At 42.0% G+C, this 112,370-nt stretch overlaps 2 protein-coding genes across 6 annotated transcripts; both read right to left on the bottom strand.

Moving 5' to 3' along the window:
- Positions 1–2,411: 2,411 nt before the first annotated feature.
- INPP5B (inositol polyphosphate-5-phosphatase B) lies at positions 2,412–75,761 on the bottom strand. 5 transcript variants are annotated; one of them, XM_072609996.1, is made up of 24 exons: positions 75,614–75,755; positions 75,081–75,272; positions 74,701–74,780; positions 64,986–65,083; positions 63,850–63,879; positions 62,022–62,132; positions 55,942–56,052; positions 37,139–37,235; positions 36,363–36,533; positions 31,169–31,270; positions 30,538–30,652; positions 25,973–26,089; positions 18,454–18,641; positions 16,891–17,002; positions 15,188–15,297; positions 13,362–13,497; positions 12,796–12,906; positions 11,727–11,889; positions 10,420–10,655; positions 9,133–9,246; positions 7,257–7,341; positions 6,104–6,231; positions 3,513–3,624; positions 2,412–3,271 (listed from the first exon to the last, which is right to left on the bottom strand). In XM_072609996.1, exons 2-24 carry the CDS (start codon positions 75,135–75,137, stop codon positions 3,165–3,167), a joined length of 2,691 nt encoding a protein of 896 aa, XP_072466097.1. In that variant the 5' UTR covers positions 75,138–75,272; positions 75,614–75,755; the 3' UTR covers positions 2,412–3,164. The 5 variants fall into 5 exon arrangements, with proteins under 5 accessions (XP_072466097.1, XP_072466098.1, XP_072466096.1 ...); XM_072609997.1 differs by having other exon boundaries at positions 75,632–75,755; XM_072609995.1 differs by lacking the exon at positions 64,986–65,083 and having other exon boundaries at positions 75,081–75,449; positions 75,614–75,761.
- A 14,390-nt stretch (positions 75,762–90,151) lies between these two features.
- Positions 90,152–107,209, bottom strand: SF3A3 (splicing factor 3a subunit 3). Its single transcript, XM_072609989.1, has 17 exons — positions 106,981–107,209; positions 106,695–106,742; positions 104,791–104,843; positions 104,577–104,682; positions 102,019–102,091; positions 101,459–101,550; positions 100,223–100,305; positions 99,195–99,333; positions 98,862–98,930; positions 98,239–98,306; positions 97,964–98,071; positions 96,512–96,581; positions 94,525–94,689; positions 94,322–94,432; positions 92,531–92,621; positions 91,599–91,654; positions 90,152–90,444 (listed from the first exon to the last, which is right to left on the bottom strand). The coding sequence occupies exons 1-17, from the start codon at positions 107,074–107,076 to the stop codon at positions 90,367–90,369; spliced, it is 1,506 nt and encodes a 501-aa protein (XP_072466090.1). The 5' UTR covers positions 107,077–107,209; the 3' UTR covers positions 90,152–90,366.
- Positions 107,210–112,370: the final 5,161 nt, after the last annotated feature.

Raw genomic sequence — 112,370 nt, 5'->3', positions numbered from 1 at the left:
TTAACTAAGAACCTAAGGCTATGCTGACCAGAAACCCAATCAGATCCAAAGATTGGTACAAGTTTTCTCACAATTATACATCTCAAGCAACCCATATCTCTTATCTGAAAACTGACCCTACACTAGTTAGTTACCGTTTCTTTGTTCCTTTGATTGAATAGACACTTTGGGGGGAGTGATACACCTTTTTGTGATTTCAGAGAATGTACCTGTTCAGTCTCCTCACCCTCTCAACTTGGAAAACTCCTAATCTTCCCTCCAATTAGAAATCAGATTACCTAATCTCATATCCTGGTTTATATCCTGTTAATTATTTTCTTTTAATGCATAAAAATCTGTGTCCTCCTGTATTCAGGCTCCAGCGTCATATTGAGGAGACCTGATCCCGATTTGTTATGGAATCGGCATGCATTGCTTAATAAATCGATATGCTCAGAAGCTCAAGCCTTTGTTTCCTCAGTCATTTCAGATTTTACCAGCTACAATTACAGTGCAGAGATTAAAACAGAAAAACTTTCTAAGCAACAGATTTGTATGAATGAAAACACACTAGGATTCACAAGGAAAGTAAAGCCTTTGTGGTTGAAAATAGCACATAATGAAATGAAATTTAATAAAGATAAATGAAAATGAAAAGTCTCATACTTGGGCTCAAAAAAATCTACTGTCTAGGGCATAATGGAGAAAAGTATCCAAAAAAAGACTTAGGGATTTTCATTGATAGTCTGGTAATTTTAGGATTCATTAATTGGCCTAATATCTAGGATAAAAGAAGGAAGAGGGCCATTATTTTGTGCTCCTGTCAAATCACAGTGGGATAGTTGCATGCATCCACTTTAAGAAACAGATCAACAAGCTGAAGGTGTTTTGATGAAGTGACCAGGATAAGGGGTAGTCTTGAGCCCACAAGAGAACAGTTGGAGGAACTGAGTTATATATAGTCTGAAAAATAACTTGAGAGATATGAGAACATGATCTTCAAACACCTGAGGGTCTGTCATGGAAAAAGGAAGATAACTAGTATAACTCTCAGGAGCAGATCTATGACCAATGGGTAGAAGTTTCAGAGAAGCAGATTTTAGCACAGTGTGTGGAAGAACTTTATGACAATGAGAGCTACCTAACAGTGTAACGGGCCATTTTGAGAGGTACCAAGTTCCTCATCATTTAAGAGTGTTATAAGCAGGGGAAGATGGGGTTGGTGAGAGGGAAAGAGTGAAACTTACTCATCGAATTTGGCTTAAGGAAGGAATAACACTTAATTTGGTATGAAAATCTATCTTACACTATAGGAAAGTAGGGGGGAAAGGGATAAACAGGGGTGGGGGATGATAGAAGGGAGGGCAAATGGGAGCAGACTTTTGAGGAAGAGACAGTCAGAGAACAGAACAAATGGGGGGCAGGATAGGAGGGAGGGAAATATAGTTAGTCTTTCACAATATGACTGTTACGGAAGTGTTTTGCATAACTACACATGTATAACCTATATTGAATTGCTTGTCTTCTCAGTGGGGATGGGTGGAGAGGGAAGACAGGAGAGCAGTTGGAACTCAAAGTTTTAAAAACAAATGTTAAGAATTGTTTTTACATGCAATAGGGGAATAAGATATACAGGCAATGGGGTATAGAAATCTATCTAGAAAATAGAGGGGAAGGGGATAAGAGAAAGGAGGAGTGTGATAGAAGGGAGGGCAGATTGGGGGAAGGGGTGATTATGGAATTCAAAATCTTGTGAAAGTTGTCTGTTGAAAACTAAAAATAAATTAATTTAAAAAGAAAAACGTTACAAACAGAGATGTGGTCATATAAGGCAGTGCGTGCTAATGGAAAGAGTGTCAAACCTGGTGTCAGAAGAGCCTGGAAATCTACCTTTTTTACCTTTACCAGGAAATCTACCTCTGAATTTACCAGCTGTATGACTCTGGAAAAATCACTTTACAATTCTAAGCCTCAGTTTCTTCACATGTAAAATGGGGACATGCTACTTTCCAGAATTTCTTTATGGATCAGCTCAGAATGTAAAGCAGTTTGTAAACTTTAAATTTCTATTTAAATGTTGGCTGCTATTATCAGAGATTACTGTGTGAGACAGAAGGTTGAACTGGATTATCAGCCGTAAGAATCTGACTCTAAAGAAGCCTTGTTGGGGAGACAGAGACACTGAAACAATAGAACTAGTCTGTCCTGTTGTTCCCATCTAGGGTCAAGCAACCCTTAAGCAAAGCAGGGCAGAGTACTTAGGTGTTGAGACCATCTCTACTCCCTCTCCTACCATGAAAGGGGATTAATCACCAAACTGCTGGACAAAATGCCTTTAAAACTAATTTTTAAACAAGAATGCTCAAGGACCCATCTAAAGACTCTCAGAATGACATTATCTAGGAGTAACAACAAAACATAGTCACACTGACCGCTGTTAAAAATACATTTATCATCAAAATATATTACACTTATCAGCACGGTATAGTATCTACAGTGTGGGAGATGAGCAACCTGAGAGAAATCCCATTTGCTTCCACCTTGCCATTTCATCTGAATCTTTAAGTCCTTGTGTTGCTTGCAAAGGTTCTTTGGCCAGGTCCACGTTGTCCATCCTCTTCTGGGGATACCTGAGCTCATACAAAAGCATAGGTGCTCAAACTCAGCTCTGGAAAAAGCCCTTGGGCTTGGCTAGCACCTCCAAACCTGCTGACTCACACGTATGCTTGACGTATGCTTGCTCTCCCAGGATTCCAGGGTGTTTAATGAAATGCTGGCAAGCACAGCCCAAGCTGCACAGGTGGCTTTATGATGAGCTAGGTGAACATAAGAAACTAGCTAATAGTATTGGGTGGGCTTTTTTAAACCCCTTTTCCTCTTTTTTAAAAAAAGGAAATGGTAAGAGCTATGCATGTGTATTAAATAAATGATTGAACACTGAATGTCAGTTCTGCTGGCTAGCTGTCCTCAGACTGTGATTACTCAGTGTTCTTTTTCACTCAAAGCTGTGTGTGCTGACAATAGGGGCTGTGCTCAGAAATCAGTCAGCTGGCATCCTGACTCCCAAGTGGACTTCAGGCAGGCAGCTCAAAGGGGTCACTGAGTTGAAAGAGCTGGAGATGACCGGTTGCCAGCAGTGAGTGACGAGGACGGCTGGAGGGGGAGCCTCAGGGTGTGCTGAGTCCTTACACAAGGAACTGTTGGATGAAGTCCTGAGCCTTCTTCTTCTCTGCCATATCAGGCTTTTGGTGACCAGCTGGGGAACGGAGTAGCAAGCTGCCAAATGTGCTAGCTGTATAAAAAATACAGAAAACAACTGATTCAGCACAAGGAAACTTTGCTAATGTGCATTGTCCTAGGCCCTGGGAAGGGTACGAAGGCAACATTTTTCGTTTTCAGGGTGCAAACTTATGAAAAATGCTTCAGGAATTGTATGTTTTGCCCTAGTTGAACAGTGAGAAAATCTTAGAATCTGGACCCCTCCCCTGACCACCAATGAACCCCTCAGGATACACAGATATATTGAAACTCACCTAAGATCTTCTCATCCAAATGGTTCTTCCCTGAATTGTTCAGTAATTCTCTCAGAAATGCTATCAGATAATTGAAGACATTTTTGTGGCAAGTGGGGAGAGTAGAGATGATCTAGAAGAGGGAGGAGAACTTTGTTAGCTTTTTTTTAAAGGCAGGAGAACAAAATCCCCATGCTTGACTTTTCCTTTTGCCAATAGTATCAGCACCTGGGTAAAATTCATAGGCCATATAGTCTAGAATTTTGGTTTCTGAGCTGAACATGGCTTTCAAAGATGTTAGCCCAAAACGTTAGAGATGAACAGATTAGTCCTAATTAATTAGTGAAAATAATGTATTTCATGAAGTAGTTGCAGTATTCCAGTTCACACTGCATGTTTTCATTGGCTGGAAACAATCACCATATTTTTCATAATTATAACTTCAAAAAGTGCAACTTTGAATACATGTGACCACTTCATGGGACGACACCAATCAGGAGCTGACTGTCCTCAAACATTCTAGCTACACCTGTTATGAATTTTTTAACCAGAATTATTGAATCTCAACAAGGGACTCTCAGAACCTATCTAGTCCAGCCCTTCCTAAATGGGTACCACTTCTACAACACCCCTGACAAGTGGGTCTATACTCTTTGTGAAGACTTTGAAGAAAGGGCCCCCTCTGGGGAATAACATTCCATCTTTGGATACCTTTCCTCCATATAGAACCAAAATCTATATTCTTGTTCTAGCTGCTGGGATTTTAAGTATGATAGTACTTTCCATGCCTGAAGGTGGTTATGTTAACCTTAAACCTTGTCATCTCCAGGTTTAATATCCTTAGTTCCTTCAATGGGCCCTCTCAGGGAATGTTCTCAAGTTTCCTCAACCATTCTGGTCACCATTCTCTGCATTCAGCTTTAGCTTGCAAAAGCACTTCCTAAAACATGTTTATCTCTTTTAGAATTCATTATTTTCATAAACTGAGCGCTAGATTGGCCCCAGAGTTCATTAATTTAGCCCCTACATTTTCCAAAGGAAGATATCAAGACCCAAGAGTAACTTCCCCCAAGTCTCACAGGTGACTTTCCAATGTACCATTTCTTAAGATGTTAACTTCCCAAAGTTTGCCCTGATGTGTAAATCATTTCCCTTTTTGGCTTAAAGTTGAGTGTTTAAAACATCTAGAAGTGCTCCCAGAGACCTAACCCAGTAGGAGTGCTTCTATCAGCCCTTTTCCCTCAGACCATGAATCCTCTTCAGGATCTTACAGACTTTATTCCACTCAACCTCCTTCATGGCCTTTAGCTCTGCAGATCAGTGTTTCCTCTTAGTTTGTCTTCTCATACAACAAGTCTTCACGCCCCAATTTAGCTGCTCTTCTCTGGACCTACTTTAGGCAGCCCCGTGCATTCCTGGAAGGGAACTAAGCAGATTTGCCTGCAGTATCATAGGACCATGCTTTCCTATGAGAAAAAGAGAATGCTTTCTCCTTTATTTCTAACCCCCTCCTGATAAGGGCTCCAATATTATTGGCCTTTTAAATGTCTTCTGCTAGATGGAGGAGGAGGGAAAGGTGGGAGCCCACGATTAGGTAGGCAAATTTCCCTGTTAAAAAAAATCACTACATATTCCTACTAAATTCGTCAGTTACCAGTGCCTTCCTTAAACATACAAATGTCTTCTGTAGCAAAAGTTCAATAAAATTGTTGAATGGAGGAATAATTTGTACAGGGTACTCTAGGGAAATAGCCGATAGGCTCCAGTGGGACTCAAAGGAATCGGCTTTTATACAACCTTTTGTTCTTGAGGGCACTAGAGAGGCAAAGAAGAAAGTAACAGTCAGAGAGAGGCTGGCCCTTTTCATGTACAGGGAGAGGCTGGATTACTGCTTGTTGAGAATGTTGCAGTACAAGGGATACTTACTCAGGGAAGAGTTGGATTACCTAACCTCAGAGGGCATTTTCAACCTGAATGCCTATAATTCCATGAGGTGAAAGGATCTTTTTTTTTTTAAATTTTTCATTGCTAGCTTTTATTTTTACATCACTTACATTCCCTACCATACCTTTCTTGACACTTCCTCCCAAAATGATCACTTATATAAAGAAAAACATTCTGCAAAACTAACCGATGTCATCTCAGAAATCTGAAATTATACGCACTATTCCACAACCATTGTCCCCCACCTCCACAAGGAAGTAGGGAGAGGGGGTATCTCCTCCTATTTCTCTATTCAGAGCTGAGTTCTGGACCTACTTCTCCCACTGACTTTAGCTTGCCAAAGCCTTGGTAGCTCCAGCCACTTTTCCTGACAATAACTCTGGGCTTCAGTTGTATCTGTAACATGAAGGGGTTAGGTCAGGAGAGATAACTCTAAGATCCCATCTAGCTCTGCATCTATGCAGATCCAACTCTACAGCTACCATCCGGTGCCTATCTCCTTCTGCTTTAAATTGTTGATGCCTGATCTAAAAGTACTCTGTCCTCCAAGTCCAATTATCCCTTAAGTTAAGCATGACGTGATTTTTTTTCTCTCCTGCACCTACTTTGTGTACTTGCTCTCCCAGGTACACTGGCACAAGGCTTATGGACGCAGGATTGATTCTTACCTGTTTACTCAGTGGGTAGTTGCTAGAACACTCCAGACAGGTCTCATACAGGTTGTAACAGATGACAGGCTCAGGCAGACTCTCCAGGAAAAGCAGCAGGGCCTCAGCCACAGAGTGATTGCTCCCAGCTAGTGGCATAGTTAAGGAATGGGCAAACCCTACTGCCCATGGTGAGAAAAAGCACAAGCTGGTGCCAAGGCCTGTTGATGTCACCTTTGCAACATCTCTCTAATACATCCCCTTCTATCCTCTGCCACTGCCACTGTGGCAGTGCAGGGCCTCATCCCCTCACCCCTGGACTAATGTGCTAGCTGCTGGTGATAAGGGCAGTCTGCCTGCCTCCAGTCTCTCCCCACTCCAATCCATCCTCCATTCAACTAATAAAGTGACTTTGCTAAAGTTCAGGACGGATCATGTCACTCCCCTACTCAATAAACTGCACAGCTCCCTACTGCCTGAAGGATCAAATACAGAATGTTCTGTTTAGTATTCAAAGCCCTTCTTAACCCAGCTCCTTCCTACCTTCCCAGTCTTCTTATGCCTTACTCTCTAACATGTACCCTTCAATCCAGTGACACTAGCTTCCTGGCTCTTCCACAAACCAGACAATCCATTTCTCGATTCTGAGCATTTCCTCTCGCTGTCCCCCATGCCTGGAGGGCTCTCCCTCCTCCGCTCTCACTATGGACCTCCCTAGCTTCCTTCAAGTGCCAACTAAAATCCCACCTCCTACAGGAAGCTTTCCCCAACCCCTCTTTATTTTAGTGCCTTTTCTCTCAATGATTTCCTATTTATCCTGAATACAGCTTGCTCTGTACATATTTGTTTGCATGTTGTCTGCCCCATCAAATTGTAAGCTCCTTGAGAACAGGAACTTTTTGCCTCTTTTTGCATCCCGAGCACTTAGCACAGGGCCTGGCACCTAGCAAGCACTTGGTAAATGTTTACTGATTTTCTCCCCTCCTGGAAAGGGATGGTCGTCAGAAGGGCTCCTTCCTAGATCCTGATCCAGGACCTGACTGATCCTGGTTTTTAATTATCTGCCAGAGAAGAGAAGTAAAGAGCCTCCTCCAAGAAGAACACTGACAATGGCTCTCAATCCCTAGAGAAAGATCTCTTCTGAGTAATAGTGGACTGAACGTGAGAAGGATACAGAGGGTGTCGAGCATTCCAGTGTCCAAACAGTCACGAATCAACTCAAACTCAGACCTCAGGCCTGGCTGCTGAAACAGATCTTCCTTCAAGGGGAAAGGAAATCACAGTAAACAGTCTGTTCCAAAGTGTTTCTTAATGTTTATGTTTCAGGAACTAGAAATAACTGTAGGCACAGGGCAAAAAGGAGAGCTGTGGGGAGTCCTCTGGGTCAGAGTGGGGAGTGGCCTGGCCTTGCCTAAGCATACCATGTAACTCATGAGCCTTTCCAGCTCCTTCCTCACTAAGAGCACCTTTGAGATTACGAAGTCCTGGCCATTGTCACAGAATGAGGATATGACCGGAGTACAGAGGGAAAGCTGTAAATGTCTAAGCTTCCTACTGTTGCCATTAGCAGGAATTTTTTAATATCAAAAATAAATTCTATTACCATCTAGATAAAAACAATATAGCCAAATGCAAGCAACAAAACTAAAACAACGGTAAGTGTATTGCCATCTGACCTAATATGCTTTATTATTTTATAAAATTATTTTACAAAACTTCCATGTAAGTTTGTTAGTGATAAACTCTGGTAGGCACTATCCTAAAGAGGTCATTGAAAGGAGTCCTTCCACAAATGAGAGGAAGCAGAGTACAGCAAGAACTTGTCTTGCTCTCTTCCAGGTAAGAGAATTTTAGGATTATTTCTACAAGTCCACTTGTGATGGTAATAAATAATAATAGCCAGCATGTACATAGGACTTAAAAGTTTTGCAAAGTGCTTTACAAATATCTTATTTGATCCTTACAACAACCATGCGAGTTAGGTGCTATCATAATCCCCATTTTACAGATGGAGAAACTGAGGCAGGCCAAGGCTAAGTGACTTTCCCAGGATCATACTGCTAGGAAGTATCTGAGGCTAGACCTAAATTCAGGTCTTTCTGACTCCAGACCTGGTGCTCCACACTTGAATCTGGATTGATCTGACTCATACCATCTCTTCCTAGTTTTCTAAATCAGCCTTTTCCATGTCTAGAAAGTATGAACATAAGCTCACAGAACATGGAGTCCTAGAATGTTAGAGTTGGAAGGAAGGGCCCTTGGAGAACTTCCAATTCAAGCTCTTCACTTAACAGATAGGAAAACTGAAGGCCACAGAGGAAGTGCCTGGCCCAAGGTCATACAACAAGCTGATAACACAGCCAGAACTAAAACCAGGTGCCCCATTGACCAGTCTATTACACCATGGCTAAATTCCTTTCCAAGGATGGCACCAAAATTAGAGAAATGAGCTGTTCTGAAAGGTCTGATACCAGGAGGATAAGCAAGCTGCTGCCTTAGCCAACGAAAAATTCATCCAACACAAGTCAGCACTTTGGAGCTGGTCTGCAGATTGTAGAGTATGTCTACTCTGTCTCCTTAAGGGGAAGGTAACTGTTGATGGCAACAACATGAGGTCTTGGGGCCTGGGCCACACAGCCCTTCCTGTTGGGGGAGGGGGCTCTTCTCACAGGGCCACCTGCAAATCAAGGTTGCAAGAACTCAAAACACCTTTTGCTGATACTCTTCCCCCCACTTAGTAGTATTTTATTTTTTTTTCAATTACATGTAAAGATAGTTTTCAACATTCACTTTGCTAAGATTTTGAGTTCCAAATTTTTTTCTCCCTCCCTCCCTTCTCTCTCCCCTCCCCAAGAAAGCAAGCAATCTGATATAGGCTATACAAATATATTTCTACACTAGTCACGTTGTGAAAGAAGAATCAGAACGAAAGAGAAAAACCACAAGAAAGAAAAAACACACCAAAAAGAGAAAATCGTATGCTCTGAGTGATACTCCTTCTAAAGGTAACTTGGGGGCACAAGGAACTAAGCTCCTTAGGCATCACCTACTTGCTGGGAAGCATTTCGATACAAGTGATCAACCATCATCCAGAGTTCTTTGGGGATTTCTAAAGGCTTCTCTTCCCGGGTCCCATCATCTTCTGTCTGCAGTGGCATTAAGGTCTGAAAGGGAAAGATAATATGAAAAGATTCAGCTAACTAGGACAACCTCCCTCTTCTAACTGAATGACTCCAAGAAAGATATCCGCTAAACAAGGAAATCTATGAGAGACAGAAAGAGACAGAGAGAGAGAGAGAAAGAGAGCACTTCCAACCAAGCTTCCCATTTTCCAAGGGCAGAAAATGTAAATTAGGTAAGGTGAGTTATTCCAGATTCTGAGAGGTACAGAGAGTGATTCTATTAGCTAAAATACAGGTTAAATTCTATTATAATCCATCCAAGATAAACCAGAGAAGAGGGATGGTGTAGTCTAGTTCTTTATTTACAAAATGAAGGGGTTACAACATATGATCTGCAGGTTCCTCCCAGTTTCATGATTTTATGAAACAGTCCCAAGCTGGAGTACTGGAGACCTGGGTTCTAGTTCTAACTTTACCACTTGCAAGTCACAACCTCTCCTAGTCTCCATTTTTTTCCTCTATATAATAGGGAAATAAATCCTTTAAATGCTGTACACATAGAATAAGATCCTGTACTGAAAATTCTTGGACAAAATCTACAAACAAACCATCACTACAGCTTGGTTCAAATTATTTGAATCCTCGTAGAAATATCCTTGGCCTTTTAGGTCTTAGTTCTCCCTCATTATTTTTTCAAAAGACACATGTTTACCAACTTCTTCCACTAGAGCACATTACAAGCCTCCTCACCTTAGTTATCAAGTTTCTAGGGAAGACATTTACAGTTATCATCAGGCACATCATTAAAGCCTTCCCAACACAGAAGGACCTGCCACTGTTTGCATTCAACTGGAACAGCCTTGGAAAAACCCAGGGTCACCTCCCTGCCATGATGAGTCATCAGAAGAAAGCACCAGTGAGGACCAGAAAATCTGCCTCCTAGGTCACAAAGGGGAAAATTTTGATTCAAAATAGAAACCTAATGATTGGAGCTAACAATGGAACGACATGGCAGAAATGGTAGTAATCACTGGAGGTCTTCAGGAAGAAGCTGGGTGAACACGTGGGAGTGATGGGTGACCCTACTTTTAAGATGTACTCAATAGCCCTGTCTGAGGTCCCTTCCAACTTTGGAAATCCAGTGGTTTTGCCACTCCTCAATTCTGATCATTTCATTTGTGAGCAGGGATGCTTCAATCTCAAGGGTTAACTCACCAGTTCTTGAATGGTTTCAGGGGTCAAGTCCTGGATGGGCTCCCGCATGTAACACAGGGTGTGGAGGGGAGAACCAAAACAGCTGGGCAGGTAGTTCCCAGACACAGATAAAAAGTAATCCTTTCCTCTGTCCAGGTGCAAAACCAGGATGTCTTCAATTTGGTCCTCTCCAGAATTGAGCTTTGTTGCAGTGGTTTTATTAACAAACAGCTCCAGTTCAATCTCAATGGAAGAATCTACAAAGAGAAGGTGATCTAAGGCAATGGGGGATCAGAAGACAGCATGTGAAAGAAATCAACCTAGCACAAAGTAGTTACCGAGCTACGTCATGTCCACAACACACTGCTAGGCACTAGGGAGGATGATTTTTGCTCAGGAAGTTCTTACAATCTAGTTGAGAAGACAGCTATATTGTGATACATCGTATAATCCAACACTTTAGGTAACAAGTATTAACTGATATGGTATAGATTACAAATACAATGTAAATGTGTAGAGCAGACTCTTCTCAGAGTAAGATGGAGTCGCTATCAAGTCAGCAGTGAATATAGTCACATCTCAATAATCAGTGTGTGAATTACTTATGGAAAATGTTCAGTCCCTGGGCTGCATGTCTCTGCCACAAAGCAGTATAAATATGGTATAAAAATAACATCTAGGGAAGAAAAATAGTATTGTGTATCCTACAGAGAGATATAAAGATTTATAGATGATTCACCATATTTGACAGCTCTATATACTGTAGATAATTAAGATCTGACTATAGCAAATCCCTGAAGACATTTCCCAGCAGTGGCAATTTCACCAAACCAAGTCTCACCTTATTGTCCTCTGCCTGCCTCCCTCCTGTGGTTGTTGTGTCATATGTAAATAGTACTTCTCAGCTGTCCTCTGCTTATCTCCCTCCTGTGGCTGGTATCACATGTATGTGGCACTCCCATGGAATTCACAAAGCAGAGTACACAGCAGCCACAAGGGTAAGCTACCACATCTGGGGGGCAGAAGGCTAGGAGGGAGCCAGCTTTGTCACTTACCAGCTGTGTGACCTTGGACCTGGCATTGACCTCTCTCAAGAAGTTTCCTCATCTGTCAAATGGAGATACTTGGCCTGCCTGATTTAAGAGGCTGTGCTAAGGATCAAATCAGGTAATTCCCAGGAAGAGCTTCCTAAACCCAAGCACTATCTAAATGTGAGCTTCTACAGGACTATGATGACCTGTCTTTAAAAGTGCCTTCCTCCCTCTATTGTCCTTGGAAACAGAACTGTTTTTCTTCATTTGCACAGCCAGGTAAGGAAGAAGACTTACCAGGCAGAAGGAATCCCTTGCTGGGATTGGCATTCAGCCAGTGCTTGCAGTAGGAATTTTCGTCAGGTTTGTTGATAAATTCAAACTGGCAGGGCACCTGGCTGTTATAAATCATGAAAGACTCTACCTGCAACTGCATGTACTTCACATCCTGGAAGAAGAACTAAGAAAAGACCAGGGGTCAGTGGGTACCAGCACCTTCTCCTCGCCTACCCTGCCAAGGTCCTCCCGAAGCCATAATTCTCATGTTTTTGGAAAAAATCAAGGGACCATCTTCTGTGGACCAATATTCTGGCTCTATTAATCATTTACTAGTAGCAACAGCCCCTGGATTTCTGAGTTTAACTCAGGTGAGAAAAGAAGCAAAGACCTCATGTTAAACTGGCTTTTACCATATAAAGTACCTGCAGGGGAGGGAGACAAGCTGGTGGAGGGAGAGTCAGCCCAGCTTACCCAACATATGTCCTCTACATCAAGCTAAAAACAAGCTGTTCTGAATTCTGATGGGGAAAGCCAGAGTATCACATGAATTTCTTTTGCTGCTTTTTTATTAACTTAGAAGATTATTTTTGTGAATGATGCATAGCCAATCGTTTATCTCAACAAGGCTTTCCCCCACCTGCTCCCACACTGTCACACTATCTTTTTTTGCTTCCCTTCTCAGTACCATCAGTTTCATGATTTAAAAAAAAGTGAATGCATTTTCCTATTAGCCAAAGTCAAGCATTATTAGTTATACAAATCTGCTACAAAATGAGCTATCACATACTGGATTCCTGGCAACAGAGAATAAATTGGAATTATGCAGGCCAGTGCCTATGGAAGATGAAATGCTGACCAGAGACTAAAATCTGTGAACTTGTACTTAGCTCTGCCAAGCCATCAGCAAAAGCCCCACTTCACAAAGCAAGTAATAGTGCCAACTGCTTCTCAAGGCTATGCCAGAGCTTAGTGGACTGAGGCCATAGCTCTGAGCTGTCCTAGAATTCTCTGCCCTAACAAGCTAAGAGAGTCAAAGTTGCATTGTTGGAAGAGGTGGCTGCCAGAATTATGATGACATCCCTCCTACCTCTCTTTTGGACAGAGTCACTGAGGGGATGTTAGCATTCTCCATTTTATCCAGTGATCGGACAATCTCTTCCAGGGTCTTCCGATATAGCTCTTCATTTACTACTCTTACCTGGAAGAAAAATGCCAGAGGTTCAGTACTCTACTGGGATTTCAGTACAGAGGGGCTCACAACATGGGAATCAGGCAAATTTACATACATCAGAGGATGAGAACAGGGATTTTCTCTAAAAAATAAAGACCTAGGCATTGTCAATTCATCAGCAAAGATTCCAAGGAAAAGTATAATTAATAGGTTCCCCTAGAGGCAATGCTTGTGATTGTCAGTCATTCCCCTCTTGGCAACAGTAGAGAAAATAGCAAAGACTTGGCTGGCAGCTCTGCCAAGATGCAGGTCCAGCATAAAGGGATGATTGGTGTCTGGCACCATAGGGCTTCTGCTCCTGACAGGCTTTGAGCAGATACTTCCTGGAGCCTTTCATTGAAAAAGAGAGAAGCAACATGACTAGAAATGAATTAAACCTGAAAGACAGAAGATGCCTCGGCTAAAAATGATTTGTCACTTACCCCAATGTCAAACACTGCACTAACTGGCTTGTGGTCACTTGTCTTTAGTGCCATGTGGTTTTGGTAACTCAGCTGAGTAATGTTCTTCCCCTTCCACAGGACCCGGTCACACCAAGCAGGGGCTCGACACTTTTCACTGAAATGAAAAGAAATGCATGGAGAGGTCTGTTTCAGAGACAGAGCCCTGAATGCTTACCCCTGGTCCAGTCTCCTGCCTGACCAGAGCAGAGCCCAGCTTAGTGATATGGTTATGTAGATCATCTCTACAGTCATGCCTTAATAACAATTCAGTAGTAATTATACAGATCACGTCTCCTGACAGAGATGCAGTTTACATTGGTTTTAACTGCAGGGATTTGCCCAGGGAGGAGAAAGAATAGTTTATGTTCTTGGTTTAACCACATAGCCTGCAAAACTCCCAAATCATGAAACACCTTTCAGTCCAGTATAAATTTCTTCCTAATTCTCTCCCTTCATGGTTCATGGGTTATTAGAAAAAGTCTAAATTAAACAGCTGTTTCTGAGGGAATAAAAGATAGTTCCCATGATTCTTATGGGGAGTATCCAAGTCCCAGTGGATGGTCAGGATCCTAATCATCCTGGTGCAGTAATTCTCAGTTTTTGGGTTTTTTTGGTTTCAAGATGCCTTTCCACTCTTAAAAATTATTGAGGACCTTTCCTGATCAAGAGTTTTTTGCCTGTGTGGGTAATATTAACTGAGAAAACATCTTTGTATTATGAAAATAGTTTTGACTTTATGGACTTCTTAAAAGGGTCTCAACAGTCCCCCGAGAGTCCTCACACCACTACTTGAGAACCATTGCCCTACAGAAATGCCAAAACAAATGGACAACAAATTCACTATTGGGAGCTACTGGAGATCAAAAGTACTGAAATCAAAGTACCGAAATCAAGCTAAGAACTGTGGAAGAAAATTCTGTACTCTACAATTTAGGCACAAGCCTACTGGAAATAAATTTTATTAGGTTAAACTAATTCTAAATATTTCTGCTCAGAGAGAGAACCAAAGGTGGGCTGAGCTTCCCTCTGGATTTGAAAATCTTTCTCTCAAGCCATTTTGGAGTTACTATTTATAGCATTCCTATACAATGGGCAAAATTCCACAATAAGACAGGTGTTTAAAGAGCTCAGGTGAAAGTTCAGTTAACATTTTGTTTCATCAAACAGAACAATAATCACTTAACTTTCTGCACTGGAGAATCATTAAAGAATCATTTTTCTAAAGCCATCCAATCCTTTCACCATTCCTTTTAAGGATTCCCCTTTCCAGGTGGTCAAAGGTCAACTTAAGAAATATTCCCATTAACTGAAATATTCAAAGACTTCCTTTTGTTAGACTGACCACTACACTCATCTGCTCAAGGCATGGGGAAAGAGAGTCTAACTCCTAACTGGAACAATCAAGGACCCCTAGACCTTGTCTGGTCACAGCGCTAAATCTGTCAAAAGGGAAAAAAGAGTTTCTCTCTGAACTGTTTACCCAATTTCCTCAAAGAAAGTGGTTAAGTCATTGGTAAGAAGGGGAAAGGACTCAGTGCAAAGTATTGCTTCAGAATTGATTAAGACAAATAAGAATTTCTTATCCAGGTGAAACCAAGGACTTTGAAATATTATCCTAATATTATTTTGTAATCTGTAGCATTTATGTATGTAGCCTAACAGGAGTCTCAGTATACTTCCATGAGACAGAGAACCAAGGAAAAGAAAACCAGTCCCAAAACCAGTAACATGACTGGAGCTCAGTGAGAGGATAAAGAAGACTAGGATCCATATGCCTCCCACTTGGTCAATCCCCTGCAACCTACCTGGTGTCCCACTCATCAGAGCCAGTGTCATACTTGTAGGTAGGCTGGAAAGCTAGCTCCCCCTCTGTGAAGCCTTGGAAGACAGCGTTTGCAGCCACTTGAATTTTCAGCTGTTGGAAGGGAGGAAAACAAACCCTAGTATTAAATTTCCTATTAAAGGAGAGTGGATAGTCAATGGTGGGAACCAGACCATTGTATAATTTGTGGTCAATTCCAACCCTTGAGAACAGGAGCTTGTTGGCTATTATTTTATCAATATAGTTAAAACCAAACAGATTCCCAACCCTAACACTTACAGAGTATGGAACCACTACTAAGTTTATTTTCCTTTCCATCTTTTTAAGAGTCTTCCACAAAAGAAGTGACTAGCTAGGTCCAAGGGAGACTGAGTGAACAGCTCACAAACAACGAAACTGTTCACTCCTCTCCTCGTGGCATCTATTCAGCACAGTTCGACCATCAGCAGCCATAAGTGCCAGGTCTTTGCCAACTTCTTTCAGATCCCATTCCTAGCAAAAGATGAAAACCGGAGGCACTTTTGGATTAGTCCTTGACACTATTGGGAAGGTTACCGAAAAGCCTTAATTCTTGCAGCTGGGACTGGGAATTTTCACTTCCCAAAATGGATCGAGAAGGGAACAAAACAAAGAGATAACAACAGTTCAGGATGCTTCTTGAATCACAGTAACCAAGATCTTACAATCCATCTAAAAAGAGTAGCACAAGGCACAAGATGTATGCTATGGCTTCTGGAAAGACCACTAAAATAGTCCAAAGAATAAAGATGAGACAACATATGACACTGAGACTTTGATGCCTTGACCTAAGCTGTTAAGAAACTAGGAGATGGGCAGCAAGTGAAAAGAATGACTTCATGTTAGAAATGAGGATTCGAGAAAAACAAAAGAATTTACCAGTGAAGAAAGTTAGAAGCAGAGTGGACCTATCGAAAGTGACTAATGATTAAAACACCAGAGTTGGTTGTTTTGTTCTAAGTAGATTTCTTCATGTTCCAAAATGAGAATAGAAAGATTTGAATGGATCAGTTATTACTATAATAATGTTCTGGAAATAAAAGGGGACATTAAAAGTTCTGAGACTAATAGGGGAAAAAAGGATCTTTTTTTTCAAAGCAGAATTTGGTGACCAAACCAATTCATAAAAACATCTAAATGTATATGAACCTCAGAAAGGCAGAAAAATGCACAAAGGACTGATGATCCAGCAAAGGATTTTTAAGTTAAAAGGGGATGTAAAGTGACAAATGACATGAGAGGATCATGGAGGAAGTAAAGAAAGCTTTCTCAGCAATGACAGTTCTTAGAAAAGAATGACACTACATAGTATGAAGAGGAAGTGAGGAAGCAGCTTGCTCAGGAAATCAAAGTGAATATATTGATTGAGCACCTTCCCTCCTAACAAAGTCTCAGATCCCAATGAAGCAACGAGAGAAGAGGCAGAGAAAATCTCAATAATATAGATAAGAACTGAGATGAGAAATGCTGGCTGAATATTAAGAAATTGCTTGACAAGAAAGAGATCAATTAGATGGGGAAAAGTTTCCCCATGTGCCAAATTGGTGAGTCCCAACAGGGGACTCATTGCTTCTCCTCAGAGGTCCTGAGAGTCCAAGGACATTGCTGCTTGCATTATGGCCAGAGGTAAGTGGGCCACCTGCCCAGCCTACCAGTGGCTCTCTGTACCTGATCATATGTGTACAGGGTTTGAAATGCCTTCTCCTCGATGAGTTTTTTCACTGTCTCCACATCCAGCTCTTCTATCCTGTAGTTGAGGTCCCCCAGCCACAGGATCACACTGTGAGGACAGAGGACAAGGGCAACAGGGTTTTTAGGTAGGACTGTAACCTGTCCCAACTGGGGCTCTCCTCAGAAGGCCCTAGATGACTGAGACTCAGGGAAGTAGGTTGGGAAAGCAATTCAGTTAGCCATAAAATGTCTTGGCTGCGTGTCTACACCTCTTGCTTAGTCATTCTGGTTCTGAGTTCAGAATGAGTCTCCTCCTCCTCCTCCCCTGCTCCCACAGGGGAAGTTATTTACCCAAGTCTTGCCATCCTGGGAGCCAGCATGACAAATCCGAGGAATAAGATCATGCTCCTCATTCCAGGGAGACTAAAAAGATTCTTTAAATAGGGACTTGTGCAGGTCTCCAGGGCACACCAAACAGCAGTACCCCTTTACCCCAACAAATTCTGATTCACCAAAGGCATGGAAAGACTTGGTGGTTTCCAGGGCTCAGCTTTCAGAAAACACAACCATTGTTCATTTGACACTTTTGACACTCTTTTGTGGAGAGTGTTAGTGTTTAATAACAAATATCATTTGGGTACGAAGGAGACGGGAAAACCCCAGATGATGCCACACAGTCTGTAAAAACGATGACTGCTGCGTGAGAAATCAACTACCTCCTCGACAGTCAGTTTAGCACAGCAACACACACACACACACACACACACACACACACACACACACACACACACACACACACACACACACACACACACACACACACACACACACACACACACACACACACACACCCGGCAGGAATGCTTTGGGACTCTGTGCACCCCCCTGGTGGACGCCACCATGGTCGCACCAGCCTGCCTCTTCAAGAACAAGTTGCATGGAGCTTCACACATCTGCTGATGGGATTTTGTCATTTCATAAAAAGTGTTTGAAAAAGAAAATAGACTAAAAAAACAGAAGGTGAACTGGAGGGAAAGGATAAGAATCATAGGGATGTTCTTAACACAGAATGATCTAAGCAGCTGAAGCTGAGACCAAGATAAATAGAACCAAAGCAAATGCTCTCAATGATCAGTACTAATGGGGCAGGGGGAGGGGAAGAGTGACACAGATAATTCAAAACAACAAATGCTTTTAAAACTGGGTTTGGGATCAACTGTACGATTTGCTTTGGGGTAGTTGATAAACTCTCTCAGGGAACATTTTACTGAGAAGGGTCGATATCGATATAAGTCTGTATTTCCCAAGGACACACCAAATAATGAAGAGTTAGAGATGACCAAAGCTGGCTAGAAAGTGAGGGGCAATAAGTTCAGGATTTATGATGATTTGCAAAAGATGTTTCACACGTGAACACGTGAAAGCTGACTATGCCCCTGTAGGTGTGAGCATTCTGTCCACCTTCACACACACACACCCTGCCCCTCACCCTGATTTCAGAAGCCCAGAACTGTTATGGACATCAGTGGTTCAGCAGACGGGGCAAAATTAGCCACTCACTCATGCTTGCCGATGGTGAGAGGTGGAAGATTTGGATCAACCTGACAGAACTGCATTCGGGAACAAATGTCTTTGTAGTCCTGGTTCCTCCTCTCATACTCCTCAGTGTGGGCTGCCAGATGAGAATTCACAATGCAGATGCTTGTATTATGAAATCGGAATCGGATTGCCACTCCTCCTTTATTACCCTATAAAAGAAACCAAAAAATATTATCGAAATCACAACTGATTGTATCAGTACTTGAAATATTACACTTCTGAACTGTGTTTTATGCTTCTCAAAAAGTTTTTATATATGTTATCTGATTTAATCATCAAAATAATTCCATTTCAAGTTGTTGTTCAGTTGTTTAAATTGTATCTGACTCTTTGTGACACTATTTGGGGTTTTCTTGGCAAAGATACTGGAGTGGTTTGCCTTTTGCTTCTCCAGCTCCTTTTACAGAGGGGAAAACTTAGGCAAATGGGGTTAAGCTAGTAAGTGTCTGAGATGAGATTTGAACTCAGGATGATAAATCTTCCTGACTCCAGACTTAGTTTTCTATCCACTGTGTAACCTAGCCACTCCCAATACAGGGAGAACAGGTATTATTATCCATATTTTACAGAGGAGGATATTTAGATACCTTGAGGGAGGTTGACTTGATCAAGTTCATGCAGCAAGAGAACCAGGACTGAAACTCCAGTCTCTAACACTGCCTTTCTACTATACCGGGCATTCTTAACTTGGGGACTGTGAAATTAACATTTGATAACTATATTTTGATACATTTGGTTTCCTTTGTAATCCCATGGTCTCTCCCTCCCAGTTTGAGTTTTTTTATGAAAGGGGCCATCCCGTGAAGTGAGACTGTGATAACACCTTAGCCTGAAAGGGTCAGGGTCTCAATTGCATCCTGGGCCATCTCCAGTCATCCTGATGAATATCAAGCCACTGGACCCAGATGGCTCAAGAGAAGAAAGTGAGGTTGGTGACCTTGCACAGCCCTCCCTCACTCAAATCAAAGTCAACTGCAAGTCACATCATCATCTTGATGTCATGGTCCTCTTTGAGAACGAAGGACAAACACAACCTGTGAGTGAGTAGCAGTTCCTCTCTTCTCCTCTCCTATCAAGGGGAAGGTACTCTCCACAGCCAAAAGTTGACTTTTTTCCTTTGGGTTTACTGGCTACATTTCTTGATCAAAGATCAAGCCTTAAACCAATTCACTCTGGAGCTCATAGACTGAACAACATGTCCCCACCCACCTAGAACACAGTGAATATAGTTACCAGTTGTTGTCCTTCATTCTCGAAGAGGACCAAAATGACATTACCATGATAAAGTGAAGTTTCAATGTGTATAACTGTGGCTGATCAGACCAATATGAGCTCAGATAGTCCTTTTGAACATCTGGGGTGATTACTCCAGAATTGTGCATCCTATGTTTCTTTTGTGCTGTTTCAATTCTGCTTTGCTCATAGAGCACCTTTTCTGATGTGGGCACACCATGCTGAGTGGTCCTGTGCCAATGTCTCCCATATCCCACAATCAACTCCAAAGTTCTTGAGAGAGCCCTTGAGAGTGTCCTTGTATTGCTTCTTCTGACCACCATGTGATTGCCTGCCCCATGCAAGTTCGCCATAAAATAGTCTTTTTGGCAAGTGTACATTTTGCATTCAAACAACATGGCCAGCCCATCAGAGCTGGGCTATCTGAAGCATAGTTTGAATGCTTGACAGTTTAGTTAGAGCAAGGACCTCAGTATCTGGTACCTTATCCTGCCAGGTGATCTTCAGAATCTTCCTAAGACAGTTCAAATGGAAGCAATTCAGTTTCCTGGCATGGTGCTGGTAGACTGTCCATGTTTTCCAGGCATACAACAATGAAGTCAGAATGATGGCTCTGTAGACCTTCAGTTTGGTAGTCAGTCTAATACCTCTTCTCTCTCAAACTTTTCTTTGGAGGCTCTCAAACACTGAGCTAGCTCTGGCAATACATGTGTTAACCTCATTGTCAATGTCTACATCCCTGGAAAGTACACTACCAAGGTAAGTGAACTTATCCACAGCATTCAAAACTTCTCCATTTGGTGTAACTAATGGTTCCACATATGGATGGTGTGGTGGTGGCTGATAGAGCACTTGTGTTTTCTTGGTGTTGATTATTAGGCCAAAATTACCACAGGCAGCAGAGAATTGATCGATACTTTGTTGCATCTCAGCTACAGAGGCTGCACTGAGTACACAATCATCTGCAAACAGAAAATCATGCACCAATACTCTCTCCACTTTGGTCTTGGCTTGTAGCCTTTTCAAGTTGAAGAACTTAACATTAGTTTGGTAGTTGACTTTGATGCCATGTTCATCCTCGTTGAAAGCATTTGACAACATGGCTGAAAACATGATAAAAAGGATAGGAGCAAGCACACATCCCTGTTTCACTCTATTGGTCACTGGGAAGGCATGAGATCATTGTCCACTATCCAGAACTCAGGCAAACATGCCATCATGAAATTGACATACAATGCTGATGAACTTCTCTGGGCAACCAAATTTTGGCATAATTTTCCATAAGTCCTCATGACTAACAGTGTCAAAGCTCTATTAATGTTGTGTATAGACCTCTGTTCTGCTCCTCGCATTTCTCCTGGAGTTGTTGGACAGCAAACATCATATCAACTCTTCCTCGATCCTTTTTGAAGCCACATTGACTCTCAGGTATATGACCATCTCCCAAGTGAAGGATAAGCCTATTAAGGAGGACTCAACCAAGAATCTTGCCAGCAATGACTGAGAAAGATACCCCCCTGTGATAGTTGCAGGACAATCTATTCCCTTTACCTTTATAGAGATGGACAATGAAGACATCCTGAACTCTGAACTCCTGGGGGACAACCTCCTCTTATCATATAACCTGAAGTATTTCAGTCAGCTTTTGTATGAGCAATGGTCCCCCTACCTTGTAAATCTCAGCTCGAATAGAATCAGCACCAGGTGCTTTGCCACATGAAAGGAGTCTAATGGTCCTCAAAACCTCTTCTTCAGTTGGAAGTTTAGCTAAGGAGGGATTGACCTCAACCTGAGGTAAATGATCAATCACCTCAGCATTGATTGATGATGGTCTGTTGAGAACACTATGGAAGGGTTCAGCTCATCTCTCTAGGATCATGTCCTTATCACTGATTAATGTGGCTCCATCAGCACTGAGTAGTTGTGATGCAACATAGGTTTTGGTCCATAAATAGCTTTCAGGGAATCATAAAAGCGCTTTGGATTGTTACCATCAGCATAAAATTGAACTTCATCTGCCTTCTTACTGAGCCAGGAATCCTGCATCTCTCTAAGCTTTGCTTGTACTTTACTTCTGATGGAATTAAATGCTGCCTTCTTAGAGATAGATGAACTATCCTGCTGGTAAACTCTGTGGAGTTTTCGTTTTTCATTTAGCAGCTTCTGGATTTCCCCATCATTTTCATCAAACCAGTCTTGGGGTGTAGGGTGTGTTCAGAGAGGACCAGTACCTTTGGTGTGATGGCTGCCAAGCCCTCTTCGGGGCTCCTTCCACCTTTGGTGTCTGCCTATTCCACCCAACTCTCACCTGTGGCTCTAAGAAGCTACAGCATACGCAGCGGCCAAACCCCGGTAAACCATTTCAGCAGATGGGTCAAACCAGGTTGAGGGTAACCAAGGAGTCTCAAACCCCTTGGTGAGTTAGGGGGGTGTCTACCTTAAGCATGTGAAGACTTCCCCTGGTGGAATGGGTGGATGAGAACAATTTGTTCCAATAACCATGAAGGCAGCTGAAGCAGGTGATGTGGAGCGCTCAGACCTTGGTTAGACACCGAAGATGCCAAAGTCATCCACTGAATCCTGAGCCATCACCAGCCATCTTTACTTTGTCCTGCCACTGGTCTCAAAGTCCTGTGGCAACAGGCAAGTGATGAAGCAGCAGGTGCGGATACACTGGGAGCTGTAGTCACAACCCTGCACAAAGGGGGCTAGGCCATAGGGTCATTTCTCACTGGAAACAGCAGTGGGACGCGGCAGCCGGAAACAGCAGTGGGACTCAGCAGCCCTGTGGGTGTCTGAATAGCCTTTTAAGGATTGCACTGCTCACCTCCTGGTGTGTGACAAAGCGGGCTAGAAAAAGCGCCCTAAAAATTATCTGCTTATCCAACCCTGGCCTGATTACCACACCAGGCAAGGAATTCCACTCTGTGGTCGAAACATGCAAGAAAAATTTACAAAATGTACAAAAACATCTGCAAAGATGATTCCATTCACCATCAGTACATGGAATGTGCGCATACTTATAGACAACACAAAATTCAGTAGACCTGAAAAACAAACTGCTCTTCTCACAAGACAACTCAACAGGTATCACATCCAAATACCAGCCCTGAGTGAAACAAGGTTGGCAAATGAAAACCAGCTTACTGAAGTTGGAGCTGGATACACATTTTTCTGGAGTGGCCTCAGTGAAGGGAAGCGCCATAAAACTGGCATAGGTTTTGCAATCAAAACTAATCTAGTCAGAAAACTGGCATGCCTGCCAAAAGGACTGAACGACAAGCTCAGGACAATGCAATTGCCACTTGCAGGAAAACGCCATGCCACCATCATCAGTGTCTATGCTCCCACCATGATGAACCCTGATGAGATCAAAGAAAAATTTTGCGAAGACCTGGAGACCCTTATCGTCAATGCGCCAAAAGAGGACAAGCTTATCATTCTGGGTGACTTTAATGATAGAGTAGGCTCAGACTACCAGACTTGGCAGGGAGTCCTAGGGAGGAATGGAATTGGAAACAGCAACAGCAATGGTCATTTACTACTGAAGACTTGTGCATCACATGACCTTCTCACTACCAACACTGTTTTTCGTTTACCTAAATGCAATAAAACTTCATGGATGCACCCTCGCAGCAAACATTGGCATCTAATAGACTATATGACTGTAAGGAGAAGAGACAGACAAGATGTGAGAGTGACAAAGGCAATGTGTAGTGCGCAATGCTGGACTGATCATAGACTCATCCTTTCCAAGCTAAATATTCACATTCATCAAAAGTGCCACCCCCAAGGCAAAAATGACTACCAAAAGAATCAATGTCAACAAATTAGAGCTCTTCTCTGAGTGTGAACAGTTTGTTGCTGACTTGGAGGGAAAGTTGAGCCAATGCACAGCCGGCAACAGTGGAGCAAAAAAGGAGTAGGCAGCTTTCAGGGATTTGGTGTACAGCACTGCATTTGCTCATCTGGGTCAGAACACTTACAAACACTAAGAATGTAATTACTAAAACGTAATTGTTTCTCTTTTACCCAGGAATGCTGAGGGTCTTTCCCTCCCAGTTTGATTTTTTTTTTTTTATTAAAGGGGCCATCCCTTGAGCAACTACTTAAAGAAGCCTATTCATTAAATGGATGTATCTCACTCAAAGCGATACTGTGATAAGACCTTAGCCTGAAAGGGCCAGAGCCTCCCATTACATCCTGGGCTATCTCCAGTCATCCTGATGAATATCAGGCCACAGGACCCAGATGGCTCAGGAGAAGTAAGTGAGGGTGGTGACCTTGCATAATCCTCCCTCACTCAAATCAAAGTCAACTACAAGTCATGTCATCATCTTGATGTCATGGTCCTCTTCGAGAATGAAGAACAAACACAACAACAACAACAATTTTGTGTATTTAAAAACATGATTCTAAGAAAGAACTCTAAGTCTTTGCCAGACAGCCAAGGTGTCCACGACACAAAAAAAGTTTAAAAACCCCTGTATCCCAGAATGCTGACAAGGAATGCTCTCCCTCCTAATCTCTGGGTTTTGGAATTCCTGATTTCCCTTAAGTCTCAGTTCAAGGGCTATCTTGAAGAAGACCTTTCCTAGTCCCCTAAGCCTCTAATGCCTTGCCAACAAAGTTAATTTGTTTCTGTTTTGTATATAGATAACAAGTACACATTGTCTCCCCTGTGAGAACAGAAGCTCCTTGAGGGCAAGAGGTGTTTTGCTTTTGGCTCTGTATCCCTAGCACATAGCATAGCACCTGGAAATATAAAGTGCTTCATAAATGCTTGCAGATTGATTGATAAGTCCCACTGGGGATAAATAAAAAGCCCTATTTTTTAATTCAAAAAACCTGGGGGCTCTAAGTGGTCTGCAAACAACATGAATGAGCAGAATGATGTGCCAGACAAGAAAGTAATGCTATCCTAGGCTACACAAATGGAAATATAGGGTGTAAGGTTGTGGCATATGGCTAGACCACATCAGGAGGATTCTGGACACAACTCTGTAGAATGAATATTTAGGAGCAAAAATAATGTTGATAAGTAGGTCCAGAAAAGAGTGATGAGCAAATTCAGAACTGTGCTTCAATTGGTGGAAAAACCAAAGGAGGTTTAGTCTGAAGGACAGCTGCTAGGTGGTGCAGTGAATAGATAGAGTGCAAGACCTGGAGTTAGGAAGACCTGAGTTCAAATCCAACCTCAGATACTTACTAGCTGTGTGACTTTGGGCAAGTCACTTCACCCTGTTTGCCTCAGTTTCCTCATCTGTAAAATGAATTGGAGAAGGAAATGGCAAACCACTCCAGTACCTTTGCCAAGAAAACCCCAAATGGGGTCACAAAGAGTCAGACATAACTGACCAAGAAGTATGAAGAAGAAACGAAATGACCAGTCTCGTCAAACTTGTTCTGCTTGGCCCCACATGGCAGAAGAAAGAAAAATAAGGATAAATTACAGGAAGGCAGATTTCAACTCACAGAAAAGGAAAAAAATTTCCAACAATTTGGGCTGTTCAAAAATGGAATCGACTGTCTCAGGTGGGAATGAGAGTTCCCTGTCACTGTTTAGGCAGAGGCTTAATGACCAATTATCAGGCACATCTTAGACGTGATTTATATTTTAATTTAGATTGAACTCTAAGGTCCCTTCTAATTCTGCAACTCTACATTTCTAAACCACATGATCCCTATTCAAGGCAATCTGGAATAATGGATGAAGGGCCAGCCTTGGAGTTAAGAAAATTTGGGTTCTGGTTTGGCCTCTAGTATACACTGACTGCCTGACACAACAGGTTTCACCCTCATAGTGCTTCAGACAATCCTCCTACACTATATAAGACAGCTGCTGATTTACATCTGGGAAGAAAGCTTCAAACACTAAGATCACAGGTCCAGCTCGAAACATGGAAAAAAAATTCTCCTTAAAAGTCAGTGGAAGTCTGACCCCTTCAGTAAACAAATCTCCTTTCCTCATTTTTTGTTCTAGCTTTCTCAATGCAATGTTCACAACACACTGATGGGGCTAAAAGGCAACAATCAGCTAACATTGGGGAAAAGGATAAAAGGTAGGTCGAGGCTTATTACAAAAGGGATTGAATATTTGGGAGGTCTGGGGAGCTGAGGGGCACACAGAGTCTGAGATGAATTAAAACAATGCAGGAAAACACTTTGGCTTGGGGTAAGACCTCTGTGAATCACTGTCCAGGGAAAGGGTCAGACCCATGCCCATCTGTACCATGGACTCACTCACCATCCTGCCCATGATTCCTGTCCCCACTGTCTCAGTTTCGACTTCTGAGATGTGTACCGCATGCTCTTGCTTGACGTAAAGAAGCAACATGATCCCAACCAGTCGGATAAGCTTCACCTGAAAGACAAGGTCACCGCTGTGCAGTTTTCCTTTGCCAGGATCTCTACGATGGCGGTGCTTCTAGGCCTTATGATGATATGGTAGTGACACTGAGATCTTGTTACTATTCCTAATAAGCCAAAGTTCTGGCACTCCCACCTAGCTGGAAAGGTTTCAGTCACATACAGGACCAGTGCCTGATTGGTCTGAATCCAAAGACCATTGGCACTGGAGAGGCTTGGCACAGCAAGGTGAGCTACCATGTGATGAATTCTGGCCACAACAGTCCCTTCCATGCATTATTGAATACTCTCCCCCTCACTACTATGGATGATCCAAATATTTTTATCTTTCATCAGATCTCTTGGAGCAACCCTGATTCCCCACCCTTCGTTGAAGAACTTGGTTCATATTTTGAAAAATTAAGGTCATTTGCTAACAAGTCCCTTTCCTCTCCATCTCACAGAGCTCAGAAGTCCTCTCCACCCTCTCTTTATCACCCCCTTCTCTCATGAAGTGGCCCTTCTCATTAGCAAGGCACATACATTCCACCCACCCCATATCTTGTCCAGAACACTGACTGCCCTTTCTATTATCTCCACTCTCACTCCAAGCAGGGTAAAAGCACTGTACCTAGAGTCAGGAAGATATGAGTTCAAATTCAGCCTTAGATACTTAGAAGCTGAGAGACCCTGAGCAAGTCAATTAACCTCTGCCTGCTTCAGTTTCCTCATATGTAAAATGGAGATTACAATAGCACCTGCCTCCCAGAGTTGTTGCAAGGATAAAATGAGATATTTGTAAAGCTATTTACAAACCTTAAAGCACCACATAAACGCTAGCTATCATCATTATGATTATCCTTCCCTACCTCCTGATGCTTTCCCTGATGCCTAAAAATATACATGCATCATCGAGCCTCAAAAAAAAAAAAATTTCACTTGATCCTGCCATACCTGATAACTATCATCCTATATCTTTTAAAAACTTGGAAAAAGTTGTCTACAATTGCTACCTCCAATTTCACTCCTCTCACTCAATTCTTGGTTTTGCTCAGTCATTTTTCAATAGTATCCAACTCTTTGTGACCCCACTTGGGTTTTCTTGGTAAAGTTACTAGAGTGATTTGCCAGTTTATTTTACATTTGAGGAAACTGTGGCAATAAGGGTTAAGTGATTTGACCAGGGTCATGCAGCTAGTAATTATATGGGGTTGGAGTGCAGTAGGTTTAAGGTTTGAGGAGAGGAGAAGAGAGGAGAGGAGAGGAGAAGAGAGGAGAGGAGAGGAGAGGAGAGGAGAGGAGAGGAAAGGAACAGAGCTAGTAAAACCCAAGTCAACTGGGTATCTCTTTTGGCCATCCAAATTTACCTTCCTTTGGAGAGGAGAAGGAAGGGAAGGAGGAGGCAGACAGGAGAGGAGAAGTTCAGTTACTCAGCTAGTTGTGTCCCCATTCAGGCAGCTGCATCTACTCACAGGATTGTGTTCTTCCTTCATTGCCAAAGAAGACCATGCCATCAGAGAAATAATGACATGACTTGCACTTGACTTTGCTTTTAATGAGGGAGGGCTGTGCAGGTCACCAGCCTCACTTCTCCTCCAGAGACATCTGAATCCAGTGACCTGATATTCCTCAGGATGACTGGAGATGACCCAGGATGCAGTGGGAGGTCTTGGGCCCTTCAGGCCAAAGTCTTTGTGGGTACTCACTTAGGGTGAGGCAATGTCCATTTGAATAGGCCTGTTTAAGAAGTAGCCAGGCATGGCCCCTTTAATGAGGTCAAGAAAAAGGAAGACATCAGGCTGGGGGAAACCAGTAACAGTTGCTATTGATAATCACTCTAAAGGTAGGAGGGTCCAGAGGAGCCCTTGGGCAGGGGCCCATTGGAGTCCCAGTTTCAGAGTGCAGTAGGTTTAAGGTTTTAGGACAGGACAGGACAGGGAGGGTAAGAAAGTGAGTTACAGAGAATAAAGCCTAGGTGTCAAGCTGAGGTACTAGGAAAATGGCAGTACCCTCAACAGTAATAGGGAAATCAGGAAGAGGGGAGAGTTTGGAGAGGAATGAGAATGAGTTCAATTTTGAACAAGCTGAGTTTAAGATGTCTATAGGCATCCAATCTGAGATGTCCAGTGGACAACTGGAATTGCAAATCTGGAGGTCAGGAGAGAGGTTAAGGCTAGATAAGTGGATTTGAGAATCATCAGCATAGAGAGAAGAATTGAAACCATGGAAGCTGAGGATATCTCCAAGTGAAATACTAGAGAGGAAAAGAAAAGAGGGCCTAGGACAAAGCCTAGGAGGACACCCATGGTTATTAAGTGTGACCGGGATGAAGATCCAGCAAAGTAGACTGAGAAGGAACAATTCAATAAATTAGAGGAGAACCAGGACAGAGTAATATCATAAAAGCTGAGAGAGAAAAGAGAGTGTCAAAGAGAAGGTGATAATGTCAAAGACTACAGAGAGGTCAAGAAGGCTCAGGATTAAGAGAAGGCCATTAGGCTTGGCAATTAAGAGACCACTGATAACTTTGGAGAAAGCAGTTTCAGTGGAATGATGAAGTTAGACGCCAGATTATAGAGAGTTAAGAAGAGAGTGAGGGGAAAGGAAGGTTGGTAGCAACCCTCAATGCTCCATCTTGGATCTCATTTTTTCTTTCTCTATACTGTCACACTTAGTGATCTCATCAGTTTCCATGGGTTCAAATATCATCTATATACAGATGACTGCCCAATCAATAAATCCATCTCTCTCTCCTGAGCTCCAGTCTAGTGTCACCAACTAACTTCTGGACAGCTTGAATTGGCTATCTCATAGGCATCTCAAACTCAATATGTCCAAATGAGAGCTTTTCCCCTAAGCTCCCTACTTCCTAAATATTCTATTACTATTGAAAAGCTTTGTAGTGCTCCCAGTCACCCATGTACACAAAGGTATCACATTGGACTTCTCTCTTACATCGCTCCACATATCCAACAAGTTGGCAAAACTCATCATGTCTACCTTCATAGCATCTCTTGTTTATGAGCCTCCTCTTCACTGAATAGCCATCAACCTGGGCCAGGCTCTCTTCACCTCATGCCTGGACCACTGCAACAGTTTTCTAACTGGTCTTTCTACCTCAAGTCTCTCTCCACTCCAACGCATCTTGCATTCAGTGCCAAAGTGAATTTCCTAAAAATGCAGGTCTAACCTCCCTCATCAATAAATTCCAGTGGCTCCCTGTAATCTCCTGGATCAAATATAAATGCCTTTCTTTGGCTTTTAAAACCCATTTCACCCTGACCCTTCCTGTTTCAAGCCTTTCTACACTTTACTTATCCTCCACAGTCTTAACAATCTAATATCTTCCTTCTTGACATTCCTTCTCTTGACTCTGTGCCTTTTCAGTGGCTGACCCCCATGCCAGGAATGTTCTCCTTTCTTACCTCACCCTCTTAAGTCTCTCTGGCTGCCTTTAAGAATTGGCTCAAATCCTATCTCCTTCAAGAGGTCCTTTCTGGTCTCTCCTTCTCCCTTCTCCTCTTCCACTGCTAGTTCTTTCCCAATGAGACTGTTGTTGTTGAGTCATTTCAGTCATTTTCAACTCTCCATGACCCTCTTTGGGGTTTTCTTGGCAAAGATACAGAAGTAGTTTGCTATTTTCTTCTCCAGCTCATTTTATAGATGAGAAACTGAGGCAAACAAGGTTAAGTGACTTGCCCTGGGTCACACAGCTAATAAGCATCTGAGGCCAGATTTGGACTCAGTTCCTCCTTATTCCAAGGCTGATGGTCAAACCATTGCATCACCTAGCTGCCATATCATGAGATTTCCTTCCCTCTACTCTGTATGTATCTTATCTGTCCATAGTTGTTTGCATGCTCTCTCTACTATTAAGATGAAACAAGAATTGTTTTTGTCTTTCTTTGTACTTACACTGTGCTTGGCACTTAGTAAATGCTAAGCAAATGCTTGCAGTCTGATGATGGAGGGTCTGCAATCTCCATTTATGAAAGAAGCATGCAAACTTGTGAAATCACCTGCATATTAGATAAAGGCTAAGGGCAGGAGGAATTGATTTCAAGGACTGATTCAAAATAATGTATCTCTTCTAGCCCTTGGGAGAAAAAATAATTTCTGAACAATGAAGATGACAGTACATCACTTTCCTAGAAATGACAGGGGATAACCTCTCCCTTGACTTGCTAATATTTCCTCTTTCCTCTCACTTTATTGAGTATGCAATGACAACCAAAACAGCTCATGGTCCCTAGTGTTACTGGCCCACTTTGGAACCAGGACTATGAATCTTTTCCTTTTAATAGTACTGCACACCCTTTCTGTACCAGGAACAAAAAGGAATAAGACCGTTGGGCACTCAGTCAAGTTAAAGGTCATGAAAAATGTAGCAAAAATGACTCATTCTCTGGATGTCAACATAAAGCTTTAGGAGCTAAACCTCTATGGCCCAGACCTCCATCTTACTTTTGCATATTTGGCATCTGGATGCAGACCCTCAGTTACAGCTTTAAACCACTCTTCCTCCTTTGGGGTATCATTGAAGAAAAAGGCTTCTTTACTCAGATCTAGTTCTTGGAATCTGTCAGAAATGAGATGAAACAAGTCAGACTCTAGAAAAGGATAAAACACAAGGCGTGCCCTAGAATTGTCTCAGATTTGTAAGTTCCGTCTGTCCACCTACACTGAAAGCTTCAGAGCACATCACTTCATTCTGCTAGTCCCTCCCACAGCACCTAGCCTGGTACCTAATAAAGATTTGGTGGATTGCTATGACTTTCTTTAATTCTACCCTCTCCATAATAAAATTAGTTTGTATGCAAAGTATCTGACAATTAAGGAACAAAACACTCCAAGAACAATGACTCTGACAATTGGTTATAGGAAATATTAAGTATTAGCATTAAAATAACATATCTCAATCTTAATACCAGAAATGTGTTACATGATAGAGAACAGCAAATAAACAGAAAAGAAAACTTTAATGACCTAATCACTTTAAAATTCCTTCTGCTAGTTGCAAAGTCTTAGCTCACAGACATACACCATGGTGTCCTAAGTAAAGATTCAGAGGAGCTTCTGCGATAAAAATACTTACCCTATGCAATATATATCTGGAGGTTGAACATCCTGGCTTAGCCAAGGCCGGAGGCATTCTTTGGGGGACTGACCATTCACATTGTATGTTCCCACAAAGAACCTACCACAAAAGGGATCAATTTGAAAAAATTGAAATTTGAAAGAACACATAGAGCTAACAAAGAAGATATCATTTTATTGCCCATTCTATTTAGCTCTACTCTCTTTCAGGGAAAAAAGTCTTAAAATACAAGAAATGTCATAGAGAAGTTAGTTTATGGTCCGCCATGCTAAGGATTCTGTTGTTACTGTGGTATCAAGGGAGAGTTCAAGGTTGATCACAGCAATTATCTCTCATTCCTTTTAACATCAAGAAATTAAATTCCTAACTAAACATTCCTGACTTTCCACTAATACTTCACTTTGGATCCATCGTCTCTGATTTGATCCTTAACCCAACATGTCTTACAGCATCATGGAAGGAAACTGGAAGCCATGCCATACAAAGGTCACTGAAGATAGAAGAGATGGTTAGCCTGAAAACACAGCACTCTCAAAGGAGACAGAACTGTCTTGAATGCCTAAAGTATGTCCATGTTGAAGAGAGATCAGAGAGGAAAGGGCCAAGCGTAAAGGACTCTAAAAGACAAATGGAGGATTTCCTATTTGATCCTCAAAAACAATCATGATTTATATTTCCAGAACTAATAATACATTTGCAGTTCAAAAAATTTCAGTTGCTCCTTGTTATCTATAGAATAAAGTCTAACAAGCTCCTGAGGCAGGAATGCAGAGTCTCCCTCATCCCCCCACAACCTAGCCACCTTCCAGATTTTTTCATGTGGCTACCTCCTCACTAAGGCTACTCTCAATCCCCAGAATACATTCCATGCATATCCATTTGTGATCTTGGGTTACTGCTGTTCTTTATACTGAGAGGACCTTCCTTCCCCCTCTCATTTCTACTTCAAAGCCCAACTCACATGACACTTACAGTAAGAATAGAATGATAGAGAATTCAGAAATATGAACAAATGTCTATGACGTTAATTTTGGCAGGCAAAACCAAAATTATAAAATATTAGGAAAAGAAATTCTGTGAATTCAATCATTTTTGCTGAATAAAAATTGCTAGGAAACTGCTTATCAGTATGAGGAAAAATCAGTTTAGATCAATACTTCATGTAACATATAATAAATCCCAACTAGATCAAAGAAGTAAATGTTAAAAGTCATTTAAAATTGTAATAAAATAAAGATTCACTCAACTGTAGAGAGAAGACAAAAATTTATCAAATGAAAGAAATTATATGAAAAATATTCATTGGATAGGTCAAGGTAATATATTAAAAATGACATAATCACTTAACTTATTTATTCAGGGCCTTCCTAAACAAACTACCAAAGGATTACTTATATTAAACTAGAAAAGATAATGGCAAAATTCATCCAGAGGAATATCCAGGAATCTCATGGGAAATAATGGAAAAAAATAAAAAGGAAAGGGACCTAGCAGATCTCAAACTATACTACAAAGCAATAATCACCAAAAACTATTTGGTACTGACTAAAAAGGAGGTCAATCAATGGAACAGGTTACATGTACAACATATAAAAGAAAAGGAAACTACTAGCCTAGTGTCTGATAAACCCAAAGACTCCAACTACTGAAGGAAGGACTCATTACTTAACAAAAAATGATAGGAAAAACTAGACAGTGATCTAGTCAAAAAACAGGTTTAGATCAACACCTTGTGCCATATACCACAGTAAGTCCCAAATGGATACATGACAAATATAAAATGTCACATCACAAAACAAATCAGAGGAGCAAGGAAGAAATTACCTTTCAGATCTATGGATAAAGGAAAAATTCATGATTAAACAAAGGATAAAGAAGATCACAGAAGACAAAGTAAGCAAACTTGATTATATGAATTTTAAAAGGTTGGCCAAGAGTGGAAGAAAAAGTTACCCAGAAAAATAAAAATCTTTGTAGAAAGTTTCTCTGGAAGGGTCTCATTTCTAAGATATATAAGAAACTAATTCAAATTTACAAGAATAAAAGCCATTCCCCAATTGACCAATGGTCATAGTGAAAGAACTGGAAACAAGGGGCCGCTCATGAATTGGGTAATGGCTAAACAAATACAATACGTGAAGGGAATGGAATACTATTGATGTGCTTTAAGAAATGAAAAGAATGGTTTCAGAGTAACCTGGAAGATTTGCATAAGTCACACCGGAAGGAAATTAGCAGAACCAACAGAATACATTACTACTTTTAGTAAATGAACAATTCTTAAAGACTTAAGAACTCTGATCAACACAATGATCAACAATGATTCCAGAGGACTGATGATGAAAAATGCTTTTTACCTCATGACAGAGAGGTGATTAGATTTTAGATATAAAATGAAGCATATTTTTTGGATATGAGAATTTGTTTTGCTTGACGTATGTGTTACAATGGTTGGGGGGGGGGAAGGAGGAAGGAAACAATTCTTGATAATTGAAAAAAAAATTAAATGTAACTTTTTAAAAAAAGATATACAAAAACAGATGGATGATTACATAAAAAGGAAGATTTTTTAAATGCAAAAAAAAATTCCTAATGAACAAATGAAAAGGAAATATTGGGAAAATGTGTTTTGGCTGTAAATAATGCTATTTAAAGTCTAACACATGAAATACACAATAAGGAACTGATGGAAATTTATAAGATTAATGTCCATTCCCAATGAATAAGCAAGTTTTCAAAGGATATGTACAACTTTCAAGAGGCAACAAAAATTATAATCACGTGAAAACTATTCAAACTTATAATCAGAAAAATGCAGACTAAAACAACTTTGAGATAAACTTAAGACTCATCGAATTGGCAAAAATAGTTAAACTCATTAAAATTCAATGTTGATGGGGCTGTTGGGAAAAAAGAACTCTATCCAACTGTTGACCAGATTAAATAAACGATACTTTCTGAAGGTCAATTTGGAAATATACATCAAAATTCATAAAAACCAACCATATACTCTGTTGTTCTTTTAATTCAATTTTAGTTTGAGCTCTGAATTATGTTCCTTTCTCTTCCCTTCCCCCACTCACTGAGGTTAGAAAACAAAACTCATTATAAATATGTATAGTTCTGCAAAATAAATACCCACATTAGCCATGTCCCAAAAAAGAAAGAAAAAGAGAGAGAAAAGAAAATACAAGGCTGTCAGCTCTATTTGGAAGTAGCTAGTCTGTATCTCATGAGTCCTTTGAGACCTTTGGAACTATAGTTCAACCATATACACTTTATACCAGTGATCCTTCTACTAAAGCTCTCTCCTAAGTGGAAAAAGTGATCTATACAAGAAAGTGCGAAAAAAATTCTTAGCTCTTTAATTTGTTAAGAAAACTCATAACAATACGTTCTGCAATTAGATGAGACAGCACAGCATAATGGGTAGTGTGTTGGTAAAGTCTGCAAGCTTGATTTCAGATCTTGCTTTTGGTCCCTTTCCAGTTTGGAAAACCAGCATTCAACTTATTCTTTGAGTCTCAATTCATAAGTTCTTTTGTGACTCTCAACTCAGATAAGTACATGACACACATTACTACTCTATACAAATTTCAATTCTCATAGTCATGGTGAAAGTGGTTGAAATTAAATCAATACAGAAGAAAGTTAGTGAGCCAATAAAAATTAGGAATATAAAGAAATACAGAAAAACATACCATCTTATAAAAGCACAGGAAGCAGAAATAGAATAATGCTATATAAACTATGACTAAATGAAGCAACTGAATACCATCAGGAGGGGAACAGCTAAATAAATTGTGGAACATGAATACAATGGAATATTACTGGACGGTAAGAAACATATGTGGAGAAGTAAGAGGAACTGCTGCAAAGTGAGTAAGAAAAACCAGGAAGACAATATTCACAATAATTACAACAATGTAGATCATTCAATCAATAAACATTTATTAAGTACCTACTATGAGCTTAATGGGAATCCAGGTGGAATAGTAGATAGAGTGCTCAGTCTGGAGCCAGGAAGACTCACCTTCCTGAGCTAAAATCTGATCTCAGATACTTACTAGCTGTGTGACCCTGAGCAAGTCACTTAACCCTATTTGCCTCAGTTTCCTCATCTGTAAAATGAGATGGAGAAGGAAACGGCAAACGACTCCAGTATCTTTGCCAAGAAAACTTCAAATAAGGTCACAGAGAATCAGACAGGTCTTCAATGACTCAACAACAACAAAAATTTATGACTCCACGACACTTGGCACAGTGCATTGAATACAATTGACATTTAATAAAAAGTTTGTTGAATGAATATCAATGTTCTATTCTGTAATCATAATGCAAAATAATTTAAAATAGCAATCAGTAAACAATTTATAAAGTATCTGCTATGTGTCAGGCACTGTGCTAAACATTGGGGTTACAAAAAAAGGCAAAAGACAGTCACTATCCTCAGGGACCTAACATGCAAAGGAGGAGATAACATGCAAACAAACATATACAAAACAAGCTATACACAGTTTAAATAGGGTATAATTAAAGAGGAAAAACTCTGAAATGGGAGGGTTTAGGGAAAAATTCTGTGCCTTTATCCTAGCTTGAGTTCATAGATGTATGGAAGTTTAAGCTGGAAGGGACCTAAGGATACATTTTTGTCCAGTAACCTTGTTTTAAAGATAAAGAAATTAAGGACTGAATAAGTTACGTCTGAGACCACACACTTCCACACTGACTTGTATCTTCCACTGACCCAAAATATTATCTGCAGGTCATTTCCAATTTTTCTGATGTATATCTTGCCACTCATCCCAGATGGTGCTAGAGAAGAAAGTGAGGTTGGTGACTTTGCACAGCCCTCCCTCACTGTAATCTAATTCATTTGCAAGTAATGGCATGGTCCTCTTCCAGAATGTAGGACAAACACCTATCTAAAAAGACCTCTCAAATCTCCAGTGTGGATCAATACAACTTTCATTTTGAATTCTTTTTTCAAGGGCTCAAAGTGACTGAGATGGTATGGTAAGTCAAAAAAAGATTAAAAAATGACAGGAGATAAAAAGGAAAGCCTGGTTCAGTAGAAAGAACTGGTGCAAAGGAAAGAGAGTCTGCAGCCTGACTGACACTTGGACCAGTGCACAAAGGGAAGGGCTCACGTTGCAGAGTGAAGTCAGTACTTTGCTTCTGAGTGTGTTACCTGAAGTTCTGGATGTAAGTGTAAGCCTCTTCCTTCTGTACCAACTGGGATTTCACAATTGTGTCTCGGAGTCCAAACTTTTGCACTGATAAGATATGAGCTTTGTCTGAAACAGTCACAGTGGAAGACCGTACCATGTCGCTGGTAATTTCGGGCTTGGATTTATTCGGCCTGGAACAACGAGCCAGATATTTGCATTTTGAGTCCTGCTCCAGGGGAAATATATCAATATAAAGTGTATTCTTGGGGATCAGAACCACTGGGATGAAAAGAAGAGAAAGCTCTTTGCAGAGCAAAGCTGTCCCCTTGGCCATGGCAAGTAATTCTCCTTGTGGTCAGAAGGTGGCAGAGGGCGACCTTGTTCCTTACCACAAAACCCACAAAGTCACAGGAAGGAGTCTCTTTCAGAGAATGTTGTCCTATTCAACCCAGCAAACAAGACAACGGAAAATGTGTCCTTTTCCCAGGATGATAAGCTCTGGGAACCTCTCCAAATATTCGTCATTGACTCTCTAGGGCTGCAAGGGCCATGGCTACTATTTCCCAGACTACGCTTCTCTCCTACTAACACAGAAATAATGTAGACTTTGGGAAAGATAGAGGGAGGGAGGGAGGAGGGGAAGAGTTTGATACTGAGGCCAGACTACGGACACAGCACAGCTTCCTGGTGGTTTTTTAATGTCCCTTATCTGTCTTGCTGAATTTCCTCCAGCTTACACTGTACATTGAAGTTCCCCACTCTGAGACCTACAAAGTCCATGTGAAAGAAGTCCTACCTGGCCGATGCAGCTTCAGGTTTCTCAAAAACCCAAGAACTTTGCTCTCCCAACACTCCTTTCCCATTTGGCTTCAGTTCTTCAACATCTGGAATACCTAAAAGGGCAAAGTGGGGAGGGAAGTGTCAAGATGCAGATATCTACTCATATAGATATTTTTGTTCAGAACTTTCTGACATTTTGTGACCCCATTTGGGGTTTTCTTGGTAAAGGTACTGGAGTGGTTTGCCATTTGCTTCTCCAGCTCATTTTGCAGATGAGGAAACTGAGGCAAATAGGGTGAAGTGCCTTGCCTAAGGTCACACTGCCTGAGGTCACATTTGAACTCTGGAAGATGAGTCTTCTGACTCTAAGTCCCACACTCGGTGCACTATGGAGCCACCTAGCTGCCCTATCATATAGAAACCACTGATTGTCTAACTAAAATTATCTACTTTTTATATAGATCACTGGTTCTCAAATTATAATGTTATACACATTGATCCAAAAATGCATAGAAGGGTTTGGTCACTATATGGGTGATGTTCACAGCCAACAGAAGTTTAGTTCAGCTCAACAAATATGAATAAAGTCTGTTATGTACCAAAGCATGATGCTAGACACTTAAGAAGATATAAAGACATAAATGCCACCTTTTGTTCTCTAGAAGTTTATTGAAGGGAGGGAAGAGAGGGAAAGAGGAAACTGTAAAAACAACATGCAAATTATAAAGCAAAAGTAGATAAAAATGGTTGTGTTTTTTTTTTTAAGTACTATAAGGATTCAGAAGTGACCAATAGCTGTTCACATATTGTCTCCCTGTTAGACTAGGAGTCCCCTGAAGGCAGGGACTGTCTTTTGCCTCTTCCTATATCTCCAGTACTTAGCATGAAGCCTGGCACATAGTAGGTGCTTAATAAATGTTTAATGATTGATTGAGTCAGGTGGAAACATCATAGAAAAAGTGATACTAGAGATGGACCAGGAAAGATGAATAAAATTCTGCTAAGTCTGAGTTATTGTGAGGAGGTAAAGGAAACTCTGTAGGCAGAATGAGAACAGCAAAAGCAAAGAGAAGGGAGTATTTATTTTCGACAATTCTATTCTCAGCAGCTAGTTTTACTCCTTTGTTCTCTAGCAGTAGGGGCAGTATCGTAGAGTGGAAAGGAGGCATAGTCAAGTCACGGGTTCTAATTCAGCCTCTGTCATTTACTGTGTGACCTGGAACTGAGGCTATAACTTCCCTGAGACCGATTTTCCCCTCCGTAAAATGGAGACAATATCTGCCCCGATTAATTGACTAGGTTGCTAATAGGGGCAAATGAAGCAGCTTATGTTTAGAAAACTATAAAATGTCATGTCAATATGAGGAATAGTTATCTTCTCCCCACCAAGGAAAGCCCAGAGCCCCAGACCCAGCCTTCTTCCCTCAAGGAAAATCCCTGAATGTTAGAGTCAGAAGAGGAATTTGGGCATTTTCTTCCTTTCCTCTCTATGCTACTCAAACCTCAAAATTATGAACTTAACACCAAACAAAATGAGCATTTCTATATACAGTATAAAGCAGAAGGAGAGAGCTGTCCATGAAATGGAGAATATCTTTTCTTTATAAGTACAGTATATAATAAACTCTACGTGTCATTTTCAAAACTGTCCTACTTATCTATGATTCCTTCTTTCTGTTTCCTTCTCATTGGGAAGAAACTTTATCCCTTGCCAGCCTTACCCTCTCACCTCTCCTCAACAGAAAAAATAAAAGCCTCAAAGCAAACATGCATAGTCAAGCAAAATAAATTCTTACATTGGTCATATCTTGAATACTATTTTCTGATGCAACATCCTCATTTTACAAAGGTCAGAGAAATGAAACTGGAATAAGCTGTCAGAAGGCACACCCACTCTTGTTGGTGCCTTTTGCTCTACCAAAAAGCTCTGAACACCAAAAAGTCTAAGAATTCCCAATAGCTATATTACAAAAAGAAATATTTGGGGAAAGATGACACTACACGATTAAAATCAGAAGAAAAATATTTCTTCTATGAATAGCATCCTTGCTCCCAGAAAGATTAATCTCTTGTCAACAGAGAACATAAAGAGGTCAAAGACTTTCTTTGTTCTGTTTCTCAAATTATGATAGTGTCACTGGAGGAATGAAACACCACAGAAGAATTCTGATCTGAAAAGAATGACTAAAAATACATTTTCAGCTATGTTTGCCCCATAAAATCCCTTCATCCAGAAGAGATCATTAAATTCAAGTGAAAATGCCTTATGGGTCTATGAATCAACAAGAAACCTTGTTATCACCTTAGAGGGCAGCAAAAAGGCAGGGAAAGGAAAGATGGCAATGGGCATTTACAAAATTCTTCCTGCTTGATCCTCTTCCTCCATCTTCAAATGGAATTTTGTCTGCTCAAACTCACTGCCCACCTTGAATCACAGAACGTTTATCTTGGAGTTGTCTTTTAGGACCACAAAAGAGATGGAGAATATTATGAAATGCAAAATGGATAATTTTGATTACATTAAATTGAAAAGGTTTTGCACAAACAAACCCAATGCAACCAAGATCAGGAGTGAAGCAGAAAACTGGGAAAGAATTTTTGCAACTAGTGTCCATGATAAAGGCCTCATTTCTAAAATATATAGAGAACTGAGTCAAATGTACAAGAATACAAGTCATTCCCCAATTGATAAATGGTCAAAGGATATGAACAGGGAATTTTCAGAGAAAGAAATCAAAGCTATCTATAGTCATCTGAAAAAATGCTCTAAATCACTATTGATTAGAGAGATGCAAATCAAAACAACTCTTGAGGTACCACATCACACCTATCAGATTGGCTAACATGACAAAGCAGGATGATGATAAATGTTGGAGAAGACGTGGGAGAGTTGGAACACTAATTCATTGCTGGTGGGGCTGTGAGCTGATCCAACCATTCTGGAAAGCAATTTGAAACTATGCCCAAAAGGCTACAAAAATGTGCATACCCTTTGACCCAGCAATACTGCTTCTAGGACTGTATCTTCAAGAGATCATAAAAATGGGAAAGGGTCCCACATGTACAAAAATATTTATAGCAGCACTCTTTGTGATGGCCAAAAACTGGAAATCAAGGAGATACCCATCAATTGGGGAATGGGTGAATAAATTGTGGTTTATGAATGCAATGGAATACTATTGTGCTATGAGAAATGATGAACAGGAAGACTTCAGAGAGGCCTGGTTAGACTTATATGAACCGTTATGAAAGGAGCAGAACCAGGAGAACTTTGTACACAGCAACAACCACAGTGTGCGAGAATTTTTTCTGGTAGACTTAGAACTTCAGTGCAATGCAAGGACTGAAAATATTCCCAATGGTCTCTTAAGGCAAAATGCCTTCCACATCCAGAGAAAGAACTATGGAATTCCATCACAGCATTTAGCAGATCATTTTCTTTAGTATTACATTTTGGTTTGTTTTATGATTTTCCCATTCATTTTAATTCTTCTATGCAACATGACTAAGGTGAAAATGTATTTAATAGGAATGTATGTATAGAACCTATAGGAAATTGTATGCTGACTTGGGGAGGGAGGGGGGAAGAAGGGAAAGGAAGGGAGAAAAAAAATCTAAGTTATATGGAAGTTATTGTAGAACACTGAAAACAAATAAAATAAAATTTTTAAAAAAAGAATGCAAATCAAAACAACTCTGAGGTAACATATCACACCTATCAGATTGGCTAACATGACAAAACAGGATATGATAAATCTTGGAGAAGATGTGGGAAAAGTGAAACACTAATGCCTCAATGACCTTTTATGTGGTCTGAAGCAAGTCATTCAACCTTTCTGTGCCTCAGTTTCCTCGGCTGTGAAAGTAAGGACGTTGCACTAGAGGATTTTCTGAGGTCCTTTCAGCTCTAAATCTATGACTTCATCATCCTAAGGTAATAAAGGAATACTGGGGACAAACCAAAAGTTTCCTAACTTCCAGGTCATATTCTTAAGGCATACATTTACTTTACATTACTTCCCTACTCAGTAAACTCCACCAACTCCCTAATACCCCTAGTATCACATGCAGACTTCTCTGTTCGGCATTTAAAGCCTTTACAAGCTGGTTCCACTCTCTACCTTTCCTGGCTTATCATATATTATCCCCTCCCTTAACACACTCAATAATCCAGCTAAATTGACCTTAGCATTGTTCATCACACCTGATATTTAGTCACCAGTCTCTATCCCTTTGCCTAGATTGTCCCCCCACCTCCACCCCAACCTCTTAGAATCCCTAGCTGCCTTCAAAGTTCAGCTCACATGCCACCTCCAATAGGAAGCCTTGTTGAATCTTCCAACTACTAGTGCCTCCCCCACCAAAATTACCTTTTGTGAAATATGTACAGCTAGGTGGTGCAGTGGATAGAGCACTAGTGTAGGAGTCAGGAGGACCTGAGTTCAAATCTCACCTCAGACACTTGACACTCACTAGCTGTGTGACCTTGGGCAAGTCACTTAACCCCAATTGCCTCATCTTGGGTCATCTCCAGTCATCCTGATGAATATCTGGTCACTGGATTCAGATGGCTCTGGAGAAGTGAGGCTGGTGATCTGCACAGCCCTCCCTCACTCAAAACAAAGTCAAGTGCAAGTCATGTCATCATTTCTCTGATGGCATGGTCTTCTTTGGCAATGAAGGACTAACACACAAACACATGTATGTATACATTTTCTTGTTGTTTCAGTTGTGTCTGACTCTTAATATTCCCATTTGGGGTTTTTTGTTTGTTTGTTTTTTTAGCAAAGATACTGGAATGATTTGTCACTTTCCTCTCCAGGTCATTTTACAGATTGGGAAATTGAGGCAAACAGGGTTAAACGATATGCCCAGGGTCACACAGCTAGTGAGTGTCTGAGGCTGAATTTGAACACAAGATGAGTCTTTCTGACTCCAGGCTTAGTGCTCTGTGCACAGTGGTGCCACCAGCAACATGTGTGTATGCATGTGTGATTACACAGTGTATATATGTGGAAACAGATTTTATGCACATATGTACGCACATATGTGCACATGTTTTGTCCGAGAGAACAGAAGTTCCTTGAAGACAAACACTCTTTCCCTTTTGTTACTATATTTCCAGTGCCTGGCACACAGTAGACATTGAAGAAATGCTTGTGGAGTGATTCCCCCAAGTATTGACTTAGTTCTGCCAGAGGGCCACATCTCAGACCAACCTACACATCCCATTTCTTAAGCATGGTGGACCATAAGCATTCATGGGTGGACAGCCTGGTTCTGCTCTCCTTTATGCCATGGGTTTCCTTGCTTCTTCCTTCCCTACTTCCTGCCCTGAATCACCTACACTCTGGTATCAAAAACAGGGCATCATTCTGCCTGAAACAGCTGGCAACACTCCCAAGTGGGCTGGGGACCAGGTTAAAATAGAATTGGGAAATACTGAACAAGAAAAATAAAAATGTGATAAAACACTGATAATGTTCATATGTGGCTTTCTAAGTCAACAGGAAGCCCACACATATCCTTAGATAGAGTTTGGGGGCTCCCACTCCTATCTGCATTTGACATCACTAATCTATAGGACTCCTTGAATACCATATTTCTTCCCAAAGACATGTGTTAGGAAGGGCCAAGTAGAAGAGAACTTTCCTGTGGCAGGGAGAGATCTGTTAGTTTACTGGCCAATACTTAACCCCACTCATGGAAAGCTTGCTAGAACAAATGCATAACAATTCTGTTTTAACAGCCAGGCCTTAGCCTCTAATTTGTATCTCCAGTGAATCATGGTTTCTTCCTTCACTGACAAACAAATAAGATTTATTTGCACTATAGCTTTAGAATGAACTCTACCAAGTCTTTTTAAATTCCCCTTATAATCTTCTTAGGATGTAACCTCTCCAGAACTCACCACAATGGCTGGCTAATAGGTGACCTTTCACCAAATATAATGCCAGCCAAAGTCTCATGGATCTTATCTTCAGAGATTAACCAGAATGCAATTTCCAGGTCCTTTTACCAATTACCTTTCTTGTTCAATTCCTTATTGGAATTATTTCCCATGTGAGATGGTTTCCTCATTGTGCAGACATAGTAGGTCAGAAGGGCAGATCCTATCGCTCTGACCAAATGTTGTGAAAGACACTAGAAGTACTCATTCTTACAAATACTACACATTGCATATATCTTATGAGAAAGTCAGCTAAACCAGTTTCACACACATAACTGACACACATCCTCTCCCCAATGGCAGCCTTTAGTATGTTCTCAGCCTTGGGCTGGGCAAGTCATCTCTCCTTGGACAGCTCAGAACTGAGGTCCAGCTGTGACTTCTCTGCAGACTTGCCTGTGATGGTATGACCAGCAGGTACAGGTCTGGCCCCCTCAACGTACTCTGGCTCCTTCAATCTCTGTGATCACTCCTCTTCTGGTCATTCCTTCTGCTCTGGCCCCCTAACTATGGATGTTCTAACAGCTTCTCTTCCGTATCTCAGGAAAGCATCTGCAAGAGGCAGGTCAATTGTTCAGCCACTCTAATCCATAGTCTAGCCATCGCAGGCACTGCTAGATGGTGTAGTGAATAGAGGACTGTGCCTAGCACCAGAAAAAACCGAGTTCAAATCTGACCTCAGACATTTATCAGCCCTGGGATCCTGGTCAAGTCACTTAACCTCAATTTCCTCAATTGTAAAATGAGGAGAATAATAGCACCTATCTCACAAGGTTGTGAGGATCGAAGAAGACACTTATAAAGAGAAATAAGAGAATTCTCCCCTTCATTGTAAGAGAAGAAATACATGCATGCACATGCATGCACACATAGACAAACATGTGCAAATACACACATACACTATGTTGATTAGGGAATAGCTGAACAAATTATGATATATGAATGTAATGGCAAGTTACTATAGAAAGTTACTGTGTGTGAAGATATGTGTATTTATATATAAAGTTACTGTACTGTGGGAAACAAGAAATATTAGGAATTCAGAGAAACATGGGAAAACATATGAACTGATAGAGAATGAAGAAAGTAGAACTAAGATTATGCAAAATGGCTATAATGACTTAAATGAAAACAATGCAAGATGGCATCTGAATTCAGATTACAAACAATGACCAACCATAGTTCCAGAGGACAGGTGATAAAACATACTCCCTTGATCTCAGTAGAAAAATGGAAGACTATAGGTGTAGACTCACTATTGGTCATGATCGCCTTGTAGATTTTTTTATATGATGAGTGCTATATGTAACATAGCAAGGACCCCATACACAGAAGAGATTGCTGCACAGGCTCTTAGATCTGCTTTTCTAAGGAAAGCAACCTTAAAAGGGGTAAACAATCCTACTTTAATCAAGTATATATATCATTCATTTAGTTCATGGGAAAAAGTTAGCATCCTGAACTTCAGAGAAAATACAAACAGAAACGACAAACAGAAAGATCAACGGACAGGGCTTCCAACTGTCTGACCATCGACAATACTTACGTTGTTACCAGAGAAACACCAACATCTGGGTTTTCAAAGGGGGGTGGTGCTCCTTAACGGGTGTCTGGCCTAATCACGCAAACACTCTTCCAAAGATTTGAGCCTCAAAGGAAAACTTCACCTCAGAGTATATATACACTTTTCAGAGCCGGAGGGCACTACCTGAGTGACCCGCTACTCCATTAGCAATCAACAAAAGGTGAAGGCCTTCCTACAAAACAAGCTTCCCCTAATAGCCCCATCTGAGGCCTATTTGGGTGGGGAAGATTTCTGACTCCCATTACACTAGGAGAAAAGTGAAGGGAGGAGATACTGAAAAGTGACTAGTGGTCTAAAAAAATGCATCAGTAACTCCATAAATACATAATAAAATATTCCTCTCACAAAATGCCCCTTTCCTTTTTTCCAAGAAAGTTTAACAGCTTTCCACTTTATTCACAGGATAAAATGTTTTCATGCCTCTAATAAAATTGTGACTTGATTATCTCTAAAATTCCTTCCAACTCTGAGCTACGGTTTCCCTGCGTGGCACTCAGGTTCTTTGGAATCCATTTCTAATCTATTTTACCAAGCTTTTTTTTTTTTTTTTACTACACCGGAACACAAACTTTCTAGTTTTTCCCTTTATTTGGATTGCTCAAGAGGTATCCTATAACTGGAATTTCTAATTCTATCCTCTCTTTTTATACAAATTCCACCCATCCACCAAGACTCATTTCTTATTTTCTCTCCCCTAGATCACAAGGAAACACTACTCAGAACTATTATAAAGTTTGTCTGTTTCATTCATTTGGCACTTAATACTATCTTGTAGTGTTATTTAAACTTCCACCTCTAAGTGTATTTTCTAAACAATAAGATTATAAAATCCTGGAGGGTAAGAACTATTAAGTAAAGAGTTCATTCTACATATTTAATTAATTTTCTTTCCTTAAAACATATAGACAAGGTAAAAGTCTAGACCAGTCCATAATATTATGTTGTATTATAGTTTTATTTATTTGGTTAAATATTTCCCAGTTACATTTGAATCTGCTTCCCCCTGCACTCAAGGAGTTTTCCAGGAGGAGATCCCAAGCCACAAGTTTGAGTCTTCTGGTTTGAACCATCATGATCTTATCAGACTGTGTGTGTGTGTGTGTGTGTGTGTGTGTGTGTGTGTGTGTGTGTGTGTGTGTGTGTGTGACAGAGAGAGAGAGAGACCAACAGACAGACAGAGACACAGAGACAGAGACAGACAGACAAACAAAGACAGATGGGGGGGGGGGAGGCAGAGGGAAGAAAGGAGGGAGGGAGAGAGAGACTTCTCTTGCAATGAGTAGAGGAACTTCCTAACTTCCCCTTCCTGAGTTTCTTGAGGGACAGGTCGGTGGCACAGTGATATTTGCCGCATCACTTCCATCTAGAGTTAATTCCCTAGCACTGAAGAATCTGCAAAAACATATCAGCAGGAAACACTTTCAAAAACACAGCTAAAGTTAATCTTAGTGAATAAAACACTCAATGAAGTGTTGGTTAATTTTGCTAACAATGTTTTCCCTCTTTCGATCATTGTTACTTACAAGAGATGTCTCAAGGGATAGTAGGGGTAAAGAATACATTTGAAAATGAAGTAACAAAAGATAGCAATAAAAATTGTGAATAAGTTTGTATAACATTTATCTGTGTCGGGTACATTTCCCAGTACCATTAGGAACCTATCACCAAACTAAACCATAACATCTCAAACGCCACTGAAATATCATTTAGTCAACAGTTCAAGATGCAAATTGAAGGTCTAGAAGCAGCAATCCAGACTAATATAGAAGCCCTAGCAGGGCTGACTTTACTGAATGTCAGTCTTATCATGTTCCCATTCTGTTCCCAGCTGTGCATTTGGCTTTCAGGACTTCAACACTGCGCCTTAGCTGCAGTCTCACCTAGACCCTCCCCCAATTCCTTGGGCCTCCTCACCCTAGAACATCCCTCTGCCATGCCTCCTCCACCCTCCAGTCTCCTACTGATGAATTCTTCTAGGAGTTTCCATTGCAGGAAGGTGTTCTGGCCAGCCAACTTATTCTAGGGATCTTCATCCTTACACTTACACATACACACACATTCACACACTCTCTCACACACATTCTCTCTTTCTCTCTCTCTCTCTCTCTCACACACACACACACACACACACACACACACACACACACACACACTTTTTCAACTCCCCTTTCTGTGTTCTCTTTCCATATTCGAATGTATGCCCTTTAAGGGCTTGTATTTGTATTTGCATGTTTTTTGCTTGTATTTGTATCTCCAATGCTTAGTACAGTGCCTGGTATGTATGTCCTTGTTAAATCATTTTTCAGTCGTGTCTGATTCCTCATGACCATATTTGGGGTTTTCCTTGCCAAAGATACTAGAGTGGTTTGCTGTTTCCTTCTCCAGATCCATTTTACAGACAAGGAACTGAGGCAACCAGAGTTAAGTGACTTGCCCAGGGTCACACAGCTAGTAAATATCAGAGGCCAAATTTGAACTCACAGAGAGGAGTCTTCCTGACTCCAGGTCCAGCACTCAATAAGCACTTGCCAAATGCCTGATGTCTTGCCCATTTGTAACATTTCCTGTGTAACAGGATTCTACTGAACACTATATTTTCAAGGAAGCATTTGTGAAAGTTATACTTACACTGTATGCATAGAACAGAACCCCCATGAGACTTAATAGTTTATAATAACATAATACACTAGATAAAATCTGAGTATTTTTCATGTGGTTGTTAACAGATTATGGCTGCTTAGTCATTATGAAATAACTGTTACCACCAATAAGATAAGATAGAATGTTAATTTTCACTCATTCAATAAGTTTATTAAGTGCCTATTACAAACATTCATTAATATTCAACTACTGCCTTTGATAGAGAATTTGATTTTGTCCTGAGCCAGAATGCTATCCAAAACCAGCTTTACTTCTCTTTCAGGCACCACATAGCACAGTTTATTTGATTTTTTTAACACCCAACTTCTAAAACAGGAAGCAGCTTAAAGTCAACAGGTTTCTGGACAACCCTTGTCATCACTAATCACACATTGCAGGTTCTCTTTTCTGGTTTGTATCTATGAATGCACGACTCACACAGGATTCTTCTATTCTGAGTAACAGTTCTATTGGGTCATCAAGCAAGAAACCTCCAAGATGAAATAAACTGATGCAAAGTTAAATGAGTAGAACCAAGAAAATAATATATGCAATGACTATAATGATGTAAAGAGAAAGAAGAATAATCCCCCCCAAAATAATAATAATGAAAAAATTATGATGATCAAGCTTGACCCCAAAGAGAAGATGCAGCTTCCCTACATTCTCTGCAGATATGGGAGTCTATGGACATAACTGTTGGTGTTTGTCCCTTGTTCTCACAGAGGACCAACGACATCAGGAAGGTGATGTCTTGACTGGCAAGTGAATTGGATTTAAGTGAGGCAGGGCTGTGCAAAGTCCTCAGCCTCACTCTCTCCTCTGGGAGCCATCTGAGTCCAATGGAAAGATAAAGATCAGGACGACTGGAGATGGACATGGGATGTTGCATTTAATGTCAGACTTGATTGAGTGTTGGCTAGTTTTGCAGAACTGCCTCCTATTCCTTCTTTTTAAATTATTTTTTATTTTTAATTATTTGTTCCAAGGGATGAGACCCTAGGGAATGGGAGGGAGCAAGGAAGAAGGATATATTTGGAAATGAATATGGTGAAAAAAATGAAAGACATCAACAAAAAAATTTTTTTAAGAAAAAGGAAATCTTCCAAGGAGGAAGACACTGATTGTAGGCAACAGAGAAAAATGGCATGTTGAATGTTAAGAGATGACTTTCTCCAATATTCCCCTCCCAGGGCCTTAGTGTCGCACCCACAGAGCCAAATGAGAAGTGGATAAAAGAAGACCAAGGAGAAGTGAGGGCTGGCTATTCTGTGTAATGAGGAAGAAGGCAGTGACCTCAGGAGCAGCTGGGGGCCCTATCTTACCCTCTGCTTCTAGTAAGATTTCTACCTTAATGGAAGAACAGAGTGGCTATATATTAACTGTGTAGTTCCAAACCCCTACTTTTCCAGATCTGCAATCTAGAACTATATAGATAGGATAGATGCATAGATGGCATGCTCATCGAATTGACAGGAGACACAAAGCCAAAAGGGAAAGCTAATACTCTGGATGACCTAATCAGAATCCCACAATCCCACGAGGGATATAGTCCCATCTCCATTATATAGGAGGAAGGCAAGAGACCTGCATCATCAATGGAGAATCAGATAGGTTAAAATTTCATGCTTTCAACTCTGCCCCATCAAAAACATCCTACTCCTTGTTGCAATAGACATACACTATTAACATTTGTCCCCTTAGACACTGAGCTCTGTCTCTCCTCCAAAGACAAAAACTTCTAAAACAAATGGGAAAATCAACCTCGGGAAACTAGCTAAGGAAGCGTTAAAAAAAAAACCACACACAACTTTGTTCCAATACTAAAATCATGAGCACTTCCAGAAATAAACATCTTATTCACATTTACTCGCTTGTTTCAGGTCACGTAAGTTACATTGTACATAAAGACTACTGCTCTAGTATGTTTCAAAAAAGAAATACTTACAAGTCACTTGTTTTTTTCTGTTGATCAACACAACATCTTTCCTCCAACAAATATTTATTGTGCACTCTGAGCTGTCCCTAAGGACTCTTGCTTTCAAAGTTTCATTCCTAACTGAAAATTTATGGTTTATTTGCCTTGCTCTAAACTGTCCCTCAAAGAATTTAAAAGCAAACTTTTTTTTTTGTTAGGAGAGAGAAAGTCCAGGGACAGAGAGTTTGTTGTTGTATCCAACTGAGACTATCTCTAAAATTACAAGGGACACAGAAGGAAAACAGCAGGTGGGGAAAAGAGGAAGAAAGTGAATACGCAAGAACTCTCTGTGTGAAAACAGCAAGGTAACCTAAAATGATTTAATTTGCTTAGAAATTGGTATAGCTTTCAGTTCAGGTAGAGGTAATTGGGATGTCACTGCATCTAGATTAAATGGAAACAAATTCATACTTTAACATTCCTTTCACATCAGAGTGCTTGTTGGCAAATGAAACTTTTTTATTAATTCCAACAGAGTAAAATCCCAGAACTTAGTTGCAAATTTTTTCTAAGAGGCCCAAGAGCTATTTTTCCAACAATCTCTTTGGCATCTACCATGGTAATCTGGGTTATGCTTTGTTGGGATCTTGAGATATAAATAGTGCCCATTTCCTTTCAAAGGCCAGTCAAGCCATGATGCTTTGTTTGTTGGATCAGCAAAGAGAGAGAAAGAAAAAAACATAACACAATTCAATCTACATTTGAGTTACAACCCCACCCACTTTCCACTAAACAAAGCATTTTAGAACTGTTCTGAAAAGACAAGGTTAGTTTCTTGCTCTCACAACCTTATTAAGTTACCTAAAGCCTGGCTCCAGTAGAACCAATGGGATTTAGGGGCAGCTATTTCCTTTTAGCACACCACCCAGGATTCCATGGGAGACCTGCCCGAGGGCTCTGCAGGACCCTGAGACAAAATGCAGGTATATACACATATTTAGCTGGGGGAAAGAGAAACTCATTAATCACTCAATCAGTGCTCAGTGAGCACACCTAATGTGAATTGTATTTCATGTATCATGTAATGACATTGGATGCATGAGCCCTATTCAAGTAAGCTAAAACAATTTCTTCTCACTCTGTGACCACTTAAGAGCATCTCTAGCCACATAACTAGTAATAAATGAGGCATCTCTTCTAAATCAGATCACAACCATTTTAAGGGAGAAAGGAGAAACCCCCATACAACAAATGGAAGCATAGTAAAAGAAAACCATTTGCTAGAAAAGCAGAAGAAGACTTGGCCAGCCTAGTTGTTCATCCAAATATATGGCCTTTCAAAGGTTAAAGGAGCCAAAGAAACTTGGAAATGAACACAAGGCTTTTGGATGAGTTTAACATCTAAACAGATGCACACTTCCCATTTTGACACCAATTCAAAAAAATAAAGAATTGATGACAATGTCTTAATATTCTGGTCTGTGCTGTGAGTGACTGATCTACAATTGTCCCCTCTCACACAGTCCCTTTTGCCTAGCATATTCAACCTGTCTCTAAAGCAGAAGCAAAAGAAGGGGGCTGGTCCCTTTGAAGAAGCATCTGGGTTAAACAATGAACCTGTGAACTGTAAGTGATTTGCTACTAAAAGAAAACAAAACCCAATTTTGTTTTTTTTCTAGCAGGAGGAAACAGGAGAAGTTAAGTGACAGATTCACTTTCCATATTAGTTAAAAAAAAACAAAGGCTTAACCTTGGTCAGAACTGAACAAAGTCCAATGAGGGCAGAGGGTATTATCACCTCCATATTTTTAGGAACAATGCCAATCTTCAAGCACTTTAAGAATGAATGAAGTTTGGGGATTTTTGCCTGCCGTATCATACTACTCACACATATGGGGCATAAAGACCAATAAAACCCACAGAACATTTTAGAACATTTACTAACCATAGCTCTCATAATGGTGAAGTTGATTTTTTTATACGTCAAGATAAGACTTCAAATTTATCCCCACAGAATTTTAACTTATTAGATTCAGCCTAATGCTCTAGTCTAGCAAGATTCTTTTTGGATCCTGACTCTTATCAGTAATAGCTATCCATCCCAGTCTTGAATCATCTGCAAATCTGATGAGCATCTATCTATGCTGTTACTTATAATAGCTGCTAGCCAGCCCATTAAATAGAGTCCTGAACTTGGAGACCTGATTTCAAACACAGCCTCAGGCACTAGCTGTGTGGCAAGTCAGTTTGCTCATCTACCTCAGTTTCCTCATCTGTAAAATGAGGATAATAATAGCACCTCCCTCATACGGCTATCATGAGGATCAAATAAGATAATATATGTAACGCATTTAGCAAACCTGAAAGCATCATACAAATGTTAGCTATTATCATTATTCAAGTCACTGACAAAAATGTCAAACAGCACAGGACCAAGCATAGATCATCTCTGCTAGAAATTCACTACAACACTATCACTGAACATTTAACAACTGCTCATGCTCTCAATATATATAATGCTATCACTGTTTAATCCAGTGATCCATGGACTTTTACAAAAATATTTTGTTAAACATATTTCAATATATAATTAATCTTCTTTGTCATACTTCATATTTTATGCATTAAAAACATGATCTTGAGAAGGGGTTCATAAGCTTTGCCCAGTTGCCAAAGGGGTGCCATGACAAAAAAAGAGGTTAAGAATCCCTGATGATCCATACCTCTTTCCACAAGAACAACATGAGATACTGTGCCAAAAGCCTCCTTACAATCTAGCTAATATATATTCACAGCATTCCTCTCGTTTACTAGTCTAGTCATCTCATGAAAAAAAGAAACAAGGTTAGCTTGGCACAACCTGTTCTTGATGAGGCCAGGCTGGCCTTTCCAGATGTTCATCTACCACTTCTCTAATGAGTTTTTCTAGAACAAAGGGCTGCCATGAGAGGAATGACTAGTCTTGTTCTTTTTTGGCCCCAGAGGGCAGAATCAGGAAAACAGGGGTGGAAATTTCAAAGATGCAAATTTGGCTCAATGCCAGGTGATGTTTCCTAACAACTGGATGTCCAGCAAGGTCATGGCCACTTCAAGAGCTCATCCAAGATCTACCCCTTCTGCTGTTTTTTCTGTTTGCCTTAGCTTCCTCATCTGTAAAGTAAGCTGGAAAAGGAAATGGCAAACAACTCCAGTATCTTTTCCAGGAAAATCCCAAATGGGGTCATGAAGAGTTAAACATGACTGAACAAGATCTACCTCTTCAGAGGTCTAGGAGTAGAGTCTGGATGACCACTTGTTGGCATGTTCTAGGAGGGATTCCTTTGGTTTATAGGGTGAACTGAATGACTGCAGAGGTCCCTTCCAATCTCAGATTCTGTGAACTAGAAGTCTTTAAAGTTATTTCTCTGTAAGTGGTTCAACATCTGTAAAATTATCAACTTTTATTAGAAGATCCCTAAAGCCCCTTCCAACTTTAGCCTTCTAGGATTGCAATGTTCCTTTTTTCCTAGCCCTTCTCCATTAGGCAAGATTTATTTGTTCTCTTGTTCTGAAGGTCCACTACACATGGTTTCTCTTTTCTTTCAACCCTCCTTTTGTCTTGGTTAGTTAGACCTTGGTTGGGCTATCAGGAAGTGGCTGGGTTTTTTTCCCCTTTTTTATAATGTGCAGATATTAGGGTCCAAGTCCAAGAGTCCCTGCTTTTCTGAAGCTTCATTACCTGGTCTCTGCATGGCCTTAATCTTTAACAAAGCTCCTCCTACTTGGTTTTTCCGTCCTCAACCTGGTGAGGTCAGCCAAGTTCTGGAATGCTAAATGTCTACCCTTGGTCTTCATATCTCAGTGCTTTTAATGAAAACCTTTAATAACACTGTTCCACACAGTCCAAGGACGATCCTCAAAGAAGCCATTTTTAAACAAACAGACAAAGCTACAATGAAAGCAAAGTCCTCAACAACCAGGTTGCTATAATTTTGGAGATGGAAACAATCATAGTGTATGTCTCCTAAGGCAGCAGTTAATTGAGTTTAAACCTGGCCTGAGAAAAACTTCAAAGGGCTCTGCTGGAAGAGGGAAGGAAGTAATAATAACATACTGACATGAGAAGAGAATATATTTCAATTATTATTTTAGTATTATGAAGTATTACTATTCAAGTATTATTACTTCAGTTTATTAAGCACCTACTATGCTCTGGGGATACAAAAAAAAAAAAAGCAAAAGCCAGTCCTAGCTCTCAAGGAGCAAATGGAGGAGTCGATAGACAAACCACTAAGTACAGACAAGATAAGCTGGAGATAATAAATAGGGAGAGGACACCACAAAGAAGGAGGAATGCTAGGATTGTGGCTTTCTTCCACCAGGGCCCTGAGACCTTGATCATGGGCAGCTTTCTTCAGAGGGACAACAAAAAGAATGTCCCTTTCATCTTTGTGACTTACTTGCTAAGGCAACACAGAAGAGAGCACAGTACTGGAGAAATGAAAAAAGTGGCAAGATCAAGTGGTTTGAGTTTCCCTTAGCTAAGCCTGGAAAAGACACAAATAAACATCCCTATCAAGCACCTGAGCTGGCATTTATGGAGGCTGCCATGAAATAGAAGCACTGTTCTCTCTTTAAACTCTTACGAAAACAGGTCCCTCCCAGTTCTCATGGCCTTGACAAAGCTCTCTAACACATTCTGCAATTCTGCCAAAGACTGAGAAAAAGAGGCAACTCACTATCTTGTTATTGTACCCAAAGTCAACTTGATAAACTGAGTATTCATTAACACATCAAGGGAAAGGTCCTAGCTCTTTCAATCCCTCCAGAAAGGTCTTGAAACTGGACCCACAGAGGTCTGCACTGTTCCTTACCAAAGCATCAGGCTGACCTACATTATAGGCCCAAACTTAGCCAAGTACAACCAAACAGCTGCCCACCAGGGACGAGGTGGAGATCATCTAATTATTTTTACCCTACAAGCTTCTCTTGGAGTCCAGTGCTAACAATTGGCTCCTCAAACATTCAATCCACACTTGGGAGCCACGATGAACTGGCTACTGTGACCTTGAGCAAATAATTTCATTTCTCTAAGTTCAGTTACCCATCCATAAAAGGGGAACTTTGGACTAGATTAATTCTAAGATCTCCAATTCTAGCATTCAAACATTCTGAGGAGCTAGCTGTGCAGGAAAGGATGACATCATAAAATTGTAGGTCAGTCCTGGAGCTGATTGTAGAGATTATAGACCAGAAAGAAGAAAATGGGGCCAGAGAAGAGAACTGACTTATGCAAAGTCAGACAACATGTAAGAAGCATCCACTGTTCATATCACCTGACTATCAGAACCAGGTTCCAGCTCCTACCCAGACCCCTAGAGAAGGGATTCTGATTCCCAGAAGTCTACAGTCATTCCCTAGAATCTGCCAAAAGCCCAAGTTCAGTGTGAATTACTGATTCATACAGACTCACAGAACGTTAGCTTCCTTCCAGCTTAGAGACTGCATATTTTTCTACTCTGATTTCCTTTCGAATTCTAGTGAAAACTATGGACCCCTTCTCAAAATAACATGTGTGAAAGAATAAAACACATAAGATTATAAAGGAAATAAATTATGTTGAAATAGTTATCAAGTTAAGAACCTTTAACCTAAGTGAGCCCTCTCATTTTATAGGTGAGTAAAGTAAAAAACCACACACACAAGGACTTCGTGTGTTCCAGAATAGGAACTAGAACCCAAATCTCAATTGCAGTCCAGTGGTTCTTGTCTCGTCCCCTAATAGACTACCCTCACTATTATACATAGTATTTAATTCATTCACAAAAATGCATGGTCTCTTCACTAATGAGGACCTTCCCTCTACAGAAACAATGTGACTAATTAAGATGATTAATCTTCCTACCGTCCTTCCTTACAGATTGAGTAGATGAATCTTCCTCTATGACCTAATTGATTCATTCACCATCCTACCACGAAATCCTGGCCTCCCTCCCTTCGCGGTGACCCTCCAGTCCAACAAACATGAATTAAACGCCTACTATTCGCCAGGCACATGGTGACAGGCACCGGAGTTAGAGACAAAAATTTAACTGTCCCTGCCCTCAGGCCATTGACTTTCTACAGAATTTTTAGACCCTCCCGAATAACAACGATTCCACTCAGACAATCTAATCCACCCTTCTTCGTCGGTGACCCTCTGAAATAACCCTCCCTCCTGGCACACTGACCTACCGAATACTCCCTCTTCTGGCACACGGGCCCTCCGGCACCATCCGTCCTTCCTGCACCCTGGCACCGTCCCCCCGATCCCCGAATAATGTCTTTTTCGCACAACGACCACCTCCGCTCCCCAGTCCCTGCCCCGAGTGATCGCGCCTCCTGCCAAGCCTGAGAGAGAAGAGCGAAGGGGGAGCCAGCGGGCGGGAGCCCCTTTCTCGGCCCCCTAAAGCGCTCCCGGTCTTTCGGGTCCGAGCCCCCAAACCAACCTGCGGCATTCCGCTCCCGAAAGACGGACATGTCATCTCCCTGGCACTGCCACCGCTTCCTTCCTCAGCTTCCTCCCCCTCCAGGAGTCCACCACAGAGCCCGGCCCCTTTCCTAGACGTCACGCAGCCTTCACCAATAAAGAAGGCTGGCGCAGGGAGCCCCACTTCTTGCTAGGGCCCACCTCCAATCGCCAGGGGCCTCCCACCGGGGGTGGCTCTTCCCAGTCTCTACCAATCCCCGCCCGCCCTGCGCACCTACCTGAGGCTGCAAGCGCAGGTTTCTGAGGCTGCGGCGGCCGCTGCTCCTCCCGCACACCTGCGCACCGGTAACGAGCCAGCCATCGGAACTGGGGCTCCGGGACTCCAGGACCTGGGAATGGGGGAGGCAAGGCAGAACGTCAGTCCCAGGCCCGGAGGAGGCGTGGAAACGCTGCCCACCCTGGGCGCCTCATAAACCCGGTGGAGTGAGTGAAAGACTGTTCTTGCTGGGAAAACCACCGCTGTCGCTAGATGGGCACAGACAAGAGGCACGATGGCGTCATGGGTACAGTGCCAGGGCGGAATTAGCTTCAAATCCCGATTCGGATACTTGATTAACCGTGGGATCATAGGCAGATTACTCAACCTTTCCGAGCCTCCGTGTGTTCATCTGTAAAAGGCGTGGAATAAATATACCCATAGAACCTAGCTCACAGGGTGGTGGTAAGGATGAAAAGAAATGCCTTGCATTACTAACGCCAGTGACTACTATTATTGAAACATCTAATTACTATCATTTGAAACATCCCAGTCCACCCACTTCATTTTGCAAGTAGGGAAACCGATATCCACAGAGGCTAAGTGATTTGTCCAAGATCACCCAGCTGCCAAAGCTGGCATTTTAACGAGGTCTTCTGACTCCAAATTCAAATTTTCTACTGAGCCTCGCTGAGTTTAACTAATTTCTTTCTGATACTCACAGAATTTCAGAACTGCCAGGGATCTCAAAAAGTACCTAGTCCGACTCCATCTTAACAAGTAGCCACCATTTAAATACTTCCAGACACTAGTTCACTACCTTACTAAACGATCCATTCTATTGTTGGATAGATTTTTAAGAAAGTTTTTCCTTTTATCAAGCTAAAATCTGCCTCCCAGTAGCACTTTTTTCTTTCCTCCCTCCTAGTTTATGCTCTGAGGTCAAGCAGGTCAATTCTAATTTATCTTCCTAATGACAACTTTCAAATAAGATAAGACAACCAGGTTGTCTCCCTTCTGCCCTGATTTCAATTGTGTATGTTATCTACTACAAGGCAGGGAACTGGTTCATTTTTGTCTTTGTATCTTTACTATTCTTCACTCAAGACGCTCCATCTTATGGCTCCAACCATTTTCACTAACTGTCCCTTCATACCTAAAATTCTCTCTCTGGCTTCCTTCAAGTATCACCTAACACCCCACTTTCTACAAAAAAACAAGAAGCAGAAAACTGGAAAAGAATTTTTGCAACTAGTGTCCATGATAAAGGCCTCATTTCTAAAATATATAGAGAATTGAATCAAATGTACAAGAATACAAGTCATTCCCCAATTGCTAAATGGTCAAAAGATATGAACAGGCAATTTTCAGAGGAAGAAATTAAAGCTATCTATAGTCATGAAAAAATGCTCTAAATCACTATTGATTAGAGATGCAAATCAAAATAACTCTGAGGTACCACATCACACCTATCAGACTGGCTAACATGACAAAACAGGATGATGATAAATGTTGGCGAAGATGTGGGAGAGTTGGAACACTAATTCATTGTTGGTGGAGCTGTGAGCTGATCCGGAAATTCTGGAGAGCAATTTGGAACTATGCCCAAAGGGCTACAAAACTGTGCATACCCTTTGATCCAGCAATACCACTTGTGGGACTGTATCCCAAGGAGATCACAAAAATGGGAAAGGATTCCACATGTACAAAAATATTTATAGCAGCTCTCTTTGTGATGCCCAAAAACTGGAAATCAAGGGGATGCTCATCAATTGGGGAATGGCTGAACAAATTATATGAATATAATGGAATACTATTGTACTGTAAAAAATGAAGAACAGGGAAACTTCAGAGAGACCTGGAAAGACTTATATGAACTGATATGAAAGGAGCAGAATCAGGAGAACTTTGTACACAGCAACAACCACAGTGTGTGAGGAATTTTTCTGATACTAAGTTTTTCATTACAATGCAAGGACATAAAAAATTCCCAATGGACTCGAAGCAAAATGCCTTCCACATCCAGACAAAGAACTATGGAATTTGATTGCAGAATGAAGCAGATCATTTTCTTTTGTATTGTGTTTTGTTTTGTTTTATGATTTCTCCCATTCATTTTAATTCTTCTATGCAACATGACTAAGATGAAAATGTATTTAATAGGAATGTATATGTAGAGCCTATATAAAATTGTATGCTGTCTCAGGGAGGGAGTGGGGAAGGAGGGGGAGAGAGGGAAAAAACATCTAAGATATATGGAAGTGATTGCAGAACACTGAAAACAAATAAAATAATTTAATTTAAAAAAATACTAGTACCCTCCCTCTCTGTGATCGCTCGTTCTATCTATCTTATCTATCTATCTATCCATCCACACATGCACACGTTGTGAGCTCCTTGAGAAAAGGAGCTGTTTTTTGCCTTTCTATCTCTAGTGCTTAGCACAGTAAGAGGCATATAGTAAGCACTCAATAAATGTTTGTTGAATGACTATCCATATCATCTAGTTAGTACCTCCCTAGCACTTAGGAGAAGTTAAATAAATACTTGATTAATTGGTTGAATTCAATTTGACAAGCATCTGTTTAAGTATCTGCACCAGCTAGGGTTACAAACAGTGAACCAGTACCCCTCCCCTAAGGATCTTATATTCTACTCAGGAGCAATGACACATAGATGGACAAGCCAATATGCAAATATATACAAAACAAAAACAAGGCATTTGGGGAGAGAGCAATAACAATTCTCCATGTTTCAGCCCTAACAATAAAAGACTTCCTCGCTCCCATCCCAGCATTCCCCAGGATCCGAGATTGGGACAGAACAGGGGGGTTGATACAAGGGAAAGAGCCCTAGGAGGAGTCAAGACCCTTGAATTCTGGTCTCAGCTCTGCTACTGACTCATTTTGTGACCTTGGGCCTCTCCCTGGGACTCTTTCCTCCTGTGCAAAGATAAGATTAGATGAGGCCTCTGAGGTCCTTTCTGATATTCTGTGTCTCTCTTTGGTCCTCATTCAGAAAGGCCTACTTCCCTTTGCTCCTCCAGCTCCAGGTTGCTCCCTGGTAGCCCCCTCTCCATGTTTTCCTGGGACAAAGGGTCCTGGAGAAATCTCCATGGCTCAATACAGAGACAGGAAATGAGCAACAGGAAAAGGAGAGACAGGAAAGATGCAGGCTCTGGGTGACCACCGCTCAGTACCAGGCCTGAGGATCTCAAAGCCCTCACAGATACGGCCTTCTTCAGCAGACACTGGATAAAAAGGACTGGCCTCATGAAGACCCCCTTGAACAGAGGACTCACTCCTACAACGCAATTCATGTACCAAGGATAGTCATTTCTACCTCTGTAATATCTATCACGTATGGCTTTTCTTCTCCCCTCTCAGCCTCATTCCAGCACTCATCCACAGTTTGCTTGGTGTGAACTTCCTCACTGGTCTTCCAGCTTCCACAGATCCGTTCTCCAGTCCATCCTCCACACGTGACCTGGGAAATCTTTCTAATGTCCCATTCGGATCATGTTGCTCCTCTCCACCAAATTCTCTACTGCTTCCACATTGTCTACTGAACAAAAGTATAATCTCTCGATCCTGACATTCAAGGTCTGATCAGCACATCTTGAACATCCCTCTCAGTCTCCAGCTAAGCAGGTACCTTCACATCCTCTCTGCTCTAGTACTCTTCAGAACCCCTTTACATCCTGTCCTTTCTTATCGCCATCCATTTCCTTACACAGGTGAAAATTTAACTCAACAAAATGTTGAGCCCTTATTATGTGTAGGGCATTGTGTTAGGTATATTGATAAAAAGACTTCTCCCTTCCCCTTTAAAAAAAAAATAGTCCCTGACCTCAAAGTGTTGATGTTCTACCTGAAAGAGTGAAGGTTACTTGAGGTCAAAGAATAGGACCCTGAGGCACAAACAGCAGACATCTAGATGTGGAAATCAGTCAGAAAGAAAGAGAGAAAGAAATAAAGGAAGAAAGAAAGGAAGGAAGGAAGGAAGGAAGGAAGGAAGGAAGGAAGGAAGGAAGGAAGGAAGGAAGGAAGGAAGGAAGGAAGGAAGGAAGAAAGAAAAGAAAGAAAAAGAAAGAAAGGAAGGAAGGAAGAAAAGTAGGAAAACCTCCACCAGGAGTTATTAACCTTTTCCATGTTGTGGGCCCTTTTAGCAGACTGGTAAACCTATTGTCTCCTCAGAATCATGTTTTTAAATGCATAAAATAAAATATCCTGGGTTACAAAGGAAACCAATTATATGGATAATAGCTGATCTTTACTTAATGTTCAGTTTGTGTGAAACACTGTGCTAAATGCTTTGCAAATATTACTTCATATGATGTTTACCATAACCTTGGAGGTAGGTGTCATTGTTATCCCCATTTTACAGATGAGGAAACTGAGGCAAACAGAGGTTTAGTGATTTGCACAGGGTCCCAAAGCTAGTCAGTGTTGAGTATCTCACTTGAACCCCTGTCTTCCTGACCCAGGCCTACTGCTCTATCCACTGCACCACCTAGCTGCCCCTAATTAATAAATATTATGACATTTTCCTTGCTTAAGATTCCTATGAATGTTATCTCAGATTGTCTTGGAGAGGAGACACGTCTGAAGACAGGGAAAGATTGTGCCAGTTTAGACATTTCTCTCTCTAACACAAAAAATATTTGGATTCATAATAATTTAAATTTTAAAAATTGTTTCTAGCAGAAATGTGCTAACTCTAAATGTACTTCAGTTCTGTCCTGGGCTCTCTTCTCTTCTCCCTCTTTTCTATTTCACTTGATGATTTTATCAACTCACATAGTTTTAATTACCATCTCTAATGCTGAGGATTCTCAAATTTGCCCATCTTGCCCCAGCCTCTCTGCTGACGTCAGATCTTGCATCTCCACCTGCCTTTCAGATATCTCAAACTGGATGTCCAACATATCTCAGTATGTCCAAAACTGGACTCACTGTCTTTCTGCTTAAACCCTCTCCCCAACCTCTTTCCCTATTACTATAGGGAACAACACTATTCTTCCAGTTCCTCAGGCTCAAAAATTAGGCATCATCCTGGACCCCTCAATCTCTTATACCCTCATATCCAAACTGTTGTCAATCTCTGTTGATGCCACCTTTGCCACATCTCTCCAATGTGTCCCCTCTTCTCCTTTGACACTGCCACCACCCTAGTACAGGTCATTATGCCCTCATACCTAGACTACAGCAATAGGCTGCTTGTCGGTTTGCCTGCCTCAAGTTTCTCCCCATTCCGATCCATTCTCCATTCAGCCACAAAGGCAATTTTCCAAAAGCAAAAGTCCAACCTTGTCACTTACCCAGCCCTACTCAGTAAACTCCAATGGCTTCCTACTGCCTCCAGGGCCAAAACCAAAATGTTCTGGTTGGCATTCATAGCCCCTTCTACCTTTCCAGTCTTCTTACACCTTACTCCTGAACTTGTGTTCTCTGACCCACCGAACACTGGCCTCCTGGCTGTTCCACAAACAAGATGCTCCATCTCTTGGCTCTGGCCATTCTCTCTGTCCCCCATGCCTTTGATGCACTTCCTCCTCTGCTCCCCCTACCGACCTCTCTGACTTCCTTTAAGTCCCAACTAAAATCCTCTTACTGGAAGACTTCCCCAATCCTTTCTAATTCTAATGACTTATCTCTGTTAATGATTTTCTATTTGTCCTTTATAGAATTTGCTTTATATATATTTGCATGTCATCTCCCTCATTAGATTATAAGTTTCTTGAAGGAAGGGACTGTCTTTTGCTTCTTTTTGTATCCCCAGCACCTAGCACAGTGTCAGGCGCTTAGTGGGTGCTTAATAAATGCTTATCGATTAATTGATTACTTACACATTGGTCCTTGATGTCATTAAAGTAAAAGTTCCTTGAATTCTGGCCTGTGCTGTGCTTAATTTTGTGGTCCTACTCCTACCATACGTGAGCAGGTGCTCAACAGGTTCAATGAATTGAATTGTTGAAGGGTGAAAACTTTAAAGGACCCTGGATGTGAAATGCACAGAGAATATAGAGTCAGTCCTCTCCACTCCTACAGAAGCTAGCAGGAACCCCTAAAGCAAGTGGAATCATGAGAGAAGGAAGTTAACCTGGGCAGGATCTGATGACTTCCTGAAGGAACGTTCTTGTGTGAGAGCCAAAGGGGAGCTGCACGGTGAAGCTTATCTCTTCAGACTCTATCCAGACAGTCACATCAGAGCCTGTATGGAGGAGAGAGGAGCTAGCTGAAGGGCACAGGGTGAGAGTCCATGTTGTTCTACCCTGCACCTCTCTAGGCCACCATCACTAAGGGGAGAACCAGCCAGGACTCCTAAGTTCACCCCTTCAAACTGTTCCCCTAGACTTCTAAGATCACATCCAGGCTTAGGACAGATATCCTGGAAAATACAGCGAAATGAGCTTCTTTAATTCTCTCTGCATTCCTCCCTCCCAGTCCCAAACTCATTTCATTTTATGAGTAGAGCAAACCGGGGCAGGAAAATTGTTAAGCCCATGAGAGGCAAAATGATATGGGAAAGGTACTGAACCAGGAGATCTGGGTTTGAATCTCAGTTCTGATGCTAATTAATCCTGAAAACTTGGACAAAATGAGGAGGTTGGACTATCTGATCTCCGGCGCCACGTTCACTCTCCTGGCCCTTCTACCTCCTCCCTAGCCAACCTAGCTTCTTTGGATACCATTCCTCCATTTAGCCCCACCCTGATCCTTTCCACCTCCTTTCCAATTATATGGTACAGTGGATAGAGTGAAGGACATGGAGTCAGGAAGGCCCGAGTTCCAATTCTGCCTCAGGCACTCCTTAATCATGTGACCTGGGCAAATCAAGTAATCTCTCTGCCTCAGTTTCCTTCTTGGTAAAATGTAATTAATGACAGCATCTGCAAATCAGTTAATATACGTAAAGTGCTTTGTTAACTTTAAAATGCTATATATGCTATCCATGGTGATGATGATAACATGTTGTCTTCTCCAGTTAGACTACAAGCTCCTCGAGGGTAGGGACTAGCTTTTTTCATTTATATTTGTACGCTCAATGCTTAGCACAGTGTCTGCCACATTCGTTCTGTTGTTTCAGTTTTGTCTGACTCTTCATGATCCCATTTGGATCATAAAGATACTGGATTGCTTTGCCATTTCCTTCTCCAGCATCGGACACATAGTAAATACCTAATAAATGCTTTGTCTATTAATGGGGCAGCTAAATGGTATAGTAGGTAGAGTGCAGTCTGGAGTCAAGAAGACTTGTCTTCCTGAGTTCAAATCTGGCCTCAGACACTTACTAGCTATGGGACCCTGGGCAAGTGACTTCACCTTATTTCCCTCAGCTTTCTCATCTATAAAATGAGATGGAGAAGGAAAGGGCAAACCACTCCAGTATTCTTGCCAAGAAAACCCCAAATGAGGTCATGAAGAGTTGGACACTCTGAACAACACCGATCTATCAACAGATAAAGTAATTAAGCTATCTCTCCCTTATGTATCTAAATCCTATAACTCTAGACTTTTCAGAATGCTTTCCCAACAGCCATTCTCTGGTATTGTAGATCTTATTATGCTGTATCATTTTGTAGAAGGGGAAACTGAGTTCTCTGGGAGTAAAGTGGCTTGCCTAAGATCATATAGGTCATAAGTAAAATGAGGATTCTAACCCAGCTCTTCTGACCCTAATTTTAGCATTCTTTCCTCTCCCAAAATACCACAGAAATGTTAGATTACCAAGGTCTTCATGTCTCACCACAGTAGTACTTTTGGCAGGCCAAGAATAGACCACTCAGATCTTCAGCCCAACCAGAAATGGCTCTCAAAAGGAAGTGGGGGAGAAGGAGTCTTTTTTCTTGAATCATTTCTCTCTCATGCCAGTTTCTGAACCCTTCCCCAATTTGGGGTCAAAAAACCAAAATCATTAGACCACTTACCCAGGACATGGAGGTCACAGTCAGAGGGGACTGTCAGAAGGAAAAGAAATGTCATCTCAGAATCAGAGAATCACAACATTTGAGTGGTGAAAGAGATCTCAGTGGCCATCTAATCCACCCCATCCCCCCCAGAAGAATCCCCATTATGACAATACTGACAAATGGCCATCTAGCCACTGCTTGAGGACCTTCAATGGGAAGGAATCTACCACCTCTCAGGTAGCCTAATCTCTTTCTGGACAGCTGTGATTGGCAGAAAGTTTTATTCCTGACATCAAGCCTAAATATGTATCTATTTGACTTCTACCCAACATGCCTAGTTCAGCCCTCTCAGCTAAAACAGAAGTCTCTTTTTGTATCCCAGTCCTTCAAATACTTAGAGCCAACTATCAACCTCCCCGCCTCCCCGATCCCATCCTATCTTCTCTTCTTCAGGTCAAATATCTCCAGTTTCTTCAACTGATCCTCATATGACCTAGACTCGATCTCCTTCATCATCCAGACTGCCTTCTTCTGGATACTCTCCAGCTTATCAGTATCTGTCCTAAACCATGGCATCCCAAACAGAATATTCTAGGTATGGTCTGAGCAAGGCATGATATCACCTCCTTATTCCTGGGAGCTCTATTTCTCAATGTAACCCGAGATTTCATTAGCTTTTTTGGTCTCAATACCACACCATTAACTCAGATTAACTTTGCAGTACCATAAAACTCCTGGATTGTTTTTCAGACAAATGACACTATCTAACCATGACACTTCATCTTGGACTTGTGAAGTTGATTTTTTGCAAGTGTATGACTACATTCATAATTCCATCTTCCTATATTCAGTCTAATATTTAAGCCTGTCAAGCTCTTTTTGGATTCTAACTACCTTAACCTCTTAAAACCCCATTCATAGTCTACGGATGTCTGGGGAGGGCCAAGTCAAGGACAAAATGAAAAGAGCCCCAAGGGTAAGAGACAAACCACTTCCTCTTCCATCCTAGCCCCAAGAGGAAGAGGTCAGGGTCCTTAACAGGATCAGAATTTTGTATTACACTCCTCCACCTTATGCCTAAGATAGTATTAAATAGCAGACATTTAAATAATGTCTGTTGTACCACCACCACCTCTCCCACCCCTACAAGGCACCTTCTTCCACTGTAAAATTCCTGGTGATGGGCACCACTTTGTCCAGGGACACATCCTCGCCAGTGATCGCCATCCTTCGATGACTGTACAAGAAGAGGCTGCAGATAGAAGGTTTGTGGCTGCTTAGATACCCAGGATCATTGATCTCCACAGGCCCTAAGGGTGATCATAGGCCCCCAAAGAAGTCAGAAGACCTTGGAGAGCCTTCTGGGAATGAGTATGGGAAAGACACTGAGTTCATGGTTAATACATATCTATCATTCAATGGCTACATTAGCCATGACCAATAACTGACCCAGAGGGTAACAAAGAATGAGCAAATCCAATAAATGTAATGAGGTTATAAATCATGAAATAAAGTCCCTCCCCATCACTCAGAGTCTTCTATAACCTAGGGGTTCTCTGGTTGTGGAATCAATGGCCCCTACAGAATACTCTGGGATCACAGCTGGGGGGGAGGCTAGTGGAGTGGGGGAGTGCTATTCACATGTTACACCTTCTGGTGAGCCTTCACTGATTGCCAGCCCCACAAGTCTATAATGATATCTCTTTCCCTGAACTTTGCCTGGCACTTTATTTACATTTCTCTTATGCCCTCAAGTCCTCTTTTGTATTGTAATGATTTCACTTCAGGAATACTCTGAGTTTCCCCATCTCATCCTGCCCTCTCCTGGCCATGTGCCATTCCTCCCACCTGGAAAGCACCTGGAACAGATTCTGCCCATAATCTCCCTTCTCTGCCTGGATAAATCCTTCCTTCTCTTCAAGACTTCCTCAACTTATTTTCCATTTTTTTAACCTCCTCAATTTAATCTTATTCATCAAAAATTGACCATGCTCTTTCTAAACACTAGGTACTGGTGACACAAAGACAAAAAACAAAAAGCTACTCCTTGCCCTCAAAGAGCTTATAGTTTATTGGGGGGAGGGGTAGTAGAAAATACAGCACGAAGACATAAATGAATATCCGATCCCCATTGGATCATGAGTCAAAGGATATAAGCAGTTGCCAAAGGAAGAAGGGGCAAATTATCAATGACCATATAAAACAGTGGTCCAAATTACTCATACTAAGGGAAATAAAAACTGAGACAACATTTGAGTTCTTATCTCATACCCAGCAAATTGTCAAAAAATGGAAATAGTTGATATTGGAGGACTGTGAGAAGACAGCCACACTACTAAATTACTGGCAGCATGAAAAACTGGGGTAAACATTCTGGGAAATGAGAATTATGGGAGAAAGGTGAAAAGATTTCTCATATCCTTTGGCCCAGCCACTTCATTAATAAATATATAGCCTCTGCATTTTCTTTTGCAACATAGCTAACATGGAAATGTTTTACATGATAGTACATGTACAATCTATGTAAAATTGTTTGCCTTCTCAAGGGGGATGGGAGGAGGGAAAAGAAGAAAAGGAATATGGAACTCAAATTTTTAAAAATGTTAAAATTTTGTTTACATGTAATTGAAAAAAATTAAATTTAAATTAAATTTAAAAAGAAATAGATATATACCCTAAGAAGGTCGAATATAGAAAGTTAAGGCCTCCTATATGTCAAAATACTAATAGTATTTTTTAGTGAGAGCAAAGAACTGGAAACAAAATAGATCCTAATTGATTGAGAGGTGGCTAAAAAACTGTGGTATATGAGTATTTCAAAATATTATTGTGCAGTTAAAAATAACACAGATGAGGAATTTAAAGAAACTTGGGGAAATGTGTATATACTACGAATAGGTAAAGATAGTAGGAGGGAGAAAAGGAATACTATACACAGTGACTACTGTAATTCAAAGAACACTAATTGAATTCTGAGTACCTGTAACAACTAATCTTGGTCCCCGAGAATGGTTCATGGAATAATAGTTAAGTGGGATGCTGTCATGATAGAATATTGCATGTTGTCAGACAAGATCACTGCCTTATTGATTTATGTTTAACTATTTTCTTAATCACAATGAATGATTTCTTGCGTAGAAAAACTCATCCAGAAATGGCTGTGGTGATCAAAGACATAATAAATCTAGTTTTAGAATAAATAAATATGAGGTGGGAGGTTAGTATAGATATCTCAATAGAACAACTTTTAATGTTTCCATCTTCCTTGGAAGAAAAGGAAAGGAAAATTAAAACCATAATATAGGTATCTTGGAAGAGTTGGGACTAGTGAAATAGGTCAAAATTTTAATTGGACAGAAGAAATTGAGGAAAATTTGGAGAAAGAAAACTCTTTAGGTACATATACTAGTCTAGATTTTACTTCTCTGTTAAAAAGAGGAGCAAGATCAAAGATAATTAAGGAGGACATAAGATCAAAAAGGATGAAATCCTGAAGAAGATTCAAGAAAGAAAAGAAGGAAGTAGTTGGGAAAACAAGGCACAGTAGGAAAAGATAATTGTAGCAATTGGTTGTTATTCAGTTGTTTCAGTCATATCTGACACTTTTGTGATCCCACTTAGGGTTTTCTTGGCAAAGATACCAGAGTGGTTTGCCATTTCCTTCTCCAGCTCATTTTACAAATGATTAAACTGAGGTAAAAAGGGTCAAGTCAGAGGGTAAAGCAAATTGAGAGAATGGATTGGTGGGTGATGAAACTGGTCTTGAAGAAAGGAGTTTGGTGTTAGGTTGAAAAAGGAGAGGATGTAGCTATAAAAGTTGCTAAGCCTAAGGAAAGGAAGTTGAGTGGGTTTTCCAGATTATTAAGAAGAGGTAATAAGAAATCATAAATCTTAATCAGGAACTTAAGGCTGAAGTATAAATACTTGTAAGTTGCTGAAAATAAAGGGACACAAACAAAAAGATTGAATACTTCATCCAAGTGGCTTTCATGGCGTGTGTCACATTCATATTTCTGCCAGAGTCAAGTGACTCATCTGTGTTCCAAGTATATATAGGCTTATCTTGATCCTGGAGTAGGAGCTAAAAGAGGTGTGAAGAAAACCTCTAAATACTCCCGGGTTGTTAGGGAGAAGGAAGTGCTCTTAAAAGAACACAATCAAGGCTTCAAGGGGAAAACAGAGCAATCTGAGGTGGAGGAGCAAAGATTGAACTATTATAGTGTTATGGAAAACAGTGTTACGCAGAGGAAACCCCATAGTAAAAGCAAAATTGGAAGGAGGGGAGGATCTGCTCTATGTAACACTCTTCCATTTCCTATTTACTTCTTAATCATCTCAGATCTGACCTGCCAAAAATGACCTCATGATCTTCCTCCCAAATCCTCCTTTCTTCCCAGCTTTCCTGTTACTTCCAATGTCACCACTAACCTCAGGCTCACAGTCTTGGTATCATCCTTGACTCCCCACTCACATTCACCTCACATAGCCAATCTAGTTTTTTGTTGTTTTTTTCTTTTTTTTGGCAAGGCAATCAGGGTTAAATGACCTACACAGGGTCACACAACTACTAAGTATCAAGTGTCTGAGGCCACATTTGAACTCAGGTCCTCTGACTCCAAGGCCAATGCTCTATCCACTGCAGCACCTAGCTGCCTCTTTATAGCCAATTTGTTATCAGATCTTGTCTCTATCTTCCCAACGTCTCACCTATATATCATACATGCATATGCCTATATGCCCCCTTCTCTCCATTCATATAACCATCCCCCTTGGACAAGCCCTTATCACCTATCACCCTGACTATTGTAATAACTTCTTGAATGGTAGCCCTACCTCCCATCTCTCACCACTCCAAGCTTTTTTCTACTCAGTTGCCAAAATGCTTTTCCTAAAGCACAGATCTGACAATGTCACACTCTCCACCCCATTATACACATATTCCAAAAACTCTAGTAGTTTCCTGTTACCTTCAGGATCAAATTTTAAAATCTATCTTTGGCTTTGAAAGTCTGTCATAACCCAATCTCTTCTGACTTTACTCGGCATTCTGATACTTCAATCTCCTTCATATACTCTGTGATCCAGTGATATTGGCCTATGTTCTGTACCTCAAGGACACTCCATCTGTCTACTATCTGTTCTTTGAAGAAAACTCTCCATCTCTCCTCAGTGAGTACCCTATATCTGCCATGCTCTTCCTCCTCAACTCTGCTTCTTGGACTCCCTGGCTTTCTTAAAGACTTAACTCATATCCCACCTCTGCAACAAGTTTTTTCCAATCACCCATCACCCCTCAGCTAGTGCCTTCCCTCTGAGATTACCTCCAATTTACCCTATATTTATCTGGGATGCTCACTGAGGGCAGAGACCATGTTTTGCATTTTTTCCATCCTCAATGCTTGGTATTTAAATGCTTGTTGATTGACTGAGAAAAGGAAGGAAAGAAGAGAAATATAACTAAAGCTCAAAACTAGACTTGAAGCTCCTCTTGGAGAGGATAGAACTGAATACTCTGAGGAGCGAGAAGCTGCTTGAATGCCAAGGAACAAGAAAGTGGAGTCACAGAGATCATTTAGAAAGGTCAGAGGAAGAAGAGAAGAGGAGCAGGAATTGGAAATTCCCTGCTCAACAGCTCAGAGGCAGCTATCTATTGAAAAGATAACAATGGTCCGCTGTCTTCCCAGGGCTTGGTTCCAAGACATAACAGAGAACGTCCTGAGGCTTATCAAAATGGATAATGACTACCCATTTTTGATGATTCCAATGGACACAAATGAAAAAGTGGTGCCCATACTTATAAAGTCTTGGGGTTTCTTGCAGGACCCCAGGATGCAATTTTCTCACTGTTAATCGTTTAAAGCAAGAGGTAACAAAGAAGAGAAAAATGACTTTGGCATGGGAATAGCTGGGTAAGAAGGTGGTGTCTGAGGATGGTATTTGTATTTCTGAACAGATTAAAATATAAAGATATAATATTATATAATATAAGAATAAGAATAATTAAATATAAAGATGAGAAATTCCTGGCCAGAGATGAAGCACACTTAACAGAGCTTGGTAAAAATATATTTGCTAAATGTTTTACAAATCTAAACAAATGGACTTTAAACTAAAAAAGATGGGGGAGAGACAAGGGGGGCTGCCTACCTGTGTGTATATATATATATATATATATATATATATATATATATATATATATATATATATATATCCAAAGAGAGTAATTACAATGAATGAAGAGTAGTTGAAACATCCAGTTCATAGGAAACAAAATCCAAGAAAAAACCCAGTAAAAAACCTCATGACTTCCCATTTCAATACACAAATGCCCAGAGATTATGCAATACACAAGAGGAACTAGAAGTCCTAATGAAAAGAGGCAAACGACCTCAAAGGCATCACTGAGACTTGGTGGTACAAGACATATAGTCCGAACATGGTTCAAAATGGGTATGTCATATACAAAAGAAACAGGAAAAAAGAAAAGGTGGTAGAGTGGGACAGTATTGTATTTTAAGGAGATATACACATATAAGGAACTACAGGAACCAAATAGAGAAGTATGATGGCAAATATTTGTATGAATGCTAATGGAAGGAGAAACAGAAGTGATTTTGTCATTGGAGTATACTACAGACCGCCTAGACAAGAGGAGGAAATAGATAAAGAGTCTGGGGAACAGATCAACAGCCTGGAAGAGAGGTGTGATAAAGTAATGATGGAGGACTTCAGTTATCCAGACATCTGCCCAAAATCTCTATCTTTAGCCCTCTGCCTCTCTTTCCCCCTCCCCTCCTCTTCCTCTCTCTGTCTGTCTTTCTCTGACAAAGCAGAATAGCTAAATTCTTGACTTGTCTTAGTGATAATCTCATCCTCCAACGGGTGAAGAAACAAACAAGATGAAGTTCTATTTGCCATCATCCTCTCACCAACTCTAAGAAACTGGTTTCTGGGGTAGAAATGAAGGTTTGCCTGGAAAGAAGTGACCAATTCCTCCCAGCATTTGTGATAGAGGAGGGGGAATCTCTTCTTTTCCATTCTTTTTACATTGTATTCTTCTTCCACATTTTCAATTATTGAGCTCTCCTCAATAACTGCTCCTACAGTTAACAGTTAATTGCTCCTACAATAACTCAATACACTGCTCCTCCAGTGCTACGTTCCCATCTCCCATCTCCATGCCTTTGCGATGACTCTCCCCCATGCTTGGAATACTCTCCCTCTTCACCTGCACCTCTTAAAATCCTGGGTTTTCTTCAAGATTCAGCTCAAATGCCACTTTCTGCAGAAAGCCTTTCTCAACCTTCCCAGCAGTGACAGCCTTCTCCTTTAATATCACCTTTCATCTAGTCTGTATGCATCTGGTATATACCTAAGTATTCACTGCCTCATCAGAATGTAAACTCCTTGATGGAAAGAATTGTTTTTGCCTTTCTTTGTACCCCTAGCATTTAGTACAGTGCCTGGCACCTAGTAACCCTTAATAACTGTTTGTTGATTGGTTGATTAATTGATTGAAAATCTGACATTCCCATGAGATTTGGGGAAGGCAGATTTCAAAGGAATAAAGAAAAAAAAAAAAAGAAGTTGTAACCCATGGACTAAAATGCTACAGGGAAAGTCGGCCCAGGAAAGATGAAGGATATTCAAAAATGAAAATTCTGAAGACATAAAGGAAACCAATTTCATTGATGAAGAAAAGTTGGATTTATTTGAAGAGATCAATGTCAACATACAAGGAACTCACCAACCAACTTAGATTTTAAAAAGAAATATGAAGATAAAAGTAAGTCCATGTAACAATTGACACATATAAAAACATGGTTTGGTCCTGTAAAAATAGTGTCAGAAGTGGTAGAGCTTAGAATGAGTTCAAGCTGGCAAAGGAAGTTAAGGACAAAACAAAGGTAGTTGCCTTTTGAAGTTATATTGAAGGAAAAAGGAAGATGAAAGAAGGGACAGGACATTGGCCTGGGATGAATGGGACAATGGTAACTGACAACAGAGAGAAGGTAGGGCTGTTTAATTTTCCCTTTTCACCTGTCTCCTCTGAATGCCTTTTCTTTGGTGGGGGCGAGGGGGGGGGGCGGGGAATTGTGTCATTAGAAATGACCCAACAAAAAATGGCTTAACAGAATTGATACCCATGATAAATAAGGAAATGGCAAGAGAGCACCTGTTTGTCCTTAATGAATTCAAGTCACCTGTTCCTCCACTACTTAAAGAAGTGGCAGGTGTGATTGCTGAGCTATGTATTTGTCAGTAACAATTCTTGAAAGGCCATAGAAAATGGGAGGAGCACCACAAGATTGGAGAAAGACTCATTGTCCCAATTTTCAAAAGAGGAAGAGACCAATCTATAGTCAATCAGGCAACCAACATTTATTAAGTGCCTACTATGTGCCACAGATTATGCTAAACATTCTCCGTTGCTAACAAAGGCAAAAGACAATCACTGCTCTAAAGAAGCTCACAGTCTACTTGGGGAACCAGTGAACTTAATGTCAATTCCTGGGAAAATTTTACAGTGGATTGTTAAAGAGATGGTAAGTGAACAGCCAGAAAGAAAAGTGATTACAAAGACCATGCCCTACACATTAAGCTCATTTCCCTTTTTGAAAGGCTTACTAAAGGAAGAGGTTCTCCTCAGTCCCATTCCAACCTCAACTGCTTAGGAGCACAGCAGCTGGATGACCACTTTGGGGCATACGATAGTCAAGATTCCTTTAAACTCTGGTCTGGTCACCAAAGTCCTTTCCAATGTGATTTTGGGACTCTCACCTCAGAACCTCTAGGTTGCCATGGGAAAGTCACTTAATTGCTCATGGCCTCAGTTTCCTCATCTGCAAAAGGGGGATAAAGAATACTTGTGCAACATATCTCACAGGGTTATGAGGAAAGCATGTAACAAACTTAAAATGCCGTACAAATGTGAGTTATTATCACTGTGGTCATTAGAGAGAGGAGAAACTGTGTATAACTGAGGGAATCAGGGAAGGCTTCATGGAGGTACCTGAACTGAGACGTACAGGTAAGAATTCTGAAAGATGAATGGATGGGAAGCCCCTGTGCCGGGGCTTCGGAACATCATCAGTTGCCCAAATGTGGGAGAGAGCCCTCTCAGCTCATTCTCTTAGGACACTTATCATACTCTACCTTTTTTTGGAGTTATGTGTCCCTGTCTAATCTCCCTAATAGACAGGTAAGCTCTTTGAAAGGCAGGAACAGTGTCTTGTTTCATCTTTGTATCTCCAGGGCTCACACATAATAGGTACTTGATTATTGAATTGAATTGTTTTATTCTATCTACAAATACATGTCACAGGCAGGTCATGAACCCAAATCTTTCTGAATTCTGTCCTGCTTTTCCCCTACTGATGCTCCTTTAAGACCATCAGACAGATCCCTGAGATCATGTCCTGACTGACTTAATCCACTAAGTTTTAGAACCACTGCCCAGGGCCATGCTGTACCTGAATTAGTGACTGAAAAGGTAAGGGCCCACTAGATCTAGCCATTCCCAGGCCCCAAATCTTCCTGGATATCCCATGTGATGATCTACCCCAGGAGCTCCTTGCCATCTGCCCCGCTTAAGCAAGTACCCCTCCTCCCCCCTTTCCATCAATTGTGTCTAGGATATGTGTCAGCCAATTCCCCTGTGGTTCCGCTCATTGTTCCTGTGGCTTTCCAAACAAAGTGTCCTCCCTGGTCATCACTTCCTATATGCGTTGTCTCCTCCTGTTAGAAAGTAAACTCCTAGAGAGCTTTTCAATTTGTATCACCAGCACGAAACATAGAGCAAACACTTCATAAAGGCTATTTCTTCATTCACTCCTGGCACCAATTCAATTCAGTTGGCTCATTTCCCTTACCCAGAAGCACTCTGCTATAGTGGATACAGGGCCAGCCCTGAGTTCAGGTCCTTCCTATGATATATATTTGTACTAGCTGTAGTACCATATTCAAATTCGTTGACCTATCAGTGCCCCAGGCAACTCTCTCATACAGTGTTAGAAGACAGTTGCTGAACTGCAACAGCAAAGGGCATTTTCACACAGGAAGTTCCCTACATTAATAAAAATCACAGAAATGGGTCAATTTTTTTTTTTCTCTATGTGACTGTAAGCTCTGTGAGGATAAGGGCTGCATCTTCCTCCTTAAACCTCCCTCAACGCTAAGTACAGAGCCTTTACACACGTTGTTATTATTCAGTCCTACCTGACTCTTCAAGACTCCATTTGGGGTTTTCTTAGCAAAGATACTGGAGTGGTTTGCTATTTCCTTTTCCAGCTCATTTTACAGATGAGGAAACTGAGGCAGACAGGGTGAAGTAATTTGCCAGGGTCACATAGTAAGTGTCTGAGGTTGCATTTGAATAAATCTTCCTGACTCCAGGCCCTGTACCACCTTTGCCTTACACACAGCTGGCCTTTAATAGATGTTTGTTGAATTATACTGGGTCACTGAACTTTAACCCAATCAATGGAATCAACAGTTCTCTGAGTTGTGGGAGGGGGAGGGGGCAGGAATAGAGGCTAAAGAATAATGAGACATAGTCCAGCCTTCTATTAGCTCTGGGGTCTACATATAGAGACCGAATCAACACCTGTGCCACAATTAGAGTTTCAAGTTAATTAAATGGTGCCAGGGAAAAGCAGGAGGCAGCTGCTAAAATGCAAAACCCCTGGAAACAGAACACCCAAGACTTGGTTTAATTTCTAACTCTTCCACTTATTAACTCAGGAATCTTGGATAAGTCCCTTCCCCTCAGCAGACCTCAGTTTCCTCATCTGTAAAATGAAAGGGCTGGAATAGGTAAACTTTAAGGTCCCCTCTGCTTAGATATGGTGTCATTCTGAGTTTACTTACGCATACTCCAGGCCACATCGGACCAAGCCCAAGAGGCGGCTTTGTAAACTATTCTCCGCACACACTACACCCTGTACTGCCTGCCGCCCAAGGTCAAGGAAAATAGGAGGCAATAAGGGAAGGATGGAAGAAAGGGAAGTCTTTCAATTAGACTCACTCCACCCTGATCTTCCCCGCCTCTTCCTCACCTACCCAGCAGGGTTACAGGAACAGGGACACAGCAACAGACATAGGACCAGGTTCTGCAGGAACGAGACCAGGACGAGGAGAAAACTTTCTGTGTCCCCGAGAGCCCCTCACCACCCTGGGGACCACGCAGGGTTCCCTTCCTCATTTCCCCTCCCCGCCCTCCAAGAGCCTGACATACAGGAAAAGGATACAATAATGCAGTGTTCACCCTGGGCCAGGGTCTCCTGAATGGCCCCAGACTGGTCCATTCTGGCAGCTGCGGCTGGACCCAGAGACGCACAGCTGGAAGCCTGGGAGCGGGTGCGTTTCAGACGTCCTCCCGTCCAGGCCGAATAAATGAATGATGTCAGAGGGGGTGGTTGGAGTCCCGGGACCCCGAAGGGCTGGGGAAGGCGAGAGGAGAGCGATGTAGGATGAGAAGAGAGGGCAAAGGAGGGTTGGAGTGGCGAGGGAGCGTAGTCTAGCCCCACTACTCTTCCCCAGTCTTCACCATCTTCCCGGGGAGGGAGTCCAGCCGCGTTGCATCAGCCGGAGGTGGGCGCAGGAGGGGACGCAGTGTCCTGAAGCGACAGGCAAGTGAATGGGAAGAAGGATACCCCACCCAAGCTACAGATCCGCAGCCTCCGACCCCACCCTGGTTAGTCTGCCCACCGGGATTCCAGCCCGGTCCTGCAGCCCCGGGCTTAGCCTGCCGGAGCACGCCGCTGTCAACCTGCCTGCTTACCTCTGGGGATGTCACTACCTGCTGCGCGCTGGGAACAACCGAGAGCCTGGGCACGGCGGGACAGCGCCAACTCACTCCACCTCCGGGCAGGCTCCACGCAGCTGCCCGCGGGCTAGCGGGCCAGGGGGCCAGATGGCCTACAAGTCCCAGCCTGCATTGCGCCTGTCCCTATTTAACCCCTTCGGCATCTCCGCAATCTTGAAGGGTCCTTACCCTGTCCTTGCCCCTGCAAGACTATTAAAGACCACCAAGGATTCCTGGACATTCAGCACCTCATCTCCCCCCTTCACCCCGGCCTCCCCGTACACACGCAAATACACAAAACCCCAGCCCAAGAGGGATGACCCAATCCTGGCATGCAAATGGTGTCCTAACTAAGTAGAATTCAGTTCAACAGTCTAGTAAATCTCTCTAAGTGGATCATTGGATTTGGAGCTGAGCAAAAGTTCAGAGCTGCGAGGGACCTTAGAGGTCATCTTATCCACCACCACCTTCATTTACAAATGAGGAAACTGAGGACCAGAGACCTTAAGTGACTTGTAGGCTCTCTTGCTGGTAATAAGTGAAGAACCCACATCCTATTTCTCCAAAACTAGCCTTCTGCCCATTATCACACACTATTAGGTCAGAGTCAAACACCTTCTCTATAACTCAATCTCAGAGAGAACTTAGAGCAATAGGAGGAAAAATTACTTCACCAGGGTCACACAGTCAGTATGTGTCAGTCGGAACTTAAGCTGAAGTCCTGGTTTCAAAAGTGTATCCACCAGTCTTGATCTATATCTTGCCACTGGACCCAGATGTTTATGGAGGAAAAAGTGAGGCTGCTGACTTTGCACAGCTTGCCCTCACTTAAATCCAATTTACTTCCATGTCATGGCATGCCGTGGTCCTCTTCCAGAACACAGGACAAAACAACAACTAAGCCATGATGGCTCCCAGGCCCAAAGACAAAATGATGACAATTTACTACTACTACTACTACTACATTACCAGCATTTATATTGCTCTTTAAGGCTTACACAGTTCTTTACAAATTTACAAATATTATCTGATTTGATCTCACAACAAATGTGGGTTTATTTCCTATTTTACAGAGAAGGAAACTGAGGCAGAAAGAGATTAAATGACTTGCCCTGGGTCATTCAGTTAGTAAATGTCTGAGGCTGAATTTGAACTCAGGTCTCTCTCTGGTCCTGTTTTCCCCTGTTCCTTTCCTAGGGGGAGTGAAAGAAGAATATCCCTCCTCCACCCAGAAACATCTCTTGGAACCTTACACATGGAAGAGATGGACATACTTGCATTGACATAAAAAAAAAGATGCCAAAGAGTAGACTTTCCCAGCTCAAGGGACTAAATCAGCTGAGACAAAGAATGCTTCTGCAGGAGAACATGGCAGAACCAGAGGTGTTGCCTCAAAGAGGGGAGTTCATGAACAATGCTACTGAACCTAAAGCTTGCTGTGGAGAAGAGGAGAATTCTCTGGGCAGAAAGATCCCACAATCTAGCCTTCTGGTCAAAAAAGGAGATTTCATGGGCAGTGCCAATATTGGGGTTTGTCCTGTGGTTAACTCTGAGTTTGAGAGTTCTCAAGTTTGGGAATTTTATCATCAGCCCTTCTAGAGAGGAAATTGCACAAAAAACACTGCCTCTTGGGAGGCTAAGAGAATTGCCCATGTAATCCTTGGAAAACAAAACATCAATAAGTAGTGGGGGAGGAGAGAGGGAGCAAAGGATACTTTTCAGTCTCTACTAGGATTTATTCAGATAATATAAGTCTGATGGGAAGAGGATTGCTTCTTTTAGTAACTTCCACAGTATATTTACTTTCTGGAGTGGTGCTGTGAGTTTTGGAGAAACTGTAGTAGCTTGTGGCAAAGACTCAATAGAACAACAAAGGGTTGCCTCAAATGGAGTTCACCAAAGCAGCTAAAGGCAAAGTGAATGGAGCACTGGCCCTGGAGTCAGGAAGACCTCATTTCAAATCCAGCCTCAGTCACTCAGCCTAGCTAGTCTTTGATGCATACTAGCCATGTGACCTTGGGGAAGTCACAACCTTTCAGTGCCCTGTACAACTTTCCAAGACTATGCAGAGGAATCCTGGTATCATAGAAAGAGTATTGAATTGGGAGTGAAAGGTCTAGATCCAAATTCTACTGCACAACTTACAACTTGTGTGATGTTCAGTTACTTAAACTTTTCAGCCTCAATGTTCTCATCAATAAAATAAGAGGATTGAACTGGATGGTTTCTAAGGTACCTCCCAACTCTAAATATGGGATTCTAAGATATTAAGTTAAAATGAGCCACCAAAATATTGGTGACTTAAGTTTTTACACCGTATGTTCCCCTACACTGATGATCTCTGTCCCTGTCACTGACAAACAAAATGTGGGGCAATGGTATTGGCCTAAGAGCCTGGGGCCTGAGCAGCTGTCCCTGCGCAGCTTCTGGCCTTAAACAAGTTTCTTCTAGGCTTCAATTTCCCCATTTGTAACAATGAGGAAATTAGAGTAGAGGAGGCAACATGATATAATAGAGAAAAACCCGCTAGACTAGAAGTGGGATGACCTGAGTTGAAATCCCAGCTCTGCCATTTGCCTCCATTTGATTCAGTCAAAGGACCACACTTGAGGATCTAGAGGACCACATGTGGCCTTGAGGCCACAGGTTGCCCACCACTGATAACCACTCAGGGCCTGTAAAGTGAGACAGTTGGATCAAATGACCTCTAAGGTCCCTTCTACCTGTAAATAAGTTAGGATCCTACATACTTTCTTTCAGTTTGAAGGTTCTATGATTCTAATAGGTGCTCAGGAAATATTTGGTATTTGAAGAACCCTGACCTCCCTAAAATATAAATGGGCAGTGTGGTGAAAAGACTGTCAGACTCAATGTTAGAAGATTCTGTCACTTACTAGCCGTGAGGCGCTGAAACGAAATATCCTCCTTTCTACAGGCCTCAGTATCCCCACTTGTAAAGTGAAGGCTTTCAGGACTCTGCCATCTTAGAATCCATATTCTAAAATCCATTGGAGCTTCAAAATTCTTTGTTCAAAGGTTCCTCTTGCTCTAACATTCTAAGCTTCTTCCAACCGCAATACCAAGCATTCCATTCGCAAGCATTTTCAAATGCCAGGCCCTGGAGATACAAGGATAAGGTGAAAGCCACTGCTGTCAAGGAGTTTGTATTCTGCCAGGAGAATAATACATACACAAATATAACTCATAATACACAATACCTTGTATAAAAACAAGGTAATTTTTTGGAGGTAGGAATCTATCTGTCTACCTGCTTGCCTATGTACCTAGCCACCCATCCCATCTATTTATCCATCATCTATCAGTAGCCTCCTGTGTCTATTTATCTTTGTTATTGGTGTTCTTCAGTCATGTCTGCTTCTTTGTGATGGTTTTTTTGGCAAAGATACCGGAAGAGTTTGCCATTTACTCCTCCAACTCATTTTACAGATGAGGAAATTGAGGCAGGCAGGAATAAGTAACTTCCCCAGGGTCATACAGCTAGTAAGTATCTAAAGCCAGATTTGAACTTAGGGAGATGAATCCTCTTGACTCCAGGACCAGCACTATATCTACTGTGCCACCTAGCTGCCTATCCGTCCATCCATCCATCTATCCACTATCTATCTATCTATCTATCTATCTATCTATGTATCTATGTGTGTATGTATATATACATGTATGTGTGTATATATACATACATACACATATATACATATAATTTATATATATACACATATAATTTATACACACACACACACACATATATATGCATGGCATAGTGGACAGAGCTAGCCTAGAAACGTTGGAAGACCTGGTTTCAAATCCCATCTGTGACACATTCTGGTTTTGGGTCCTCTTTGAGTCCCTTAATCTCTAGGTCAGAGGTGTCAAACAATGACCCTCCCTGAAACTCTTCTAAGAGCAGTCTGAATCAGATTAAAAATGTCATTAGGAAATATTTATCAAATTAAATTAAAATGCAATAAAACATAGATTTTGTTAACGTGATATGGTGTGTTAAGTCAATATGTGGCATATAGGGATCCCCATATACAGTTTCATGGCCTTATTTCTATTTGAGCTTGATACCACTGCTCAAGGTAATTCTTTAAGGTTAAGTTTCAGTGGACATGCTGACCTGGTAGATGAAGTTTCCTCCGCTCTGGACTTCCTATACTAATGAAATCATAGATCTAATTCTTTTCTATATGTGTGCATACAGGTGTCTCAAAAATCTCAGTACAGCGCTAAGCTTTAATAACAACACATTTTTAATATGCATAAAATAAAACATTATAAATCTAGCCTTATTATATGCTGTATGTATTGCACAAGTGTGTACAATTATATATGTGTATAATACATATATTCTCTGTATATATTATAATATACAATGTTACAGTATTATATATTTGATTATATTTTATAACATAATTTATTATATATTTTATAACAGTATAATTGCTTATATTATGTTATTAATGTTATATGTATTATATATAACATACATACATAATAATATATACTTACATATTATGTTATGTATAAATAATATATTACATTGAATGCACTACAATTATATATTTAAATATATCACATACATATATATGTATGTATGTGTGTGTTGTGTTCTGTATTCTAAAATTCCTTTCATTATTACTACTTTGTGACAGTCCTGGGCACATAGAAAGACCCTCAGTGATCCTTTAAATGTGGACAAATTTGTGCTTGGGCTCTCTGCTCTGATTCTCTATAGAACCTCTCACTCTGCCCTCAACCTCCCAGCCAATGGAGAAGGTCCTCTCTCCTACCTGGGGACATCAATCACAATGGTGAGGAGGTAGGCCACTGCTTCCCTATTCCCATGCTTGTAGAAGAGAACCGAATCACTCCTTCCTTTCCAGAGCTGTGGGGTGGTTAAAGCAGTGGCCTATCCTGTTCGCAGATGGAAACCAGGTAATGCTGCTGGGCTCCAACGCCTCCCCCATGTTCCCCATTCACTGTCCTACACTTGCCTTCGTTAAACACCCGCCTTTCAATCACATAATGTTTATTTAGGTCACATTTCTGATGGGAAGAGGACACAGCACAGCAGAGAAGTCATCAGAATCCATGGGGAGAAGAGCAGGGCCGAAATTTCCCCAACTGAGGAACAAGAGGCTGGAAGGAATCAGCTCCTTGCACTGTGCCAGACTCAGAACCAATACAACAGCTCCCCCTGATCCTAGCAGGAGAGAGGAGCTCTGGCTCATTCCTTTAGCTGCTTCGCTCGGCTCCTCTCTCATACCCTGGCTTCCCATGCAAGGCTGCCTTACAGGGGTGATTCTGCCCCTGCAGCAATAGATGAGACTATTCCTGCTTCTAGAAACACACTATCCCTGCCTTTCCCATCCATTTTGTCACCAAAGACTCTCTAGGCCCTGCAGCCCAGTAAGGGCCACCAATGGGAGCAGCAGCTGCTTCGGTTGGCATGGTAATGGTGGCCTCCATCCCAAGGTCCCAATGTTCCAGTGTCCCAGCTCCAATTGGAACTCAGAGCAGGTGCCAGGAAGGAAAGATCCAGACATTCTGTGCCTCTGGCCAGAGACTCTTTCGCCTTCTATTCAAACAGTGTGAGGAAGGGCAGGGTTGGAGGGGTGCAGGGGGAGGATTGTGGTTTCACAGGCAGAAAGAACAGACCCTGAGGAAAGTTCTGTGGCAGAGGACAGGGGTGTGGCTGAGGTTTATTTGGAGGGAGGGACTTTGCTTGTTTGTTTGTTTTAGGGAGTGTCTGACCTGTGGAAGGGAAAGTGGAGCCTCCTTGTGCTCATTAGTTCTTGTCCCTGTTCATGTTTTCCCCCTTCATCCCTATCCAAAGCAAGTTGAACACAGCTTCAGGCCATGAATTACCTCTGCTTCCTTTCCCTAAGCAGTCCTAATCAGGCCCATGCACAGGGTCCTCCTTGCATCTGAGAGCCACTGCAGGGGGAGGTGAGCCTGAATCTATGGACCAGGAAAAGCCTATTTGACAGGAATCCCAGCTCTTCATCCATCCCTCCCAAAACCAGCTCAGCATCAAGTCAGTTCCATCACTCAGTGCCCCAGTAACCCAGCCACTTGGGTGTGGCTAAGGGTATGTGAGGGCACTGCTTGAGGTAGGAGTCTGTGCGCTGCTGGCTCACTCTGGTGAGGCTAGACCTCAGAGCTGTCATCCATGTTGCTTTCTGATGCAGCCTAAGACCCCACAGAGGCTAAAGATGAATCATGGATCTCCCCACATCCCTCCATAGAGAAAACTCAGGGAAACTCTCACATCTTAGGCAGAGCAAGAGGCCTTTCTTTACCCTCCCTCCTCTCATTTGTCACCAAGTACTTCTCCTGGGTTGGGCCAGAAGAAAAGGTTGACAGAGGGGAAGTAAGAAGGTATCAGACCTCACCTGGGAGCTATTTAGCCTCCTCCAGAAGCCCTGAGCATAGGGGCTGAAATAAAACTCTAAGCTCAGGGTTTCTGAACATTTGTTTGTGTCCTGTGTCCATGGGCTCATGGATCCCTTCTCAAAATAATGCTTTTAAATACTTAAAATACATAGGATCAAAAGGAAATTATAATTAAAATGAAATAGTTATAAAAATATTTTTTAAAAACCCACTTCCAACACCAAATTCATGGACCTCAGGTTAAGCATCCCTGCTTGAATTTAAACAAGTGCAGCAGCTGAGTGGGTAGTAGTGGTGGACATGGCGTAGTAGTAGAAAATGCTCTGGACCTGGAGCCAGGAGTTCAAATCCCAGTTCAGGTACTTATTAGCCAAATGACCATGCATGAGTCATCTCATCCACTTCTCTGAAGGTCTGTCTCCTCATTTTAAAAGGAGGAATAATTGGCAGTACCCACCACGTAGTTTTGTGAAGAAAATGTTTTATAAACCTTAAAGTGCTTTAGAAATTTATTGTTCTTTCTTGCATGAATGATGAGGGAGGTTAAGATCCTAGTCTGAGGACTGAGGTTAGAGATTGTTTTTCACTTCCTCTATATGCCTAGTGCTGTACATAGCACTTGGCACATAGTAAACACTTAATGCATGTTGACTGACCAACTGACCTAGAGGTGGGTAGGAGAGAGCAAGGCTGGGCAGAGTCTAGAGATAGGGAGACCCAGGTAGAAGAGTCCCAGGCAGAACAGTTTTGGAGCTCTGCCCACCCCCTTCCCCTCATCTCACTGTTTCTCTTGTCTAAGCTTTTCACTGATTCTTCCAGCACAAACAATCCCAGTGGAAAGGGCTGGGGGTGGGAGTGGAGAGAATCAACCAAAGCTTCTGGGGCTTTGAGTCTGAGGTGGGAGGCACATACCCAGCATAAAAAGAGTGAAGGGATGGAATGCCTACCTATTCAGGCACCAGGGAGTGGGGCTCATGGCCAAGAGAGCCAATCCCAGATTTTATCTCCGCCTTCGCAAAAATTATTGTCATAGTAGGAGGCACTGAATTTTTGGTTTAATTTCCAATAGGAAAATCTTCTTCAACCTCCTACCTTGTCCCTCAGAAGGGTATATGAGGACTGGGGTGGAGGCTGAACAGAGGCATCTGTCTGGGGCCTTTGGGTGATCCCTCAGTTGGAAGAGTAATCTCCAATACTCTTCCCTGGTTGTCAAAGTAGAGTAAGCCACTAAGTGGCCCAGTGAAGAGAATGTTGGAAGTGGAGTCAGGAAGACTCAAGTTCAAAACCTGCCTGAGACAGTTACCTGTGTGACCCTGTGCAAGTTATTCACAGTTTGCCTCAGTTTCCTCAAAGGTAAAGTGGGGATGATAACAGCACCTACCTTGCAGGGTTGTTGTGAGGATCAAATAATATTTGTAAAGTGCCTAGCACAATGCCTGGAACAAAGCAGAGACTACATAAATACTTATTCCCTCCATCGCTCCCTCTCCACACAAGTCACTCTCCATGTCTCAGGCTCCTCATCTGTAAAATGGAGAGAGTGTGGTTGGAGAAAATAGCACCTGCTTCCCAGAGGTGTGGGCATCAAACGAAGATACACTGTACCTTACAGCTATATAAATGCTAGCTCTTAGTCTGGGAAGCCAACCTAGCATTGGCCAAGTAAAGGAAAAGTATAATTTCATTATATCCCAGGTGGGACCAACAGTACTCACAAGAGTAATAAATACCCCCAGGGGTGTGTGTGTGTGCGTGTGTGTGTGTGTGTGATCGAGTGTCTGTATTCCTCAGAGAAGTGAAATAAGGGGATGACATTAAGCTCATGCTGTAAGAAAGTCAGTATAATCTAAATAGAACAGATGTCAATCAATTGTGAGCTCCTTGAGGACAAGGACTGTCTTTTGTCCCTTTTGGTAACCCTGCCACTTAGCTCAAACATTGGCACATAATAGACCTTTAATATATATTTGTTGACTGACTGACTGACTGACTGGTCTGGAATCAGAAGACTTAGATTCAAATCCAAGTTGCTTCCTTTGGCTGAAGCTTAGCTTTCTAATTCATAAGATGAGAAAAATAATACCTGTCTCCCTTCCTCAAGGAGCTGATGTGAGGAAAGTGCTATAAGGAACTGGAGTTTAAGAATGCAATCATAGGGCTTATTCAGATCTTATCTCTGAACTTCAGTTTTCCCATCTCTAAAAATCCAAGGGTTATAAGAAAACTCAGAGTTCATCTTACTTGAATACAAACTCCCTCTATAGCCTACCTGACAAATAGTTATCTAGCTTCTGCTTGGAGGAAATTCATTCCCTTCTCAAGTGGCCCATACATCCTTTGGATGGCTCTAATTCTAAGCATCTGCTTAAGGAGCAAAGAGCCCCAACCCCAGGAAAGGAACATGGACATTTGAGAGTATTGGGTACATTTTGTGTTTTCCCCATAATAACATTTACATAGCACACTGAGGTTTCCAAAAGCTTTCCTCAGACCCCCGAGAGAGATAATACAGGTTATAGCCAGGAAACGGGACAGAAGTGAAGTTACTTGCTCATGGTCACATCGCCCTAGTAAAATGCCAGAGGTGGGTATCAGATTAGCTAACATGACAAAAAGGAAAGCGATAAATGCTGGAGATATGGGAAAATTGGAATTATTGGTGGAGTTGTGAACTGATCCAGCCATTTTGGAGAGCAATTTGGAACTATGCCCTAAAAGCTATAAAACTCTTTGATCCAGCAAGACCACTCTGTATCACAAAGAGATCATAAGAAAGGGAAAAGGACCCGCATGTTCAAAAAATATTTATAGCAGTTCTTTCTGTGGTAGCAAAGAATTGGAAATTGAGGAGATGCCCATCCATTGGGGAATGGCTGAACAAGCTGTGATATATGAATGTAATGGAATACTTGTGCTATAAGAAATGATGATCAGGCAGATTTCAGAAAAACCTGGGAAGACTTACCTGAGCTGATACTGAGTGAAGTGAGCAGAACTAGGACAACATTGTACACAGTAACAACAACTGTGATAGACTTAGCTCTTCTCAGCAATGCAAGGATCTAAGACAACTCCAAAACACTCGTGATGGAAAATGCCGTCCACATCCAGAGAACCATGGTGTCTGAATGCAGGCTATTTTCTCTTTTTTTGTTGTTTTTCTTTCTCGGTTTTTCCCTTTTGCTCTGATTCTTCTTTCACAACATGACTAACGTGGAAATGTGTTTAATATGATTGTACATGTAGTCATCATGACGTAGACATGATGTGGACATCAGATTGCACGTCTTCTTGGGGAGGAGGAGGAAAGGAAGGGGGAAAATTTAAAACTCAAAATCTTATAAAGGTGAGTGTTGAAAACTAAAACTAAATTAATTTTAAAAATTAAATGCCAGAGATGGGGACTCAGATCCGACCAATGAGTGCTCTGCCCACTACATCCCTAGGCCTCTCACACATTAGTGGTCTTGACCTTTCTCTCCACCACTCAGTCAACCCTACCCACTGTTCTGCCTGTTTATCATCTCCTTGGTTTGCCCTGGCACCAATCACCCCAGCGGTTCGTTACAGTAATCAAGCCCTTCCCAATTAAGCTTAAATATCCATTCATGCTATCCTAGAGCCCCAAGAGACCATACAATCCAACTGAGGTTTTCAACAGCTGCAGGAACTCATCTATAAACAGCTACGTGAGAAGTGGCCCTTGGGTCCTGGGGACCCAAGGGACAAGTGTTGAACTCTGAGGTACATGGAGTGTCTTTTTATCATTGGGATCCCTGGCCTCAAATCTTTCCCCATTCCAGCCCATCCTCCCCAGAGCTGCCTAGGTGATTTTCCTTAGGTATAGATCTATGTCAACACTGGTTGATCTCAAGTGGCTCCCTTGGAGAAAATACAAACTCCTCCATTCAGCCTTTAAATCCCTTCACAACCTGACCCCAATGCATCTTTCCAGCCTCATTATCTCTTCCTCCCCTTCCCACCTTCACACACAATGGTCCATTTTCTGCATTGCACTGGTCCTGTGTGCCCCATGCCTAGAGTTCTCCCTCTCCTTCTCACCTTGTAGTTCAAGATCACATTCTGATCACTCCCTCCTCCCAACTCCTAATGTCCTTCCAGCCACTCATTATCTTCTATTTATTCTGCATATACATGTATATATTTACTTGTTCCCCCACCGAATGTTAGTTCCTTGAGATTGTATTTCTATCCCTAGCACTGGGCACGGTGACTGGCACATAGATTTGCATTCTGAGCTCTGAGATAGAACAAGCCCTTTTCTTGCACACTCACAAACCCAGTGGAGAACTGTGGGGTACTTGGGGAGACAGTTCAGCACAGGTAAAATTTTAAATCTCAGAGTGTGTGGTGAAAGGACTGGAGGCAGAATTCTGAGCTCAAGTTCCAGGTCCAACAATTCCAGGCTGGGTGCACCTGGACAAGTTATCTCACCTTGCTAAGTCGAGTTCCTCATTCTATTGTTGTGTGATAGAAGTGCTTACAATACTGGAGAGCCATAGAAAGTAGGAAGCTCTTCTTAAATACTCAGATGAATAAAGCAGATTGGGAACCGCAGTTTGTGCCCATCCAACCTGTGTGATTCCAGTATCTGTCCATTGGTCCTGCTCCAAACTCTCCTCACCTTCAGTCTTGTGACTCCAACTGCCTTCCTTAAACAGGATGTCTCGTAGTCCTCTCGAACTCACTAAGTACAAAATTGGACTCATTATCTTTTCTACAAAACCCTCCCTTCTTCCTAACTTCCCTTTTACCAACAAGGGCACCACCATTCTCCCAGTCCCCCAAGCTCCCAACCTTAGTGTCATTCTCAACTCCACTTTCTCTCACCTTCCATCCCCAACATCCAATTATTTGTGAGGCTATGGTGGATAAAGCACTAGGTCTGGAGTCAGGAAGACCTGAGTTCAAATCCAACCTCAGACCCTGGGAAAGTCACAACCTCTGCCTTTTTCCCCATCTGTACACTGGAAATATTAATAGCACCTGTCTTCCAGGGTTGGTATGAGGGGAAAGATGAGATCATTGTAAAGCAGTAAGTTCTATATAAATGTTAACTATTTTACTTTTGTCACATCACTTGTATCTATCCCTCCTCTCCTCAGACAATTTCACAACTCTGGTGTAGACATTTATCACCTCAGGCCTGGACTATAACAATAATTTTCTAATGCGTTTCTTGGCTTCAGGTCTCTCATGTCCATTCTCTCATGTCCACACACCATTTAATTTAACTCTAGCAGCTCCCTATTGCAAACCCTCCACTCTTTATAACCTGGCCCTTCCCAGCCTTCCTCTGATCCAGTGACTCTGGCCCTCCGTCTCCTAGTTCTGTACCTCTTCCCTGGCCACCTCCATTATTTGGAACTTTGATTTGTGACTTCCTTCAAGGTTCAACTTCAACAAAAAGCCTCTCTCTTTCTTGAGAGGCTTCCCTCTGGCATTATCTCTAATTTTCCATGTATAATTTTCCTTGTTGGTGCATTGTTGAGTATTGTCTCCCTATTAGACAGTGATCAGTTGTTTGCCTTCCTTTGTATCCCCAGTCCTTCCTTAGTGCAGTGCCTGACACAGGAAGTCCCTAATAATAAATGACATCTTCAACTTGAACTTGGCCCCCTTGAGGGCCCCCCAATGTGCTCAGGACTTTCCTACATTCTTCCTGACAAGGATGTCAGCAGAGCCCATGAACCAGATATCAGTTGCTCCTCACACAACCACCTCACCTTCTTTCATGCTTATCCATTTCTCTGAAGACATTTTTTTATTCTAGAGCTCTTCCTGAAGCCTTGTTTATAACGCTTTGATCTCGTTATCTTCTTATGCCCCTCTCTCTTGCTCTCTGGGTAATAATTTCCATTTTCAACTCATCAGTCACCATAGTAGCATTCCTTAATTTACTGTGGTTATCACTAATACCTCTCTCCCATTATGGGAGAATGATGTGAACCATCTGGTCATGGCCACTGGCTGTGGGTGTGAGGCAGAGCATGGCAGAGTCAATCTTGGAGTTGGTGGGATTGGTTAGAAAAAACTGATGCATATTTCTTGTGAGCTTCCAACAAATCAGTATAAATATGCCAAAGGAAGAAGCCATAGAAATCCAGTTCAGGTTCAAACACCCCCAGGGACAAACCTGTGGAAAGCTCAGGTGCCTGCACCCCAACACTCCCTGGCTCTTCCCTGAGACTAAGCACAAACCCCAACGTGGCATCCTGAGCCCTGTTCACCATCTTGTCTTGTAAAGGTGGTCCTAATAATTAACCTTAGAGGGAGGGTGCCAGTAGTGTAACACAAGCCAATACCCACCTTGCTGGGTGACGATGTCATGAGAAATGTAGATGTACAACAGACTGGCAGCCACTCTGATTTGGTGGTTATCAGGTCTGGATAGGTGTGTCTGTATGGCTCTCTGTGGGTTTGCTTTGAAGTCAGACTGAGTAGACTTCTAATCTTTCCTGCTGTTGACACTTTACTAGAGTAATCAAGGGTAAGGTCAGTTAATCTAATTGAGTCTGAGATTCCTCATCTATAAAATATGGATGATAAATGTACCTTCTATTTCATAGAATTATAATGATCAAATGAGAAAAAGGCCCCAGGAACCTTAAAGCATAGTATAAGGGGAAGATACTATTATGTAGGGTGAGGGAAATGCCCCAAGCAGAGGGCAGGGCTCAACCATCAGCCATTCATTCACTGCCAAGTCTTCTAAGTGAAGGGGCAGGAGATGACCATGGCCTTGGGTAAGAAGAGGGCTCAGAAGCTCCTGGGGCTGAGTACAGCAGAAAGAGATTTGGGATCATAGCTTGGAGGAAACAGAATTAAGAGGCTTCAGGGGTTTGGTCACTTCTGACTGCTTCATTTTACCCTTGAGGAAACTGAAGCTCAGAAAGGGAGACAGCTTAAGATCACATTGCTAGTAAATAGCAGTAGGGGTTCAAACTCAGAGAAGGGCAAGAACTTCAGAGAAACTAGAGGCTTCAGAAATCATTCAGACCAATCTTCTTAAATTCCCATGGATGGTGCCAAAGGGCTGAGCTTTAATGTGGTATCAGGGGAAGAGGCTTGGCAGGTAGCAGCTCTAACTGAAACTGGACAATTCAAAACACATTTATTAAGTGCCTACTGTATGCAAGGGTTTCATGTTAGGAGCTGAACCAAAGCAAGGTGAGCAAGTTAGCCTCACCTTGGAAGGAAAGATAAGACTCTTACAAAGCTTTGCTGAACAGCCTCTAGGGAGGTGAGCAGGCAAGGGCAACAGGGAGTTTGCCACAGCAGCCTGTCCTTCAAAATTATCAATGCAATACCTTCCCATGAGAGTGAGGGAGGACTAGAGATTAAGGATCTTACTTCCAACAAGAATGGAGGGTAAGGAAAAGAAGGCATGTTTGTCTGTCATGGCCAAGGAACCACAAACTGTCCTCAAAGTGTAGCCTGGTCACCATCCTAGAAGAGGGGCAGAGGCTGGAGGAACACCTCTCTTCTCTCTGAGTCATCAGGAAGAATGAAATGTTCCTTGAGGAAAAAAAAAGGCTACACAATGAAAATAAGGGAGAAAAGATCTGGGAAGCCAGAACAGAATTCAGACCTGTGTCAAGAGTGTCAAACATTTCACTTTTTGTACCTGTATCCCCGAGGCCCAGCACACAGCAGGACCTTAAATGCAGACTGACTCACTGAATGTGGAGATAAGCAGGACAGTGAAAATGTAGATTTAAAGACCACAGGCTCCTCCTGTATTAGGGGAACTGAAGGGGAAGCAGCTGCTGGAGCTCCAACAACTAGGCAGAGGGCAGGTGCCGGTGCCATCAAGCAGAGGTCCTCCAGTGAAACGGGACAGGAGACAGAGAGAACAGTGGTGCTTGGTGACTCCCTGAGGAGGGGCAGTGAGGCAGTTGTGTGGGCTTCACATAACGATAAGAGAAGTCTGCTGATTTCTGACATTTGGATAGTGTTCTTTCTTCTTTTCAACCTCTGGCCTAGTCTGGGCAGCAAAGTGACAACAACCAATGGCCTGAAGAGCTGGCTTCCCTATGAGGCTTTATGACAAGTCAAATTCAAATCAAGCCCAGCTTTTTTGTGTTTTTTTTTCAGAACACTTTTTAATATAAAACAAAAATTTAAACATATTTCAAATCTCCACTATGTCCACAATTCTTATCTTCACAAGACACATGCTAGAATGTTAGATCACGAAGCAGTCTTTGGGAACATGTGCCTGTGTAGAATAAAAAAAAAATGCCAAATCCTAGGATGCTCCATCAAGTCACAGAGTTGGCTTTGAGACACTAGAGCAGTCCCTGGCGTTTCAAGTCCTCATATGTTTTCTTATTCACAACATTTCCACTGGAATCCTCATACTCCTCCTACAAAGTGGGGGGAAAGAAAAAGGGAAGTAGTTTATTAGACCTGGAGAAAATGAGCATTTCAATGTTTGGAAATGGCCTCAGGTCACTTCTGGGCAGCCTCAAGGTATGTGAGCAAAACATGGCTGCCTTTCCCCACTCTAGTAACTGCCACTTAGTGTTTGCCCTAATATATGCACCCCATCCTCACCCCTGCAAATCAAGGGTGGCAGTCTGGATAGTGATAACCACAACTGCACAGGAGGCTGCCAATCATGACATAACTCTAACAAAGGCAGATCATGCAAAAGTACACAGAACTCTTACGGCAGGGGCTCTTAACTTGGGGTCCATGAACCTGTTGATCTTATTATTTTGATAACTATTTTAATATGATTGGTTTCATTCATAATCCTATGTATTTTATTTTATGCATTAAAAACAAAGGTTTTTCTGGACTGCCCAAGAGGTCCAGAACACAAAAAAGGTAAAAAGAACTGCTGAAGTGGATCCACTCTCAATTTTTGTGGCTACTGGTTCACTCTGATAAGGAAAAGGACCTGTCTAGATGCTGACTCCCCTAACAAATACTTGCCAATTAATAGAAAGATGACACTATTTTTGAAGAAAGGCACATAAGGTGACTTCTGGTTTTATGATATGCTTGAAGAATTCATGATTTTATTGGTGTGTGCACTCCCTCAACTAAAAATACTAAGGAAGCAGTCTACAAGTTGCTACAGCTCAAAAACTTCAGCCCTTCGTGGTCATCCCTCTAGTGACAAGTCTCTCCTTACTAAGGTTAGTCCTTAGATACAGAGCCTACCATTAGGTTTGGTGGGACTTGGCAGAGCTTTCTGCCAAGGTCAGGGTCACCTCCATAATACAATGGAATACTTGAAAGAAGGAAACAGTGCAGAGTTTATTATATATCCCAGGTAAATTTCTAAAAGGATACACATTACCCTATTACAGACAACACTCCTACAAGCATTTAGCCTCAAATCTATTTTGCTCCCTGCCAGCGAGTTCACTGGCCATGATCAAAGAATCACTATTACAATGGAGCAAGGCCACGCCAAAGTCTACAGCTCTCTGATAAAGGAGCTAGGTCTTTGCTTCTTCGCAGCATCTGTGACTGACTCTACCAGTGATCCTCAAATATGGCCACTTACCTCGGTGTCAGGCTGCCACCGTTCAGACGCCTTCTGTAGTTTCAATTTGGCCCACACTGCAAAAAAATTACCAACAATTAGTATTAATAGTATCCAGGGGATGCATGGGATTAGAATCCCAACTCTTCTTCAGAATTCAAGAGCTACATGTCGGTTAGAACTTTGGTGTAATGAAATATAATAAAGAGTTGACACGAATGTAGTATTTTAAAATTTACAAAGCTCTTTCAACTCTAAACTAGGTCACATAAATCTCCTATATCCCATACCCTATCCTAGCTGTGATTTCATTGGCACAGGATGGGTGTCTGCTCTGCAACTTCAAGTCCTTGGGTGCAACCTGGAGCATGTCAGGTTAAGTGTGTTGGAGTTAAACAATAAGGAACAATTAGCCGATGACCAGAAGGAGGGGAACGCTGGAAGAAGATGGCCACATCACCTTGGGGTTCATATTAACGAAGGAAAGCTGGCAGCATTATTAGTCAGATACTTAAGACTGCTCCATTCTGCCAGGCACGCTAGCACACACCTGTAATTCCAGTCACTGGGGAGCCTGAGGCTGGTGGACCTCCTCAGCTGAGCTCAAGAGGGCTAATGCTCATTGTGTGCCCACACTACCCTTGGCATTAATATGATGAGTCCCCAGGAGTCAGAGGGCTCCAGGATACCTAAGGAGGAACAAACTGTTCCAGTGTAGAAATGGAATAGGTGAAAGCTGTTGTACACATCAGTAATGGGAGCAGATCTGGAATAGGGGCCCTCTATAATTCCAGTCTTGCAAAATAGAAAAAAAAAGAGACTTGAGAGCTTTCCCAGGGTGGTATGTTGTTGTTGTGAGGGCTGACTCACCACAGGTACCTAGGGTAGTAAGTGGTAAAGTGATTAGACACTCAGTTTGTCCTAATACTGAGAAAGAACTAAAGGTTACTTACAAGAGACAGCATCTTCAATCTGGGTCACATTAGCAAAGTGGGCTGTATTTGGAATGCCCAAGCATCTCATACCATGAGCATGACGCCACTCCTGGGAGGGAAAAAAGTCACAAGGACAATGGGAAACGGTACCAACTACACACAAACTATTATTCTCACCTCATCCCTAAATCCTGAAATTTCCCCTCCATCAGAGACTCTTCCTAAAAGATATGTTCATAAGCAGAAAGACTGTAATTAACACCATAGGAAGCAGATGATTAAAAAAAGTATTATACTGTTTCACCTTACTTTTTTTTCCCCTAGCTGCATTGTTTGGTCAAACTCAGCCTAGCTTTTATAGGCCAGTCCATCTTTGATGTCAGTAACTCTGTGCCATGATCACAGAAAGGAAGGCAACACCATGAAGTAGAAAGGGTACTGGAGAGGGAATCAGTACAATGTGTCTAAGTACCAGCTCTACAACTAGCTAGCTGTGCAACCGAGGGCCAAGGAACCTTCCTCTTTGGGAATGTTTCTTCATCTGTAAAACATGGTAGTCAGATTACATATTTCTTAGTTCCATCATTCTATGGTCTTAGTGGACCCTTCTAATCAACCTTCTGATTAGTCATTAGTGTTTCAAGGAGAAGTGGGTGAGAGAGGATGGCTGGCTACACACAAACCATTACCACTACTAGAAAAATACCCCAAGTACACCTTAGTGGTGACTGGCCAACAACATCTTTGTACACAGTAAGTTCATTTCACTGTTGGTCTATGAAAGACTAGAAAACAGAATAAAGCTTATGTTGGATATGAACTGTTTAGAAAAAAGCTACACTTTTCTATGGTGCTTTTTTCATAATCAACCTGGACCATCCTGGGAGACAGGTGATGCATGTATTATAATTAACCCTATTTAACAGATGGAAAACTGAGGCTTGAAAAAGTTAAGAGATATGCTCAAGGTCACTCAGCAAATACGTATAAAATTCAATACCAAGTCAGGTCTCCTGACTTTAAATCGAACATTTTTTCTCTTTCTTATACCATTATCAGAAGCCTTTTTCCTCCTGGAAAAGTTCCTTCTAAATAGCAGAAAAATAAGAAGTTTAAGTTATTCTGTTGGTCACAGTAAATTCTTTCATTAACAACTTGTTGTAAAAATGCTACCTTGAACACTGTCATAAATGGCTTTATTTTCTGTAGGAGATAGGATGTAGAAGCCCACAGTGACATCAGGGCTGAAGGTAGCACCTATCTCGGCCTTTAATGCCATGATGGACCATGAAATACTCTGAGGTTGAGTATAAGACATAGGTATTGAGATGACAAAAAAGCAAGGGAAAAGAAAGCGAATAAAGAAAAAGAAACAAAATTCAAAGAAATATGGGACTATTTGTAAAGAATTATGTAGGCTGAAGGCCCTCATTTCCTTCCTTTTAAAGAATGGTTAATGACACAGGTATAATGGTGCACATACTGCCTCTCACAATCACTCTCTCACTCAGCTGTTTTTGGGAACATACTAATTGGTGGCTTCAGTCTGGCCTATGTATGTTCTAACCACAGGAAGGCCCGGCAGATGCCAGCTCCAAAATGGCCTTAGTTCTTACTCCAGGCTGCACAGGCATGTGTTGGTGGCTCAAGGAACCCTGCCACATTCCAACACCTCTAAGCATGCTAATAGTCCTTGCTCTCCCCCCTTAACTCCACACAGGAGCTAGCCATGGCTTGTCCCCATTCACAGGTTTTCCCTCCCTTGGCTTTGTTTTCATTTCTGGTGGAACAGGCCCCAGGACTCCTTACCGCAAAATGCCGCTGGAAGGCCTTGGGTCCTCGGTAGGTGTAGTTGCCACAGATCTCACAGTTATAGTTTATATTGAGGCCATGCAGCTTATACAACCAGTAGGGAATGGGCTGGAAAGAAATGAGACACAGGACAGAGTAAGACGCTGGAGTGTGAAGACAGAAAAGGCTGAACAGGTTTCCTGAATAGGGCACAAACTCACTTTGCCGTCCCAACCCAGGGGCAGGTTTTTGGGGTTGTAGATAATCTCATTCTCTTCGTCTTCACTTTCACTCTCACTTATTTGCTCCTCCTCTTCCTCCTCTCTTTCCTCTCCTGTCCGTGCCTGTTTGCGCTGCACATTTTCATGAGTGAGATGCCGCTGTTCCTAAAGAACCAGAAAATAAGCTAATCATAAATACAGAAGTACAGCCCAGTGTGGGAGCACGAAGCACGAAGATAGCTGCTGATGCGGTACGGGTGGAACTGTGAAGTGATTCAGTCCTTTTGGGACACTATTTGCAGCTACAACCCAAAATCACAAAATCCCTCTGACCCTCTTTATTATAGCACTAATAGGAACATACTCAAAAGAGATAGAGAGGAAAAGGGACCCCCATGTATAAAGATATTCACAAGAGCACTTTTTGTTACAGCTAAGAATGGGAAACCAAGGTGTGTGTGTGGGGATAAGGGGTTGCTTGCCCATCAATTGGAGAATAGCTAAATAAATTATGTCATATAATAAAATATCACTGTGCAGTAACAAATGGGAAAGGGATAAATTCAAAGAAATGTAGGAATACTTATATATACTGATGCAGAGTGGAATAAACAGAACGAGAACAATTTATATAACAGCTACAACATTTGGGGGGGGGGGGGGGGGGAACTACTACTCCGCTCCATGCAAAAACCAACCACAACTCTAAAGAACTAATAATGAAACATATACCTACCACCTAGCAGGAAAGACAGACTAATGTTACAGAGTAAGAAATAATATTTTCAGACACGGCCAAAATGTGAATCAATTTTGCTTTGCTATGCTTGTTATAAGTTTTATTTTTTTAATGGAGGGGAAGGACATTGGAGGAGAGGGGGCTAACAACAGTGATGCCCCAAAAAGGGATAAAAAAGTGTTACTCAGGTATTTTTCAATAAGCAAATCAGGGAACAGGAGGAATACATAGAAGCAGGGCAGCTTTGAAAGTATCAAGAAGAAATTATTATAAATTTTCAAAAATCTAAAGGTATACATAAGATTTATATAGTCTTTTCTCTGTTCCCTACATATGGAAATGATCATGTTTGTCAAATCCAATATGACAAAAAATAAAAAGAAAAATACATTCTTAAGAAGATTATCTAGCTGGTATAGAGGGTACATTGCAGGGCCTGGAGTCAGGAAGCCCCAAATTCAAATCTTCCTCAGAGACCAGCTATCTATGTGACCCCAGACAAGTCATTTAACCTCAGCTTCAGTTTGGGGAATTTAATAGCACTTATCTTCACAGGGTTACCGTGGACATCAAATGAGATAATGTACAAAGTGTTTTACAAACCGTAAGGCACTATCTAAATGCTAGCTATCATTACCACGGAGGGGAACCTCGCTCAACTTGCTGAAGTCCTTGGAACCTTTATGTCCAGGGACGTGGAATCAGAGATGCCTCTTCAAATGCGGTGCAGCAACCAGGACAAGGATTACAGGTTTTTAAAAAGCAGAAATGACTTAGTGGACTCATCTGATCCAGTTTCATAGCCTTCTGTTAGAATATTTCTCCTAATCTGGGTCAAAAAAGCCCAAGATTCTAATTTTTCACCTAAAATCTTATACTGTAGGAATCAAGATTGCCTTAGACAAAGGTGTAGAAACCTCATCTTTTCAAAGATCAGAACTTGTTCCAGAAATCAAATGGTCTCTAGGATCCCCAAGAAACCATGCTCTCAAAAATGCAGAGGAATGCAAATGATTCCCTAAAATCAAAAGCTAGAGACAGATTTGCCCATCCAGTTATGCCTGGGAAGACTGGAAACTCAGGCCATGCCCAAGACCACTGTGGAGAAACTGAAGCTGTCCAAGGAGAACAACCTTCTGACATCAATAATCCTCATTCTTTTTGTTTAACCGTCTAAGCCAAGAGTGAAAGGGTTGGATGGCCTGTCAGTGGTCGATGTTTACATTACTTTCAGTGTTATATACTCACCCCAAGAATCTCTACATATTCATAGATCTGAGCTTCAAGGAAAGCAATGTCTTTATTCCTCTCAGTGTCCCTATGAATAGAAGTGATCCAGGTCATTTGAAGAGTACTAAAATATGATAAAATGGGGGTTCTCTATAATTCAAACTCAATCCCCCAATCCTAGGAATGGTTCCACTTAGCACCTCACTCCCAGTAAAAGAACATTTCCTTTAGAGAAGCAATTTTTAAAAATCTTAAAAGCTATAGCCACCCAAACCCATAAAACCAAGAGTACAGAATCTTGTAGAAATTTGAAGATAATGTCACAGGGGCAAAGACTACACTTAATGCCACTGACAGAGAACATCAGTATACTGGGGTACTGCCCCATCACCAATGAACAGACCAAAATGGAGTCTTCTCTGACATTTCCCCTTCTTTTCCTCCCCTCCCTTCTAAATCCTGTCACTTTAACTTCTTAATACCACTTCCCATCACTCTCTTCACCTAAACCCTAGTATTCAGAAACCTTTGGTGGTTCCCTATCACCACCAGGATAAGACACAAACCCTTTCATCAGAACTTACCTTTCCAGCTTTATCTTACATTACTTACCTTAACACAGTCTGATGTTACTACCACATTGGACCATAAAATAGCAGAATTCCCTAGATCACCATGACAAATCTAGCTAGTACGCATCAACACAAGCAATCTTCGACATCAGAATGCACCTCTTTCTCCTCCTCCTCAGTGTCTTCCTTCCTGGCTCAGCTCAGGAGAAGCTTTTCCTCTAGCTCTCAGTGCTGTCTCTCTCACTCTTCAGATTCTCTGAGGAGCACTCTGTGTGGGCTCTCTTATGTCCCACACCTCCAGACTCTGTATTATGCTCACCTGGGTGTTGCAGCCCTGTGGCCAAGACTAAATTTGTGAAGGGTGGAAGGGCTTTTGCCTTGTCTTTCACCCAAGTGCCTTGCTTCAAGCTGGTTGTTTAGGGAACAACCAGCTAAATTCAAGCTCTTTACATTTCCATTTATTGAGGTAACATTTCTATAGTAGTCGAGTCAACGCTGACTTACACAAGTGTAAATCTTTCTGTTTGGGAACATTAATACCACCTCCCTCCAACCATGCAGGTACTTAACAACCGGCTGTCACCATGGATCAGTGATGGCAAAACGCAGGCTTCACAATCTGCCTTTTAAACAATAATGAAAGCGATTTATTGATAAAAACACTCTGATGTGAGTCTTTGGGGGTCGATCAGTCAAGCACTGTTATCCCCATTTTACACATGAGGCGTCTGAGACCTGGAGGTGGATGGCTTGCCAATGTGTCAAAACTGGGAGTTAAACCCAAGTCTTTTGCCTCTAAGTCCAATACTCCTCCAATTACACCACGCCACCTGCCAGGGAAGATGACCAAGACAAAACCAACTGTACCAGGGGACAAATAAACGACCAGGTCACTCACCTTTTTGTTCCCTTTGATTTGGGATTCTTGGCAAAGAGAGAGGAGTCAAGTGATTCCAGGGACTTGCCCTTAGTGCTGAACAGCCTCTGGGCTCGCTCTTCCAGTGTACTATGGAAAGACAAAAGATTCCCTCTGATTACACCAGGCAGTCTCCCCTGCACTTGGCTAGTTTTACAGGAGTCAGACAAAAGGAGCTTAACCCTCTCTAAAGACTATGGTGAACAAGTGGAGAAAGGGAATACTGGGCAACTAAGACTACAGTTCCCGCCTCTTACCCGCCACATTTCAGTCCTAATGCCAAGAGGGCAGATTTCAGTCTGTCCAGACCCAAGGAGGCCAACTCCTATAAAAAAAGAAGAGGAATGAGTTAGGATGCTGAAGAAAATGATTGAGACCAAATGCTATCCTGGTAGAACTGGATGTCGGTACTAGTGAAGATGGCAACTCCTTTACATTTTAGTAAATGATTTCACATGTTGCTATGGCTGGAAAAATTCATCCACTTGTGCGGCCAACCTTATGTTGAGAAGCCCTGCTGCACTTAACCAAGTCAGTCCTCAAACGTCATACACAGAGTATTACATTCATCTGTCATGTGAAGCCCCTCCAGACTGGCAGGATCTACTTGAACTTGAGATCCCAAGGTGATCTCCACATTGTGGGGAAGCAACAGTAGAGTTAATAATAACAGTACTATCTATGCACATGGCACTTTACAATTATTCAAGATCATAGAAATACATTAGCCTATTTGATTTTTTTCTTATCTTCTGCATGTGCCCAGTTCTAGAAAATGCTGGGGTTTTTATTTTCAATTGCAAAGAAAAGAGGGTGTTACAAACTAACAAGAGTGGCTGCCTGGTCTGTGGGACAGATTGGGAAGTTATAGAAAACATACCTCCCAGGAGGAAAAGGCAGAGAGATCAAGATGGGCTCCAGCATGGGTCAGTGCACTGCTTGTCTCTTTCTGCCAAGAAAGGCAACAAGGAGACTTATTAATAGCCATCTCTAAGGCAACAGCAATGGATCCCTCCCTCTTTCCCATATGTTAAGTCTTAGGGATGACCTCCAAAAGAAACCATTAAAAAGAAAACCAGATTCCATAAAACAGAGCAGAAAATGCTTCAGGGCCACAACTGAGGGTGAAAGGACCCCTGTTATCAGGCCCTTTACTAAAGTGCAAAGGGCAAGAGTCATGATTAAGTCTCCCAACAGAGCCCCTCCAGCTCACCGGCCAGCCTGGGAAGGTACCATTGTCCCACTTCTTTTCAAATTCATTCTGAATCTTCCCAAACAGTTCATTCTGGTCTTGCAAGGGCTTTACCCTGTCTGTGTAGTCCTGGAGGTACTCAAGCAGCATCTCCAAGTACCTAACAGAAAGACAGAGAGAGACTTGGTTAGAGAAAGTCAGGGGTACCATCTGGGATGGAGGTAATAAAGCAAAGCAAGTCTTGTTTCCCATCCAGGCACTGAATCCACAGCCCCTAAGGCACAAAGCCCTAAACATGAAAGCCTTATGGGGTACAGTAATGAAGCAGCAGGTTGTGCCTAAGAGGACAAAAATCATACTCCTTCTATTACTCTGCCATAAGAAATGACAAAAGGGACAGGTTCTGAAAAACCTGAGAAGACTTGCTTGAACTGATACAGACTGAAGTAAGCAGAGTTGGGAGAACACAGCACTCTAAAACAAAATACCCTCCAAGACTGATGATGAAGCCCTCCTCTGGGCAGAGTTGACAAACTAGAGGTGCAGATGAGTTTCAGATGTGGCCAATGTATGGATCTGTTTTTATTAACTGTACATATTTACTACAAAAGAAGGCTTTTATCTGGGGAAAGGGGTAGAAGAGGTATAGTGATTTTAAAAATTTTTAAAGAAAGGTGCATCAATGAATATATTAAAAGTGCAGGGTAAAGAACATGAAGTTCAGAAGGGAACCTAAACAAGCAAGTCAGTATTTAAATTTAACACATTTGCAAAAACCAAGCTGTACACACAGCCTCACAGTTTCATATAAAATTCTTTTTCTCCCTGTTTTTCACATACAGAAGCATTCATCTTTGTCAAATGCATAATAATTTTAAAGTATATTCATTCTGCCAAGGCTGGTGGAGTATAGATGTTTTAAAATTGTGTTTTTAAGAGTTCTACATTCCCCAATAACTCTAGAAGCCGGGAAGGATCAGAGAACAGCCAGGGTTAGAATTCAGCTTCTAATTTAAAAAAAACAAGCCAAGACGTTTGACAATGCTCACCTCTTATACTCTGCATTCTTCCGTTCCTTGGGAATATCAAATAACTGGTCAAAGATAGACAGGTATGTGATATAATCCAGTTTCTGAAAATAACACATGAGGCTTGACTAAGCAGGGTGTGCAGAAATCAAAGATACAGTCTAATCAATTCTATGCAAGATCCAATTTGAGAGCTCAGTGTAACAAGGCACAACTTTTGAGTCTTTTTCTTCTTCTGCAATTTTTCCAACATTCAATCCCTTCACTACTTAGGTAGGCAATGTCTTAGTCTGGACATTTAGAAGAGAAGCAGACGCAGTGACAAAAAACAATAAAATCATAAGACTTCCTTCTATCCGTGGGATGCTCCAGATGGAGTCAATTAACTTTGGAACTTGATTTAAGTTTCTTCTCAATTCTGATCTTGCCCAAAGTTGATGTTCTTCACTTGGGAGCTGAACTCGTTTCTATGAATTATTTGTAAATTCTCTAAAGGCAAGGTCCATGCTTCTGCCCTAGCCATCTTTCATCCACCTGCTGCACCCTAGGAATCCCCAGACTTCCAGAAACCTTGCACTGGGAGATTTCAGTCATTCAGCTTTGCCATTCCTACTTTGGGGCCTGTGGTTGTTAAGTATATGGGCACAAATACACATGCTCAAATGGCCCACCATATCTAGTCAACCTACTCGGTCATGACCTTCCTCTCCCTTCCATCTCACCTGTGTATTGTCCCTTTCCATCTCTTCCTCTAGGAATCACTATCAAATCTATACTGCCATTGCTACTGGAAAAGCCATGTCCATCACCTTCTCTATGGCTCCACTAACCATTCCTCTGATTTCCTCAACTAACACCCCCATTCACTTCCTCTGGTAACCACCACTTCTCTATATATGCTGTCTCCCCCTATCAGGATGTAAGGCTCCTTGAGGATGGGGAGTATCTCGCTTTTCTATTTATATAGTCTCAGCTCTTAGCAGTGTTATAGCATTTTACTGTTTTAGCTTAATAAAGGCATTTTCCTTTACTTTTTATACATCTTTGTAGTCACCACAGCATGCAGCACATTGTCTTGTACATAATCAGCACACAATATTACATTATGTTTTCATTTCTAACGTGAAGGCTCATTCAAAGAGTGCACATCATCACATCTCCAATCCAGTAGAAAGTGAAATATCACCGGTTTCAGAGCCAGTATCCCCAGCCCAACCTCTCTAGTCCACTTCTGCGAATCAAGATCTCTAATCTTACCTCAGAAGCTTTTAAGTTAATGTACTTAAGGTAGCAGTCATGAAGATCCAGATAGCGGCCATATCCTTCTTCATCTGTGAACTCCACCAAGTCTGAGGAATCAGAGAGAATAGGTGTCCCAAATAAATTAAAAACAGTCCCTTACACAAAACCTCTCTTGTCAGCCTATTCATTTAGCCTGTTTGTTTCTTCACTAGACAGTAGGGGCCATTCACAGAGCCCCTGCTGTTTCTGGTGTAAGCTGACCACAACATGCTGAAAAGCTTTTCAAGCCAACAAAGTGGAGTGAGCTCTGGAGGAAACGGTCCCAGGCAGCAACTTCCAGCTCCATGGAGTCCTGATTTGATTCAGGTGATAACAGAAACTGAAGTCAACTGCTTTGTGATGTCCCCCACAGCAACAAACCAAGATTTTACCTCACTAGATAATGTCAGGAAACTAACACACATTTTTTCTGGGAGACTAGTTTCCTGAGTTGGAGAGGGGAGCTGCAATTACACATAAACTGGCTGAACATTTGCTTTATTTCTGTAAATGTGAAATGTGAAAAGTCCACTTACTTTGTGCCTCTTCACTAGGATTTTCTCTGGCTTTCAGGAGCTCCTCAAATTCCACTGACATTGGCACACAAATCTGAGAAGAGAAAGCACAAAGCCCAGATGGACCCTCTACTTCCTCTGAATAGAAGCAACATTGTCTCCTAAGTATGGCTCTGTATGCAGTGTGGCTTGCAGCGCTGTGGTTGACTCTAATGCATCACAGCAAAGTGCCTAAGGGATACCTGAGCCTTCCCTCTCATTTCTATCCTTACTAGGCCTTACATTCTGCCTTCCAAACCCTCAAGGCATTGACATCTGACCGAACAAGTTAACCTAAGGACCCTGGGCTTGGCCCGTGGCTGCACGATGAGGACTGCTAAAGCCTCTATCTTCTAACTGTCCCACATCCGTGCTTTCGCCCATAATTAGAAATGTGAGCCCCCTGACAGCTCTTCTTTGCTTCTACTTGCTTGCTTTTCTTTTTATATCCCCAGCACTTAGCACATGTTTGGCACAAAGCAAGTGCTTAATAACTGTGAGGCCAAGCAATGTCAGGCTGTTTTTGTTTTAGTATAATCAGGAAATATAATGCCTCTGTTTGAATGTGATTAAATAAGATCTTCCCCACCCATGGATGGGCCTGCCCATTAGGGGAAGCTTGATTAGAGGAGTTGTTTTGTAGAAGGTTCCCAAGTACCCTTTGTTTTTTCTATTAAGGCACTGGATCAAAGTAATCCTCTGGCTCTGAAAAGTGCATAAATACTCTTGAGGGTGAGGTTTTTCTTTGGGATTTAGTTTTTGGAAGGTTTGTGTGCCAAATGAGAATCTGGGAAGCCCGCTAAGGAGCCCCCTGGCTTTGAAAATCCATATGTTGAAGCTTCCCTCTCTGGTAAGTAAGTATATATGTTAATGGTCAGGCAGTTTGGAAGCGTTGTTTGTTGATTTTTGATTTCTCTGAAATTCTGATTTTCTCTGACACCTGTCAGGCTTGATTAAAGTGAATGTTAACCCCTCAAAGGTTGCCCTTCCTTTTAGAGAAGCATATCAAAGAACCTCTGATAACAGGCTCCCTTCTGTATGTTGGGATGCTTACTGTTATAATAACTTTTCTGTTCATCTGTTCATGATCAGAAGGCAAGTGGCAATCCAGAATGGTAAGTATAGCCTTACACTGGCAGATGTGCTTCCTTAGCTGCTGCATCCACATTCACCCTCAATGCAGGCATCTCTACTCAGCTTTTCACCTTCAGCATCTCCTTGGCACCAACTTTGCCCCAGTCCATATCACCTTATACCTAGATGTAAAATCTGCCTTATTGGGCCCTGCAGCCAATTCGACCTGTATACCACTGGCAGACTACCCTTTTTACTTTGTTTCTTTTACATAATAACCTTCCTCAAAAGTCTTTGATGGTTCTTCCACTTCCCTGATCCTGAAATTCAAGGATCTACAGTCTGACCTCAAATTCCTTTTCCTCCTCTCCTACTAAAATCCAACATGACCTTCCACTCAAGGCTGATTTAATTCCTGTTCCTCATGCTTTTCTTGTTTAGTCTCACTTCTGCACCTTTCTTCACAATGCTTCCTTACCCTGGAATTCCCTTCCCACACCATTCTATCTAACCATCTTTCACGGACAAGTTCAAGTCCTTATTCTTGACAGAAGCTTTCCGTTTCCTCAACCCCCAGCACTTTATTGCCTCTAAATTCCTACTGGCTGTATCCTCAGACTCATGCGAGGTCAGAGCTGGAAGGATCTTAGTGGTCATCCAATACAACCATCCCAAAACTGAGGCCCAGAAACATGAAGTAGTGACTTGCTCAAAGTCACAGAGCTCGTTAGTTCCAGAACTGAATTAAAGCCTGTTCTCCTGGGTACAGGGGAAAGAGTCCTGAGCTGAAGCCCAGTATACCATGGCTGTCTCCTGTCTGGTATTTAAATATGTCACTCTGCAGGGATAGTTAGCTCTTTCAGGGCAAAGACCAAGCCACAAATACTGTGAACAACTACACATCATAACAGTAATAATCATAATGAACATTCACATAATCCTTTAGAGCTTGCAAAGTGCTCACCAAACATTGTAACAACCCTGGGAAGTAGGTACTACTATTATCCCTATTTTACAGATGGGGAAACTGAGGCTCAGAGAAGATAAATTACTCACCCATAGTCACATAGCTAGTAAGTATCCAAGGCAGGATTTGAGCCCAAGTCTTCCTCACTTTAAGTCCCGCAGTCTACTGTGCCACTACACCAAAACACCTATCTGTCATACTATACTAACAACAATAAAAATATATATATTCTCTACATTCATACATGATTTTACAGGAAAAGGTGTTAATACAGCAAACAAGGAAAGACAGAGACAACTGTTGCCAAAGTCTGTCTTACACTGTCTTTCAATGACAAATATACTGACACTTGCTCAACTGTTGTAGGTCATCAAAACAATTCAAAGGTGCAAATTAGGTAACTGATGAGTCAAAACAAAACCAAAGATCAATAGTGTTCCTCCTCCCTGCTACTTCTTTCTCAAGTATCCCTTGGCTCACTCTGAAAGTCTATGCTTACCTCATTTGGGTGCTTCCGGTGGAATTCTTTTATCTGTTTGAGTCTATTATAAAATTCTGCGAATTCATTTGGTCCTGAAATAGCACTGAGTTCCTCCTTTCTTAACCTGAAATTCCCAAAGGGACCAAAAGAGAAAACAAAGGACCAGGGTCAGTAATTTGATTGACACTGGCACCCCACAATCACCCATACATGGCGCAGCACTGCCACTTACCCATCCTTGTCATCATACAAATCTCTCAGATTCCCACTGACTTCCATATACCTCTAAAAGGCAAAAAAACCAAATAAAAACACTGTATCAACATAAAGCAGTTTCTGTCGCCACATAGTTGGATATCCAACAAAGACTCTTCAGTGATTATTCAAGATAAATTAAGGGACACAAGGACTTCAGCAGACAGTAAAGATGTTACTTATATTGTTATTGCTGTATTCATCCTTTGGTTATCGAAAAGACCGTGTGCACTTGACTTTGTTTTGAGTGAGGGTCACCAGCCTCACTTTTCCTCCTGAACCATCTGGATCCAGTGACCAGATATTCATCAGGATGACTGGAAACGGCCTTATTTATGACATAATTTGAGAATGAAGGTCTATTCCCCATTTAACTTCTTTCTCTACTAACCCATCATCATTCTCTAATATTACTTTTTGGTCTAGCACCTTAGTAAAATCTAACTAAGTGGAGAGTTAAGAAGAGCATAGTATGCTGGCCTCAGTCATCAAGACATTAGTGGGAACATATTTATTAGAGACTTTTTATATTCAAAGCTAGAGCAGCTTCCTCAAAGATGGGATGAAAACTGTATATAAAAGAAGGGAGTTAAAAGATAAGTCTAAAAGGAAGGCAAGCTTGGTGGTACGATAGTAGTAGTAATGGTGGTGAAAAAAGTGGTAGTATTAACAATCAATTAAAAAAAATTAGTTCTGAATTCTCTCCTTCCCTCCACCACCCAATGAAAAGGCAGCAACAAAAAAAGTACAATACCCATTATATGCATAAAATAACGCAAAATATATTTACACGTTCCTTATTTCCAGCTATAACTACAACTAATAACATAACACTTCACAATATTTCAAAGGTCGCCAAGTGGTTTACTCAATCCTGTGCAAATATGATTACAGTTGTTTCAGAAAAGAGAACACCAAAGATTAAGTTGTGAAATGCCTTGCTTGAGGTCATAAACGTTCTAATAACAATCGCTACCATTTATATTTCACTGTAAGGTTTGCAAAGCTCTTGACCAGCACCATCTCATTTTCACCTCACCACAATCTTTGGAGGTCGGTGCTAGAACTATTCCCATTTTACAGATAAGGACACTGAGGCAGACAGAGGTGAAGCGACTTGCCCAGGGGTGCACAGACAGGAAGCACGTGAACTCAGGTCTTCCCCATCCCAGGCGGAGCTGGTCTATCGGCTGTGGTAAAGGCACCACAGGAGGGGCCTAGATCGTCCAAAAGCGTGGCGAGCAAGGCAGAGGTCTTGGTCAGGCAGGGGACAGACCAGATGCTTGCCCAGGGGTACTCCTGAGAGTCCAACCTCTTCCTTCTGGCGGCTCCCTTCAGAAGCGAACCTACCTCTCTGCACAGAGAGGGTGGTTAGTGGTCACTGAGTCGGAAGGAAGCCCCAGGAGAAACGCCAATCCCCACTGGTCCGTGACCGCCTTGAGAAGCGGACTGTTTGCTGTTGTGCCCTCAGCACAGTGCCAGGCCCACAAGTTCTGCCGGACCACGGATGGCCTGGTGCCTCGCCGCACAAGCACTAATTAGGCGCCCGCTATGCCGGTCAATAAGCCGCTATTAACAGTTTATTCATTTAAATGATACGAAATTAATAAATTAATTCGGTCAGCAAACTTAATAACAACTTAATTTCAATAACTAATAAATTTAACGATTTAGTTAAAATAACTTAATAACAAACTCGGAGGACGCAGGGAAAGACACAAAAGCAGGCAGTCGCTGCCCTTCAGGGGCTCCCGGTCTCACGGGGGAGACCACCCGCAAACAGCCGCGGAGGACCCGGACTCCCCGAGCGGCCGGCCGGGCCTGCCCAGTGGGGGGCCTACGCTCCAACAGCCTTCGGCCCCTCCCCGCCCCAGCACTCACGTCCTGCATAGCCCGAGTGCGATGGTCCGAGTTGATCTGGTCCCGGAGCTGAAGGGGGAAGACACAAGAGCCTGGGTCAGCCTCCACCCGCCGGGGACGCTCGGCATTTCCCTTCCTCCAGACCCCCCCCCCCCCACCCCCGGACAGAACGGGACCCCCAGGCTGGACGCGTCCCTGGCACACGGGAGATCCTGGGAGCCGGGGGAGGGGCAGGATCCCGGATGTGGCCGCTTTTTTTTCCTCTCCCTCCCCGTCTCGTCCCGCCGCCCTCCCTCCGGCCGCTCACCGTGGACTTCTTAATAAGCATTTCTTTGGCCATGACGTCCATGAGCCGCTCCTTCTCTTCATGGTAGCGCCGCTGCTGCTCGAGGATGGTCTCCATCTTGCCCCCGCCACCTCTACCTCACTCCGGAAGTTGCGGCAGCCGCCAGTGCGCTTCTCCGCGCTCTTCCGCCCGCGCCTCACACCCAGCGACACCAAGGTTCCGCCCTCGCCGGAAGTCCTTGCTTGGGATCGGGGATGGGGGAGGAGACAGTACAGGGAGCGGCAGCGAGAGCAGCGGGGCGCTGGGGCCGAGGCGGCAGCGCCCCCTGCTGCCCTTGCGGAGACACTGGCGCCCATCAGCCGCCTGCGCGCAGGGTGTCCCGAGCTGCCAGAGTGGGTGCGCTCCCGGGGCGTCCTGGAGCCTGGGCTCTGGGGGCCAGGGCCGGCGAGGCACCAGCCCTCATTCCCAGCCTGGCCCCTTGACAGCGGGCCGCGAGCGCAGCCGGGGAGGTGTCCCGTCCCCATTTCACAGATGAACAACTGCCCTTGTTGTTACTACGTCCAGAGCCCTTATTTTAGTCTTCGCCTTCCTCACACTTGCACGATGCTTTACTCATCATCCCAGAGCGTCCTTGGAAACGTTCAGGATCCACGTTTCACAGCCTCATTTCACAGATAAGACCCCGAGACCCGGATAAAGTGGCGCAAACCAGACAGAAAGCCCCTCTTCCACGATGAAATCATCCCTACACAAGTCTCCAGGGACTCCCTGTTGCCCTCGGAATCAGATACAAAATGCAGTTTGTCATTCAAAGCCCTGCTCACTTTTCTAACCGTCTTACACCCTTACCTTGTACTCTTTGATCTGGCAACGCTGGTCTCCTGATAGTTCCACAAACAAGACCTTCTCTCTCTGCTTTCTCGGTGTTTTCCCTTGGATTTCTGGTCCCTGCACCTAGATGGCTCTGGAGGAGAAAGTGAGGCTGGTGACCTTGCACAATCCTGCCTCACTTAAATCCAATTCACTTGCAGGTCATGGTGTTGATGGGCTTCAGACTCTGGGAACCTCCCTGAGCTCCCCTTGAATCTTCCCACTTAACGTGGCCTTTCATACTCAAATCTGTTGCCCTTGGCCTAGCGTGGCCTTCCATTGTCTGTTACCTTTTGCACCTACTTTCCACCCAGACCCTGCATTGTCTGATACTTCCCATTTGCTTCCAGCTGTTTCTCACCCTGGATTTCATCCCTAGTTACCCCAATTCATCCCATCAAGATCCTCCTTAGACCCTCCTCCCAGACCTCTAGATCTTTCCCACACACATTCTGTATATAAGTTCCCTCTAGCCTCCATGAAGGCACTCAGATTCAGTCCAGCTCAGATTCTGTCTAGCTGAGATTCTATCTGGCCCACTTGGGAATACAAGCCTTACAAATGCTTAAGCTCCTTAAGAGTCAACCAATATGGCAAATCTTTAATAAACTTTGTTTTTCATTGTTTTTGAGAAGGCTTGAGTCAAATTCATTCGAGCAAAACCCGGCGTGTCAGTATTTCGGGGTCCCCAGCAGCCCTGAACCTCAACAGTATCACCTTCCTGATATCATGGTCCTCCTCGGCTTCCTTCAAGTCCCCACCAAAACCCCACCTTCCGCAGGAAGCTTTTTAATCCTAGCACCTTTTCTCCATTGATTATCTCCAGTTTATCCTGCATGTAGCTTGTTTGTACTTAATTGTTTACCTGTTGTCTGAGTTAACTCAAGAAAAAGGCCTGGTTTTTGCCTTTCTTACTATCTCTAGTGCTTAGTATATAATTTTAATGTTTAACAAATATTTGTTGGTTGACATATCTATCTACACAGGAGAAAACTACATAGGAGGCTCAGAGAACAATTTCCATAGTCCTTTAAAATTTACAAAACTCTTTTTTCACAGCCTTGTGATGTTATCACTCCCATTTTTACATTTTTACAGACTCTGAGATGAAGTGAGTTGCCACGGTTTACACAGCTCCCACTCTTTTTCTGCTCCACTGTTACTGATGGGGTTCAGACTCTGGGAGCCTCTTTGACTCCCCTTGAATCTTCCCACTTAATCTGGCCTTTCTTACTCAAATCTAATCTTCCCATTTGTTCCAGCAGTCTCAGGAAGCCCATGGGCTTTTCATTATCATTCTTCTCAGGTCTCTGTTGCACTCCCCACCCTTGATCCCATCAAAACCCCATTCCCCAGTCTACCAACCACTCCCCTCAAGATCTGTATCCATTCCCATACAGCCCCTATCAAGAGCTCTGGATTGCCCCACCTGCTTCCCACCTAGGTGCCCCCTAGTCTGCCCCCTAGTCTGTCTTGTGATAGCCTCCAGCTGTTTCCAGCCTTTGACCCTCCTTGGATTTCCTCCTGGGACTTCTCCTCAAGACCCTTCCTAAACCCCTCCTCCCATCACCCTGGACTACTTGACCACCCCCCAGATCCCTCCTATACCCTTTTTTGTGTTTAAGTTCCATCTTGCCTCCATGAAGGCGCTCAGATGCAATCCAGCTCAGACTCTGTCTAGCTGAGATTCCATCTGGCCCACTTGTGAATACAAGCGTCACAAATGCTTAGGCTCTTTAAGAGGCAACCCAATTTGGCGAATCTTTAATAAACTTTGTTTTCTTTGGCTTTAAGAAGGCTTGAGTCGAATTCATTCGAGCACGACCCAGACTGTCTGTATTTGGGGGTTCCCCATCACCCCTCAACCTCGTCATTACCAGCCCATATGTTGGCTCAACCTTCTCTCCAAGTTAGCAATAAACTGTTCTCCCACGGAAAATCAATCTAATCTATTGACATAAGGTCTTCTGGTAGTCAACTTGCCTTGGAGCTACTGCTTTTGTTGAATTTAAATGTTTAGCTTGGGGAGGATAAGTCAATGATTGGTTTAGCACTCTAGGCCACACATCTCAGCTCTTGTCTGTGGATAAGTTCATTTACCTTATACTTTCAGTGAGGTACATGTAGATGATGAGGTTAATGCACACATTGCCAAGGCTCTCTCAGTGTTTGGGAGGCTCCCAAGGAAAGTGCAAGAGAATAGTATTAGACTGCCTACTAAACTGAAGGTCTTCAGAGCTGTTGTGCTGACCTCATTGTTGTACGCCTGCGAAACCTGGACAATCTACCAGCGCCATGCCAGGAAACTGAATTGCTTCCATTTGAATTGTCGTAGGAAGATTCTGATCACCTGGCAGGATAAAGTACCAGATGCTGAGGTCCTCTTTTGAGCTGAATTGACAATCGTTCAAACTCTGTGGGAGAGAGTATAACTCAGATGGGCTGGCCACATTGTTCAAATGCCAAATGTATGTTCACCCAAAAGATTATTTTAAGAAGAACTCACACAAGACAAGCAGTCACGTAGAGGTCAGTAGAAGTGATACAAGGACACTCTCAAGGTCTCTTTGAAGAGCTTTGGAATTGATTGTGAGGCATGGGAGACACTGGCATAGGACTGCCCAATATGGTGTGTCAGTATCAAAGAAGGTCCTGTGTGTGTTCTATGAGTAAAACAGAATTGCAGTAGCTCAAAAGAAAGGTGACATGCCAATTTAGAGATGTCTCCACTCCAAATGTCCATGTGGTCTGTTTGTGCTCAGCCAGTGACAGACCCTTTTAGGCTTGTATTACCACAGTTGGACACACTGATGCTGACATGGTGATGTCATTTTAGTCCTCTTTGAGTATTAAGGATAACAACCCACCAGCTATTAATCATCTACCTTGTAATAGGTGTTTAGGGATGGGGGCAGCAGATAGAATAGAATCAATGTGGCTTAGTTTAGTAATTTCAATGCCAAGTGCTATACCCTTTATGAAATACCTCCAACTTTAACTCATGGGTGGATCCCTAGGGGGCAACTGCCCACAGGTTTAAGGTACTCTGTGTTTTACACTCGTAAAAACTGTTGCTCATGAGCCCCCACCAGAGCATTTACTTCTAATAATCATCAGGTTGGCACACTTAGGTTAAAAGAAAAATATTTTCTGAAATGGCAGAAATAACAGTAACAACACATTCCCTTCATAAACCAGCGGTGCAGTCTCCTACCAAACAAACATATCACAACCACACACAGCGTTAGTGAAAAGACTGAGAACACACTAGTAGAGAGGCCAACACTTAGGGAATACATGGGACCAAGGCAACTTATCTGAAGCTCCCCAGGGTCCTTTCCCTTCTTGTAGGTCATCATGCTGCTTGCTCTGGGTTCAATGTCTCTGCAGGGTAGTTTGCTCAGCGGGACTCTCCCAGCCTGTTTCCCTCAGCAGCTCAACTCTCAATATCCAGAGCTGGTTTTCTCTGGACTCACAGAGATCAGTCACATTGCTCCAAAACTGTTTCCCTATTCAATCCTCAATTCAATTCCTAGAAAGTATATCCTGCTTTTTTAAAGGGTCATCCATTCTTGACCAGCCAGTGGCTAAGTTACCCTCTAATTCTGTCAGTTTGGATCAAAAATCTTGTAAAGGTCCTTCTCTGGCTCATTTTACAGATGAGGAAACTGAGTCAAACAGAAGTTAAGTGGCATCCAAAGTCACACTATTAGTATGTATATGAGGTCATATTTGAACCCAGGTCTCTTCAATTCCTGGCCCTGATCTCTATCCCCTGTGCCACCTAGCTGCTTCTAAATGGGGAAGAGAGGAAAAGAGGGAGAGAATATGGAATTTAAAGTAAAAAAGAATGTAAAAAGTTTTTGTTTATATGTAATGAGAAAAAAAATAAAATTAAATGCAAAAAATGGTATCCTGATCAACTTGTACCCCACCCCCCTATAACATAAGTGCCCTTGTGCTGGGATTACAAAGATAGATTCTACATAAGGCCCTATTGTCATATTTGGAGCAGGAATGAGGAAACTGAGGCCCAGAGAGGGGAAATGATTTGTTCACGGTCCCACAGATAAGTAGCAGATCCGAGATACCAACTCCAAATTCAGCAATATCTTCACTCCACAGTAATGCTTCTGTCAGGGAAGGTCTTGTGCACAAATAACTATGACAGAGTGAGGTAAGGGCCAAGGAGAATCCAAAGAAGTGCTATGGAAAATGTGAGTGGGGAAGAGATCCCTTTCACCTGGGGAGTCTGGGAAGGCTTCCTGCTAGGGAGGAGGGGGAGCCAAAGTTGGGTCTTAAAGGAAGAGAGAGCTTGAAACTGATAGGGATTGGGTGGAGGGGGGTGGGGTGGGAGTCCATTCCAGGCATAGGGATTTCGAGAGGACAAGATGACAGAAAGGGACAGTTGTTTCAGAGTACAGGCAAGGGAGTGCTAGGAGATAAAGCTGGACTATTCAAATGGAATTAAATTGTAGAAGGCCAAAAATGGAATTTATACTGACTGTCGTGGGTGGAGAGGCAACTAGCAGTCAGGAGAT

This window comes from Notamacropus eugenii, chromosome 5, assembly GCF_028372415.1.
Source record: "Notamacropus eugenii isolate mMacEug1 chromosome 5, mMacEug1.pri_v2, whole genome shotgun sequence".
Taxonomy (NCBI): Eukaryota; Metazoa; Chordata; class Mammalia; order Diprotodontia; family Macropodidae; genus Notamacropus; species Notamacropus eugenii.
The sequence above is the reverse complement of the archived record's forward strand: the minus strand, read 5'-3'. Positions and strand labels throughout refer to the sequence as shown.

Excerpts from the sequence above, each read along its gene's own strand:
- INPP5B (XM_072609996.1), bottom strand. The coding sequence starts at position 75,137 with ATGGACCAGTCTGGGGCCATTCAGGAGACCCTGGCCCAGGGTGAACAC. Across the intron at positions 74,781-75,080 it reads AGGGTGAACACTGCATTATT|GCAGTACAGGGTGTAGTGTG; the intron begins GTATCCTTTTCC and ends CTTGGGCGGCAG. Across the intron at positions 30,653-31,168 it reads CCAGATATATATTGCATAGG|ATTCCAAGAACTAGATCTGA; the intron begins GTAAGTATTTTT and ends CATTTCTGACAG.
- SF3A3 (XM_072609989.1), bottom strand. The coding sequence starts at position 107,076 with ATGGAGACCATCCTCGAGCAGCAGCGGCGCTACCATGAAGAGAAGGAG. Across the intron at positions 98,307-98,861 it reads CTGCCTTTTCCTCCTGGGAG|GAGTTGGCCTCCTTGGGTCT; the intron begins GTATGTTTTCTA and ends CTTTTTTTATAG. Across the intron at positions 92,622-94,321 it reads CCTTCCAGCGGCATTTTGCG|GAGTGGCGTCATGCTCATGG; the intron begins GTAAGGAGTCCT and ends TTTCCCTCCCAG.